The sequence below is a fragment of the Artibeus jamaicensis genome, unplaced genomic scaffold, assembly GCF_021234435.1.
Source record: "Artibeus jamaicensis isolate MK-2021 breed Jamaican fruit bat unplaced genomic scaffold, CSHL_Jam_final contig_475, whole genome shotgun sequence".
NCBI lineage: Eukaryota > Metazoa > Chordata > Mammalia > Chiroptera > Phyllostomidae > Artibeus > Artibeus jamaicensis.
Window position 1 is genome coordinate 3,686,716 of NW_026521852.1, and position 142,349 is coordinate 3,829,064.

Sequence of the window (142,349 nt, forward strand, 5' to 3'; positions counted from 1 at the left end):
GTCTCCCTAAAATCAATAAATAATAATTTTAAAAAAAGAAAAACAGAGCTGGGGCTGGGAGGGAAGGCATGGGTCAGCTGAACATCTAGTGTGGACTCCAGGTTGGTTGGGAAGACTTTCTCCAGAGTTGAAACTAGAGTTCAGTCATAAGAAAGGTGCTTTGATTTCCATTCTGCTCCGACAGAAATATGTCTTAAATCGTAAACCCGCCCAGGGGGGATGGGAGCTGTTCCTAATGGTCCCTAACACATCTCCTAGAACTCACAGACCCTTATCAGTGGCTGGTAACTGCCCACTGAGGAGCCCCCGGCCCCCATACAGGGGACAACTACAATAGACATAGGCTAGCCAAAGAGCATCCTGGGATGTCACCCTGACCCCCAGAGGAACTCTTGGCCCAGGAGACCCCACTCCCCCACAACCGATCCAGATTTATAACCAGAGTCATCTTCAAGGCCCCTGGGTCAGAGTGTGGGCTGAGGGTGGTGAGCGGGGCCATCACACTGAGAGCCTTCACTCCTGGTCCAGGGCCCCACGCTTTGGGGAAATACCTCAGGTGGCTGGGCTGGTCGAACTTAACGGTTGTGTGTGTGTGTGCAAAATGACAGAAACACACACAACACAGGAAAAGAGAGACGGTCAGGCCAGCACACGCAGGTGGTAACAGCGCAGATGTGTGCAAGTCCTCAGCTTCCTTAGGACCTTACCACAGTCCACACCTGCTGATCCTAGTGGCTGTTGCTGCTGTTGTAGAATTCTGGACATTCCAGGGCACTCAGAGTTTTCAGAGCTCTTTCTAATCTATTACCTCATTCCATCTGCATAGCAATTTCACAGAGATCACTTCCCTAACTTCCAAGATAAAAGCTCTGAATTCAGAGAGGTTAAGTGACTTGCTTAAGGTCACACAGCTAATTAGATTTGACAGAGTGCTTCCGAGATATTTCCAGTGGGTCCGAAATGCCTTCTTTTTCAAGAAGAGATGGCATATGGCTTTGTAGCTCACTGGTCTAAAACACATTGGATCTAACATTGGTCTAATGCAGCCTAGGAACTCGCCCCTCCAGGACCTCCTGAGCTTTGGCCAGGGCAGGACAAGTGGGCAGCTGCCCTGCAATATAAGGGAATAAGTTAAAAACTAAAATGCCTTCAAAAACAGCAACCCCCACAAGACTTGTGATCGGCATCTCAGTGTCAATTTGTTTCCTCACGTGCGTGCATGTGTGAGCACACGCACACACACGGGCCTCCCGGTGTCCTCTCTCTGGGTGCCCGGGGCACCCTCTCTCTGCCTCCTGGCATTTGTGTGGCCTGGCCTGCTCCCAGAGCTGAGTCCCCGACCTAGAAGAGGGACGGCTCCCATTCCTGCCCTCCAAGCTGTCCTCCTGTGGGCAGGGCACACACACGACGACTTGACACAGGCAAAGAAAACACACCAGCAAATGCAGAGTGATGCTCAGCTGTAGGAGTGAACACAGCCGTGCCAGAGGGCAGAGGGAAGAAGCAGAGAAACAGAACTGAGGGTGCTGAGTCCAAACAGCTGTGTTCTGTGTTCAGAAACTAACTCTCATAAGGGAACGCACTCATTGGTATGTAAGTCCTGAGGCCCCTCCACATACTGCAAGCATTAAACATAATTGGGGATGCTCAAAACCTTCCAAGGTCTGGCCCCAGTCCTGAGACTCCCAGGGGGTCTGCAGCAGGAAGGTAAAGTGGCAGGACACCAGATTTTGTTCCTGCCAAGGGCTAGAAGGGAAGGGCTTTGTGGAGGGCTGGGCCAGCCACCTCCTGTAGCCAGAAAAGCAGTCTGCATAGCCGCCAGGAGACAGAGGCCTCTCCTGGCAGATCCCCAAAGTGGCACAGAGACCCTGAGACCCCATCCTCCATCCTGTCAAGCTCCCCCTCCCTTAGAATAACTGGCTCTCTAAACCAGCTGAAAGAGAGAGGCCATCGCTCCAAGGAGGGGACATGAAGGTCGCATGCATCAGGTCGCACCGAGCTCCTGACAGCCAGCCCTGCCTGCCTCCTTCCTGCAGCTTTTCCTCCCCACGGGCCTCCTTTGAGATCTTCTGGAGGTTGATTTAAATCAAGCTTTTAAAAAAATCTCTACCTTGTATCCCTTGGTTTACGTCCCCGGGCTCCAGTTTTCTGCTGGTAATGTGGACCGTACTGAAAAGAAATAAACATCTCTGTTTGAAGAGCCTCTGAGGGGCAGTGCAGCTCCCTGCCCATCTGCGCTCAGGGAAAGCGCTGTGGGTGGGAGGCGGCCCTCTCACCCTGCCCTGCCCAGGGGCAGCAGACAGGGACGCAGGGAGGAGAGCGCCCCTGCTCCCTGCACACTGCTGTCTGCAGTTTATAGCCGGGCACCTAATTTATAAGCTGTTTTTACTGCTGTTGTCAAACAGCTACAAACCAAAGAAATAAAGTAGCCAGAGGAACAATATACCTCCTCCACCTGGGCCCTCCCAGCCTGTCTGCTGTGTCAGGGCCTCTGTCTGAGGGCCGGGAGCTGAGGTCCTCCAACACAGACCTTCAAAGTCCCCTTCCCAGAGCCTGTGAGCAGGAGAAACACATCTGACGAGACCTGTGGAGAAATCAAAGTTGGCTCACTATGCTGGGGCCCCTCAGTCGAAAGCTCCCCATCCCCCCCACCCCCAAAGCAATGAGGACTTGTTCAGACCTGCTGTCTTCCAACCCTGCAGGCGGCCACCTCACCAGCTTCTCCCTGGTGCTGCGAGCGGCGCAGGGCCAAGGCTAGTGTTCGGCAGAAGGAAGGCAGTGACAACACGGACTGCCCTGCCCGTGCACGGCTGATGGCCCCCAATTAGCACTTGGTTGTGTGGTGCCGTTCCCTCACAGCGAATGGCGTCTTCTACGAAATGCTCTGGTGCCCTCTTCTTGTCACCTCTGGGCTGGATCCAGAGTGGGCAGGTGACCCATACACATGTGAGGGATTAAACAGTGTGATTTGGGAGGAAGAGGGACGAGAGCACGTGAAGGAGGCAGCAGGCAGGCATGAGCCAGGGGAGGGTCAAGACCACCAGGGAGGACTGGGAGCCACTCTGGACAACCCCGCTGATCAGATGTTAAGGGCCCCAGAAGGCCTTTTCAGCAGTGATAAATGTCACTTCTCCCAGGGTGTCCAGCGTCTGTCCCAGAGCTGAGTACCGAGGACTGACTTTCCTGGCTGAGAAGAGGAAACAGCAATTTCGAGCCAGGGGAAGCTGAGTGGGTCATGGGTACCCGGTTGCTGAATTCTGTGCACTCTGATTCAGCATGGATGACCAAGTCCGGCCACAGCGCTGAGCCAAGACCACCTCTCTCCACAGCTACCGAGACCAGAAGCTCAGAAATCCCTGTCCTCAGCACCTCTCCTATCCGCGCGCTGTAACCCAGACACAGACAGAGCAGAGCTCTGTGCGAAGGAGGGACACGGGAACCCTCCTTCGCCCTCTCGGCCAGGCCAGGTGTCCCACTGCCCACGGCACAGCCCTTGGTTCATCACAGCCCTCTGCTCTCGGCCAGCGCCGTTCCAACACTCTTCCTACTCGCCCCCCACAGCCCCGGTTCGTCGAACACCCACCCACAACCTGCCTGGACCTTGTCTATGTCAGGAGAAGGAGTGATGTTACAGAAGGGACCTCACCTGCTGTCTAGTTCTTGCTCTCGGGGAGCTTACAGTCACGTGGAAAACTGTGACATGATAGGCAGCCATCGTGCCAAAGACCACCTAGCCAGACCACTTCATTGTGAAGAAACTAGAAAGGGTTTAGTGACTTGCTCAGTGTCACAGAGCTAGTCAGTGCAGAGCAGGAGCCAAGACTTCAGTACTCTTTCCACAATTCATGGTAATAGTAGGATTTCATGTCACATAGACCTGAACTCGACTTCCGGTGCTGACATTTCCCAGCCATGTGACCTTTGCAAAGTCACCCACCATGTATGAATCTTAGTTTTCTTGTGTTTAAAACGAGGAGACCGCCACACACACGAGGGGACCAATACCTTGCTCACAGAGTTCTCACAAAGATCACGGTAAGGCGACAAAGCGTGGGGCAATGAAATGAGTTCGGAAGACGGTGACCACAGAAGTGGAAGTGGCTGTAGAAGAAGAAGGAACAGTAATGGTGGCTATTGTGACTTGTGTCAGGGACTTCGCATTTACTTCCTTATCCACCCTCTGGAACAGGCGCTTTTACTTTTTGTGCAATTGAAGAAAATGAGATGCTAGAAGGCAAGTAACAGGCCCAAGGTAACTGAGCTAAAGGTGGGAGAAGCAGCACTGTGTGCCCCACCCTGTACCCGCCCACGGCTCTCCTGGACCCTCTGCCTTGGAGCAATTCATTTGACTTTCGCCCCACAAACACCGATCGAGTCTCCGAGGCTAACAAATACAGCACTCTGAAGATATAGAACAGTGTAAGGTTAAGTCCTTGCCCTCTAAGAACCTACAGTTTGGGGAGAAAGGGCATAAATATAAAAAAGATAACAGATAATCTAAATCAATGCTACGCAATTCCCGTGTGAGTTTCAACCCAGGAGAAATCATAGCAGATGGGAGAGACCAGGCAAGGCTTCCCAGAGGAGGGGGAACTCTAGATGGGCCCCAGAGGGTGGGAGTGCTCAAGAAAAATGGGGAGGTAGAGACAGACTTTCCAGAAGGTAGAAAGAAGTGAAGCGAGCAAAGTTCCAGGGGAAGGATAGTCTCAGTATGGAGAGGGGACATTGAGTCCCACGTATACTGAATGCATGTCATCTTTTCATTCATTCACTCATCTGTTTGCTCATTCATTCATTCAGCAAATATACCTTGAGTTCTGAATTTTTCGGACTGTAAGACGCACCAGGCCATAAGATTCACCTAGGTTTTAGAGAAGGAAAATAGGAGAAAATTTTGAAGCAAAAAATGTGGTAAAATATTTAGTAACATAAATAACAGAGGTCACCACCCACCACCCCCAGCAAGCCAGGTAAGCCATATTCAGATAATAAGATGCACCCCTTTTCCCTCCCAAATTTGGGGGGAAAAGTGCATCTTATAGTCCACAAATACGATAGCTACTATTTCTCAGGCATTGTGCTAACCTTGGGGACACAGGGATGAACAAGATATGGATGCTGTTCTAAAATAACTCAGTCTATTTAACAAGACAAATGGTGTAATGTGAAAATATTAAGATAGAGAAATTTGGATGCTAGGGGACCCAGAGAAGGGGTTCTCCATCTATTCCTGTGCAGCCAGGGAAGATTTTCTAGAGAAAGTGTTGCCAACACTAAAACATGAAGGATACAAATATGGAATGATCTTAAAACATTCATACTCACTATCGTCATGATCAGCATTGTCAAAATAACTTACATTTATTGAGCCCTCACTGAGTACTGACGGCTGGATTGGATACTTTACATATATTCTTTCTGTACTTGCGATTTTCCTATGAGATGGCTGCCATTCATTACCTATATTTAGAGATGAAGGAGTGGAGGCTGAGAGTAGTTACAAGACTCAACATGGCCAGGAGGTGCCAGAGTCAGGATTCAAACCAGACGGGTCATATTCTTTGTGCCATTAGCCATTTGCCATACTGGAGGTCAGGAATAAGTATGCTTAAGTCCTGTGAGGAATGTGTGTGCACATGCATGCATGCGTGTGTACGTGTGTGTGCATGTGCATGGAAGGGGGTGAGGGGGTGTTTGTTTAACCCGTTGAAGGATGCCGTCCCAGCCTGCCCACAGGACTTGCCAGCATCACTCCAACCGCCCGCACCTTCAGTCTCAGCCTCTCATCCCTGGAAAGTACAACCCTTCAGACTGTAAACCTGACGCTCCGAAAGGCCAGAGCACCAATAAGCAAAGGAGCTCCCAGAAGAGCCAGAGGCCACTCCTCCTTTTTCCTGAGATTTACCCATTCCTTCCCTCCCTTTGAAACACTGGCCCTAGGGGAGTAAGAGCTGAGGCACAGAGACACCAAGGCCAACTCTAGGTTGTTGCCACAGCAGCACAGGCGAAGTCCTGCCTCTGTGGTCTCCGAACTCCCCAATTAACAAAACACAACTATCAACAGAAATACAGTTATGGAGCTCATTCTTTTTTTTTTTAATTTTATTTGATTTTATTGATTATGCCATTACAGTTGTTCTATTCCCCCCTTCATTTCCCTCCACCCTGCACCCCCCCCCCCCCCACCATTCCCCTCTTTAGTTTATGACCATGTGTCTCAAGTTCTTTAAATTCTATATTTCCCATACTATTCTTGCCCTCCCCCCTATTTTCTACCTACCGTCTATGCTACTTATTTTCTGTACCTTCTCCCCCCTTCTCCTCCTCCCACTCCCCTGTTGCTAACCCTCTATGAGATAGATCTTCCTTTCTATGGTTCACTCCTGATCTAGCTGTCCTCTTAATTTGCTTTTGTTTTAGGTGTGGTTGTTAAGAACTGTGAGTTGGCTGTCCTTTCACTGTTCATATTTTTTATCTTCTTTTTCTTAGATAAATCCCTTTAACATTTCATATAATAAGGGCTTGGTGATGATGAACTCCTTGAATTTGATCTTATCTGAGGAGCACTTTATCTGTCCTTCCATTCTAAATGAAAGCTTTGCTGGATAGAGCAATTTTGGTTGTAGATCCTTGTCTTTCATGACTTGGAATACCTCTTTCCAGCCCCCTCTTGCCTGTAAGGTCTCTTTTGAGAAATCAGCTGATAGTCTTATGGGAACTCCTTTGTAGGTGACTATCCCCTTATCTCTTGCTGCTTCTAGGATTCTCTCCTTCATTTTAATCTTGGAGCTCATTCTTCAAGAGAGGCAGCCTGAAGTACCGTGGCGGACTATAGACCAGCTCTGCCATGAACTGCACTGGGGTCCCAGGGTCTTCACCACAAAATAGGAAATAGGGTGAGATATGCTTCTGGCTGGTGGTGTGCCTTCCTGAGAGCCCCTCCAGATCCGGATGCACAAGACGGGGGTGGGCCTAGATGAGCAGCAGAAAGAGGAGGTGTGATTGGGCAGGAGAAGGCCTATGTCTTTCTCTTCCAGAGATTGGGATAAGGAGAGAGAGCAGAGCTCTTGGGGTTATTCATGTGGGGGATGGAAGGGCTGAATGAATCAAGTCTTAGAATGGCTTCATGCCCACCGCCCTGGACCCCCCAGGACAGGCAGCCCTGGGCACCCCCGACATCTATGGAATGGAGCCTTGGACCACCAGGAGTGAAACAGGGGTTCAGAGAATACAGACTTGGCCCCCAAATAAAGCAGTGGTGGAACGCAAGTCCTATGGCAATTCAACTAAGGATCCTCCTTAAAGTTGAAGGTGAAGCTGATTAGGCTTAGAATAATCAAATAAACAAAATAAGTTTGCAGTTCTCCTTCACAGGGTAGATAATCCACTTAGAACACAATACCTGAAGAAAAGGCATAAACCAGAAATATGTAGAGCTCCCCAAAGAGATTATGATGATTCTGAGAAAATGTGTTTATTGTAGGCTAGAAAAAGAACTAAAGTATTTTAGCTGTATCCCTAACATCTGAGACTGCCAGGAGAGTCTGGCCCTTCCAAACCTGCCTGGATATTGTGCCGGAGACCAGAGGCAAACCAGGGACTGACAAACAGAATGAACGAATGCCGAAGGTTTTCTTTCTTTCTTTCTTTCTTTCTTTCTTTCTTTCTTTCTTTCTTTCTTTCTTTCTTTCTTTCTTTCTTTCTCTTTCTCTCTATTTCTCTCTCACAAGAAATGGACATTGGTACAATCCACAGACCTGATTCAAATTTCATTAATCTTATACACACATGTGCGTGTGTTCTATGCAATTTTATCAGGCACAACCACCACTATAATCAAGATACAGAATTATTCACTTCACAAAGCTCCCCGAGCTGTGCCTTTATAGTGGCACCATCCCCTCTCCCCTCTCTTCCCTAAACCCTGGCAACCACTAATCTGTTCTCCATCTGTGAAGTTTCATCATTCTGAAAATGCCATATAAATGGAATCATGCAGTATATAACCTTCTGAAACTGGCTCCTTTTCACTCAGCACGAGGCCCTGAGTCATTGTGTATCAACAGTCTACTCCTTTTCATTGTTGAGTTGCACTGCTGTTGCGTGGAAGGACCACATGTTTTCTAACCATTCACCCTTGAGTGACATTTGGGTCACTTCCAGTCTGGGACTGTCACCAATGAAACTGCTTGTGAACACCTGGGTACAAGATTTTACGAGGATGTAAGTTTTCATTTCTTTGGGACACATGTCTAGAAAGTGATCGCAGGACCATACTATAATGTTTTGTTTTTAAGAAAAGGCAGGTCTGGGCGGACGGACAGATAGGCATGTCCGGGGAGTGCAGCACCCCATCACATGGCTGGGGGGCCCACAAAATCTAGGCTGGGGCCCGGCTGGGAGCGGAGCTGACACTTATCACACTACGGGGACTGAGACTGCAGCAGACACAGCGAGGAAGTGACTGAAAGCGACTGGAAGAAGGGGCTATCCTAATTCCAGAGCTATTCAAAGCAATCCAGGGAAAACTCAGAAATAAATTTTAAATAGCAGAATGACCCTGGCCTCCTGTAAACTCCTAAACACACTAGAAAGATGAGCTACCTAGAATGCTTTTCAACCCATGAGGATGTGCTGGTCGATCAGAGCCCTGGCCATGAAGAGCACAGTCGGAGGCCTCATTGTTCACTAAGCAGCCGTGTGGTCCAGCGCGGTTTCCCCCAGGCTCTGCCTCACCTGGTCAGGCTCTGGCAGACCAGATGGGCTGCCACGTAGAAGGCGTAACACCATTCACTGCCTCCCTCAACAAATGGCCCTATCATGTGCACAGCACTGTGCTTGGCTTCCGACTTGACGGAAAGAAACCAGTATCTGAACTGGTGGTCAGCATTTGGAGATGAAATGTGAGCTGCACGGAGCAAGAGGATGTTGACGGCCATCCCTGTGTCTTAAGAAAACTGGCATCTCCACCAGCAGGAGCCTCTGAACAGAGGGCAGACGGCAGGACATGCAGAGGAGAGGGTGTCGGGGACCTGAGGAACAATAGCCAACACTCACTGAGCACCTCGTCAGGTGCCAGGCACCAACACAGTGCCGAGCACTTGACAACTATTTAGTACTGTAAGACTCAGGTAACATGTACTTACTGGATGTCCCGCTACATGCCAGAAGGACCAAAGAAGACATTAATTTCACAGGATGGGAGAGCAACTTGGACAAGAGGCACAAGTGTCCTTAAACAGCCCCAGTCTGGAGTGGCGAGTGCTGTTCTGATTTCCCTCGCAGGTATTCAGGGAGCAATTCGCTGATTCTCCACTGGGGAGGAGGAAAGGGGTTTAATCTCCTTGAAGATTAAAAAGGCATAGTCTAGCTGATATTCTAATTCTATATTTGGAAAATGAAAATTATTTTATTTTTATAATAAAAACTACAGTAAGGCAGGCTTGATAACATGGTCTTAGCTAGTACAGATATACAGGAAAACAATAATTTTCAAAGAGGATAAAGTTCTAGGGCCAAATGCAGCAGAATCTCTGAAGGTGTGTGTGCTATTTTTATGCATATCACAAAGAGAGTTTGAGTGGAAAAAAATTAAAAACATAACATTAGGGAGTTTGCATATTCATCTAGGCCCTACCTACTTTCTTAAATGATAGAGCCTCTCCCAACCAAAGTCAGAAAGTATGAGCTTCAGGGGGCTTGGATGTCTCCTAACCCATCTTCTTTGATTAACTTTATATCCTTTCTCCAAGAAAAACTTCGTTCCCCTCTTCTCTGAAGGCTGTAGAAGGAAGAAAACACCTCTCATTTGGGAAACCGACCAGAGCCAGCCCTGAATGGAAATTCCCCTCTGGTAGTGGATTTGCCGGTGGGACTGTCTGGATAGTAAGGGCTCTGTGTCACCCAGCATTTCCTTGGGCAAGTTCCGTAGTTGGTGGGGGGGCAGGGGGCCTAGGGAGTGGGAAACCTTAGGGTCTCCATCCTGAAGCACCCACTGAACAGCATCTGGCAGCCCCTCGAATGTTTTAAACCTCAATCAGTGGAAAAGGAGCAAGATCAGCTTCTTCTCTTTGTCCTTAAGAAAAAAAGATACATTCCAGATAATTTCATCGTGATGAAAGAGGAAGAACCGCTGAAGTAGCAAAGGAAATAAATTAACGCCATCTCAGCTAAAATCACACACAATTAAAACCTGGATCTGAATGTACTTTCCTGTGCAGAGAGAGCATCCTGAAAATGGCATGCATTAGTCATCTGCTCCAGCCACCCTACTCAGCGTATGGGGAGGTCATCTCTGCATTGCAGGGCAACAGGGAAGGAAAGGGCCTGGGCATCTGACCCCTGCCCTCAGCTTTTCGTTCTCCCACGTGAAGTCTGATAATTCAACTTGTCTGTGACTGAGGCATCCAGGAGAGCCAAACTGGAAGCGGCCCCTTCCAGAGGCCAGCTCACCCATCTCCCCTTCCAGAGCAGGGGTCCGGGGTCTGTGAAGGGATTTGGGCCAGTGGTCATTTATGCAGAAGCACACCAAAGTGGCCCAAGCTCCTGGACTCTCCGCCCAGGGTCCTGGCCTGCGAGGAGCCCAGGTTTGGGGGCTCATCCCTCACGGCCTGTCTTTAGGTAGGTCAGCCTTTCTCAGCTCAGGGAAAGATGATGGCATTAAGTTATTTCTCAGCCCCCTTCTTCCCTACCTTTCTCCCTTATAATTTTTCTTTTTCCAGAAAAGAACCTCCCCCCACCACCCCCAGCAGAGGAGATGGGTTTATAGCGCCTGAAGAAAAGAAAACAGCAGAAACTTCACGAAGCAAAGGGCCTTGGTTCCCACATACACAGGCTGCTGACCAGGGACAGGCAGTTTTTCATCTCCCCAGAGATTAAAATAGAAAGAAATGTGACTCGTAGCAGAAGGAGCAGCAAGGGTAAAACATGAGGGTGAGCTTTCTCACAGAGAGGGGTTGAATCCCTTTGACAACTGGCTCTCAGGGGCCATGAGGTCTCTTTTCCACGAGAGCCAAGGGAGTTTGGAGAGAGAAAAAGGAGGGGAACAAGTGGACTTTGACCGGAGGACACGGTGCTGAGTTGGGCCTCTCTGGCTGGGAGACCAGCCACTGCGAACCTCCTAAGGACTGAGCGAGACAACATGCTGAAGGCTCCCAGCACAGAATCCGGGCTCAGCGTCAATTTTACCCAAATCACTTATCATGTGGGACAGCTCCTCAGGGCAGGAGAAGGGACCAAGCAGGCCTCTGCCTGAAGAAGCCTTTCTCCCTCTGTCCACCTTAAGGCCTAAGTGTCAGGCTTCAGGGCTCCGGATGCTTGCTTTAGGCTGCTATTGGCTAGCCTGCCTCATTCCAGTTCCAGCCTTGTTGCTCAGCCCTCTGCCTTTGCTGTCGGGTGTGTTTCTGAACAGGAAGAATAGGAGAGCCCTTGATAAAGCTGCAGTCCCAGGGGGTCAGCTGGACTCATTAGTGTTTACCAGTTCACATCTCTCTAACCCTACGGAGGTTAGATGAAAAGGACAAAATCAGACGGAGCCGAAATCAGCCAATCAATAAAGTTGTTCGACCCAGGGCACAACACAGACACTTACCCCTGCCTTTAGCACTCTGGGTGGGGACTCCCAACCATGGGACAGAAGCCAGGAGGGGCGGGAGGATATATGGGAGGCTTTTGTCCTGTGCTCAGACGGCTTTGGGGAAGCCTGCCATGAGTGAGGCTTTCTGCCTGACACTCTGGGGAAATAGCAATGAATCACACAGTTCTTTGGGGGAGTTTATAATTTATGTAGGAAGGCAAGCTACCCAGACAAAGTAACTTTAAACAAAGTGCAAATGATGGCAAGTAAATATAAAGTGGCCTAAACCGAAGCTATTTCTGCAGGAGGGAAAGAATGATGTGATCAGAATAGGGAGTGAGCCGGGAAAGCCCCCTGGAAGCAGCTAAATCTTCTCCATGATTTGTAACCCGTCCTCCAGCTGTGCTCCTCAGAGTCCTTTGGGGAGCTGGTCAAAATGCAGTGTAGGAGCCTCACTTCAGACCCACTGGGTGGGATCCAGGACCTGCATTTCACTCGGTTCCCGGGGTTCCCATGGTCAGGTTTAGAAAGCAGAAATAGACCGAGCCACTGGAAGAGACATTAGGAGTGGTCTCTGCAGAGCCCTGGGAGCTCTAAGGCCTAGGATGGAATAAATTCAAATATTGGAAGTGAGGCTATAAAGACTTCCTGATTTGGAAAAAATAAGAAAAAATAGGAGTTGCAGACAGTGCAAAGAGAAGATGATGGGATTCGGGTACTGGGAATCCTTTTTTATTTTATTTTATTTTATTTTATTTTATTTTATTTTATTTTATTTTATTTTATTTTATTTTATTTTATTTTATTTTTGCCCCATGAACCATTTCTGAAATGAAATGTTCAGAAATTAATAGACTCCGATTGGAAAAGAAGACAATCAACAGAAGTCATGCCAAAGAGAAAGGCCGGATTCAGATAAACCCTTCAGCTGTCCTATGTGAGATAGCCCTTGCACCTCATCTTTGCAGGCTCTGGGAATAAACAGCCAAGGGGTGATGAGAACCCATAGCAAGAAATACACTGAACACCATGGCTCAGTACATCATGTGTTTACATGAAACTGGAACAAAAATATCACTGAAATATGTTCTATCCTATCCTATTTCATTTTTTAAAAAGTTCTTACAATAACCCACCCTGGGTCTCCACCTACAGGTTGGAAAACACTGGGGTAGATGTAACGTGAGTGACGAGCACTGAGGGACAAAGGCTTCTTGTCAGAGGCGGGTCAAAAGGCAAGTGAAAGGTACTTGAGGATCCCTGGGACCGACCTCTCAGGAAGCCTGACCATTTGCCTCTCTTGCCTTCAAGCATCTTCTCAAAACTCTCCTCCTCCAGAAAGCCACCCAGATCAGCCACATCCAGCCCCCCAAGCCCTCCAAGCGCTCTCCAGTGGCTCCATGCCTGGTGTGTAGACAGCCCTAGACTTCAGAGCCGAGCCCTCAGACTCGGCCGCTGGCACCCACACACGGTGCTGCCTGGGCCCTTTGCCTTCTGGTGTGCTGTGGGCACAGACCCTGGTCTCCCATCTCGGGCCTCTGGGGGTCTCCTTCTTGACCATACAGGTTTTTGTATGGAGAGAAGTGGGCATCTCCACTCACTCCCCAAAACACTGTCTCTCCCAGGAACCTTTTGAATACATTCAATTAAACAGAATGGGATTTCATGACCATATTGCCCAGTTTACCTGTTTTATATACTCAAATTCAATTTAACAAATACAGATTGCAGGTGTATCATTTACAGTTGAATAAATATGGTGTTTAGACTTGTTCCCATAAAAATCTGGGCACTAGGATCTTGGTGAGGAACATAATTTCTATTATCATATTGTTTCTGGGCAAAAACAGATTCAACCTGCATCACTTTTACCTGCAGTGCCTTTTGCAGGAATGTGAGGGCTCCCTGCTGCTCCCTGTAGCTCTGCCATCTGCAATGTCCTCCTGCCTCTCTCCTTTCTCTGTGATCCAGGGGTGTCTGTAAACCCTGGGCGTTCCCAGAGGTCAGAGGCCAGGAGAAGACCGAGGTTTTGTGTGGCCCTCTGAAGAAAAGGTGTGAATACAAAATGAGGTTCAATGGTAATGTTTCTTTAGAACTGGAAAAATCACAATAATTTACACAAGCCTTGGAAATTCACACCCCTTTCTTGTGACATTTCTTCATGCAGCTTACCAGAAATGCTTACATAAAAATGCCTCCTGTTTGTAAACTGGCCTCCGCTTGCCCTAGAGAGCACTCTGTGACTCCCAGATCTCAGAGCCAGTCCTCCCTTCTCTGGCCCCCAGAGAGAGCAACCCTACAGCTGAAGCTTCATCAGCTTCACCATGAATCTGCCTCTGGCAGGGTCCCTGTGTTCTTTCACTGTTGTCCCCTAATAGTGAGGGTACAGGGCTCTGCTGTCACTGAGCCCAAGACAGGAAGAGGTCAGAGAGCAAAGGTCATCACAGGCCAGTGTGTTCAAAGCAGGACCCTTCCAGGCACCTGAACCAGAATCACCTGGAGAGTTTGCCAAAAGGCAGATTTCAAAAACTGTGGGATCTGATTCTGGAGTAAGAAGGATGAATCTGCATTTGTATACTGACTAGGTGTGCTTAAGCTGGAGGACCACTGCTCTAGGGCCATACTCTCTATTTAGTTGGGTCACTGGGGGGACAACAGTCCACAGTGACTCCAAAGGTCTCATCCAAAGCCTCCTAGGTGGGGGGCAGGCAGAGGCTGCATCCAGCAGTAGAGGGTCTACTGAAGGAGGTGGTACCACACCCCCTGCCTCCCTTCTCTTCTCTGCCTTGGCTCATCTGCCAGGCTCCAGAAGCCCTCCTCCCTCACTGGCCCCCACCACACAAACAGCTCAGTGTTTGACACTACGTTAAAGAACCAAGTGGGACTGAGCCAAGGAGCATTTGTAGGGCTGCATCATCCCAGCATCCTTCTCCAGAGGCTCTCTGCTGTTACAGCATCCCTTGGGGGTCCCTATCAGGAAGTTAGGCAATGAACTTAGAGAGAGAAAGGTCAGTAACAGGGTCATTAAGTCCTCTGGGTAACTCCCTAAGAGCTTCCAAAGGACTGAATGGAGCCCTGTCTTTTCCCAGAAAAGTGCGTGGCTCAGAAGGATAGCCATGAATCAGGAATGGCTGGTTCCTGAATCAGGAATGGATGGCTGTGAGAGAGGAGACTACCATCTCCTGAGAAGTGCGATAGGTCAGACACGGTGCACACTGCCAGACACTAGCAGCCCTGTCTCCTCTCGCAGCCATCCATGAGTGTGAATCAACACCTGATGGCTACTCTCAGCTCAGGGAAGTGTTTTAGGGCAGTGCAGCGCTTTAGACTCTGCTCAGCTCTACTGCGTACCGCTGACGTAAATATTAAACTGTTTCTTCTCCTATCAGAGTCCTAGGGTGGGTGAAATTTTTTCTTTTACATTTTATTTATTTACTTTTATACAGAAGGGAAGGGAGGGAGAGAGGGAGAGAAACATCAATGTGTAAGAGATACATCGATCACTTGCCTCTCACATACCCCAAACTGGGGACCCAGCTGGCAACCCACGCATGTGCCCTGACTGGGAATCAAACTGGTGACCCTCTGGTTCACAGGCTGGCACTCAATCCACTGCGCCACACCGACCAGTGCGGGTTAGTGAAATTTTTAGTGGGCTCTTGCTTAAATGTGATTAGCACCATGCCTTACACGTCGTATATGTTCAACATGTATTACCCGCTATTACTTGAATTAATATTATTACATGAGAAAGAACTGGAGCTCAGAAAGTTAAGCACTTTTCCCAAAGCAACACAGAGGAAGTATAAGCAGAGTTTCAAATCTCTGGTTCTCAAATCTATATACTTTCCTCAGTCCCATTGGGTTGTAAGTTGTAAGAGATTTGGAGTCAGCTCAAGAGAAGGCTTCCCTTTTCTCTCCCCATGGGCAATGCAATTCTCTGAGCCCTTACCCTGCGTGTGCCTTACAAGGTCTGTCACGTAGGAACCACCCACTTGGCAAGTATTACTTGCTTTTACCCCACTTATTCTTCAATAATCAGGTACGGAGTACCTACTGTAAGGTACTAGCCTTGACTCAATGCTGTGTGGGACAGTCTTAGCCCTCTGGAAGCTCGCTGCCTGGGAGCTAAGGTACACTAAGATACACACTAGGCCCTGGATGCGGAGGCACTGGAGTAAGAGAGAGTTCAGACTCTTGAGCTGGAAAAGGACTGGTAACATTTCCTCCTTTTCACAATCAGTCTATCTACAGTCACGTTGGCCTTCAAGTTGCTGAGGTGGGTCTACTGAACTGACAAGGGACCCAAGCACACTCAAAAGCTTGGAGTCAAGTTTCGACCCCCTTCAGTGTCAAAGTTCTGCTAGGTCTTCCTTACAAAGGCCCATTGCTGTCTATTCTCACCACTCCCCGCCCCTTCCTTCCTACAACAGCCTCCTCACTAGCCTCCCATCTTCCTGACTCTTTCATCCCAGATCACATGTGCGCACGAGCCAAACTGCTCAGCCTGGCAACCCAGACTCTCCATCAGCTGCTCCACTCTGCATATCCAATGAGGTGTCAGAGCAAGGACACTGTGAGTTCAAAGAGAGTTCAAATTCTAATGGCAGGTTTTAAACTCTTTGAACCTGCATCCTTTTGTCTGTTCAGTGGGGTAAGAGTCAGCTCAGAGGATACAATGAGAGCCGTGAAAAAGCACAGCATCCAACAGTAGCTCTGTACATTCCCTCCCTGCTGTACCCCAGACAACCCATTCCGCTCTGCTCGTCTCCGCTTTCCTGCCTTTGCTGGTCTGTGTTTTCTCTGCCAGTTCAAATCCTATCCCTCCATCTGGATGCAGCTTAAATCTCAACTCCCCCATAAAACCTTCCATGAATAACCCTAGGTCAGGATGGCTTTATACTCCACAGCAGGGCTGGAGGGTGGTGGCATGGGGGTGGCTCCAGAGGTACAAGGGGCATATAATGCACGCTATTGAATGCATGAAGTGAGAACCCTCTCCGTGCATAGAGAGCAGATGTTTTCAAGGCAACTTTATAAAAGCCTCTAGGCATGGAGTCACCACCAGCTGTGCCCTTGGAAAAGACAGAGCCAGAAAACTCTGTCCTTGTTCTGTCCAGAGCTTACCTCGCCAGAGGCACTGAGCTCAAGCCCTGGACGAAGGAAGACATCCGGGATGCCCTGCTCAAAGGACTCCCCGTACCTTGGATTCCATCCCACCTACGTCCCTCTCGTGTTCTGCAGCCTCTGGTCAAGACTCATCAGCGGGTGCGTCCTGTCTTGGAGCTGAGCTTGTTATGTCCATTCTGAGTGGTCCAGGCGGAAGGCCCTCTTAGGCATGGGCCTTCAGCCTTTGCTCCAGCAGGAGACCCACTCTCCTAAGCCCAGACTAGTGGTAGGGATCCAGCCTTTCTTTTCTTTTTTTTCTACTTAATTTTTTTTCTTTAGCGTTTCCCCTTTCTTTGCTCTCCTCTGCCCATCCCAGCCCACCCCCGACTCCCGCTCCCACAGTTAACCCCTACATGTTGCCCATGTCCTTGGGTCATTCATACACTTTCTTTGACTAATCCCCTCCCCCTCTTTCCACCACTCCCTCCCACCCCACTTTCCTCTGGCAGCTGTCAATCTGTTCCCTGTTTCCATGTTGCTTGTTAGTTTATTTTGTTCAATATATTCCTCTTATAAGTGAGATCATATGGTATTTGCCTTTCACCTACTGGCTTACTTCACTTCACATAATGTTCTCCAGTTCCACCCCTGCTGTCACAAAGGGTAGGAGGTCCTTCTTTCTTTCTGCTCCATGTGTATATGCAATTTCATTGTGTAAATGGAATACTATTGTGTAAAAAATCACAGTATTTTAATCCAGTCATCTACTGGTGAGCACTCAGGCCATTTCCAACATCCGGCTATTGTAGGGGTGCCTACATTCTTTTGAACTGGTGTTTCTGGATTCCTGGGATATATTCCCAGCAGTGGAACCGCTGGGTATCTAGCCTTCCTAAGCCACCAGGAAGCAGCTCAGAACCCACCTTCATCATGGTTTGGCTCCTACTCTCCTTCCCAGCGTCCATAACACCCAGCCTGCAAGGTGGGCGCTTCCCCGAAGCCCGGAACCTAGAGCACTTGTCAGCTCCTAGCACTAAGCAGATGACATCCTTTGCTAAGGGCCAGGGTGGGATGTTCCAAGGTGTGGGAACCTGCTCAGGGGGCAATGCTGGAAAAGCGCGAGGAGAACTCTGGGTATTGACTCCATTCTTTAAGAGGTGCTTGTGTCCACTGAACAAATTCTAGCCCACCCTTTGAATTCCTTTGTCCCCTTTAACTTCGGAAGAGTAGACCCTATTGGCCTTTGTAAGAGAGTAAGAGGCAATATCAGAAGAGCCACCTCCTTCTCCTCTCAGACCCAGGCCCCCACACCTACTTCTTTCGTCCAAGCCTTTCATCTAAGGCACAAGAACACCGCTGGCCCCACCCAACTCCTCCTCCGGGTGCGAATGTGTGTTTAGGGAGAAGGTGAGTCTGGCCACTCAGGAGTTAAAATGGCAGCGGGACTGAAAGGGGGCGGCGTGGCATGCAGAGGGGGAGGCGGCGACCGGAGTGGGCTGGGGAGGTTGGGAGAACAGCAGAAAAGCGAGTGAGGAGGGCGAGCGAGCCAGGAGGAGGGGCGCGGGGCGCCGCGGGGGCCTCCTGGGCGGACTTGGCCGCGCGGCGCGCGGTGGGAGCCCCCGACTCAAGCCCGCAGCCTCCAGCCACGATTGTGAAGGGCCGCGCAGAGCCCCCGGGCGCGGGGCGCGGACGCGCGGATGCGCGGATCGTTGTTCGGCGGTCGCCCTCCCCAACTCTGCCCAAGCACCACTCCCAGGACAACTCCTCGGCGGGAAGGCGCTCTGGAGCCCCCTCGGCCTGGGCGGGCGGCACAAGGAAGAAGAGCCCAGCTCAGGTTCCCCAGCTCAGCCCGGGCTGCACCGGAGCGGCGCGGCGGCCCCGGGACCCGGACCGCGGCCGCAGGGTGAGTGTGCGGCTCAGGGCTAATGCCGGGCGGCGCTGGGCCCGCTGGCGCGGCGGTGGGGACCTGGCGGGAGCCGGGGGAGGACGGCCGCAGGCGCAGCTGAGCTGCCTGCAGGGGAGCTGGTGACTCGGGGAGGGAGGCAGCCTGGAGCGCCAAGGGAGGGGGTGCTGGAGAATGTAAAGAAGGTGGCCAACTGCGCGGGCTGCACCCGAGGCGGAGGGCGAGGCGGCATCTGGGCTGTAATCCACCCCGAGGGGCCCGACCCGCCCCAAACTGTTGCTGGGGAGAGCGGGGCCCTGAGATGTCGGGGAGCCGATAGGTGACTGAGAGGTTAGGGAGGGCGCAACAGGGGCTGGCAGCGGGGTGGCAGCGCTCCAGAACCGCGGAGACTTTCCTTCCTTGGAGCTCCGGCGTCCGTGCGGAGGATCAAGATGGCCTTGGTGTCTGTGAGAAGTATCTGGAACCGGGAGCCAGGCGCCTCCCGGGCTGGCAAGGGTCCGTCCGCAGCCTGGGATGGGACTTTTGGGTTGGGGGATGGGCTGGCCCTGGGCTCAGCCTGGGGGCTCTGAGAGTGGACGCGGCGCCGGGAGAACCCCTCTGCTGCGCCCACCAGCCTCCAGGAGACAGGAGGGGTTGGCCAGCCACAGGTGGTCCGTCTGTCCTGCAACCAAGGGCGGCGCAGGGTCTGGCTGCTGAGCCAGCGAGGAGGTGCCGGTGACGGGGGCTGAGCTAAGGTAAAGGTGCGAGAGACCCGACCCCTGGGGGTGTTGCTGTGCGTCCCCCGTTTTCTTCCACCCCCATCAAATGAAAGGAAGGAAAATGTCAGCTGGGCTTTGTGCTCTGTTCGTCAGGCTGCCGCAGCTCCCATCTGTTGGAACCAACGCAGCTTCAAATGGCAGGACTGGGTCGGAAGGGGTGGGCCGGGCACAGCGCTCAGTGGTGGGGTAGAACTGGACAGACCCTCTGCTTGAGGATTCCAGGAGGTCGGTAGTAGAAAGAACTGCCTCCCCAGGTCTGGAGCACAGAGGATGCTCCCTGCCAGCTTGTTCACCGTCACTGAGAGATCTGGGTCTTCTCACAAACCCAGGCACAGGGCAGGCTCCCCCTTCCCCACCAGACCGAGATAGGCTCTGGCCCAGTGCAGGAGAGGGCCAGGATCCCCTTCCACTTCCACTGCTCCTTAAAGGTCCCTCCAGCAAGGAGCACTGGGCATGGGCTGGGCAAAGCTGTGTACAAAGCACTGAGGCCCCCTTGCTTTTGGGTCCTGTTGTTATCAGAAAAAAAAGTCACATGTGGGAGGCCTGACCCACTTTCCTGGCTGACCAGGTGCTGCTGTGGGGAAAAGATGGAGCGAGAAGGGCACAACTAGGGCTCCGAGCCTTCCAGGCCCTTTGCCTCCCCCTGAGCTGGCTCGCCCTGAGTCTCCTCCTTTCTGCCTAGGGAGTCCCTCTGGAAAGTGTGGAACTAAAGACCACAGTGCTCCAGGGATTGAGACTGGCCTAGGGTCAGCAGGTATCTGGTGTCTAAGAGTACCCCCAAACCTACACCATCCCCCCAACACAGTCTAACCCAAAGGAGATACCGAATGGCAGTGAGAACTTGGAGGTCTGCTAGGACAGATTCCAATCAGACTGAGACAGGTTTCCTCTGTAACTCCCTGTAGTTCCTCCGCATCCCCCCCATGTCCCCCAACCTCCCTCCTCCTTTTTCTCCTTTACTCTTCACTCTCTTCCCTCCAGCATTTCTTCATCTCTTTTTCTCCTCACAGCACTTTCCCTCTCTTTCACCCCCCTTTTCTCTAAGCCTTCTTTCTCCCTTCCTCTCTCCCTCTCCCCCTCCATCCCTCCCAGGTCTCCTCGGCCACCTTAGCACCCTTTCTCTTCTGTAAAAGTGCAGCCAGGCCTGCGTTCTGCTCCAGACACCCCGACATGGAAACGCGTGCGCTGTTGGCTGTGCTGAATACCCTCTGCAGAGGAGGGGCCAGGGCCGGTGGGCCTGGCAGCTGCATTTCCCTGGCATGTCTCCTGTACCCCGCCATTGCCCCTGCTACCCTTTTTTTTTTCTATTTGAAAGGAAAAAGAAAATCCATTGCTTTTTAAACAAAATTCCTTTATTTAACAACTTATTGAGCACCTACTATGTGCCTAGCACTATTTTAGGAGCTGAGGATACAGCAATTAAACAAACTCCCATGTCTCAGGGCAGAAGTAAACTTGTCTCTGGACTTCCCAGCTGATTAGTCTGTGCCCACAGGCTCTTTCAAAGACCCCACTGCTTGGCGGCAGGGATGGGAATGCGAACAGTCCTAGTGAGTTACCATCACCACATTGGGTAACCTGTAACATGACAGGCCCATCTCCTTACCAGATACCAGGTCCCACAAAGTTTACAGACCAGGGCCATCCTGTCCTTAAGACATTTCTGACCCAAAAGGGTGGGTCGGTTCACATCCACCTCTTTTCTGGGAGGGCTGAGTAGAAGTCCAGTGCTTTAGACACAACAGGGAGACAGACACAGCTTTGTCGTTGAGCACCTACTAAGCACCAGTCTGTCCAGAGCCGCACAAAGATTATCTCATTCAATCCTCCTGACAACCTTCTAAGGCCTGGATTACTATCCCCTGCTTTGTAGCTAAGGAAATGGAGGGCCAGAGAGGATCGGCCACTTGCCTCAGGTCACACAGGTCTGTGTTTTGACATCACTGATTGTCTGCAGTTCATCTTGCCCCTGTGGTGTCTGTGACACCTGGTAAGTTGTATAGTTATCTGAAGATTACAGTTTAATTGAATTTTTCAAAAGCGTGCCTTGGCTTCTCACTTAGAATATGAGGATATATAAGGATTTGCTGAACACTTGTATGAATAAGCTTTCCCAAGTGATCAGGGAAGGCTTCCTGGAGGAGATGGGACCCTGAGAGGGAAGGCAGGGAGGGCCTTGGTCTTCCTGATGTTACAGAGATGTACCACAAGCTGTAGGCAGGTAACCCCTGCTCCACACCACCACCCTGCATCCAGGTGGAGTTGATGGGAAATTGCTGTTTTCACTGAGGGTCAGGAGGTGGGAGCTCGTCTGTGGCCAGTCTCATGAGTTAGTGCCTCTTGGGCAAGCCTGGACTCTATAAACGACTCTAAGACAAAGAATGGGGTGGGAGGCACTCAAGCCTGCAAGAACTAAAGGGAAGGGCAAGAGCGAGGGCAATGGCTGGAGGACGGATGGGGCAGGAAAGGGGGAGAGTGCCCAGGAACAAGACCGGTGGAGGACAAAGACAGAAGGTAAACTGAGGAACAAAAAACAGAAGGCACGAGGCCTGCAAGCAAAGACATAAGCAGATAGGACAGACAGCAGCGTGCGGTGGGATTGCTGAGAGGGGGAGTAAGAACCACACCTGTGCCCTGTACTTCCCTGTACTTTTCTCAGTCCTCCAGTTCAGAGGTCAGAATGGTCACCAGATTAGCGTTATGAAGGCAATCAACCCATCTTTTCTAAGCACCTACTGTGTGCTCAGACCTGTGCTAGAGGCTAGAGGCAAAGAGACAAATCAGATGTTGCCCCTGCCTTCCAGGAATTCACAGTGAGAGCAGAGATCCTGGAATGGCGCACGGGGGCTTGGATCCAGGCTTCACCACTTACAGCTGAGTGACCCTGGCCTGGCCGTCTGAGCTCTCTGTGCCTCTGTTTCCTGCTCCATAGAGCTGTCGTAAGGATTCAATGAGTTAATACAGGTAACGAGCTTAGGACAGTGCCTGGCACGGTAAGTGCTATGTAAGCATATTATTACTGTTATTGTCCAGTGGGAGAGTCAGTGTCACAATCATGAAACAAGCGCTATAGTTCAGGGACAAGCAGCTGAGGAGGTGACTGCCTCTGCCTGCAGATGAGGGAATGGCTCTCAAAGCACATAATATTGGGGGCAGGGCTTGAAAAGGAGTCAACCCAGCAGAGGTAACGGGCCCGGGGACACTGGTGCCCCGTGGCACCAGTGTCCGGGGCACAGGATTTGCATGTGAAAGGGTGCCACACTGTGTATGTGTTGCCTTCTATAAATTTCAGGAACACCTTGCGCATGTCCCACCTCAGCCTCTGTTTCCAATGCTTAAAGCTGAGCTTCCAGTGGGGCTGACAGGTCACCCAGAACATCCCCACACTGCCCGGCCTAGAACAGTTGTCCTTGGGCCAAGGGACCTAAGGCATCCCTGCTGGGATTGGTTTCACGACTATGGCTTCCTTAATGTTCTGAGCCAGCAAGCAGTCTCTGCTGCAAACCCAGAGCAGCTGTGGCCCTTGTCCTCTGGCTTCTTGCACTTCCTAGGGACCCAGCAGACACCTTGGGCTGAGGGAGCTGCCTATTCAGAGGTGAGCTGAACCAGGTTTGGTTCAGAATTTAGTGCGTCTCCACACATTTCTTCCACCCGCACCTTCCCTGCTGCTCAGTGTTTGATGGACCCGAAATGAGTTCCAAGATGAAGAGCAGGCAGAGAGTTCCTGAGGCAATAACCGTTTCTCACCCTCCATCTCTCACATTGTAATGGCACTAATTACAGCAGCCAGCATTTATTGAGCACTTACTATGTGGTAGACACTGTGTCAAGGGCTTTACCTACATTATCCCACGAAATCCAAAAACATACCCCTATTAGGTAGGTGCTCTTATTACCTCTAATTTAAACTCGAAGGAACAGAGACTCAGAGAGGTTCAGTAACTTACTCAAAGACATTACTAGAAAAAAAAAAATCAGAGGATTTAACCTTCTTTCTGACCAAGTGTTCTTGCTCCTTAACCAGTCCTTGGGCCTAGAGGGTGCTCTGGGGCCATCCAGTCCATTCTCCTCCCTCCCTACAGTAAGAAGCTCCCCAAGTCCTGTCCAAGCCAGGGGCTGCCTGTCCACTTTGGGGGACCTTCAGAAAGGGTATCCCCTCTTCCTCCTGCTCCCCCAGGTCACGACTCCTCAAGAACTAACATTGCTTCCTTCTGCCTCATTCAAGTGCATCAGGGACCACGCAGGGACCTCCAGAGGAGCTGGACCCTAAGAATCGGTCACCATGACCCCAATGGCGGGACCAGTGCAGGGGTGACCTCTGAGAGATGTAAGGTTGGGCACAGACCCTGATTCAGGAAATTAGGGGGGATGGCTCGCAAATGGTGCTGTCAGTGCGGTGTCTCTAACAAGGCAGCCTCCTGTCTTGGGAAGAACAAGTACAGTTGTTCATATCTACAAACTCACAAGGCAAATCCTTTAGGAAAAAGCATAGGGAAGAAGGAGCGGCAATAGTGAGGCAACCAGCTTGGTTTCTCCTATAAAAGTGGGTCTGTCTTAACTGATCCTTTCAGGGAGGGGGAACGGAAGGAAGAGATGAGAAAGGCAGGAGAGGCTATGTTCCTCTATAAAGTGTTCCCAAAATGAGCATTTAAAGGTAGGGGATGAAAGCGACTGTCTTTGGCCTGGGCAGGCAGAGGTGGCGGTGCCAGGCAATGGAGCGCTCACAGAGGGGCAGCCAGTGGGCAAACTGTGCAGGGGGAGGAGAGGGCCTTGACAACCAACCCCTCCCTCTCCTACTTTTGGACAGACCTGCCAGTGGGATGGAGGTAGCTGGGACTCACACAGCTCCAGGCCCCTGAACTTCAGAAGGTGCCCTGGGCCAAGGGTGAAAGGATAAAATCCCGCATCTGGGAGGGAGCTACAGAATTTTCCTGTCCATTGCCCATCTCTGCAGAACCATGCTTCAGCTATATCAGGCACAGAGTGGGGCTAGAATCTCTTCATTTACCAAGTACTTTTTAAAGCATTAGTGCCTGGCTGCTGGTGTAGAAAACAGTGCGAAAGCAACCAGCAACCAGAGATTTCTGCCCTCATGGACTTTATACCCGATTCGGGAGACAGTACAATTAAAAGAATATTAGGGAGTGGCAAGTGCTAAAGAGAAAAATTAGACAAGGGAAGGGGACAGGAGAGGATATATTTGGAAGAGGAGAGTTTGTAATTTTGTACAGGGTGGTCCAGGAAGACCTCACTGAGAAGGTGACTTGAGTAAAGAGGAAGTGGCTGCAAAGTGGTGAAGGGAACAGTAGGCACAAGGGCTCAGAGGCAGGGCGGTGCCTGGTGGGTCTGAGGAGGCCAGATCTTGGGAAGTCCTGGAGCTGGAGTGAGGACTGGTCTTTCCTCAGAGTAAGGTGGAGACTTGCAGGTTTGGGGGCAGGACATCGCATGATCTGACCTTTTAACACCCCGGGATTTTGGCCATCCATTGCAGCATTGTACCAGCCAGGATGTTCTCCAGCCCGTGAAGCTAAGTTAGTCAGTTAGTACTCATGGCCCCCACCCTTGGCTACTATTTGAGCACTGTCCTAGCGTGGGGCATGGGGTCAGGGAGAACACAAAGACTATGACTTGTGTCATAGTCTTTATTAGTCATAGCCTTTATTAGTAAGGAAATCTACAGATTCGTTGGGGAGGCAAAACTTACACTCCCAAGAAATAACAAGGAATTAATACCAGACAGTATTTAAAACCAAGTGCTAAACTGTGTGGTTTAGACTATAAATGTTATCAGAACTGCGAGCTGTGTGGGAGTACAGAGGGAACACTGCCTCGAAGGGGTGCTGCCGACTGGGGCCTGGAAAACGAGGTAGCATTTGGATCTGCAGAGGGGAGGGTTCTGGAGAAGGGAGCTAGCAGCTCCTGGGGGTGGGAATGGGAGAAGGGCGGCCAAATGGAGGGGGCACATGGGTGGGGAGCAGTTTTTGTCTCTGGGGGAGTCCCCACCTTCGGGTTTCTCATGTCCCCTTTGTTCTCTCTGGACAGGAGAGCAGCCCTCTCTTTAGAGCACAGGTGGCAAACACGAGGCTGGCGGCCGAATCCGGCCTCCACCTCGTTCTGTCCAGGCCGGCACCTTGTTTGTTCCTGGCGGCAGCGCTGAGCTCTCACTTAGCTGTAAAGGAGTAGTTATGTTTAAACAGTCCTAAAATTACATTCAGCCCTTTGAAGGCAACCACAAGGCTGATGTGGCCCCCAGTGAAAATGAGTTTGACACGCCTGCTTTAGAGAATGAAAACCCATTGTCCTGAATCCTTGCTTTCTCTCAGGCCACTGAGCTCTGTTTTTTGACTTTGTCTTTCTTGGAGAAGGTCCCCATCCCAGCTTTCCAGTGCTTTCTGAGATCTGCCTTCCCCTAACCAGTTGTCGTCTACCAGCCCCTGGGCCTGCCCACGTTGGGCCCGAGTCTCTGCTGCCCCATAAACTCCACTCCCCACCCAGCCCACACTGGCTTCTGTTCTTCCCTCCTCTCACTGACCTGGCTTCTGTCAGGTAGGTTACTCCTACCACAGCGGCTCCCCACATTTTGACACCAGGGACTGGTCTTGTGGAGGACAGTTTTTCCACGGGCCAGGGTGGTGGGGATGGTTTTGGGATGATTGAAGTGCATTACATTCAAGCTCACCTGCTGCTGTGTGGCCTGGTTCCTAACAGGCCCGGACAGGTACCAGTCCATGGCCCCGGGGGTTGAGGACCCCTGTCCTACAACATTCCAATTTGTTTCATATACAGTGAACTGGAAATACTGTATTTTGCTGTGTATGATGTGCACTTTTGTGCCCAAATTTTCTAGGAAAAATAAGGACATGCATTATACCTGGATAGTACTAATTCCAAATCTATATTAAATTTCTGAATTATTTTATTTATGCTGAGGCATTAAAAGTGTAATTCTAGAAAGCAATAATGATATCCATATGCAAAATAATACCCTAAAGTACAACAATCAATTTTGTGTCTAAATATAAATAAATAATCGAATTAAAAAGTTGAAATGAAAAAAAAAAGTTAAAATGAAAGTTTTTTCCCTAAGTTTGGGCCAAAAACATGGGTATGCATTATATACTGCAAAATATGGTAACATTGTATCAAAATGAGTAGGCATTTCCCCATAAGGGCTGAGTCTGTTCTTCCCCTGGAGAGAGGCTGTTTGGGTCTTGGGTCTTGGGGTTTGGCTTACTTCTGACCTGTAGCGAGAATGCCCTAGAGTGGAGTGGGGCTTCTCAGTGGCGCCTCACTCCCCCCACCCCCACCCTGCCTCCACCCCGTGCCCAGCCCAAGGGCAGGAGCCAAGAGCCTCATGTGCAACCCTTTCTGCTAAACAGATTCTTCCTTCGTCTGGGCCCTGGCAGCCAGAGAAAGGAGGGCCCCCAACTCTACCCAGAGGCTGCGGGCACGGTCTCTAAGACGCAAGCCTAAACTCACAATCTGCAGAAACCGGAGTCTGCTGGGAGTGGGTCAGAGTCCCTGTTCCTTACCCACACTCCATTGGGTGTCTTACTGAAACTCTCTGAGCCTCAGTTTTCCCATCTACAAACCAGGGCGAACAATACCTGCTTCCTTGAGTTTTTAATGATAAGAGTTAACATTAAGTTGAGTGCTTATGATGTGCCGAAAGCGTCACTACATTTATCTCATTTAATCCAGGTAACTCTGTGAAGTGGATATGATTTCCCTCCACTTTGCAGTTAAGGAAACGAAAGCTGCGAAAGATTAAGTAACTTGCCCAAGGCACACACAGCTGGCAAGTGGCAGCGCCAGGGTTTCGCCTCAAATCTTACTGACATCAGAGCCCTGGTTCTCAACCACCACATTAAAGGAGCTAATCCGTGTAAAGTGCCTGCTACAAAGTAGAAGCTCAAAAACTGTTCATTCCTTTCCCCTCAGTTTCCCCAGGGCCTGTCCTCCGAAGAGTAGCTTTCTCCTACTCATCACGTTTCTCCTTTGGGTTCCCTTGGGACATATGATAGAGGTAGGGGCCAGAGTGAGCTGCCATTTATACCAAGGAAAAAAGAGGGTGAGTAATTTGCCTAAAACCATAAAACACAAGGGCTGTGATTAATATCCAGGAAACCTTTCTCATAAGGGTTTTGTTACCCGGCCCTGCTGGGTCCAAGACAGTCGGCAGAGGGCGTCTTACGGAGGCTCCGGTGTGTGGGAGGTGAAGGAGAGGCCACCATCTCCCTCGGGGCGAGTCGGAGCCTGTCTCAGCTGCAAGCGCAAGACGGGATCCCCGTGGTCCTGGAAAGGCACTGGCACGAAGATTCTACAACCTGTGCTTTCTGAACTTGATACTGTTTCTGGAGTTTGTCACAAATAACCTGGGGACTCCTCTGGATGGATCTAGGAGGAGGACAGTGTTGAAGGTCAAGGTATGGGAGGAAAGGATGGCATCTGCATTTTATAACCGTCAGTTAAATCAGTGTGACTTCCGCAGCAGGTACAGTGCCAGTGGATGGGGGTGGGTAATGGGGAGCGGGGGGCAAAGGAAAACAGGGTTGTGGCCTCGGCAATCATCCTAATGGGACAGATCATTCACTTGTACCTATGGAGACACACGCCCATGCACACACAGCTCCACCTGACTTTGGTTGCCCTCAGTCTTTCCTCCCTGGAGAGCTCTCTTCCGGTCGACAGAAATCATCCCTGTGCACAACCCCCCTGGAACAGCCTGAGGCTGCAGCATTCACACTTGATGGTCAGGCCCCACGGTTGCTGCTGAATTCCAGGGAACGATCCCCCAGGGAGAAAAGAAGAGGTCCAAGTCATAGCACTTTAAAACCGATGGCACCTGGGAGCCCTCGGTCATGTGGCTTTCAAACATTTGTAGAAATTGATCCATTTTTCAAAACACACGTGTGGTAGGCAGAATAATGCCCTCCCCTAAAGATGTCTGTGCACTCGTCCAGAAACCATGAAAAGTCCGGTTATGTGGCCAGGGGAATGAAGGTGGCAGATGGAATTAAGTTTGCTAATTAGCTGACCTTAAAGTGAACAGATTGTCCTGGAATATCCTGTAGACCCAGTGTCATCACAAGGGTTCTTTAAATGTGGAAGAGGGAGGCAGAAGTCAGCATCAGAGGAATGGGATGTGAGAAAGACTCAATGGGCCGCTGGTGGCTTTGAAGACAGAAGGAGCCAGGAGCCAAAAAATCTGGGTGGCCTCTGGAAGGCAGGGAGAGCCAAGAAACAGATTCTCCCCAGGTCCTCTGCGAAGGAGCCCAGGACTGCTGACACCTTGGTTGTAACCCAGTGAGACTCATTTTTGCACTGGAAGATATATCTGTGTTGTTTTAAGCCACTAAATTTGTGGTAATATGAGGTCTGTCCAGAAGGTGTCCAGCCATGTACTATGAAAAATAGAGACATTTATTGAAGATAGAAGATACAAGAGACATTGTACATAGGAAAATGACTCCTCAGTCCCCTTCAAAGTAAGTACCTTGGGACCTCACACAGTTCTCCCAATTGTCACCAGCTGCCCCGTCGTATTTTACTGAATCTCATTGATGATCTGAAGTCTCTTTCCCTCCAAAAGTGATTTTAGTTTTGGGAAAAAACAGAAGTTGCAGGGCACCAATTCTGAACTGTGGGGGAGCTGAGTCACCTGGGTGATTCGATGTTTCTCAAAAAAACTCTGCACGAGAGGGGATGCATGAGGGGCATATTGTCGTGATAAAGTTGCCAGTCACCACTTGCCTGTAGCTGCAGACTTCTGAATCATCCAAATAGTTTCCACGGAGGAATGTTTCAGCTTCACGTAAAATTTGATGCAGATTCCTCGTTCTACTTGCTCAGTCATTTTGAGTGCAGTGGCCACACAGCACAGATGCTCACTCAATGGCATCTACCACCCCCACAGACTAGTACAGTGAAGTCGTCATTGTTCATGCATGCCCATTCCAGTCCACTCTTCTTGGCTTAGGTTACACTGATGCCATGCAAACTATTCTCCTTATATTAACAGTGGCAGGGCTTTTCCCAGACAGACCTCATATGTTATATCAGCAACAGGAAATTAATAGGCTTCTGTAACTGGAGCAAAGCAAGTGAACCAGAATCCCACTGACTCAGCCTCCTCCTGACCCCTGGCTCTGAGGAGTTGCTTCATAACAGGTTAAGAGCCCAGTTAGGAATATATTGTGCCTGAAACACATCCCAGTTGTTTTCCAGATGATGAAACCAAGGCCCATAGGGAAGTGGCTTTGTGGGAGGACACACTGAGTAGATGGAAGAGCTAAGACTCCCATCCAGAGCTTGCTGCTGTTTTGTCAGAAATTCCAGATGCTTGACCACCTTCTCTTGGCCATTTTCAGCAAGTGGATGTATGAGTTTTGACCTACAGGGCCCAGGCACTGTGCTCAGTGTGATGCGGAAGCAAAGTGAGTTCCATATTCAGGAAGCTGAGAGAGTGTTGCTGGAGTACTGTGCTGCCCTCAGCCCCTCACTGGGCCTCGGTTTCCTCCAAACACAGGCAACCAGCTCAGGTCGTTAAGGGCTGTCATTGGCCCTTGGCCCCTGGGGGTTGGTCCCTAAAGCTAGCCCCCTGGTGGACATTATCCAAGCCACCTTCTCTGTGGTGAAGGGAGGGGGCTAGGCCCACTGGCCCAGGCTGTACCTGCCCTTCCACAGCCTAACGTGCTTCAAATGGGTTGGACCAGAGCCTTGGGGAAAGCAGGGAGAGGAGGTAGCAGAGCCTGGTGCCCATGGTGTATAGTTATCTCCCCTTGGCCAGCTGTTTTGACCTTCCCAGCTCCCACACAGCACACCTGAGCCACAGGCTGGCCCCCAGGGCTGCCAGCTCCTGGTCTTGGTCTCCATAGCAACCCCACTTTTGCCGGGCCTGGTTTCTAATGACTTATTGGCATGTGTGGTAATTTGCAGCACTCGGAAGGCAGAGCTAGGGGAGTAGTGAGGAGGGGAGGAGGCGGTGAGAGGGGCCTGGAAGTGGGGAGGGGGTTCGAGTTTTGGATGGAGAGAGAGGTACAATTGTCTTCCTGATCCACCCTTCCTCTTCCCTGCTGATTAATATCTGGAGTAAGATTGCTGCTTCGGGTTCAGGTCCTTCCTCTCTGGGGAGCATGAGAAAGAGACAGATGGACAGACAGCTGTAGAGCACAGCTGCCTACCTGTCAGAGGCAAACAGATGTGGAGGTGCTGGCAGCCATGTTCATCTGTGGCAGATGAGACCACTCGTGTTTTCTGCCACTACTACCTGCTCCTGTGGCCCTGAGAACAAGGGGTACCTCCTGGGCCCAGTAGTCGCTCTGCTTCATGGGTAGGGGAGCGGGGTCATGTATCCACAGGAGAGGTTCTTGCAGCGTTGTGGCCCTTGCAGGCTCAGAAAACCAAGGCAGGTGGCACTGCATGAAATGCCGGACTGCGGAGGTAGTAGGTGAGCCAGCTAAGCAATCAACGGGGGAAAGGTGAGCGAGGGCCCGACTCTCCTGTTTTCTTCAGCAAAGTTTACCCAACCTCACAACTACTTCCACAGGAGGAGAAGGAGCCCCAGCCAGTCTGTTGCTGCAGCCTTCCTGCACACTTTGCTTCGGTCTTGGTTACTTCCATTCCATGCATGCCCTTGTAAGAGGCAGCCTGGGACTAAAAAGAACCCCGGCTTTAAAGTTGGAGACACCTGGGTTACAATCCTGTGGCCACTGCTTTACCAGCTCTATGACCTTGGACACGTCTTTCAAACCTCTCTTTGACCCTCAGTTTGCCCATCTGTAAAATGGGGTTAACATACCCCATCTCACCGGCTTGTGAAAATGAAACCAGCTCACCCTTCCAAAATGCTTGGCACATAGTAGGCATCAATAAGTGTGAAAAAATTTTGAATGTACTCTTTTAATTATCTACTCCAATAAATGCAAGCAACATGATAAATTATTTTTAAAATTCTGGTGGGCTTGAAAGGGTTATCTTTTTAAAATATTCAAGAATAGTCTTCATTTATTCAGTAAATATTTATTGCCTTTCTACTATGTACAAAGTACTGAGCCAGGTGCTGGGTCTTTCCTGATATTTCATGATTATGGTAAAATTAGGTTATCTGTGCATTCTCTAAGTGGATAGCATCTGACAGGAGATAGAGAGAGAGGGAGGCCAAGGAGGGCTAGTGGCGGAGAGGATGGTCCAAGGTCACCCATGTAAGTGGATCTTCCATGGATGTCTGAGAAGTGGCTAATCCCAAGAGAAAGCTCTGCATTGCGAACCTCTGTCTGGGTGTTGTGCAGTGAGACTCGCTGCCTGGCTCCTCCGAAATGTTGAGTCTGTTTGTAGGACTGGATAGCGGAAGAAGGAGCCGGTGGGTGGCTGCTCCTCCATGTTTATAAGCTGCTGTTGAGGCTTCAAGGGGCCACCATTAACTACCACCCAACAGGCAGAAGAGGAACAGAGGCACCTGCCTTCACCTGGGCGCCTGAGCAGGTCACAGCTCCCTCGGCTGGTGCCGAGAGGGAGGCAAGGGGAGCCAGTGGGAACCGGGAAACTTGTCTTCCTCTCTGCCAGCAGATGGACTTCTGCCTGCAGCAGGAATCTGTCTGTTCTTCTATCTACCTCCCCACAGCCTTCCCTGAGACAGAGCGCCAGAGATGGGCAAACAGAACTTCAGCAGTGGCTGGGCGCCTGGAGAGTGTCTGGCTCACTGCTTCCCCACCTTCTCATTCACATCATAGCACACAAAGGCCATGACAATGGCTTGGGGACTCCAACCCAGGACAAAGGGGACCTCGATCTTGGCACACATGTAACCCATTTGTGGCTCCCTAATGTCAGCTGGGAAGCTCTACCTTAACCAATTCCTCCAACTTATTTCTATTGATGAGACACTTCTGGCCCAGGAAGAGGAAAGCACTCACCCAAGGTCACACAGCATGTTAGTGTCATTAGGATTAGGTATAAATCTCCTAACTTCTGGCCCTGCGCTCTATCTGTTGCCTCTTCTCAAGACTCCTTCCACTTTCGTTCCTGACCTTTCACCCTGGAGAATGTACTTCAGGTGAAATGGAATATAATTTCCCTAAGAGATTATTATTCACCTATCTCATAAAATCAGACTACATTTCCCCACCCCTTATCATCACCAGCCACCTCCCTGGTTTGGTGAAGCCTTTGGGATCTGCTCATAGAAACCCTCCCCTTTCCACGTCCATCATTGTCCTGGGTGGGACCAGAGAGCACATGGGCAACCCGTCCTACCCACAGACCTTTGGCCCCTTCACAGCTTCCCCGCCTCAACCACTCGCTCCCTGGATCTTGCCGTCACCTGGAAATCACCTAGTAGAGGTCCCTGCTTTCTGATGGCCCCTGGTCTGCCAGCTTGCTGACTGTCAACTCCCACACAGCCACTCTTGAACCTCATCAGGATCTTTGGCCCATCGGTACCTCTACTTTCTTGCCATTCATTACCTTCCTCTGTCTTCCTTCTCTGAGTCCAGATGGAGTCCATGTTCTGTCATTTTAAGAGCTCTCCTGCCAATACCCTAAACTCTCGTGACCCTCTGTCTTTTTATTGCCTGAGGCTGGCAAAGTCCCGGTCTGGATTAATCACTCTGTCTGCTTCTTTCTGCCTTTATCCAGATAACCCAACCTCTTAGAAAAAGACACAGTAAAGCAGATGGGTACCTCTAAAAATTTGCCATCACCAACTCCAGTTATCCTTCCAAAGTGCTTGGTGTTCCTGCCACATTCCTCTGGTTGGCTCTCTCCTGGCTCTCCACACCTTCCTCCCCTAACCCCACCTCCGCCCTCGCTCTCAGCTGGGACGCGCCTACATCACAGAGAAATAGAAGCCATCGGGCAGAACTCCCTCAGCTCATCCTCAGCAGACCCTCACACACACCTGTCTCTGAACCAGCCCCTCCTCCGGAAGGCTTCGTAGGAACATCCTTCCTGCCACACTCAAGGCCTCCCATCTTCAACAACAGCGGCGACTAGAACCTTCCTCCAGTCCAGCTCCCCTTTCTGCCACCACCTTGTCTCTTTTCCCCTTCAAGCCAAGTTTCTTGAAAGAATTGGCTGTACTATTGGAGCTCTCTCAGTTTCTGCACCTCCCACATCTTCCCATGCCCCGCTTCAGTCTGCTTCCTCCCCCATCATTCTGCTGAGACGGCTCTCCATGTCGCTAAGTGCAAGGAACATTATTTTAGTTCTCAGAAGTATTTTTCCCTCCTTTCTGACACTTTCTTCTCCCTTGGCTTCTCTTAATCCTGGCTTTTCTGGTAATTCCCAAGTGTTCTTTGCTGAGTCACCCTTCCTTTCTCCATCTTTAAACCTTGGAGTTCCTTATGTTCTGGTTCAAGGTGTTGTCTTCTGACTGGGCACTTGTCCTGAGGCCGTCTCATGGGTGGCTTCCCTTACCAGATGCATTCAGGTGACACCCAAGTGAAAGTCTGTAGCCTGAACCTCCTCACCTGAGCTCCATGTCTGCATATCCATCTGCCTCGCAGACTAAGATGGACATCTCCAAGAGCCTCAGACTGGGGCCCTGGCCAGTGAAGCTCAGTTGCTTGGAGTGTTGTCCCATAATTGGGGATGGAAGGTTCCATCCCCAGTTTTCACCCATACGGGACGCAACCAGTCAATGTTTCTCTCACGTTGATGTTTCTCTCTTTCCCCTCCTCTCTCTCTCAAGTCAACAACCATATCCTCAGGTGAGAATTTTAAAAAAGAAGCTGAAGGAATAAGCAACCTTCTGAGTGTGACCTGATGACCGCGGCCTTGCCAGTATTCTGCTGTATAAAGACACCAGGCTCCTGCTCCTGTCCCCTTTCCTTTCCCTTCACCGCCCTCCCACAGCTAAAGACCTTGCCTGGATTCAAAGGAGATGTATCCTGATTTTCCAGCCAGGGATGTAGGCTCCTCTTCACCAACAGTTCTTTCCAGAGCAATAGCAGCCATGTTTCACATCTGAACAGCAGTCCTTTACGTCCTGCCTTATGGTGTTTGCTTGTCCAGGGTCCTTTGAGCCACCCCTGTGAGGAAGCTACATGCTAGACTGGCCGTGTGTTGTGATCACTGTTTCACACTGGGGCAAGTACAGCTCAGGAAGGGCTAGTGGCGTGCGTGCAGCCACGGGGCTGGTCACTGGAGAGTTAGGCTGAGCCCAGTGCTGTGGCCCCGCTTTCAGGTTGTCTGTACTGCTTCATATACGGCTTGTAGAAAAGAGGCTGCTGCAAGTCCTGGATTATTCCACAGGATGGAAGGAGTAGGCCCCCCTAGACCTCCAACGCCCATGGGGTAGGAGAAGGTGTGACTGGAATGTGGCATGCAGTTTGCTTTGCAGTAAGTTTACCTTCTGTCTAGTTAAGGCCAGTCCAAGTTGGCTTTTGCAGAGCCCCCTGTGGGTCTGTTACCTGCCTCGTATACTCAGTAGCCCCTCATTCATGTCAGGGACAGAGTGACTGACTGTGTCGGCTCCAGGGTCCCGGGAGCAGGAGTGCCCAGAGAATCCACAAAGTGCAGAGTCCGGAAGCTGAGGCTGCACCGGGACTCCTGAGGCTGCGCAGCTGCCTCCTGAAGGGTGCCACCTGGGTGCCTGTGGCTTCCCTGGCTTGGCTTCTGCCAGCTCTGCCAGCCTCTTCCCCTCTACCCTCTGCCTCCTAATGCTCAAGTAAACCCAAGTGCCGCTGGTTCCCCAGCCACCACATGCCTCTGAGCTTTTTTTTTTTTTTAATTTATTTTTTTAAATTGATTATGCTGTTACAGTTGTTCTATTCCCCCCTTCATTCCCCCACACCCTGCCCCCCCACCCCCACCATTACCCCCCTTTAGTTTATGTCCATGTGTCTCAAGTCCTTTAGGTTCTATATTTCCCATGCTATTCTTGCCCCCCCCATCTATTCTCTATCTACTGTCTATGCTACTTATTTTTCTGTACCTTCTCCCCCCATCTCCTCCTCCCACTCCCCTGTTGCTAACCCTCCTTGAGATCTTCATTTCTATGTTTCCACTCCTGATCTAGCTGTCCTTTTAGTTTGCTTTTGTTTTAGGTGTGGTTGTTAATAACTTGAGCTTGTTGTTCTTTCACTGTTCATGTTTCTTTAACTTCTTTTTCTTAGATAAGTCCCTTTAACATTTCATATAATAAGGGCTTGGTGATGATGAACTCCTTGAATTTGATCTTATCTGAGAAGCACCTTATCTGTCCTTCCATTCTAAATGAAAGTTTTGCTGGATAGAGCAATCTTGGTTGTAGGTCTTTAGATTTCATGACTTGGAATATTTCTTTCCAGCCCCTTCTTGCCTGTAAGGTCTCTTTTGAGAAATCTGCTGACAGTCTGATGGGGACTCCTTTGTAGGTGATTGTCCCCTTAGCTCTTGCTGCTTCTAGGATTCTCTCCTTCATTTTAATTTTGGCTAATGTAATTATGATATGCCTTGGTGTGTTTCTTCTTGAGTCCAACTTTTTTGGTACTCTCTGAGCTTCTTGGATTTCTTGGAAGTCTATTTCCTTTTCCAGATTGGGGGAAATTTTCTTTTATTATTTGTTCAAATAATTTTTCCAGTGGTGGTTGTGTCTTTCCCCCTTCTGGTACCCCTATAATTCGGATATTGGAGCGTTTAAAGATGTCCTGGAGGTTCCTAAGACTCTCCTCATTTCTTTGAATTCTTGCTCCTTGACTCTTTTCTGTTTGGCCATTATTTGCTTTCTTCTGGTCCACTCCATTGATTTGAGTCCCAGTTTCCTTTTCATCTCTATGGGTTTCCTGTGGAATTCCATTAATTTCCCTTAGTTTAGCCTTCATATGTTTCTCTAATTTGTGGCTATAATCAACCAGATCTGTTAGGATCCTGATGACCAGTGTTTTAAACTGTGCGTCTGAGAGTTTTGCTATTTCTTCGTCGCTTAGATTTATCTCTGGGGCTTTGAGGTCTTCCTGCGACATTTTTGGTCTGTTCTGGCCCTTTAAATGTGAGAAGCGGCACCTTGGAGTCCCAGGTCGCTGGGTTGTGACGCTGTATGTGGGGGTGTGGTCAGAGCGGGGAAATGGCGGCGCCCTCTACTGCCGCAAGCCACGGGGACCTCCGGGCCCCGGTCCAAGTGCCCACTCCCTCGCCTGTCCGCTCACCCGCAGACAGGCAACCGCAGTCAACACGCAGCACCGCCTCCCCACCGTCTCCTCAGCAGTCGCTCACCCGGTGGGTCGCTCGGTCGCTCACTAGGTCCAATCCTGGGCCTGGAACCCGTGCGTCTGGATTCGTGCGTCAGGACTCCACGCCTGGGTCCGTCCGACCGGAGCCCTCCCGTGCAACTCCTCACGAGACGCCGGTTTCGCCCCTTACCGGTCGGGCTGAAGAATTTGTTGTTAACGGACTTCCGAAAAGTTCAATTTTCCGTGTTCTGGTTGTGTTCTCTGGTGCTAATATTTAGTTGTCCCTAAACTTGGTTGTGTGAGAAGGCACGGCACATCCACCTATACCTCCATCTTGGCGGAAGTGCCTCTGAGCTTTGCTTGACCGTTCCTTCTACCTGGTGCCCTTCCTACTCTCCTCACCAGACCTGACTCGCCCCCCTGCTTCAGGCCTCAGCTCTCATGCCATCTTTTCCAGGAAAGCTTCCCCAGAGCCAGAGACCTCCTCTGGGTACCAAGCACCCTCAGCATACCCTGTTAAAAACCTTTTTTGCTGCATCTTCCTCTTCTGCTGGGTTGGGAGCTTCTTGAGGACAGAGACCGTGACTTACTCATTTTTGGACTCCCAGTGTATGGCCTACAGGAATAACAACAATGACGTCACGGGGCCCACTGCATGTTAGATGCTATGTTAAGCACTTTATATGAACTCGCTGAGCCGTAAAATGATGTTATGCTGTAGCTACTACACCCTATTTTTGAAATGACTTTTTATTTTAAAATAAATATAGATTCATTGGAAGTGCAAAGAAACATACAGGTAAGTCCTGACTCCATTCAGCCTCTCCCAATATTAATATTAACATCTTACATAACTATCATGTGATATCAAAACCAGGAAGTTGACATTGATATAATTCGTGAATTATACCAGCTTTTCTGAATTTTACCAGTTATACATGCATACATGCATCGATCTGTGTGTGTGTAGATTTGTGTAACTGCCAGCATACTTAACTGTATCATCACAAGGCTTCCTCTGTAGCCACGTCCCCACCCCCACCCCCACCGCCTGGCAGCTGCTAATCTGTTCCCCATCTCTGTAACTGTTTTACCACAGATGTTATATACATTGAATAGTACAGTCTATAATTTTTTATTGGCTTCTTAAAATCAGCATAATTTCCTTGAGGTTCATCCAAGACGTGGCTTGTCTCAATAGTCTTGTCTATTTGTTGCTGAGGGATGTCCCTTGGCAGGCACAGTCCAACCACTCACCCCCTGAAGAACACATGTATCACCCATGTTACTAGTGAGACAACTAACTTGCCCTGGGTCATATGACTAGTAACTGACACTTAATAAATGTTTGTAAATGTTTAATGTGCTGAGTTCAGTGGAATGAGGGCACTTCGTCTTCCCTTGGCACCCAGCATTGTGTTTTGATGTAGAGCAGGGGCTCAGTGACTGTTTGCCAGTGAGGATGTGGATGAAATAGCATGTATGTTTACATAGGTAGCAGTCATGTCCACCTTGCCCGTGCGCCTAGATATTCGCAAGAGAGGAATACATCCCTCTCCATGCCTTACATAACTGCGCCTTCAGTTTTGCTTGGAATTTCAGAAAAGCAAATTGGGGGTAATTTGGGAAAATAAAAGTGATCACCTACAGAGATGGCATTTTATTGACTAAAATGCCCAAAGCTAATTGTTCCAAATTAATATGTGTCATATTTGCATGCAATCTTGCATCTAATTTGTAGGTTGCTCATTTTAGCACAACACAGAGAAACCCTTCCAGCTCCTGCTTCCTGCCACCACCACCCTCCCAGCTGGTCCCAGGTCAGGCTGTGCTGTAGAGTCAGTCTGGGGAAACAGTGGGCTGGGTCCTGGAAGTGCCCACCCTAAGCTGAAAAGTCCATCCAGGGCGTTTTTACCTGTAGAAGAGGAGCCAAGTTACTGCCACTCAGCAGGGGCCTCGGGAGGTTTAATTAAGGAGGATTTGTGGAGTGGTCGGAAATCTTTAGCCTCCGGTGTGGAGAGCCAAATACAATTAAATGATTGGAAAGGAACTGCATGTTGGGCTAGTCTTGATCCTGGGCACAGAACTTGGGAGAGGGGCTTCCTTAAACACCTCTGTCATTTCTCTGTCTGGGGAGGTAAGGTGACAAGAAAGCCAACCCCAGCCTCTGGGGACACATTGGAGATAAGTGGGGTCTCTAGGGTGGGACTTTCACAGAGGGTGTTTGGAAATGTCTCCCATGACATCAAAAGGGAACCTGTGATTTTAGTCCAATCAAGGCCTTACCAAGGGCTACAGGTCATGGGGACAGATTAAAGGGGTGAGACTCTGGGCCCTGCCCTCAAAGAACTACAACAGTGCTGATCCACCCTTAAGCAATCAAGAATAAATAAATGCCAGAGTAAATTGTCCAGGCTCTAAAACCAGTGGTATTTAGCAGTAAAGAGAGACTGGAGATGTCCTGAGGAGTGAGGCTCATGCTGGAGACTGCAGGACCAGGCCTAGGGACATGTTCCTCGGCCATGGTACCACACCAACCCAGAGACTCCGGGAGCAAACACTAGGGGAAAGCAGAGACGGATCTAGTATGAAGTTTACCAGGAGGTTCAAAACAGGACCTCAAAGTAATTCTGGCCTTTTGGCAGACCTTCTGGGCTTGCGTCCTCAGACCCCTGGGCCACTCTGTTGCCAGGTGCACTTCAAAGGAAGAGTAGACGCACCATCTCCCTAAAGAGACTAGAGCAATTGGAAGAATGGGCTAAGTAGAAAGTGGGGCCAATATTGGGGCAGAGGGTGAGACATGTCTGATTTAGGACCAATATTGGGGCAGAGGGTGAGACATGTCTGATTTAGGACCAATGTTCTAAGGACTCAAGTGGAAGTTCGGTACTCTAGGGGACTGAATGCAGAGAAAAGGTGACAGTATGCGATGGTCACTGGGGTAGAGCTGCCCATGTGGCAAGAGACTGCTGACCCCATGGGGAGGGCGAGCGCAGGAAAGCACAGAGACTGGGAGAGGGTTGCAGGAAGGATGGGCTCGTTGCCCTGCTAGTTGGCGTCAGCAGTGTGTGCAGGCGGAAACCTGAGGAAATGCCCCTGGATCAGAAGAGCTGAGACCAACAGCAGCTCACGGGGATATAAGCAGGCAGGGTCTGCATTCAGAGAGGATAACAGACAAGGGCGGTATTTTTCTTGTTGTTTTTAAAGGTGAAGAGAGGGTAAGTAAAGGACTAAATTTCCTGCCCAGCAGGGAAGAGAGGAGGGTGGTTTTGAAAATAAGGAAATCTCTCTCTTAAGCCAGAGGGAAGCAGGAGAGAATTGGCAGCTGGGCAGAAGTGTAGGGGTGGAGGCAGAGTGGTAGAGCACAAAGGAGGTCACCCTGTTCATCCCACTGGTCCCATCAGGTCAGCAAGGTCGCCTTTCTCGAGGTCAAGTGCAGATGGGAGCACAGTGAGAAGCAGAGTGTGCCAGGGCAGCAGCGAGAAAGGAATAAAACGATTGCAGCAAAGAGGGCTGAGTGAAGCTGCAGTCATGAATCTGTAATAGGGCTGGACCATCAGCTTCCGCTTTCTCTTCCTGTGATGCTTGCGGGGAGAGGAACAGGGGCAAGGCAGGGAGAATTGCTTTTTTTTTTTTTTCATTGACACAGGGGCAGCAATGACCTTTGTAACCTTTTCCTGGGTTCCTAGGCTATCCAGCCTTCTGCAGAGAGACTCTCCCAGCCTGGCCTCTTCCTGTGAACCACCCAGTGAGGAGCTCCATTCACCTGGTCTTGCCGTCTGGGGAACTCTGTGCTTTTCAAAGCTCGAGGCCATTTTTTCTTGGCCTGACTTATCAATGGACCTGTTCTAAAAGAATCCCATTTGCCCTCCGCTGCTCTCTGTGCGCTGTTTTCATTTTTCTCCTCTCCTCGATCTTGCAACAGCAGCTTAATAGCCTGCGAGAGGGTCAGGCTGGGAAGATGAATGCCAGTCTGTGGGGGACTGCGTCCTGCCTCTCCATCAGGCAGTCGATGGGAGGCAGGGAGCAGAGAATGGATAATCCAAGGGAACACAAACAGACACAACAAACAGCTTGCAGGATGATCCAAGCAGCATTTGTACTTACGCATGGAGGGTGCTGTGAAGACTCGAGTGCCACCAATTTGCTGGGCTGATTAGGTCTGATTTGGATAATGCTGGTTGCACTTCCCAGAGTAGAGTAGGCAGCAAGGAGAAACCAGGATGGGCAAAGAGTGTTTGCTGGGAAGAAGCCACCAAGGCTTCTCTGCACCAAGTGCAGAGAGCAGAATGGAGGGTCTGAAGTGGCTGCCACTGTTTGAAGAACTGGCACATCAGAGCAATCCAGGTGCTGGCAGGCCACCCAGAGCACAGCGGCCTCATTGACGTTTTCCTCGCACGTTGTGTGGGACTCCGTAATGGCCAGCTTAAACAGGGAGAAAGCCTGGGAAAACCCCTTGAGGTAGTGTCAGGGCAGCGATCCAGCATGACCTGTCCCTGTCCCTACCTGTCCCTTGATGATGTGTCCCAGGTCCATGAGCACTGTGGCATGAATTCCCACAGGGGCTACTGCCCTGCCCTTCCCTCCCTCCCCACCCAAGCACTGGCTTTCTTCTCATCTTTGGCATCAGTTCATGGTCCAAATGAAGGATGGAGGCGAGGACCCCTGGGGCAGAGACCATGAGATGGAAGGAGTTTCCCAGAAGGCCTCTGGAGACAGTCCATTTTAGGAAACACGGGTTCTGGTCTCAGCTCCAGCCTCAGTGTCCTATATAACTGTGAGCTACTCACCGAGGCTCTCTGGACCTCCATGCCCCTGAAGAGGCCATGTTTCTATCTCAGTCCCTGAAGGAGTTATGCAAAATCAGTTTCCAGTCATCATGAAACCAAAGTGTGCTTGAGCAGTAGTGTCCTCAGATTCTCCAGACTTTATGATGGGGCTGGATTGTGTTTCTCTGTGTCCAGACAAGGGACTGTGGCCAATTTCGAGCCATATGGCTTGTGTTTAAGGTCTAGTTCCTAGCTACTTATCTCTTTGAACTTGGAAAGGTTATTCTGTACCTCAGCAGTCCTCAGCCTTTTTGGCACCAGGGCCCAGTCTGGTAGAAGACCATTTTTCCACAGACGGGAGCAGGTGGGACAGGATGGTTTCAGGATGATTCAAGCATATTACATTCACGCTCACCTCCTGCTCTGTGGCCCAGTTCCTAACAGGCCCAGACTGGTACTGGTCCACAGCCTGGAGGTACTGGAAGGCCAATTTTTCATCCATAAAAGGGGACCCATAGCTGCCTAACACAAGGCGTTTATGCAAATCAAATAAGACAACGCGAGAAAGCTTTCTGCAATTCTTCCATGTCCAATCATTGTTAGCGGTTGAGAGGGAGAGGTAGCAGAGAATATGGAAAGATCATGCGGCTTGAGTCATAAGGACCTGAGTTCAAATTCCAAATCTTTGTGGGTTTGTGGCCTTGAAAAATTTGGTGAATGTCTCTTAGTGTTGGTTGCATCATCGATAAAGTGCACGTAAGTAGGCCACGTCAGAGAACTATCGTGAGGCTCGGGTGGCATGGTTTTTGAAAGGGTCCAACGCATGATAAGTGTCGCTCCCTTTCCTTTCCTCCTGCCCTCTGTCTGGCTCCCTGTCCCCACAGCCCAGCCTCCCCAGGCCTTCCAGTCAAGGACGGCCCAGAAGACATAATTTGCACACATTTTCAGACTCATTCTCAGAGCTGAAGTTCAGCCTGGCGTTTGTGGGACCGCCACCTTGCCTGTACCCTCCCCAGAGCCTCCCCCCCAGGCATGCGTATTCAGTCTTGTGTTCCTCTTTCTGTGAACTGCAGGTCCTCGCTGAGGACTACACAACTGACCAGACCCAGTGCCCAGTTTCTGTAAAGTCATCAGGCTATTCCATGGCATTCTAGCTCTGCTGGAGACAAGCTCTCCCCAGCCACTGCCGCTCCATAATGTTTTCCCAGCCACCCTGGGCAGGAGGCCTCCTTGCTTGGAGTAAATCTCTTCCCTGATGAAGGGGTCCACTCCCTAACCTGATCCTAGTGAACCCCTTGGCGCCCACTACCACATCTGCTTTCTGAGAGTGCCTCCTCTGCCACAGGGTGGCCAACCTCTAACCCTCCCTGCCAAGGGCATCTGGGGGCCCTTAACCACCCAGCTGTCCCTTGTGGCTCCCAGAAGGATGGCACTTAGGCCATTTGACTGGGCAGATGTCCAAGCCCCTGTGTGGCCTTGTCTGGTCTGTGACCACCCTTGGGGCAGAGGGGGCTGTTAACAGCGCAGGTTCCCAGGCAGCTCCACAGACCAACTAAATAGATTCCAGGGTGGGCATCCAGAAATCTCCATTTTTAAATAAGCTTCCATGTGATTTTTGTGCACTGTAAAGTTTGGAAACCACTGGTGTGGCTCCCCCCCCCCCCCCATTTTTACTGAGGTAGAACTCACACAGGGCAGCACAGAGATCCTAAGTGTGCAATTTGGTGAATTTGTTCCCAGATGTACAGTGCCCCCTGCCAGGATACTGCAGCCTGGATCAAAATGTGGAACCTTCCAGCCCCTGAAGACTCCCTAATGCTCCTCAGTGACACCTGAAGGGGTGACCGCTGGTCAGAGTTCTAGCAACCAGATTAGTTCTGCCTGTTTTTGACTTTCATCCAATCACAGCATGTGGCTTCTATCACTGAACAGTGTGTCGATGCTGCATACTCTTAAAAGCCCAAACACCTACTTTCCATTCCTGCACTTCACACTCTCCCTTCATATAGGAAGGTGGGGAAGTCGATAGGAACAAATATAAGAAGAGAAAGAAAGCAGGAATTTTCAGGGCCTCTCCCTCCTCAGGCCTGTGGCTATCAGGGCTGGTCACATCCTTCAAGCACCTCTACTTTTAGAGGCTCAGGACCATCACTGTGCTGCCCAGGGGGCCTGGCCCGTTCCCCTGCCAGTCTCTCTGTCGTAGCTGCTGGGTCACTCATTTGTTACATGTGGATTGCCAGAGAGTCCAAGCACATTCCAGATGAAATTGGCCCATTTAAGCTACAAATGAAAAGACAAATGAGTTGGAAATTGCACAGAACAAGCCGACTCTTCATCAGCAGGTATCAGTCCTGACATGCTGAGCTGGGCAGCCCATTTAGTCCTTTCCTGCAGCTGAGGTCAGAAAGGCTTCCCCGGAGACAGGACACGCCAGCACTTTCACGCCCAGCCAGGCAGAGGAGCAGCCCCAGAGGCTTTGAGGGGAAGGTGGCAAGGGTTTGTGTGTGCGTGCATGAGTTTGTGTGTACACACAGGAGGGAACAGGCGGAGGACGCAAAGGGGGTGCAAAAACAAAGCAATACAAAAAGAGGATTCTGTCATCCCCAAAAGAAGAAACAAAGACATCTCAACCATCTACTATGTGCCAGGGCCTATGCTAGGTGTTCACGCTAAAGACAGACAAGACCTGCCCTTAAGGGGGTCACAGACCAAGGGAAGAAAAAAGATAAAGTGAGATGATGGTGACGATGACAGAAAAGGCAGTGAGCAGTGGAGACACATCTGTGAAAGCCAGGAGGAGCAGCTGGGAGGGAGAAGTGAGGGTGTGTGGGAGACCTGGAAGTGAGCGTGCACGGCTGGAAGGGAGGAGCAAGAGCCCCACGGCCCAGCCATGGCCATTTCAAAACCTGGGCTGTACTGGAGCAGCAGATGTAAAGCAGGGAGGAAGGAACTGGGAGGAAGAGGAGGCCAGCTCCTTACCCCTGGGCCAGGGATGGGCAGCTGTAAGCACAGCCCAGAAAGAGAGAGCTTCCAGATTGGTTCTTGATGAAGTGTGGGAGTGTAGAGCTGACAGGCAGTGAGTTCACCAGTCTAGTGAATGGGCCAAACCAACAAGCAAAATATTTGGATGGTGGTTTATTGCCTGTTGTGCAAAGAGGAGTTGAAGACCCAGGAGTTAATCTCTGGGTCTCCAGCTCATCCATTTTCTGAGCTGAGGGAGCTGCAAAGAGGCAGGGAATGCAAATTTGTTTTCGTGTGGACCCAAGCTAAATACAACTTTTGGGCTAGTAATAATAGCAAAACTTATAAAGCACTTAACATGTATTAATTCATTTGTGCAGTAAAAATGTCAGGGACGAAAAGTACTAATGCATTTCAAAGCCAAACACAAATGACTTTTGACTTAGTTATCTCCTCCTCCCATGCCTATTCTGAGAGTTGATTATGGGCCATTAACCCCTGAAGGAGCTCTGAGCCAACTCTCCCTTACTCAGGTGACTCTGAAGTAGAATTCCTGAGGGGCTAGATTTGGAAGCAGTTCCAGGAGCACCTGAAGGATTCCAGATCTCGGTGGGCCAGACAGGCTTACCCTCTCCCTCCTCATCCTCTGAGCTGAGGTGCTCTGGGTCCAGCCTCATGCTAGGTGCTCAGCCAGAGAGGAGATTCAGGAGACATCCTGAACAATATGGCTGCTCCTTCTCTCCCTTCCCCCTCCCAACTGATAACCCTCCAAATGATCTCCATATCTATGATTCCGTTGCTGTTCTGCTTGTTTGCTTAGTTTGTTTTTTAGATTCAGTTGTTGATAGTTGTAAATTTATTGCCATTTTAATGTTCATAGTTTTGATCTTTTTCTTTTTCTTAAATAAGTCCCTGTAATATTTCATATAATAAGGGCTTGGTGATGATAAACTCTTTTAGCTTTACCTTGTCTGGGAAGCACTTTATCTACCCTTTGATTCTAAATGATAGTCCCTCTCTCCAGAGACTGCTCTCTGCCCATTAGCAGAGCCAGAATCCACGTGCATTGCACCATTGTGGATGTCGCTAGGCCCAATTGTCACCAGTAAACTAGTTTCCATAGCAACAGAGGTACACTAGACCCTTGACATTCTCAAGGGATACATCATAGCCTTTCATGAATCCATGGATTAGAGACTACCATGTAATTTGCCCCATAAAATTCAGTAAAGTATGACTGAGAAATGGAATGATGGCCAGTGAGGGCAGCCCCTATCTTTCAGCTTCCCCGGAGCTGTCCCTGAATCACTCTCACGGCACTTGCAAGTCAGCACTGTACACTATTTCATGTCATATCAGGGCTGGTTGTTACAAGAAGCCACTTTATGATAAACCTGAGAATGCCAAGTGTCTGCTGCTTTTCAAATGACAGCAAAGAGGGATTTTGACTAAGCATGGTAGACTCAACACATCCATGTGTCTCCCCGCTGCCACATTAAAACAAAAGGAAAGGAGTAAAAAGGTCCAAGACCACAAGGGTGAGGGAGTGGAGACCAAAGTGAGTCAGGGATATATATATATATTGTTTGGGAAGTTGAGAAGCTAACTGACTTGGCTGGATAGAGAAAGAAAAACCTGGAGACCCCCAAAGAAGGAGCCAGTGAGAAATGGGCAGATTCCTGCCATAGAACCACAGAAAGCTCAGAAATTGGTGCCATATGAAGCCAGGGAATGGAGCAGGCCCCAAATCAGAAGAGTGATGCTCCAGAGTGATTCCTCACCCCATCTCACCACAGACCTGTCCTTGCTTTTCTCACCCAGCATCCTGGAGAGACCTTTATTCACCAGAGACTGAACCCAACCAACAAGTGCTGGTTTGGGGACCTTGGGGACAAGTATGGGTGGAGAGAGGCAACATACTGAAAAATGGGTATTTGTAGAAAGTTTGCAAACCAAATGGGAAGCTCCTTGCCCTTTTCCTTCTGTTGACTCTAGGAATGCTTGTAGCAGGGCAAATGATGGCATTTGGGTAACTTCACTGAAACCTGCCATAGTGAGACCGACCAGTGAGCAAGCTCTGTCTATGCGCAAAGACTCTAGTCAACTTTTGAACGACTCACTCGTAAATATGAGCCATCAGCCAAGTAGATTTTTAAGGAAAACATCCAATATTAAAAAAAAAAGCATAAGCCAAAATAAACAAAAAACAAGAACTTACAGAAATAAAAAAATTATTCAGGGAGTAAAATATAAAATCCATTGCCACTACTGCCACAATGGACTTTCTCAGAGAAGTAGAAAGGGTTTTATTCCCACACAACAAGAACAGGGGCCTTTTTAAAGTACACAGTTTAATACACAGTTTTTAGTATATTCACAAGGTTGTGCGACCGTCACCGCAATCCAATTCTGAAACATTTTCCTCTTCCCAAAATTAAACCTCGGACTCATAAGCAGTCACTCCCCATTCTTTCCTCCCTCAGGCTTTGGCAACCACTAATCTGCTTTCTATCTCTATAGATTTGCCTATTGTGGACATTTGATAAGTAGAATCATAAAACCTGAAGCCTTTGTGTCTGGCTTATTTCATTTCATGTGATATTTTCAAGGTTTATCCATGTAGCAGGTATCAGTACTTCATTTCTTTCTATGGCTGAATAATATTGCATTGTATGGCTATTTTAAATTTTGTTTATGCATTTACCAGTTGATGGACATTTGGGTGATTTTTGTTTAGGGAAAATGCAGAAAACAGAAATGAGCTCTTAGAATTGAAACTATATTTTGTTTCCTCAAATGAAACTTTTAAGTTTGCAAGGATCCACTAGGTGCCCAAGAAAATTGTTTCACAAAGACACAAAATTTTTAAATTTCAAATTGTCAGGGATAAAGTAAAGGTCTACAAGTATCTAGATAGAAAAAGGCAATTTTGGATAACAGCAGATTTCTCAAAAGAACCCTGCAGGCAAGTAGGTAATGGAAAAATACCCTCAAACACATGAGGAAAAGTTATTTCTATTCTTTAAAAAAATTTTTTAACTTCCAGCCAAGGTGGACGCAAGGTAGAAATACTTTGCTTCCTTGCACAACCAAAAGAAGAATAACAACCAACTTAAAAACAAAAAACAACCAGAACCGCCAGAATATTGAGCTGTATGGAAGTTTGACAATCGAGGAGTTAAAGAAGAAACATTTATCCAGACTGATAGGAGGGGCAGAAATAGTCAGCCAGGGCAAAGAAGATGAACGTCAAGGTGCTGGACTGGGTGTGTGAGGCAGTGGCTGGCAGACTGGGTGGTCCCACATTCATGTTTGGATAAGGTGGGAGGAACAATTGGGGAGCGAGACAGACTGCACAACCCAGGGTTCCAGTGTGGGAAACTAACACCTCAGAACCTCTCGCTGTAAAAATCTGTGGGGGTTGCAGTGGGAGGGGGGAACTGCCAGCCGCACAGGAGAGTTCATTGGAGACACCCACAAGATCCTAGAACATACACAAGCCCACCTACCCAAGAATCAGCATCAAAAGGGCCCAATTTGCTTGTGGGTAGCAGGGAAGTGACTGAAAGTGGGGTGACAGCTGAGCAAGCAGCATTGTTCCCTCTTAGACCACCCCCCAACAAACAGCACCACAAGGCAGCAAGTGGGTTGCCCCACCATGGTGAATACCTAAGGCTCTGCTCCTTACAATGAGACAAGTGTGCTGAGACAAAGAACTATGGCCCAAATGGAAAAACAGACCAAAACCCCAGAAAAATAATTAAATGACAAGGAGATAGCCAACCTATCAGATGCAGACTTTAAAACACTGGTAATCAGGATGCTCACAGAAATGACTGAGTACAGTTGCAAAATAGAGGAAGAAGTGAAGGCTACAAAAAGTGAAATAAAGGAAAATATACAAGGAACCAACAGTGAGAGGAAGGAAACAGGGACTCAGTCAGCAGTTTGGAACAGAGGAAGAAATAAACATTCAACTGGAACCTAATGAAGAAACAAGAATTCAAAAAAATGAGGATAGGCTAAGGAACTTCTGGAACAACTTTAAGTGTTCCAACATCTGAGTCATAGGGGTGTCAGAAGGAGAAGAGGAAGAGCAAGAAATTGAAAACTTATTTGAACGAATAATGAAGGAGAACTTCCCCAATCTGGCAAAGGAAATAGACTTCCAGGAAGTCCAGGAAGCACAGTCTCAAAAAAGTTGGATCCATGGAAGCACACACCAAGGCACATCATAATTACATTACCCAAGATTAAAGATAAGGAGAGAATTATTTTTTATTTTTTATTGTTGTTCAAGTGAAGTTGTCTCCATTTTCCCACCACCACTCCTCCACCCCACCCACCCCCAATTCCTACCCTCAATCAGGAGAGAATCTCAAAAGCAGCAGGAGTAAAGGAAACAGTTGCATACAAAGGAGTGCCCATCAGACTATCAACTGATTTCTCAAAAGAAACCTTGTAGGCAAGAAGGGGCTAGAAGTATTCAAAGTCATGAAAGGCAAGGACCTACATCCAAGATTGCTCTATCCAGCGAAGCTATCATTTAGAATGGAAGGGCAGATAAAGTGCTTCCCAGATAAGGTGAACTTAAAGGAGTTCATCATCACCAAACCTTTATTATATGAGATGTTAAAGGGACTTATCTAAGAAAAAGAAGATAAAAACTATGAACAGTAAAATGGCAACAAACTCACAACTACCAACAACTGAACCTAAAAAACAAAAACAAACTAAGCAAACAAATAGAACAGGAAGAGAATCATAGACATGGAGATCACATGGAGGCTTATCAGTGGGGAAGGGGAGGGGGAGAATGGGAGAAAAGGTACAGGGAATAAGAAGCATAATTGGTAGATACAAAATAGGGGGAAGTTAAGAACAGCATGGGAAATGAGGAAGCCAAAGAACTTATATGTATGACACATGGACATGAACTAAAAGGGGTGGGGAAATGCTGGTGGGGGATTTCAGGGTGGAGGAGGGAAAGAGGGAGAAAAATGTGGGGCAGCTGTAATAGCATAATCAATAAAATAAACTTTAAAAAATAAATAAAAATTAAAATTAAAAAATTTCAGTTACAGCTGACATTCAATATCATATTAGGACTTCCGCCAAGATGGAGGCATAGGTGGAGACGCTGTGCTTTCTCACACAACCAAGTTTAGAGACAACTAAATATTAGCAACAGAAAACACAGCCAGAACACAGAAAATTGAACTTTTCAGAAGTCTGATAACAACAAATTCTTCAGCCTGACTGGTAAGAGGGGAGAAGCCAGCAGCTGGCAGAACAGGGTTGCACAGGAAAACTTGGTCAGATGGACTCAGGCACGTGGATCCTAGGTGTGGGGTTGCAACGGGCAGACCCAGTGAGCAGCCCAGTGAGCGACCGTCAGGGCGGTGGGTTGACTGTGGTGGCGCATTCCTGTGCAGATAGACCAGTGAGGGAGTGGGCAGTGAGATGGGACCGAGCAGGCCCCAGTGGTGGGAGGCAGCAGAGAGGGCCGCCATTTCCCCGTTTTGACCCCACCCCCACATACAGCATTACAACCCAAGGACCCCGCTTGGTTGCCCTGCCCCGCCCCGCCCCTAAGGCTCCACTCCTCATACTTAATGGGCGCAAACAGATCAAAAATGGCTCAAGAAGATTTCAAAGCCCCAGAGCCCATAACTCTAAGCAACGAAAAAATAGCAAAACTTTCAGATGCACAGTTCAAAAGACTGGTGATGAGGATGCTCACAGAACTGGTTCATTTTAGTCACAAATTAAAGGAACATATGAAGGCTAAACTAATTGAAATGAAGGGAATTGCACAGGAAACCAATAGTGATGGAAAGGAAACTGGGACTCAAATCAAGGGAGTGAACCAGAAGGAAGGAAAAAATGACCAAACAGAAAAGTATGAAGAAACAAGAATTCAAAAAAATGGGGAGAGACTCAGGAACCTCCAGGACATCTTTAAATGCTCCAACATCCAAATTATAGGGGTACCAGAAGGGGGAAACGAACAGCCACCAGTGGAAAACTTATTTGAACAAATAATAAAGGAGAATTTCCCCAATCTGGCAAAGGAAATAGACTTCCAGGAAATCCAGGAAGCTCAGAGAGTCCCAAAGAAGTTGGACCCAAGAAGGAACACACCAAGGCACATCATAATTACATTAGCCAAGATTAAAATGAAGGAGAAAATCCTAGAAGCAGCAAGAGATAAGGGGACAGTCACCTACAAAGGAGTTCCCATCAGACTGTCAGTGGATTTCTCAAAAGAGACCTTACAGGCAACAAGGGGCTGGAAAGAAGTATTCCAAGTCATGAAATCTAAAGACCTACAACCAAGATTGCTCTATCCAGCAAAGCTTTCATTTAGAATGGAAGGACAGATAAAGTGCTTCTCAGATAAGATCAAATTCAAGGAGTTCATCATCACCAAGCCCTTATTATATGAAATGTTAAAGGGACTTATCTAAAAAAGAGAACGATAAAAAAGATGAACAGTGAAAGGACAGCAAACTCACAGTTCTTAACAACCAGACCTAAAACAAAAGCAAACTAAGAGGACAGCTAGATCAGGCATGGAAACATAGAAATGAAGATCTCAAGGAGGGTTAGCAACAGGGGAATGGGAGGAGGAGAAGGGAGGAGAAGGTACAGAGAATAAACAGCATAGACGGTAGGTAGAAAATAGGGGGGAGGGTAATATAGAAGCTAAAGAACTTGAGACGCATGGTCATATAGAAGCTAAAGAACTCGAGACACATGGTCATAAACTAAAGGGGGGGAGTGGTGGGGGTGGGGGGTGTGCAGGGTGGAGGGGAATGAAGGGGGGAATAGAACAACTGTAATGGCATAATCAATAAAATAAAAGTTAAAAATATATATCATTAGTTTCACGTATACAGCATAGTGATTGGACATTGATATAACTTAAAAAGTGATTCCCCCCAACAAGTCTAGCACCAACCTGACACCATCCAGTTTTTACAATATTATTGACTATGTTCCCCCGCTGTACCTTATATCCCATGACTGTAACTGCCTATTGTACTTCCTAATCCCTTCACCTGTTTTACCCAGCCCCCCCACCCCTTCCATTTGGCAACCATCAGTCTGTTTTATGAATCTATGAGTTTGTTTCTGTTTTTATTGTTATTGTTTATTTTGTTTTTAGATTCTACACATAAGTGAAAGTATATGGCATTTGTCGAGGGAAAGTTATTTTCAGTCTAAAATTATACTCCCAGTCAATCTATCAATTAATTAAGGTGATTGAATAAAGATATTTTCAAATATACAAATTTTCAAGAAACTTACCACTTTTCCAAAAGTAACTTAACAATGTCCTTCACCCAAACAAGAAAGATGGCGTGAAACTCAGGGAGAAAGACACACAGTAAGAATGTTTACCACCAGAGAAAAAGGCCTGGAAGGGTGTGCACCAAAGTAACAGTAGTTGGCATCAGGAGGTGAAAGAGGAGCTTTTTAAATTTTCTGCATATATTTTTCCGTATTTTCTAACTTTTCAATAATAGTACTCAGTTATACCTAAATGACTAGTTTTTGTTTTTTTTAAGATTTTATTTACTTTTAGACACAGGGGCAGGGAGGGAGAGAAACATCAATGCATGGTTGCCTCTTGTGTGCCCCCTACTGAGGACCTGGCCTGCAACCCAAGCATGTGCCCTGACCAGGAGTCAAATTGGCAACCTTTTGGTTCGCAGGCCAGGGCTCAATTCACTGAGCCACACTAGTCAGGGCAAATCACTGGGTTTTTGTGGGCAGATAGCCAGAGATAGGAGAGAGGTACAGAGGAAAGCTAGGGCACTCTGAGGGCCACTGGGCAGCTCTAAATTCCATTATCTGGCACAGCTAGTGCTTATGTCACATTTCACAGCCCTTGGGCCACATGAGACCTGTGAGTGTCTGTCTGCCCTGTCAGGCTGACAGCTTCCCTAGGACAGCGGGTCTTGTTCGTCTTGTGCATTCCCAGGGCCTAGCAGGGAGCAGGCAGGGGGTCAGTGCGTCAGTGAATGTATAGAGAGAGAGAGCAAGGGAGGAGGAAAAGAGGAAAAAAGGAAAAATGATAAAGTCCTCCAAATGTAGACAATAAACAGAATAAGACCTGGAGCAGGAGGGTTTTGCAGACCTCCTGGCTAGAAAATCAGGTTAATTAGTGATCAGGAAGCCAGTCAGCCTTGGGCCTCCCTCAGGCTTCCCCCGACCTGGGGCCAGCAGCGCCTACTCCTAACTCCCCAAACCCAGAACTTCAGAAGTGGGAGGGGCTCGCAGTCATGCAGCCCAGTACTTTGACCTTGCAGGTCAGTCACGAGTCATCTCCCCACTCTGGGCCGCAGTTTCCTCCATTGAAAAACAAGGAAACAAAATGAGGTGGGTGCACAGGTGCCTTCCAGCTCTGACCTTTGGAGGATTCACAACATTCCAGGAGGCAGAGCACCAACTCACCTTACTTAGGTGTGGAGACTGCTCACGGCACAGGCCCGGTAAGGGGAAGGGGCCACCTCCCAGCCAGCTGTTTCTGCCTGTGGAGGCAGCTTCTAAAATGGGTACAAGTACAGAACAGCCTTGGGCCAGCTCCTCTTTTCCCAGGAGGTGGATGCTGGCCTGGGACAGCAAGTGTGGCCCCAGCTGCCTACACCAGAATCATCTGCTTGGGAGCTAGTTCTACCCGCAGACCTGCAGCAGGGGACCAGAGAAGCAGGATGGGTATTTGCATGTTGATGAGCACCACAGGTGATTCTTGGGCCCACTCGGATTTGAGAAACATTGAATTAAAGGGGCTGGGATTCAGGATGGGAGCTTCAGTGCTTGTAATTGAAATAGCCACCATTTATTCAGTACCTACTCCACGTGGGGCACTTTTTGACATCTCTAATCTCTGCAAGAACCACCCTGTAAAGTAGGTATTATTACTCTAATTGTACAGAAGAGAAATCTGAGACCCAGAGCAATTAACTTGCCAGACATCACACAGCTAATGAGACAAAGCCAAACATTTAACTCAGGTCCTTCTTTGCCCTTCCCGTTCACATAAAGGTGGAGCCTCGGTGGGCAGGGGAAGTGGAGAGTGTGAGGGGCCCTCCGCCATCTCTGTTTTTCCCTTGCGCTCTGCCTCTCAGGCATTCTTTAGGCTCAAAGGTGCTGTTCTGATAGGGCATGAAGCTGGTCCCAACCTCTGCCTTCCCTCCTTCCCTGCCTCCTGCTGTCTAATTTAAAATGCCTTGAATAAACCCCTGCTCTGTGCTGCTGGCAGTGCACCAATATCCCACCGGGAAACCAGCAGCACCTGGTTGCCCGACCTGTGAAGAAACCTGGTCCCTGGCCGACGCCAGCTGGGGAAGGGAGACAGAACAGGGGAGAAAGGAGATAGCCCTGGGGTGGGTTAGGGAGGGCAGTGGTCCTTCTTAAGCCCCACGGCTGGGAGGAAATTCTAGAAGGTTCTAGATAGGAGAGTTCTCACCTGTCTCCCATGTCTTAGCTGGACTTGCCCAGTTCTCATTCTAAAGAGTTTTCTGAGGAGATTCCCCGGCAGCCCTGTCAGCTGCTCCTGCACCCGACAGCACTTCCTTCAGGAGGTTTTTCGTGGCATTTCTCCTGGAAGCCCCCACCCCACCGCCGTTGCCTGTTCCTTCTGCCTCACAGTGACCAACCACTTGGTTCACTCATGACTGCGAGGGCTGGGGTGCGGAGGCGGTTGGGGCTCAAGATTGAAGTTTCCTTATCATTCAGGTCTCTGACCTCAGGGCCCTCCCCGGCCACCCAGAGTAATCCTCCTGTTTAGTTCCCCAGGTTGTTTTCTATTGCTACTGTAACAAAGCACCACCAATACAGCTGCTTGAAAGAGCACACACTTTCTGTCTCACAGTCCTGTGGGTCAAAAGTCCAACTGGGTTGGCTCAGTTCTCAGCTCCAGGTTTCAAAAGGCCAAAATCAAGGTGTCAGCTTTGGAGGCTCTGGGGAGAGTGTGCCTCCAAGTTTCTCCAGGTGGCCGGTGGAGTGCTGGTTCCCGTGCTTGTAGGACTGAGGCATCCGCTTCCTCGATGGCTGTCAGCTCCAGAGGCCTCTCTTCAGTCCTGTGCATGACCCCTGCCCTACGTCTCAGAGCCAGCAACAGGGCACCAGTCCTCTCCTGCTTGGAGTCTCTTCTGCTTCTAGCTCCGAAAGTTCTCTCTCTTAACAACTCTTGTGATTAGAGTTGTCCCACCCAGATAATCCAAGACCCTCTCCTAATCACCTTAATTGTATCTTCACTGTCCCTTTTGCCCTCTAAGGTAACAGATTCAACAGGTTACAGGAATTAGGGTGTGGACATCTTTCATTCTACTTGCCATGTTCCTTCTTAGTCCTTGTCACCATCTAATGTCTTATGTACTTATATGGTTATTCTCCATCCTTCCTTCTCCTCTACCATGTAAGCTTCACAAGAAAAAAAAATGGTGCCTGTAATGTTCACTGCAGGGTCCCTAGGCCTCCTTAAACAGTGCTTGGCACACAGTAAGCCACTGGTGTTTGTTGAATGAATGAATTAATGAATGAATGAACGAACAAATGTTGCAATGACTATCAGATGCTCCGTGGAGGCTTCCCAGAGCCCACCCCTCCACTGGACAAATGGGAGGCTGTCAGGCAAGGATACCTTCAGGCCAGAGCGCCCCCTCCTGGCAGCATCGCTGCTGGCCTCTAACAGCTGCACCTTCTGACCAGCTGCTTCCCAGTCCTGCCTCTGCCAATGCTCTCCCGTCCTTCCACCGGGGATCCTCAGACCCTCGGTCTCTTCCAGCCTGAGGATCCAAAACGACAGAATCGTGAGGCTAGGGGGCTGGCCTGAGGGGTGCTGAAGAAGTGGAGGACCAGTCCAAGAGGAGGCAGAGGCTGCCTCGCCTCAGCTGGGCTCAAAGCTAATTCACCTGGGACTTGAAACAATTAATTTCCCCAATCTGCAAAATGATCAGCTTCTGAGGGAAAACAATTAGTCCACTGCAAATTGTAATTGTCATCTCACTCCTGATTTTAATTTGGACTAATGAGGGCTAAGTGATTCCAGCTCCCTCCTCCTCCCACTGCCTGGTGGCTAGGCCCTCACCTGCCAGGGGGCATGTAACCCTTGGCTGCCCACTTCCCACCAGAAGCTGAGGGACATTTTCAGGTTGGCAAGGGATTGCACTGGCCAGGGCAAAGCAGGTGCCGGCAGGAGGGAGAGAAGCAGAGTGTGCCTCAGGCCCACAGGGAAGCTTGCTGTTTATAGGGCTCCTAGGCAATCAGAGTTTTATTGAATGGAATTGACTACTGGCTCGCTCCTCTGTCACAGCCAGTTACCTCTCACTGCACAGACTCTGGGGACCCAGCTTCCAGGAGTGTCTGTCTGCCTCCCTCGGGCCAGGTTACTTCTGCCTGTCCTTGTTCTTTCCCACCCTCCCCACAATTCTCTGCGGCGGGGAGGGGGCTGCATGCCCACCATGTGCCTGCCGTGGAGAGCAGTGTAGTGAGTGAGCTCAGATCATTTCCTCTAACCCCAGCTCCTACTCCTAAACACACCGAGGCCTAGAGAGGGCAGGGACTTGCGCTGGGCCACACAACAGTCTGGGCCCAGCAGGAGCGTGTCACTTCATGCTTCCATACTGTTGCTCAGTTGTCCCTTCTCTCTTGGGATACTCTGTTGTCCATGGTTGGCATTCAGCACAATGCCTGGTGTACTCAGTGATGCAGGAGAGAAGGCAGAGTCCTGAGTCCCAGTCCCTATTTTTCTACCACAGCGCCCCCCCCACCCCATTTAGTCTCATTTCCAATTAGTTTGGTTTGACTCATTTATTAACACATCATTCATTTATTCATCACTGCAGCCGTGTGCTGGGAACCGTGCAGAGTGCTAGGATACAAAGACAAGGAAGACCAGACCTGTTCTCCATACGCTAAGCTATGGGGACCCCATAGCTTAGTGGCTTCCAAGGGCAAAGCTGTTCAGCCCTGGGTCCCCAACCTCCAACAGGTCACTCTTCGGTGGCAACCACCCTAAATACCGAGTGGCAGTAGGTAAGGGAATGGACCCTGGCTCCTGCCCCCACATCTCTGTGCCACCTCTTATGAGGAGTTAAGTTTGGGATTAGAAATCCAGGGTTCTTGTCCTGGCTTTGCTATTGATTCATCCTAAGACCTACAAATCCCTTCACCTGGTCCCTCTGTCCTGCGGCCTTGAGGCTGGTGCCTCCATCTCTGCCTTTTGTGACTCTGGCAGTACCTTGTTCCAGCTCTAAGTGCTGCCTCCTCACATGCTTGTGGAGGCAGCACGGCCAGTGGAAAGGCCCCCACCTGGTCAGGGGCAGCCTGGGTCCAGGCCTGCCACCACCACTGGTAACTCGTAACTCAAAGGCCCCGAGCCTCCTATTCCTCATCAGCAGAGTGAAGAAGGTGGTGACCAACTGCGTGGTAATGAGGCTGTCAGGTGAAGGTGTTTGCAAGTCAGCGAAGTGCCAAGTGCCCCTACAGGACATCTTGAACAAAACCTGCATTTGTGCACAGGGAGGTGTTGTTGATACACCCTTGTTGTCTCTATTGCATCTCACCTCTGCTGCCATCCTTCAGTTCCCTGGAAGCGCCAACCAGAGGTACCTGGGGAGGTGGAACGCACATGGAACTGGGAATCGAGGAGGAAGGAATTTCTCCTTTGAGAGCCTCAGCTTCCTGGGCTGCTGGACTGGGTCATCTCAGACTTCCAACTCTAACGTGGGCTCCAGCCACTGAGACTTACCCAACAGTGAGGGCAACTGTGGGAGAGGCCCAGCGTTGCCTGTGTCCTGCCCAGACCCTTGTTTCATCAGCCCCTGAAAGGAGACCCATCTGGCCGCTCCTCTCCAACCTTCTCTCCTCATTTCCCCCATTGTCTGCCCACCCCCCAGCCCATTCCCAAGCCCTACCCAACCTGTTACGGCCCTGTATTGTTTCCCCACTGCTGCCCAGCTGCCTGGAGTTTCTCCTCTCCCTGCACTGCCCCTACACCTGTGTGTGCCTCCACTGGCGGCCATACCTTCACTCCTCGTCCTGACCTGAGGGAAAGGTGTTGGAAAGTTGGGTCCACAGCCTCAGCAGTACCTGTTACCCTCAGAGGGGGCCAGAGCTCATCATTATGTATTGATACTTACCTCTTGTTACTAAAGAAGAGAAACCGGCCATTCCAGTGTGGCTTCTCATCACCAGAGATTCTTATCACAACCCCTGCTGCTCCCCCAGGGGTCTGGGAACCTTCTTCTGCTTATAGGGCTGCATGGGTGTGAGAAGTGTGCAGTAATTGCCGCTTTCCCTTCCCCTGATAAAGATTCTTTTTTTAATTATATTTTATTGTTTATGCTATTACAGTTGTCCCAAATTTTCTGCCTTTGTCCCCCTCTACCTATCTCCCCCCCACTACCTTAGGCAATTCCCACATCATTGTTCATGTCCATGGATCATGCATATAAGTTCTTTGGCTACTCCATTTCCTATACAGTAGTTTACATCCCTGTGACTTTTCTGTAGCTACCAATGTAATTCTTAATCCCCTCAACTCTTCACCCATCCCCCCACCTCCTCCCATCTGGCAGCCAACAAAACATTCTCTGTATCTATGATTCTGTTACCCTTGTTTGTTTATTTTGGGGTTTTTTTTAGATTCAGTTTTTGATAGACGCTTATTTATTGTCATTTTATTGTTCAGATTTTTTTGCTGCTTCTTAATGAAGACCCTTTAACATTTCATATAATACTTGTTTGGTGATGATGAACCCCTTGAGTTTTTTTCTCGTCTGAGAATCTGTCCGCCCTTTGATTCTAAATGATAGCTTTGTTGGATAATCTTTATTCTAGGTCCTTGCTTTTTATCACTTTGAATGTTTCTTGCCAATTCCTTCTAGCCTGCAAAATTTATTTTGAGAAATCAGCTGACAGTCTTATGTGGGCTTCCTTGCAGTAACTGCTTTTCTCTTGCTGCTTTTAAGATTTTCTCTTTTCCTTTAACCTTTGACGTTTTAATTATGATGTGTCTTGGAGTGGGCCTCTTTGCATCCATCTTGTTTGGGACTTTCTGTGCTTTCCGGGTTTGTACAGCTATTTCCTTCACTAAATTAGGTAAGTTTTTTTCATTATTTTTTCCAGTAGGTTTCTAATAGGTTTCCAAGTTCTTGCTCTTTCTCTTCTCCTTCTGGTACTCCTGTAATACAAATGTTGGTATGCTTCAAGTTGTCCTAGAGGCTCCTTACACTGTCTTCATTTATTTTATTCTTTTTTCTTCTTTCTATTCTGATTGGTTGTTTTGTTCCAAATCATTAATTCAATTCTCAGCTTCATCCACTCTTCTTTTTCTTTTAAATTTATTTATCTTCAGAAGGGAAGGGAAGGAGAGAGGGAGAGAAATATCAATGTATGGTTGCCTCTCATGTGTACCCTGATGGGAACTGGCCTGCAACCCAGACATGTGCCCTGACTGGGAATCGAACTGCGATCCTTTGATTTGCAGGCCCGCGCTCAATCCACTGAGCTACACCAGCCAGGGCTCATCCACTCTTCTGTTGATTCCCTGTAAATTGTTTATTTCAATTAGTGTATTCTTCATTTCTGACTGGATTTTTTAATGCTGTTGAGGTCCTCACTCAGTTCCTTGAGCATCCTTATAACCAGAGTTTTGAATTTTGCTTCTGATAGATTGCTTATCTCCATTTTGTTTAGTTCTTTTTCTGGAATTTTGGTCTGTCCTTTCATTTGGGCCATATTTCCTTGTCTCCTCATTTTGGCAGCCTCCTTGTGTTTGTTTTTATGTATTAGATAGAGCTACTACACCTCCCAGGCTTGATAGAGTGGCTTAATGTAGTAGGTGTTCTGTGGGGTCAAGGGGCACAGCCTCCCCAATTACCCAAGCTGGGTACTCAAGGTGCACCCACTGTGCGGGCTGTGTACAACTTCCTCTTATAACTGAGCCTTGATTGCTCCTTGCACATCCGAGGTCAGCCACTGCCTGTGTTCTGTCTGCAGTCACACAGCATTAGCTACAAAGCAATCTGCAGACGGCTGCTACTTGTGCTGGTCTTGAAGGTGCCCAGGGGAGGCCAGGCTATGAACCAAGGCTGGCTGCTGCTAGTGCCAGGCCCCAGCAACTTAGCAAGAGGTAAGGAGTTCACTAAAGCCAGGTGCTGCTTCTTTGAGAGAGTTTAGGAAAACTGAAGCATGGGCCAAGACAAACCATTTATATGGAAAAGCCACTGGAAACAGCTTGGGTGGGTCTGAACTTTGGGTGGGGCAGAGCCTTAGGGGATCACCAGGGTGGAGACAACAGTGTGAATCAGGTTGATCAAGTCTTAGATATGGTGCCTGTCTGCTGGCACTGTGGGGCCAGGGCTCAGAAAAGGAACAGTGGCTTCTTCTAGCACTTCTGTCTGGGATAAAGCTGCTGCTCAGCTCTCACCTTGACTCCAGACAGTTCAGTTCCTTTTCATATGTCTCTGATGCCTTTCAATCTGCTACCTCCATGCTGGAGCTCAGAGGGATTGTGTACAAGTAAGTCTGTGCCCAAACCCTTTAAGGGGAACACCTGGGACTTCAGAAGTTTCTGTTTTCCACAGCCCCAATGGCCACTGGTTATTACAGCCAGAAGTTACAGCGACTTATCTTCCTTGCACTGGAACCCTGGGCTTGGGGGCCTGGTGTGGGGCTGGGACCCCTTGCTCCTGAGATATCCCTCCCAATTTTTATCCACCACACATGGGTATGAGACCAGCCTATTCCGCATCTCTGCCTCTCCTACCAATTTTGATGTGGTTTCTTCTTTAACTCTGTAGTTGTAGGACCTCCATTCAGCTCAATTTCTGATGATTCTGAATGATGGCTGTTCTATATTTTAGTTGTAATTTTGATGTGGTTGTGCAAGGAGGCAAATTGTTTACCTATGCTGCCATCTCAACTGGAAGTCCCTCATAAAAAATTCTTTTTTAAAAAATATATTTTATTGTGTTATTATAGTTATCCAAACTTTTCCCCTTTGCCACCTTCCCCCTCATACCCCCATTCTCTCCAACAATTCTCCCCCCTTAGTTCATGTCCCTGGGTTGTGCATATAAGTACTTTGGCTTCTCCATTTCCTATACTATTCTTAACATTGCCCCTGTCTATTTTGTACCTACCAATTGTGCTTTTTAATCCCTGCATCTTTTTCCCCATTCTCCCCCTAACCCTTCCCTGCTGATAACCCTCCAAACAATCTCTATATTTATGATTCTCTTCCTGTTCTGGTTGTTTGCTTTGTTCTTTAGATTTAATTGTTGATAGTTGTGAATTTATTGTCATTTTAATGTTCATAGTTTTTATTTTTTTCCTTAAATAAATCTCTTTAATATATCACGTAATAATGGCATGGTGATTATGAACTCCTTTAGCTTTATCTTCTCTGGGAAGCACTATATCTGCCCTTCCATTCTAAATGATAGCTTTATCGGATAGAGTAATCTTGGTTGATGGTCCTTGTTTTACATCACTTTGAATACTTCTTGCCAGTCCCTTCTTGTCTGTAGTTTATTTTGAGAAATCAACTGACACTCTAATGGGAACTCCTTTGTAGGTAATTCTCTGCTTTTCTCTTGCTGCTTTTAAGATTCTCTCTTTATCTTTAACCTTTAGCATTTTAATTATAATGTGTCTTGGTATAGTTCTCTTTGAGTCCAACTTGTTTGGGACTCTCTGTGCTTCCTGGACTTGTATGTCTATTTCCTTCACCAAATTAGGGAAGTTTTCTTTCATTATTTTTTGAAATAAGTTTTCAGTTTCTTGCTCTTCCTCTTTTTCTTCTAGCATTCTTACAATTTGGATGTTGGTATGTTTGGACATGTCTCAGAGACTCCTTATACTATCCTCATTTTTTAAAAATTCTTTTTCTTCTTGCTCTTCTGGTTGAATGCTTATTTCTTCCTTATGCTCCAAAACGTTGATCTGAATCTTGGCATCATCTCCTCCATTGTTGGTTCCCTGCAGATTTTCTTTATTTCACTTAATGTAACTGTCAAATTTTCCTGGGTCCTTTTTATGCTCTTGCCATACTCAATGAGTTCTTTGAGCATCCTGATAACCAGTGTTTTGAACTTTGCATCTGCTAGGTTGGTTATCTCCTTTTTATTTATGTCTTTTTCTAGGGTTTTGTTCTGTTCTTTCATATTTCTTTGTCTCCTCAATTTGGCAGCCTCCCTGTGTTTGTTTCTGTGTATTAGGTAGAGCTGCTTTGACTTCCTGTCTTAGTAGTGTGGCCTGTTGTAGAAAAGGCACCTGTAAATTGTGGGGCAGAGCTTTAGGTAATTCCCAGGGTGGAGCAACCCACTTAACTGCTTTGTCACTCTGTGTGGGGGAGTGTTTGAAGGGGGGCCAATGCTGCTACCTAGCTTCTGGAGGTTTGCCTGGCCCTCGCTGTGTTTCCAGCCACTTCATTTACTCCCTGTATGTGACTGGTACTGAATTTACTCCCTTCCAGCTGTTGCCCTGGTGCTGAATTCCAGAGTGGGTGGGTCTGCATAAGTTTGAAGTCCATGAAGGCCCTTTAAGTGGAATCTCCTGAAAATCTGGCAGTTTCTGGGTGTTGTTTTGAGGTCTTGTAATTTTTTCTGTAGTTGTGCAAGGAGGTGAAGCATGTTTACCTATGCCTCCATCTTGACTGGAAGTTCTCTTCTCATAACGATTCTTCAGTTTCTGCTCAAACATCTCATGTTCTCCCTGATGATGGGGCTCACAGAAATGAAGGCTGCTCAGTGGAGAAGTAGATGTTGGGCTGGGGAGGGAGAGTTGAGAATTCTTTCCCACCTCAACATCACTAGACTGATCCTCACCTGGCATCTCCATCAGTAGTTATCAGAGATCACCTCCAGCATGTGTTTAGCATAACGTTCCTGGGTCTCACCCCCATGGAATTCCATTCCAGAAGTCTGGGGTAGAGTCCAGGAATCTTTGTGATTAACAAGCACCCTAGCTGGGTGAATTTGGTTCAAGGGGGCCATGGACCACCCTCTGAAATGTTGCTTTTCTGGATCAAACAAGAAGAGTTCTCATGTCCTGATATTTAAGGCCTTGGCATTTAGGGTCAGAGAGAAAAATAGTCAGCCCTCTCCTGGCCTTGGTCAGAGGCCTTGAGGACTGGCTGACCTGAGGTCTTCAGGTTGCTATCAACACCCTCTTTCTACTTTGGTCCTCCTGGTTATCCTGACCTCCATCCCCACTGCACTGGCTTTGGAAGGCAGGATCCTCTAGAGAGGAGAAGGGTTTGTTGGGGGCAAGAGCTGGGAACAGGGACAAGCTCTGTAGAAAAGATACTAATTTTCTCAAGAATTAGGCAGTCCTATGATGCTCCTGGCTAAAGGTTTTAAGGTCTTGTCTACCTTCTCTAGACCCAATTTATGAATAGATACTTTGAGTTCTTCACCTGGCCTCACTCAGCTGCTCACAGCCCCAGACTTGGGACACTAATGGTGTGGGGCCTTCAGCACAGCCCCTCACTGGTTCCAGACCCCAGCCCAGAGGGCAGTGGTGTCTTCACCACAAGGCACAAGCCCATCATGTTACCTAGGAGGGCAGGAGCCCCAGTGGTGCATGCTCTCCCTTCAGGCCAGTACTGCCACTTGTCCCCTCCCATGATTCAGGTGAGGAAACCAAGGCCTGCCAAGGTTTGGTAATTTGGATTAAGGGCCATATAGCTTTTGGGGGAACTCAGAAGTCATCTGAACCATACCCTTCATTTTACAGTTGGGGGAACCAAGTTCTTCAAAGGGGCAATAGTTTCCCAAATTCTCTCGAAGGGCTGACAGAAAAACTAAGCACGAAGCTAACTGGCAACGAGTCCAGTGATGGCTCCCAGGAATGAGAGGGAGGAGGTGGGGCTGACTGACAGTTGCTGATTGCGCACATAGCTGGGGTCACGCCAGGTGTTTTCCACGCATCATATTGTTCAGTCCTCACAGAAACCTCAGAAGAACATGCCATATTTTCACATTTGTCAAGATGAGGAAGTTGAGGCTTGGAGAGGTTAAAGTGACTCAATGAAGAGCCCTTGAATAAGTGGTGGAGGTGGGAGTTGAACCTATGTCTTTCTGATCCACAGTCTGTACTAGCACTGTTGAATAGAAATGTAATGTAAACCGCATACATGATTTTAATATCTGAGTAGTCACATTAAAAAAAAGAAGTAGGTGAAATTAATAATGTTATTTAATGCAATATATCCAGAATATTGTCATTTCAAATGTAATCAGCATAACAGATTTATTAATGAGATATTTTGCATTCTTTTTCCATATTAAATATTCATTAGCTGGTGTGTATTTACATTATAGGACATGTCAGTGTGGACTGGCCACAGTTCAAGTGCTCAGTGGCCACATACAGAGCCCCCACACTGGGCAGCACAGCCTTTCTTCTTGCTGCTGCTCCATTCTGCTGAGTCACTCCTGAGAGCCACCTGGCTTCTGCTGGCCCTGACTTCCTACTGTTCTAGGGAGCCCTTCCCTTCCCCCTCACCTGTCCATCTTCCAGTACATCTCTCTCTCCCTCCCTTTTCCCCTCCTTAGCACTCTCCAGGAGAAGGCCTTGTTGTCAGACAAGACCCCCTTAAATGGGTGAGACAAAGGTGACAAATGTTCCTCATTTACATTCAGGGTCTATTAGGCTTTTCTTGCCCTATTGAGTGGCACCTCTGTCAAAACATCTCATCTGGAAATGTCAGAGTGGATTTTGATAAGTCATCAGTCACCCTGATGGTGGTTGACAGAGGGGTAACAGGGTGGTGGTGCCTAATACGCTGTGGAGTGGTTCTTTTGCAATTGTGTAGTGTTTTATTTTATCCCACGTGGCATGGCATCTCTCTTGAAGGAAAGGAACAATTAACCCTAGGCTCCTCAAGGCCTTCTCCCTTTAACTTCCCAACCTCTTTTTTGCCTCCTTGCTCCTTTCCTACTTGGAGCCAGAATCTTCCTCACCGCAGGCCAGCCTCGGGCACTTCCTCTCCCACTCCTGCCGGACCAAACCAGCCACCCTGGTGGCACTTGTACAGGAACCTGTGACAGCTGCAGCAAAAACACTAACTCGAAATATAGGTGCTTGGAGTTGCCCAGAAATCTCCCCTGAGGCCTGAAACAGCTCCCATTTGGGGAGGAAACCCAGCCTTCTTCACAGTCATTATTCCCTTCTCAACCTGAATGCTGGTCCTCCCTCCCATCCCCCCCCAGCTCCCCAGCCCTCCAGAGTCTGCTGCCAGTTGCTATTCCTGAGGGGCTGCACTGCAGGTGTCTGCTATTCCTGTTTTCTCTGTTTCAACAGAAACAAGAAGAGTTTTTTTGGAAACATTTACTAAAAATGAAAGAAAAACAATAATACACTTTTTTTTTTAAACCAAAAGCATAAAAGTAAGTCCCAGGTTTTTAAAACTAAAAAGTAAGTCGGGTCACATATTTCTGATCAAAAATGAAGGCATTCGAGTCCCTGATGAGATGGGCTGGTTCAGTCCAAGTGGCCTGGCCCCTGGCCCTTTCCCCTCATTTTTCCTTTCTGTCTGACTGGCCCCCACCCCCACTGTTCTCACCGCGGAGGGCTTCCTCCTCTCCTCCCCTCACTCTTTCCATCTTCCTCCTCACCCTTTTGGGCTTCAGGCTTTGGGCCAAGTAGTGCAAGTTACCAAACACGGTGGGATAGAAGCATGGGTTGGATGAGGCCCCGGTTGTTTGTGGGCTGGAGGAAGAAATTGCTGTGCTGGAATCACCATTCCTCAGATGGGGACACCTGCTCAGAGGGCTGCCTTGTAAACCTAAAACCTCAGCCCCCATGTGCAGTCTCCCGGCACCATCCAGCTGGTTGGAAAAGAGGCTGCCCAAAGCCACCTTGGCAACTGATCGCATCTACCCTTCATTCATTCTCCATCTTCATTGTCAGTGAGGAAAATATCACACACACACACACACACACACACACACACACACATGCACATTTTCTCTGTGTGAGTCTTTCCCCGTTCCTCTCTCCTTTGGGTGTTGTGTTATAATTTCTGCAGAAGGCAGCATCTTGTAAAGAAAAGGGAGAAAACTTTTACTCTGGAACTGGAGCAACCTGGCTCCAGTTTATAGCTCTGTGCTACTTCTTACACAGGTCAGGGCAAGTAAGTTAGCTCGGAGCCTCAGTGTCCCCATCTGTAGAATGCACTGAGGATGCCAGTGCTCACAGCTGTTAATTCCCTTCCTCGTTCCCGCTCCATCCTCTCCCCCTTCCTCCCTGTGCAGGTGCAAAGTAGAGAAGGTTCCAGGGTGACTGGCAGAATCCCTTGGCCCCAGCCCCATGGCTGGGAGTGGACAGGAGTGGAATCCAGATGGGATGAGTGTATTAGCCCTCTAACATCACCCACCTGCTCAGCTAGACTAGACAGGGTTGTTCCTAACTCCAGCAGGACCCGAGTTAGCCCCCCATGTTGGGGGACTGCCACCTTTACAAGAAGTCTATGTTAAAGGGGATCTCACTGCCAGGCACAGGAAACCATGTTCTTTTACCCCAACCCACATTTACTGAGCACCAGCCATGTGCCAGACGCGGTGCAAGGCAGAGGGGCGGCCAAGATGGGGCAGGCTCGGTCTAGGGCACAGATGGCAAACACAAGGCCTGTGGCTGAACCTGACCCCTCCGCCTTGTTTTACCCCGCCTGACACCTTGTTTCTACCTGGTGGCAGTGCAGAGCTCTCACTTAACCATTAAGGAGTAGTTACATTTATTCAGTCCTAAAATTCAGTCCCTTTGAAGGCAACTGTGAGGCTAATGTGGCCTCCAGTGAAAATGAGTTTGACACCCCTGGTCTAGGGAGACAAACGGTCACTCCGTGGCTCCCGCTAAGCTGGTGTAGGTGCTGTGGGAGCAAGAGGGAGGAAAGGTGTCACAAAGTAGATGGCAACTGAACTGACACTTGGAGGATAATTAAAAGTTCTCAAAGCAGAGAATGGAAGTATATTCTAGCACAAGGAGCTCAAAGACCTCAAAGTGCACAAGAGAACAACCAGTTCCTACACAGGCTGGGGGAGGGGCGAGGGGGCAGGGAGAAGCGGAGGCAAGGACTGGAAAGGTGGGCAAGGATGGGATTGAGATGGGATTGAGCGGTTGGGGCTGCTGCTGGAGCAGCTGAGGCACCTGCTCTTTGGTCAAGGCGAGCCAGTGATCCCTGTCATCAGAGAGACAGATGGAGTGCGGCTTGCATGAGACAGACGAGAAGCCCTTACAGGAACTGTGAGGAGCAGTGGAAGGAGCTTCGTGGAGGAGAAGAGGCTCATGGTGAGCCAGGAAGGACTTGGATCACCAGTGTAGGGGAGATGGCTCCTACCTGCATTCGCATCCTACCAACTTTTTCTCTGATATTGCAGAGGTGTGGCCAATAGCTAGAAAGGTACATTTCCCCCCCCCCCCATGCCTGCTGAGAAAGAGAACCATTTATTGAGCTCCTGCTGAGTGCCAGCCTGATGCTGGAATCTCCATCAGCACCACATCATTTAACCCTCAGCGTAGCCCTGTGAGGCATTCCCATTTTACAGATAGCATACCTGGCACTCAGAGAGATTATCTATTTGAGGTCACATGGCTTGTAAGAGACAAGCAGGATTTGAACCCAGGTCTTTCATATTCTAAAGGCTTGTTCTTTCCACTCTGCCATGCAGGCCATGCAGCCTGACTTCTTTCTAGCCCCTGGGCTTCCGGAGGAATTTATATGACATTGATGCCACCTTCGTCATTAGAAGGCTGACATGTCACTGGGGTGACAGGGAACAGTAGATACGGAGCTGTCACAATGGGGAGAATGGAGGGATGAGGAAGGCACTTTATTACCACCTCTGGATTAGAGGCAGCCACAGTTCTGCCTGGCAAGTCTCTGTCATAGTTCTGCATCAGTGTGTCCCCAAACTCATCCTAACCCCCCTTCAAGCAGATGGAATCCAGTCCTCAAAATCCACTGCTGGGTTCCAAAAGATAAAGTCACCTTTGTGGAAGGCGACAAGCCCTCATCTTCAGAACTGATTGAGGAATAGCCACAGATCCCACTGAAAATTTGATACAAGCTTTGGGCCTTCTCTCCAGAAAAACACCCATGCGCACGTGCACACATGCAGATGTGTTTTATACAACTGGCGGTATTTCCAGACTCCTCAGTCCATCTGTGGGCTCAAGACTAAATAGGCTTCCTCTGTGGAGATGCTGGGAGAATACATTTGTAATAAACACAGTTCCTGACCGTGTCTCCTCTCCCGCTCCCTTCCTTGTCCCGCAGCTACAGGAGAAAGCAAAGGAGTAGAACTCAGATCCAGTCACTGCTTTTCAAGAGTGTGTACGGGGAGATTGCAGCCAGCGGCCACGCAACAGCCTTGGTTTCTCTGTCCATTTAAATTGCTTAATGTCCTTCGTGTCAGAGTGTGTGTGGGCTGCCCAGACAGTCGGGAGTGTGCTCTGTGTCTGAAAATCTGTCCGCTTCAAGCCACTCGGGGTGCTGGCTCAGCACCTGGGAGCTCCACCTCACTATACTGAACTCTCTGAGACCTGCTTTAGACGAGATGTCATTACTGCCAGGCCCTGAGGTCCTCCTCCCTCCTGCCTTGGCCACCCCCCCCCCATCATTCCTCCTGGTGGGAAGCACGTGGACTCTTAATAGAGCTGCCTAATCACTTGTTTAAACTAGACATTTGGTGCATAATGACTCCTGGCTGGGGCCAGAGAAAGCCACCAGCTGTCCTCTGCAGGGACCAGACATGCCAGACGGACAAGTGCCCTCTGGTTGCAAGAGCAGGGACAGCCCTCCCTGAGGCAGAGCTGGCTGGGTGGGGGAGCCACAGGTTGATGGGCAAAGGCAGCTGACACCTCGCGCCCTCCCTTACCTACTCTGCTGCTCCTGGGCACAGGGTAACCCCAGAATGTGAGGGGCGATGCAGCAGAGAAACAGGAGGAAATAAGCTTGGATAGCTTCCAGTGGCACTAGAATCTATCCCTGGCACTCAGAGGGCAGCTCCTGGCGCAGGTCAGTCTCAAGTGCGCACCTGCACTTGCCTCCCAACCAGAGGAGACAAAAAATCTGGCAATTCCCCAGGCTTCCCAGGCCCTGGGGTATGGCTAGAAAGCCAGTAGATTTGCTGTTTGCCCAGAGTTTTGAGTTCTGGAGAGAGGCGCTAGAGAACTTTAGCTAGAGCCCTGTTGATTATTATTGTTTTTATCATTATTACAGAGGAGAATGTTCCCCTGTTAATTCTCTGGGAAAATGGCTATGAAACAAGCTGGCACCACCCAGGCCTCGTGCCCAGGAGAGCAAGCACTGGCAATGCAGTCTCCAAACTTGCTCCCCTCCAGGCTGGTTCACCTGGCCAGGGTCGGCACCTCTCTGCCTGCCACGCCCCCTAACACACACACACACACACACACACACACACACACACACACTCATGCACAGATACGCAGTCACACACTTCCTCCTGCACAAATACTCACATGCTACACACTCATGCTCCTGCAGGGGTACAGACATTCACACACACACGTGTGCTGACCAAACCGCTCCAGCGGAGGGGAGAGAGGGCACAGGCCCCCAGAGCACCTGCTTGTCCTTACCTCACTGGAGGAAGACCAACTAAGCTCTGGCAGGGCAGCGTGAGGGTCAGGGCAGGTGGCTCCATCCCACTGGAGCCCTTTTGTACACACACACCCCAGAGGCTCCCTCATGGGCCTTCGACATCCTACTGCGTGAGACTTCAATTATAGCTTCTACACCTGCTCACTGGGGTACCTTGGGAAACTCATGTAACTTCTCTGAGTCTCCATTCAGTATCACACATCTGCTATTATAGGGCTGTTGTGTGGATTAAATAAGAAGATAAGCTTTGTGAAAGGCTCAGCACACAGCAAATAGTGAATGAAGGCACACACTCTTATCCTTGCCTTCTGGAAGAGAAGGGACCGGGGCTCCATGAGACTGCCCCGTAGATGGTCTGTGGCAGAGCTGAGGTTAGAGCCTCTGGCTTTCCACTCGGACCAGACCTCTTACCAGCAGATCCGTCCACAGCTGCTGTTCCCCTGGGAGATTCACCTGGTGGCAGCGTGGAACTCGGCATCCCTCGAGTTAGCCCTTCGGCCCTCCCCTGCAGCAGCTCTGTCCTCCCTGGCCTGCCCCACACCCATGGCCCCCCTCTGGGGACTTCTCAAAGGGTTCACCTAGAGGGTACCCACCGTGGCTCAGTCTCTTCTAGGCGAAGTGAGGGAGTGGGGGCCAATAGACCCCAGGGCAAGGTGGAAGCCTCAGGCGAGAGCTGGGAGAGGACAGTGACGGAGGCAGAGCACGGTGGGGGAGGGGCAGCGAGGACGCAGGCCTCACAGTCTCCCCTCTGGAGGAGCTGCTGGCTGTGGCTCTGAAGGCCCTTCCAAAAGCAGGAGTCCTGGGCTCATGAACATTTCACCCTATCAGATAACACATCCTTAAGCTTGGCAAATCCCGCTATTAAATTTATAATATTGTGATTATATTTGTGAGTATATATATATATACCAATGGTATAATTCATATACCATTGTGAACTTTATGGTATATGAATTATAGTTCAAAGCTGTTATTACTATATAGTATATATGTGTATATACATACACATGATACATACACATATATACATACGTGTGTGTGCAAGAGAACGAGAGAGAATGGGATTGTTAAGAGCACTGGTTCTTGCCCCTTACTAGCCGTCTGACCTTAGGCAAGAGGCTTAACTTCTTTTAGCCTCAGTTTCCTCATCTGCGCAATGGGAATAATATAATAAAGCTGTTGTGAGGATGAAAAGAGTTAATTTGTGGCAAACCCCTTGCAGAGAATAAGCCCTTGATGAAGTCAGCTATTTTTTGCATCTATTTTAACTATATAAGGCATATGTCATTGCCTCCTTTTTATTCCTCTTCATTTATGTTTATTCAGCTGACAGCTCCGTTTTAGAATTGAGGAAACTGAGCCCAAGAGAACAGTCCCAGCACAGGTCTAGGCGGGCAGGCAGCCTGTGTCACTCATCTGTGAGGCCAGGCACCATGTGAGGCCAGTGACAGTTTGCAGGGTGGAAGGCGTTTCACCCCTCGCTGGCACTGCCCCTGAGCCTGGGCTCTCCCGTCAGGCCGAGCTGACCACCTGGAGGGACGGCAGAGGCCCTGGTGGCCCGGGGGCCGACTGCAGCCCCAGAGGACTGGGCCTCTCCACCACTGTCCGGGGGCCTTTACTGGACTTCCCTGCACTTGCTCAGAAAGGAGGAAATCCCATAGGTAGGAGCTGACACTCAGGGTCATGGAACCCCAGAGACTCTTCCCAGCTGGAGGCTGGGAGCCTGGCTTCCAGAGGCTGCCTGAAGCCCTGCACCATTGAGGGCAGCTTAGGTATTAGATGGTTTCTTGGCAAGTCATGCTTTTCAGTTTCACCCTCTCTCTTACCCAAGAGGTTCTTCCCCACATCCAACCACAGTGCCCTAAGGTTTTGCATCTGGTTTCCTGACCTTTGGTCCTCAGAGGAGATGGACTGGGCTTCAAGTCCCAGACAGATACTCTCCTATGGCAGCCAGGAAGAGGGGTTTGGCCCTCTGAGTATATTGGCAAGTTCTTTGGGCCTGGCTGTGACTTCGACAAGGCACATTCCAGGCCTGGTGGGTTAGGAGGTCAGGGTCCCAGAGAGCCCCACTCCCTCTCCAGCTTCACCCCAGAATTGTTTTCCTGGCTGCGTGACAGGAGTGGAACCCATTCTGCAAGGTGAGATGAGAGAAGGTCACAAACCTTAAGAGACAGCAGTGAGTTATGGTGTAAACCGTGGCTCAGCCTCTCTGCTACACACTACCTGCAAGATCCTGGACAGGTTACTTCTCGTCTGTAAGCCTCAGTTTCCCTGTCTATGGCATGGGAATGCCAAGGGTGTGGGAAGGTTCCATGAGATCATGCCTGGGAAATTCTGAGCTTGGTGCCAGTGACACAAAACGTGCTATTGTGATGCTGAGCTGGGGTCTGAGGCCGGGCCCAGGATAATAATACTCTGCGAACCAGGACACGTGAGATCAATGCTGGTGATATCCCCAGGCTGCTGCCAAGGCCTAATGCTTGGGCTGGGGGAGCAGGCCATCACCACTGGGGTCCTTTCACTCAGGCAGTACTTTCATGAAGCAGAAGAGAAGCCAAAGTGGAAAAGAAAATGGAAACCCCCAGCGGTCTCCCCTCTGCCCTCCCCAGCCCCTCAGCTCCTGGGGAACCGAGCTGCATAATACAAAGGGATTTAATAAAATGCCTTTAACTCACAAAGTTTGTCTGCTGCCAGCTCCTTAATTAAATCGCCTAACGCTGCTCTGCAGTGGCAGCACAAACTCCTGTGTTGCCATGGCAGTCCCTGGCAGGGCAGCGGGTGTGGAGGAGCATACAGATGAGGCGTGGGGCGGCCCCTGCCCACGGTGTGCCCCACACCCTGCACACACACTTGCACGCACACTGCAACAGTCAGGCTCTGGCCTGGTTTCCTGGGAGATGATTTAATCCTTCCTCAGACTGCTGGGCTGAGCCTTTAGAAAGCGGAGATTTGGGGTGGTGATGGGGCGGGGGGCATTTGAGTGGAGCTGGCCTACTAGTAAGGCTGTGGCGGGTCCTGGGCCCAGCCCCACAGCCCTGTGGGGCCCGGGGCAGCAGTGTGTCTCTCATCTCCCCAGCCAGGCTCCTGTTGCAAGCAGCCCCCTCCACTTCCCCAGGTGCACCCTACAAATTCACTGCGTGTGCCACCACCTGAGAAGGGTGGAGAGCACCGGACGGGAGTCTCACTGGTTTGGTAGAGAGGGGGTTGTTCTTTTACACACGGAGGATGGAAGAAAGAGAATTCACTTGCTTATGGATTTTTCCTTCAGATGCAGTAACTCTCAGCCTAGGCTTCACATTAAAACCAGTTGGGAACTTCTTGCCAATATTTTATGAAAATTTCAAATATACAGCAAAGTTGAAGAAATTTTACAGTGAGCAATGATACACCCACCATCTACCAGATTCCACCATTAACCTTTTCCTAGACTTGCTTTATCACATCTCCCTCCATCTGTCCCTCAATCCATCTTATTTTGAATGCGTTGCAAAGTAAATTGCAGACATCAGTTCACTTTTCCCTAAATTCTTCAGTATGAACAACTATGGACTTTAGTTTTATTTTACAGATATTTTTCTTTTGATATAAAATTTACATACAAAGAAATCCTGGAGAGTTTTGTTTTTTTCCAATTCCAAGTCCCCAGAGATTGACTTAATCGGCCTGGAGAGGGCCCGGAGACAAGGGATCCTTGTTTTTATTACCTTCAAGCAGAATGGGGAGCTCTCCTGGCCACACCAAGGCCCACCCCTCCACGTGCCCTTTCAAACCCACCCCTACCTCCAAGTGCTTGCCGCATGCGCCTCCCGCCTCCAGTTCATGCTTTTCTAGGGTGGCCCTCAGTGCCACACATGCCAATCCGCTGGTTCTGTGTTAGCATTTGAGAAGGTCTCACTGTGTTGTGTATATTTCTTAAGGGCAGAAACTATATCTGTTCCAGATTCTGTACATGTTGCAGCAATGAAGCGATATGATTTATTTTGGCTATCGGGGTAGTTATGATAGCTTGGACTGTGGCGGTGGATAGGGACGATGATGATCCTGGTGGAGGGTGTTCAGAGTGGTAAGTGGCGATGGCAGCGAGCATGGGGGTCCTGGTGGCCACAGCTGAGGAGAGTGGCAATGATGGGTCTGGTAATAGAGTCAATGGGCTGCAGGTGGGGCAGCCAGGTGATGGCATTGTGCAGGTGGTTGTTGTGGCGACACGGCTGGTGTCACCCTGTGAGGGCAATGTGCTAGGGTGACATGCAGGCAGATGGTCATTTGCTCACTGATACCCATCTGGGAACACTGTTGACTGTCACATAGCAGGAAGGTCAGTCCTCCCCCAGAGAACCTCACTGCCGCAAGATGCACCTCCTTCCGGAATTCTAGACCACCTAAGCACCTGCTTCAGCCACCCCTCCCGGAGACCTGGAAGAGGCCCAGACTGAGCAGCAGCAGCCCCATGCTCAGCCGCCCTGTTCCACTGCACTTTAACAAGACACGGCTCCAGGATTAAGTACGAGTGGATCACTAGGAACGTTCATTTAAAATGAACAGTTCTGAAAGCCAGCTGGACTTGGGATGCCAGCCATCTCAAGATCGATAGAGATTTTATTTGCTGCCTGTGTGGTTTCCTGTTCCTTCCATGTCTGGTGTCCTCTGGAGGGAGAACAGAGGAAAAGTGCTCTGGTCCCCGCCTCGCTCGACCCCTGGCAATAGGGGACAGAGGGGAGCAAAGCCAGTGCTCAGCTGGTGTCCCTCTGGATTGTTCTGGTGAGGAGAGAGGTATAAGGATGAGAATGAGGTTGGGTTGCTAAGACACACTTTTTTTTAGTATATAAATATTCCCAGAGAATGATGCTGAAAAAAATACATTTAAAATAATGTTGTCCAGCCCTTTCATTTTACAGACGAGAATACTTGGGTGTAGTGGGCAGGAAATAAAATCCCTGTTGAGGACAACAATAAAAATCCGCTTTGTGTATATATCTTTAATGATGCAAACACACCTCACACCTATGATCTGATTGCATTTTAACCAGACCTGCAAACTGGCGAGAACTTTCTGCCCACCTGACAGATGGCTCCTGAGTCCTTTCCCAGATTCTTTCCACTAGCAATGAGCCCAGGTGACATTTTTGTAGCATGTGCAGCTCATAGTGCATATTTCACGCTCATGTCTTCATGTGATCTGTGCCACATCTCTGCGCAAAAGGCTGAGGCTCCTAGAGGTTTAGCATCTTGTCCAGTCTGCACAGTTTAACTGTGCAGAATGGGAACTAGAATCCAGGATCCCTGTGTTAGTTTCCTAGGTCTGTTGTCTTCAAGTACCATAGGCCACGTGGCTTAAAAGACAGAAATCTATTGTCTTCCAATTCAGGAAGTCAGGAGTCTGAAGCTGAGGTATCTGCAGGACATGATCCCTCTGAAACCTGCAGGAAAGAACCCTTCCTTGCCTCTCTTAGCTCCTGATGGGGGCCATCCATTGCGGTCCTTTCTCAGTTTGCTGCTGTAGCACTCTAATCTCCATCTCCATCATCATGTGGAATTCTCCCAGTGCCTCTGTGTCTGCATCCAAACTTCTCTCTTCTTATACGGACACCAGTCATTGGATTAGGGCTCACCATAACCCAGTATGATCTCATTTTCGGTTGACCACATCTGCAAAGACACTATTTCCAAATAAAGGTCACATTCACACTGCTGAGAATTAGGACTTCAGTATCCCTGTAGGAGGGGGGAGTCACAGTTCAACCCATGACGGGCCCTGACCCAAGCCAGTGGCCTTCCACACATGCACTTTGCATCCTGCACTCCATCCCACTCACTCTCTCCTCCTCATCTTTGACTGCTAAGGATGAGGTGCTCCATCTCTGCAAGGCAGAAAAGCTGGGAGCACTTTTCTGCTGCTGCTCTTCCCAAATCACTGCAAGCTACTAAGGTAGAATCATAAAATATGGGTGGGCCTTTTGTCTTTTTATTGCCAGACAGTAAAAAAATCATTAAAGCTTGCTCTTAATTAGTTTAATTTTGAAGCTTCTAAATATTGATTTAACCTCCACTCCTTTGTACTTGCTGCAGTTCCTGAATTATGCCTGTTATTGATCATGGATGGAAGCGTTTCCAGCCTCAGGGTTCTGGGGCCCTGGGAGCTGCTGATCCCCCAAGGGGTGCACCAGTCTCAGAAGGGCCTGAACCAGCTGGTGGGGAGAGAGAACCTCGACTAGATTGGGAAGGGCCTTCCTTTACAGAAAGGCTACTCAGATTAGGCCAGGGGCCAGTTTCTTTTGGATTGGCCCAGACTCAAGGAAGTTTGAATAAGGAGAATTCAACTGGAAATCTCCCAATACCATTCCAGGCTCGAGAAGAGCTGGGCAGTGGGGTTTGGAGGAGGGTGATGTGTGGTCAAGATTTAGACCACAGGCTCTGGCACCAGCCACAACCAAGTTAGAGTCCTGGCTTGACCAGCTGAGCATCCTTGAGCATTTCACAACTGAGAACTGGGATAGTCATCTCATAGCATAGTGTCATTAAGAGCATTCAAAGTGGCCACTCATGCCAGGCCCCTAGCCCAAGGCCAGGCTCAGAAGCAGTCCTCAGTCAATGACTACATGATCACTATTGATATCCCACTGAGAAAAGAAGGCTTAGACGTGGCAGCACACTGTATCTTCTAGCTGTGGCTCTATTACTCATTCGTTGTATGATCTTGGGCAAGTCACTTAATATCTTTCCCATTAAAATAGGAATAATGGCACTATGACCTTGCAGGACTATAGTGAGAATCATATAGGATAGTGGATATAGAAACTAAAATTGGGAATCTGGGAGAGACTTCCGCCAAAATGGAGGCATAGGTGGTAACACTTTGCCTTCTCACACAACCAAATCTAAAAACAACAAAGTTTTAGCAACAATAAACATAGCCAAACCACAGAAAATTGAACAATACGGAGTCCGACAACAAGGAACCACTCAGCTAGACCGGTAAGAGGGGCAGAGCCAGCAGCAGAGCGGGTCGGGCAAAAAAGATCCCCCGATCCAGGCAGCTGAGGGCGAATCCCAGGTGTGGGGTAGTGATGGGCAGACCCAGTGAAGGCGCAAGGCAGCTGGCTGACCACGGTCACACATTTGCGCTCAGATAAACCAGCAAAGGATCGAGCAGTGAGACAGACCTCGCAGGCCCCAGCGGCGGGAAGGAGCAGAGGGGACCACTATTGTTCCCTCTCTGACCCCCTGCCCCCATATACAGCGTCACACACCAGCGACCTGGGTGGCCCCACCCTGGTGAGCACTTAAGGCTCCTCTCCTCATACGTAACAGGCGCAAACAGATCAAAACATGGCTCAAGAACAACTCAGAGCCCCAGAGCTGATAAATCTAAGCAACCAAGAAATAAGCCAACCTATCAGAGGCACAGTTCAAAACACTGGTGATCAGGATACTCACAGAACTGGTTGATTTTAGCCACAAATTAGAGGAACATATAAAGGCTAAACTAATTGAAATGAAGGGAAATGCACGGGAAAGCAATAGTGATGGAAAGGAAACTGGGACTCAAATCAAGGGAGTGGACCAGAAGGAAGAAAAAAATGACCAAACAGAAAAATATGAAGAAACAAGAATTTTAAAAAATGAGGAGAGGCTAAGGAACCTCCATGACATCTTTAAACACTCCAACATCCGAATTATAGGGGTACCAGAAGGGGAAGAAGAACAGCCACAAGTGGAAACCTTATTTGAACAAATAATAAAGGAGAATTTCCCCAATCTGGCAAAGGAAATAGACTTCCAGGAAATCCAGGAAGCTCAGAGAGTCCCAAAGAAGTTGGACCCAAGAAGGAACACACCAAGGCACATCATCATTACATTAGCCAAGATTAAAATGAAGGAGAGAATCCTAGAAGCAGCAAGAGCTGAGGGGACAGTCACCTACAAAGGAGTCCCCATCACACTGTCAGCAGATTTCTCAAAAGAGACCTTACAGGCAAGAAGGGGCTGGAAAGAGGTATTCCAAGTCATGAAATCTAAAGACCTACAACCAAGATTGCTCTATCCAGCAAAACTTTCATTTAAAATGGAAGGACAGATAAGGTGCTTCTCAGATAAGACCAAATTCAAGGAGTTCATCATCACCAAGCCCTTATTATATGAAATGTTAAAGGGACTTATCTAAGAAAAAGAAGTTAAAGAAGCATGAACAGTGAAAGGACAACAAACTCACAGTTATTAACAACCACACCTAAAACGAAAGCAAACTAAAAGGACAGCTAGATCAGGAGTGGAAACATAGAAATGAAGATCTCAAGGAGGGTTAGCAACAGGGGAGTGGGAGGAGGAGAAGGGGGGAGAAGGTTCAGAAAATAAGTAGCATAGACAGTAGATAGAAAATAGATGGGGGGGCAAGAATAGCATGGGAAATATAGAATCTAAAGGACTTGAGACACATGGTCATAAACTAAAGGGGGGTGATGGTGGGGATGGGGGGTAGGGTGGAGGGGAATAAAGGGGGAATAGAACAACTGTAACAGCATAATCAATAAAAAAATTTTAAAAAAAAAGAAACTAAAATTGCAAGGTGCATCTACTCCTAATGAATTATGGTCATCGATAGCTATGGTGGTAACTGCCTTACATGCCCTCTTTGGCAGCCCTCTGCTGCACTATCATGTCCAGAGCACTCTGACTCTGGTGTGGTGCTCCAGGCTCTTCCACACATCACCCACACTCTTGGGACCTTGGGGGAGCCACTCCTTAGAATACACTTCATACATTTTTGTCCCAGGACCTATGCTCCTGCTGTCCCCAGTATGGGCACAATGCCTTCCACCATCTGTGCACCTGCTGATCTACTGATTCAGGCAACATGTACCTTATGATTTTTTAAATTTATTTATTTTTGGTGAAAGGAGAATGGAGGGAGAAAGAGAAGGAGAGAAACATCAATGTGTGGTTGCCTCTCATATGCTCACCACTGGCGACCCAACCTGCAACCCAGGCATAATGCCCTCACTGGGGATCGAACTGGCAACCCTTTGGTTCACAGGCTGGCACTCAATCCACTGAGCTACATCAGCCAAGGCAACTTTTTAAATTATATTTTATTGATTATGCTCTTCAGTTATCCCAATTTATCCCCTTTTGTCCCTCTCTACTAAGCACCCCCCACTCCCTCAGGCCATCTCCACACCATTTTTCATGTCCACGGGTCATGCATATAGTTCTTTGGCTACTCTATTTCCTATACAATACTTTACATCCCCATAACTATTCTGTAACTACCTATTTGTGCTTCTTAATCCCCTGACCTCTTCACATATTTCCCCACATCCTCCTCCCATATGGCAACCATCAAAATACTCACCTCATTCATTATTCTGCCTCTGTTCTTCTTGTTTGCTAGATTCAATTGTTGATAGATATGCATTGCCATTTTATTATTCATAGTTTTGATCTTTTTCTCAAATAAGTTCCTTTACAATTTCATATAATAATTGTTTGGTGATGATATACTCCTTTAGTTTTTCTTGTCTGTGAAGCTCTTTTTCTGCCCTTTGATTCTAAATTATATCTTTGCTGAGTAGAGCAATCAGGCTGTAGGTCCTTGCTTTTCGTCACTTTGAATACTTGTTGCCAGTCCCTTCTACCCTGCACAGTTTCTTTTGAGAAATCAGCTGAGAGTCTTATTGGAACTTCCCTGTAGGTGACTAACTTCTTTTCTCTTGCCACTTTTAAGATTCTCTTGTTATCTTCAAACTTTGGCATTTTAATTATGATGTGTCTTGGAGTAGATCTCTTTTCATCCATCATGTTTGGGACTATCTGTGCTTCCTGGGTTTGTATGTTTATTTTCTTCACCAAATTAGGAAGTTTTCTTTCATTATTTTTTCAGATAGATTTTCAATTTCTCTCTCTATCTCTTCCTCTTCTGGCACTCCCATGATGCATATGCTGGCATTCTTGAAGTCGTTCTAGAGGCTCCTTACACTATCCTTGTTGGTTTTTTTTTTAATTCTTTTTTCTTCTTGTTGTTCTGACTGGTTATTTTTTTACTTCCTTATGTTCCAAATCATTGATTCAATTCTCAGTTTCATTCACTCTACTGTTGTTTCCCTGTAAATTGTTCTTTATTTTAATTAGTGTATCCTTTGTTTCTGACTGGATCTGTTTTATGCTGTTGAGGTTCTCACTAAGTTCTCACTAAGTTCTCACTTGAGCATCCTTACAACAAGTTTTTGGAACTCTCATCTAATAGATTGCTTATCTCCATTTTGTTTCACTCTTTTTCTGGAGTTTTGATCTGTTCTTTCATTTGGGCCATGTTCTTTGTTTCCTTCTTTTGGCAGCTTCCCTGTGTTTGTTTCTACTTATTAGGTAGAGCTGCTTTGACTCCATGTCTTGGTAGTGTGGCCTGATATAGTATGTGTCCTGTAGGGTGCAGTGGCATAGCCTCCCCTATCACCCAAGCTGGGTATTCAAGGTGTGCCCTTCATGTACACCCTCCTCTTGTAGTTCAACCTTGATTGCTGTTGGCAGCTTATTGGGAGGCATTAGCTCAGGCCAGTTAGCTGCAAAGACTGGCTGTGACCACTGACCACCAACCTCCACCCATTGTGGAGAATCAGCTGTGCAGGACCAGGGTGGTGATTCTCTGACATGGTCATTAGCTGCCCACTGGGTGTGTTGGCTCTGGGGTTTCCCAGGTGGTGCAGGCCAATGTCAGCTCCCCCTGTGTTTTTCCTGGAGCCATCCTGTATGAGCTATAATGCAATCTGAGATAGCTGCTCTTGTGGTGGGCTTGGAGACTCCCAGGTGAAGCCAAGCTTTGAATGTAGGCTGATGCTGCTAGTGCCAGGCCTGGGTCACTTAGCAAGAGGTACAGGGGCTGGGGTCTTGCTGAGGCCAGCTGTTGCTTGTTTGATAGGATTTAGGAAGTTGTGAAGCATGAGCCAAGACCAACCACTCAAAAGTCACAGCTAACAATTGGGTGGGCCCATAAATTGGGTGGGGCAGAGTCCCAGATTATCTCCAGAGCAGGGCAAACAGTGTTAGCCAGGTTAATGGAGTCTCAGGTGTGGCACCTGCCTGCCAACTCTATGGTTCTGTGGGGGGAAGGCTCAGCAAAGTGATAATGGCTTCTGCACGCCTTTCGGAAAGAAAGCTGCCCTCCAGCTCCTGCCTTGATACCAGACACTTCGGCTCCTCCCTTTATGCCACTGATGCCTCTCAAGCCACTACCCTGGTGCTGGAGCTCAAAGAGGGTGAGTCTCAACAAGTCTGTATGTGTGTTCTTCAGAGGGAACTACTTGGAACTCCAGGAGTTTCTTCCACCAACTCAATCCCAGTAGGCTTTTGCAGCCTCAAGTTTTGGAGACTTATCTTCCTGGCACCGGAACCCTTGGCTGGGGGCCTGGTGTGAAGCTGGGACTCCTCACTCCAGAGATATCCCTCCCCAATTTTTATCCACCACACATGGGTGTGGGACCAACCTGTTCTGCATCTTTGCCCCTCCTACTAATCTGAATGGATATGGTTTCTTTAATTCCATAGTTGTCAGACTTCTATTCAACTCAATTTCTGATGGTTCTGAGTGATAGTTGTTCTATATTTTAGTTATAATTTTGTTGTGGTTGTGTGAGGAGGTGAGCCATCTTTACTTAATCTGCCAACTTGACTGGAAGTCCATTCCCTTGTGATTTTTTAAAACAACTTTATTGAAGTTGTGAATTTGTATTCCATCAAATTCACTCTTCTTCAGTGTACGATTCGATGACTTTTAGTAAAGGGACTCTGATACTTTTTTGCCCAGCTTCCCACATGAAGCAGAATTGTGTTCTCTCCTCCAGGCTGTGCCCATATTGCTCTTGGTAAATGCTTCTGTGACTTTTTACCATACCCTAGTAGAGTGCCCATAACCTTGTACTCCACCGTCTCACAGCACCAACATACAGTCAGAGCTCTGTGAATGCTGATTGAGTAAAGTTCCCTTGTGGCCAAGACAGGAAGGTGAGGAGCATTCTGGAAACTCTTATCTGTCAGGATAATGGTAAGTTCCATCATATGCATATACACATATATATTTCTAATCTCTGTTGGGGGGACCTTACCTACTATCTAGCCCAGCAATTCCAAAATAGCAGTGTTCATCAGAAGCAACTGGAGGGCTTGTGCAGACATGGGCAACTCTGCCCCACCCACAGAGATTCTGAGTGGGAGGGCTGGGTTAGGCATGAGAATCTGCATTTCTGATAAATTTCCAGCTGATGCTGGTACAGCTGGTCCAGGGACCAGTCTTAGAACTGCTCCCTGCTCTGGCCAACCCCCTCATTCCACAGACGAGGAGCCCAAGGCCTAGAGAAATGAGAGGTCATGTTCCAGGGTCTGTCCCCAAGCAAGAGCTAAAACCCAGCCCTGTATCCTCCACCGCTGGTTCCTGTGCCCTGACCTCTGTCTGCTTCCCCCTCTGGCTTTGGAGAAGGGAGATGAGGGGTGCAGAAGGTCAGAGCTTCTCCACAGGCCTGTCCCCCAGCTAAGGAGGGGCTGCTGAGGGAGAGAAGAGCAGAATGGGAGAGGAACTGAAGGTGAAGGAATGGCCAGGACAGTCCTGCAGGAGGTGGTGAGGACTGACAGGCTATTCTCACTGCAGTTGAGGGGGAGGAGGGGACCTGGTGCAGGCTCAGCTGCAGCCATTTATCTCACAGGCCTGCCTGAGACAGCTGACAGAGGGAGCAGGCAGTGAGCCCCGCCAGAGACCCAGGCTCCTTCCGCCGAGTGATTTATCTCTCAGCTTCATCTGGCAAACCTGCTGATGAAACGAGTCTCCTTTTCTCTCCGCCTCATCAATTTTCATTCCCATTTCATTTTCCTTTTCCGTTAGAAGTTTGGCCTTTCTCCTTGTTTAACTGGTCTTCCCATTGGATCCACTGCTCTTTCTCCTCAGCCATCCAGACCCCAAACCCTCTTCCCAGCACCTCCTCTCATCCTCAGCCCCAGGTGGGGGATCCTCGGATCCCCCACCTCTGTGCACCAAAACTCCCCCCATTCACCTCAAACAAGACTGGAAGACCTACTGGTGCTTCCCTTTAGTTCTGGGACCACAGAGTCACAGAGGAGCAGCTTACAAGCTGAGAAAAGAGATGGCCCTCATGCCGAATGTGGATTCTTAGAGGATACCAGACAGGGCAAGGGGTTGATTAATGGAGGTGGGGGAGGGGATGGCTGTGATAAGGAACAACTTCAGAGAGGTGCAGTGTGAACTGAGACTTCAGAGATGGGAAGACATTCCTGAGATACACCAATGAAGAAAGGAACTTCTAGGCAAGGACCCTGCATGTGCAAAGGCACTGGGGCAGTAGAGTATTGCTTGCATCCCTCTGAAGTCTTCCCCCTCCTCCTCCTGCCCTTGTGCCTTGTTCCCAAGAATCCCCAGTGTCTAAAGGGATATCCTGGGGTCCTGACTTCAGGAGGGAGCCTTTCAAGAATGCTCTAGGGCCTGCCCAGCACCTGTACTTGATTCTAGAAAGAACAGGGGGTATTATCAGTACAGGGAAGAAGGCTGGAGAGGCTCATGGATCAGCAGGTGGGCTTGGCTGCCCCTCGGACTTGTGGCTATAGCCAGTGTGGAATGACTGGGCTGCCATCAAGCTGGGACATTTGGAAGTCTGTGGGAGAAGGCCTCTCCACCATTCCAGGGAGCAAGCCCCTGGGGAAATGAGGAGCTACTGAGCTAAGCCAGGAGGAGCTGGGTTGTGTACTGAGCAAGGGTTGTATCAGACGTCCATGATCCATAAATGAACTGAGCTGTCTTGGAGACTAGAATTTAGACCCCATCTGGAGTGCTTATAGTTGACCCAGGAGAGGGCAGCTGCGTCAGGAAGGAGTGCCATCTGTGGTGGAAGGGGTCCTAGGAGAGGCTGCCTGCCTTAGAGGCCACATGGCTGTCTGGTGCTGACCTGGTGCAAAGGAGGCCTAGAAGCCAGGAATTGTGCCTCAGATAAACTGAGGGGGATAGAAAGGGAAGGAGAGTCTGCTTCTAGAGCACCAGGCACTGTCCATATATTCTCCCATGAGGTAAGAGAACCTGAGAGGGGATGCTCACGGTCACACAGCCAACCCCAAGATTTAGGTACAAAGCTGCCTCTCCTGAGCCCTGAGACTAAGCCCTCAGAGAGCTCAGTGGAGTCCCCAGGATTTCCAGAGCGGGAGCCAGAGAGAGCCCCAGCAGGGTCAGGATCATTATTGGATCATGTCAAATCCAGAGGCAGAAACCTGAGCCAGACAGGAGTGCCTTCTCCACCCAAGGGAAGGGTTAAAGTGGCTGTGCAATGGCCAGGGGCAGGGGAGTCAGGGCATGGGCCTGAGGAGGATGGGCTCTGGGAGCCACATGGGTCTCCTTCCAGTGGGCAAGAAAGGAGGTGCCAGAGGCCTGCGCCCAGATTCTGATCCACCTGGTCTTCTGGAGTTCTGAAATATCAGCCGCCTTCCTCTCTCCCTGCCCTGCCTTTTGCTTTTCTTCCCTTCCTCCCACAGATGTGTTCTGAGTTCTTACTATGCGCCACACAGTTTGGGGGGGAAACTTGCACCTTGAAGCATAGTTCCTTCCCCTGAGGGGCTCACGGTCTGATGGGAGAGACAGACAAACAAGTAAACAGGCAGTTTCTGACAGAGGAATGCTGGGGAGGAGCCCGGGAGAGGGAAGGGTGGAGGGAGGCAGGCAGCACGTGCAATGGGACTCAGCCTGGCACTGCTCTCTGTGCTTGGCAGGCTAGCTCCACTCCCCTGCGGTCCTTGTGGTGCTACAATCAGACAGAAATGACCTTGAGTGCTCCCTCCCGGCGCCTTCCACTCTTACTTGTGAAGTAACCAGGCAGGCTTCCTTCCCGGCAACAGAGCCCACACCCTGTGCCTGGGCCAACCAGGGGACCTGGGGACAAGTCCCTTTCTTCCCAAGCCCAGGAAGGGGTTTGTACCAGAACACTGGCACCTCTCACCCCAGAGAGAAGGGGAAGGGAAGGGTGGACACAGGATGCCTCACCTTTCCCCAACGGGTACCCTCCAGTTTCTTTCCCTGCTCTCCTCCAGGACCCCCTCAATCATCCACTCTTGGACGTCAGCTTCTGAGACCAGAGTCACGGAAATGGAAAAGGCTCCCAAATGAAACATACCTGGGCTCAAATCCTGGCCCGACCACATTTTGCTGTGGGACCTTCACTTGATCACTTGGCTCCCCTGAACTCAGGGTTTCTCAAGTAAAAAGTACCCCCTCCCAAGGTTGTCAGGAGGATGAGATGAGGTATCCAGGGCAGCCAGCAAAATAGAGATCCTGGCACAGAGAAGGAATCTCACAACTTTCCTCTGGGATTTTGATTTATGTCATTTTTTTAAAATACATTTTATTGATTATGCCATTACAGTTGTCCCATTTCCCCCCTTCATTCCCCTCCACCCTGCACACTCCCTCCCATCCACATTCCCCCCTTTATTTCATGTCCACGTGTCACAAGTTTATTAGCTTCTACACTACTCTTCTACACTACTCATTTCCCACACTACTCTTGCCCTCCCCCTGTCTATTTTCTCCCCAATGTCTATGCTACTTATTCTCTGTATCTTCTCCCCCTTTCTCTTCCTCCGACTCCCCTGTTGCTAACCCTCCATTTGATTTCCATTTCTGTGGCTCCACTCCTGTTTTATCTGTCTACTTAGTTTGCTTCTGTTTTAGGTGTGGTTGTTAATAATTGTGAGTTTGCTGTCCTTTCACTGTTCATCTTTTTTATCTTCTTTTTCTTAGATAAGTCCCTTTAACATTTCATATAATAAGGGCTTGGTGATGATGAACTCCTTGAACTTCATCTTATCCAAGAAGCACTTTATCTGTCCTTCTATTCTAAATGAAAGCTTTGCTGGATAAAGCCATCTTGGATGTAGGTCCTTGCATTTCACGACTTGGAATATTTCTTTCCAGCCCCTTGTTGCCTGGAAGGTCTCTTTTGAGAAATCAGCTGATAGTCTGATGGGAACTCCTTTGTAGATGACTGTCCCCTTAGCTCTTGCTGCTTCTAGGATTCTCTCCTTCATTTTAATCTTGGCTAATGTAATGATGATGTGCCTTGGTGTGTTCCTTCTTGGGTCCAAGTTCTTTGGGACTCTCTGAGCTTCCTGGATTTCCTGGAAGTCTATTTCCTTTGCCAGATTGGGGAAATTCTTATTTATTATTTGTTCAAATGAGGTTTCCACTTGTGGCTGTTCCTCTTCCCCTTCCGACACCCCTATAATTTGGATGTTGGAATGTTTAAAGATGTCCTGGAGGTTCCTAAGCCTCTCATTTTTTTTGAATTCTTGTTTTTTCATTCTCTTCTGTTTGGCTGTTTTTTTCTTCCTTCTGGTTCACATCGTTGATTTGGAGTCCCAGTTTACTTTCCATCACTATTGGTTCCCTGTGCATTTTCCTTTTTTCACTTAATTTAGCCTTCATTTGTTCATCTAATTTATGACCCAAATCAACCAGTTCTGTGAGCTTCCTGATCACCAGTGTTTTTTTGTCGTTAATTTTTTTATTGATTATGCTGTTACAGTTGTTCTATTCCCCCCCTTCATTCCCCTCCACCCTACCCCCATCCCCACCATTACCCCACCTTTAGTTTATGACCATGTGTCTCAAGTTCTTTCGATTCTATATTTCCCATACTATTCTTGCCCCCCATCTATTTTCTATCTACTGTCTATGCTACTTATTTTCTGTACCTTCTCCCCACTTCTCCTCCTCCCACTCCCCTGTTGCTAACCCTCCATGAGATCTTCCTTTCTATGATTCACTCCTAATCTAGCTGTCCTCTTAATTTGCTTTTGTTTTAGGTGTGGTTGTTAAGAACTGTGAGTTTGCTGTCCTTTCACTGTTCATATTTTTTACCTTCTTTTTCTTAGATAAGTCCCTTTAACATTTCATATAATAAGGACTTGGTGATGATGAACTCCTTGAATTTGATCTTATCTGAGAAGCACTTTATCTGTCCTTCCATTCTAAATGAAAGTTTTGCTGGATAGAGCAATCTTGGTTGTAGGTCTTTGGATTTCATGACTTGGAATACCTCTTTCCAGCCCCTTCTTGCCTGTAAGGTCTCTTTTGAGAAATCCGCTGACAGTCTGATGGGGACTCCTTTGTAGATGACTGTCCCCTTAGCTCTTGCTGCTTCTAGGATTCTCTCCTTAATTTTAATCTTGGCTAATGTAATGATGATGTGCCTTGGTGTGTTTCTTCTTGGGTCCAACTTCTTTGGGACTCTCTGAGCTTCCTGGATTTCCTGGAAGTCTGTTTCCTTTGCCAGATTGGAGAAATTCTCCTTTATTATTTGTTCAAATAAGTTTTCCACTGGTGGCTGTTCCTTTCCCCCTTCTGGTACCCCTATAATTCAGATGTTGGAGCGTTTAAAGATGTCCTGGAGGTTCCTAAGACTCTCCTCATTTCTTTGAATTCTTGCTTCCTCACTCTTTTCTGTTTGGTCATTATTTGCTTTCTTCTGGTCCACTCCATTGATTTGAGTCCCAGTTTCCTTTTCATCGCTATTGGTTTCCTGTGCAATTCCATTCATTTCAATTAGTTTCGCCTTCATATGTTTGTCTAATTTGTGGCTATAATCAACCAGTTCTGTGAGGATCCTGATCACCAGTGTTTTAAACTGTGCGTCTGAGAGTTTTGCTATTTCTTCATCACTTAGATTTATAGGCTCTGGGGCTTTGAGATCTTCTTGAGCCATTTTTGGTCTGTTTGCACCTGTTAAGTATGAGGAGCAAGCCTTGGACTCCCAGGTCGCTGGGTTGTGACACTGTATGTGGAGGCGGGGTCAGAGCAGGGAAATGGCAGCGCCCTCCGCCACCAGTTGCTGCTGGGGCTGCTGGCTCTCATCCAATCGTCCACTCCCTCGCTTGTCTATCCATGCACGAATGCGCGAACGCACGACCATAGTCAACCTGCAGCCCTGCTTCCTCGCTGTTTCCCCGAGATTGCTTGCTGAATTGTCCACCAGGTCCAACCCTGCACCTGGATTCCACGTGCCTGAGTCCGTCCGACCGAGTTTTCCTGTGCTACCCCGCTCTGCCAGCTGCTGGTTTCGTACCTCTTACCAGTCAGGCAGAAGAATTTGTTAACAGTCTTCCGAAAAGTTCAATTTTCTGTGTTCTGGCTGTGTTTTCTGTTGCTATTATTTAGTTGTCTCTAAACTTGGTTGTGTGAGGAAGACAACGTCTCCACCTATCCCTCCATCTTGGCGGAAGTCCCCAGGAAGTCTCTCACCAGTGTTTTGAACTATGCTTCTGATAGGTTGGCTATATCTTGGTCGCTTAAAAGTATTGGCTCTGGGGCTTTGATTTGTTCTCCTGTTTGAGCCATTTTTGGTCAGGTCGCACCTGTTACGTAGTGAGAGATAGAGCCTTAGGTGTTCACCAGGACGGGGCAAAACACATCACTGGTTTGTGACACTTTATGTGGGGGTGGGGTCAGAGAGGGAACAATGGCATTTGTTCTGCTTTCTCTCAAATTTCGGTCCCCTCTGCTGCTTCCCACAGCAAATTGGGCCCCTCTGCTGCTGATTCTCAGGTGTGTGGGTTTGTGTACCTTCTAGGACCCTGTGGGTCTCTCCAACAAACTCTCTCGTGAGGCTGGGAGTCTCTCCTGGAACCTTTTCAATCAGAGCTTTTAGGCTTTATTTCCTAGCACTTGGGCCCTGGGTTGTGCAGTCTGTCTTGTTGCCCGTTTTTGCCTAGTTTATCTGCTTGGGAATGCATGACTGCGGTCAGCCCTGCGCCACCTGTGCTCCTGGGTATAGCAGCCACCCCCTTTTCCTGCCTCGATCCCCCTTTGCCAGCCTCCGACTCCACCCCTCTTACTGGTCTGGTTGACTGATTGACAGACTTCCGTACAGTTCAATTTTCTGTCTGTTTTGGGTGTGTTTTTGATTCTAAATCTTTGTTGTCCTTAATTTTGGTTGTGAGAGGAGGCACAGTGTCTTTACCTATGCCTCCATCTCGGCCGGAAATCTACGTCATCTCTCCAGTGGTATCAGCAGGAGTGGAAAGGAATCACCTTACTGAGAGACTGAGTAGAAGAGTGGTTTTCAGAGCTTTTGTATCTGCAGCCAAGGCAAAAAATGCACGACTTTCCTCATATCCCTGTTCACTGTGTGTGAATGCGTGTGTAAAATAGGGGAAAAAACAACATCCCAAAAGAAGGTTTAGTCTAGCTATATGCTATGCACTCTGACACTTTCTGTTTTCCTTCTCTTCTGAAAATGTGGATTGTGATCCACTTTTAAATTTTATTTATTTATTGATCTAGAGAGAGGAAGGGGGAGGGAGAGGAGAGAGAGAGAGACAGAAAGAAAAACATCAATTTGTGGTTCCACAGATTTATGTGTTCCATGGTTGATTCTTGTATGTGCCCTGACCAGGGATGGAACCTGCAACCTGATGTATTGGGACAAAGCTTTAACCAACTGAGCTACTAGCCAGGGCTTGTGACCCACTTTAAATTGTTTTCAGGACCCACTAATGGGTTGCCCTTCACAGTTTACTGCAGTAGAACGCCTCCCACCCTGCAAGGGAAGCCTGCGCTGCACTAGGCTCTGGGAGTAGAGAAATCAATAGCAAATTGTCCTGCCCTTGAGAAGCCCCCAGCCTGGCTGGGAAGACAGACCTGCAGCCTGACAGTAAGATGGAGATCTGTTCAAAGTCTCTGAGACCGCAACAGGAGGGGAAGTGACCGCCCTTCTCGAAGGAGTCGGGGAAAGACTCTCAGAGGTGGCATTTGGGGCTGAAGAGGTATTTATGGCTGAAGAGGAGTTTGGTAGTTGAGGCTGCTTCTGAGGCAGCAAGAGATGCCCCAGATGTAGCAAGTCTGGAAATGAGAGAGGCACTTAAGGGTGGGGAAGAGGAACTGAAGAGCATGGGGTGGAGGGTGAGGTAGGAGAGGGACAGATCAGGACGGCAGAGGTTTGCAGTCTTGGAGAGGGGTTAGCCTGACATGGGACTGAAGAAGCTACAGCAGGCTTGGTGGGAGAAGATGAACATGTTGAGTTTAGGGCAAGTCGAGTGTGAGAGCCTTTGAGACAGGCAGGTAAAGAGGTTGGGGCAGTTAGAAGTAAATCTGGGTCCCTCCGTCCTAACTACCTGTCCATTTGTCCTTTTGCCTAGTGCCCCAGAACTGTGTGATGAGAAGACCTCAGGGTCTGCTGCAGAAAGGGTGGGGAGCAAAGCTGCCTCAGGCAGTGGCCAGGACCCTGCAGAGTTTCCGGGAAGAGAGGCTGGCTGAGAGCCACAGGGTAGCTAGGGGTGCTCGGGCCAGGAGGTCCTCCTGCTATCTCCTGAGGCAGCCTGGCACTCACAGGCCATAGGATCCCAGCCAGAGCAGGGCCCTAAAGCACAGAGCAATCTCTAGAAATGGGGGTTACAGCACGAGGAAGAGGACTCAGTCTCCCTTTCTGGAGATGGCTGATTAAGTTTGAGACCCTGAGAAGCCATAGCCCTTAGGAAATTGCTAGCATTCCCTAAAGTTTCCAAACACCGTGGTCCCAAGTTGTGATGGAAAAGGAAGGGGAGGTCTGTGTTAACAAGATGAAACTGACTGACAGTGATAGAAGTCAGGACAGTGGCTAATCCAGATGGGCCTGGATATTGACTGGGAAGGCACCTTTCCAAGAACCTTCCAGAATGCTGGAAATGTTTACATCTTGATCTGAGTGGTATTATACTGCTATCCACAAATGTAGAAATTTATCCAGCTGTATACTTAGAATTAGGGACCTTTATGCACTCTCCTGTAAAATTCTATACCTCGATAATATTTTTTAAAGTTTATTACAAAAGGTGAGAGATGAGAAGTAGGCGGTAAGATGGAATGAGAGGCAGCATAGCATAGGGGCAAATGAAGGGGACTGAAAGCACTGCCTAACCCTTCCGCCCACAGCTGTTCTTCGAGCAGCGATGCCTGATCCCACTTCCCAGCATGGACATTCCGTTCAGAGGGCTACCCGCTGTGCCCAAGGTCATGCAGGAAGAGGTAGAGCCAGGCTCAAACTGATTGCAAAGCCCAGGCTCCTTCGCTCTCTACCTTTGCATAAGTTATGTATGGAATTCAGGCTCTGGAAGACTAGATAAACGCACAGCCTGTCGGAGGTCTCCTCAGCATTGAGGTCCTAGTTGTGTATGATTAAATGAGAGGTGGGTGTGAGGGGCCAGGCTCGCCTCCCAGGAGGAGCAGAGGCCAGGTGTACAGATGGAGGGCTGGCCTCCCTCCCTCTGCATCTCTTCCACCCAGCGCTTATCTGCTGGTGAGGAGGCCGGAGTTTATCAACGCTACACTCAATTATGCTGCCCATCTATCTCCGCAGCTCTGGGGGACCTGGCACTGAAGCTGCGAGGCCAAGCAATCCATCACCGCCTGCCCGCTCCTCCCTACAGACCCCCGGTTCCCAGGGGTGGGGTGGAGGCACCAGAGAGGGGAGAGGAGGGTGGAGAAAGACCGCAGAGGCTGGAGGAGCAGCAATTTAGATGTGGCAGAGCCCTGTGACTGTGCTGGGGACAGGGCTGGCTCCTGACAACAGCTTCTCCAAATCTCTTCATTTAGAGTTTTGCCAAGAGTCTTAGTTGAATAATCAAGTCCACATTTTCTGCTAAATCCAGAGCAGCTTCCCGGAGGAGGTGAGTCCAACGGGGCTTGCAAGAGAAAACCTTCCAAGAGAAAACTTACCCCTGGAGTGGGCAACCTTGCTTCCCTGACTGTGGTCCCTGGGCTTTCTGATTCCTGTCACTGAAGGCTGTGGCCAGCAGTGCTGGCAAAAAAGCCACCCCCAGCTCCTAGTCAGAAGGCGGGCTGGGGTCTGTGTGAGGCCTGCCAGCTCTGTTTGCCCCTGTGTGTTCCCGGCCCAGCCACACTCACACAGGAACAGTGTCTCCCCTATGCTGTTCTTCTAGTAAGTCACACTAGTTTAGAAATAGTGTCTTAGGGGCCTGGCAGGTAGCCAGGGAGGAGGAGCTGAGGACCCAGGCCATCTCTGAAGGGATTTGCACAGGAGCCTGGCACACTGCGCCAGCCCTGCACTTTGCTCCTATAAGGCGGGCCTTGATCTTCCTGGTAGTGAGCGTTGGCTGGGCTGGAGGCTCTGGTTATGGAGTCAAACACCTGGGTTTGAATCCTGACCCCACCACGTAGAAGCTGTGCAACTTCTGACAAGTCACTGAACCTCTCAGAGCCTCAGTTGCTTCCCTGCAAAAGATGAAATTCCTTCTCCACCCACATGCAGGGCTGTGGGAAGACTACCCATTTCACTATTTGTATCCCCTCACAAGTACCCTCTCGTGCTCAGTCCTACACACCATGCTGTGGGGACACAAAAGGCACATAAGATATGCCCTGCTGCTGGGGATAATGCACACGTGATAGTCTGAACTCCCGCTCACCCGGGAGATTGTGGATGAAAGACAATTAGCTTTCTCTGAGCTCCTAGCAGAAATTGCTAATCAGCCTGCATGAGTGGGCTGTGCGCAAGACAACCTTAAATGGCTATGGCAGGTGAGTGGGCAGCTCTGAGTTCCACCCTGGGAGGGGCTGATGCTTGGCAGTGAGGGGGAGGACTGGTCTGGGCCTTTGCCAAGTCTTGGGATCAAAGGTGCATGGACATGAGTCATCAAGCCCCTGCCTCTCTCTGGGTGCTGAATCCCAAGCCTGGCCTCCTGACAAGGGGCAGGAGCATTGCCTCAGTCACCAGTTCTAGCCAGAGGTGGCAAGGAGAGTGCTGCCTGGGGTGCAGGGAAAGGCCAATCTCTGGAGGTTGGGGTTTCTTCATCAAAAATGTGTTAGAGGTCTAGGACTTCCGCCAAGATGGAGGCATAGGTGGAGATGTGGTGCCTTCTCACACAGCCAAGTTTAGAGACAACTAAATATTAGCAACAGAAAACACAGCCAGAACACAGAAAATTGAACTTTTCGGAAGTCTGTTAACAACAAATTCTTCAGCCTGACCGGTAAGGGCCAAAACCAGCAGCTGGTGGAGCGGGATTGCACAGGAAAACTTGGTCAGACTGGCTCAGGCGCGCGGAATCCAGGCTCAGGGTTGGACCTAGTGAAAGACGGAGGAGCAAGCGACCGAGCGAGCGACCGTGGGGAAACAGTGAGGGAGCAGGGCTGCGGGTTGACTGTGGTCGCGCATTTGTGCATGGATAGACAAGCGAGGGAGTGGGCGATTGGACTGGGACCCAGAGGGTCCCCGCGGCAAGCGGCAGTGGAGGGCGCCGCCATTTCCCTGCTCTGACCCCACCTCCACATACAGCATCATAACCCAGCGACTCTGAGTGGCCCAGCCCTGGTGAACCACCTAAGACTCTGCTCCTCACACAGCTGCGAGAAACAGCAGAGGGGGCCGCCATTTCGCTACTCTGACCACACCCCCACATACAGCATCACAACCCAGCGACCTGGGAGTCCAGGGCTCCGCTCCTCACACTTAAAAGGCATGAACAGACCAAAAATGGCTCAAGAAGATCTCAAAGCCCCAGAGCCTATAAATCTAAGCGATGAAGAAATAGCAAAACTCTCAGATGCACAGTTTAAAACACTGGTGATCAGGATCCTCACAGAACTGGTTGATTATAGCCACAAATTAGACAAACATATGAAGGCAAAACTAATTGAAATGAATGGAATTGCACAGGAAACCAATAGCGATGAAAAGGAAACTGGGACTCAAATCAATGGAGTGGACCAGAAGAAAGCAAATAATGACCAAACAGAAAAGAGTGAAGAAGCAAGAATTCAAAAAAATGAGGAGAGTCTTAGAAACCTCCAGGACATCTTTAAACGCTCCAACATCTGAATTATAGGGGTACCAGAAGGGGGAAAGGAACAGCCACCAGTGGAAAACTTATTTGAACAAATAATAAAGGAGAATTTCTCCAATCTGGCAAAGGAAATAGACTTCCAGGAAATCCAGGAAGCTCAGAGAGTCCCAAAGAAGTTGGACCCAAGAAGAAACACACCAAGGCACATCATCATTACATTAGCCAAGATTAAAATGAAGGAGAGAATCCTAGAAGCAGCAAGAGCTAAGGGGACAGTCATCTACAAAGGAGTCCCCATCAGACTGTCAGCGGATTTCTCAAAAGAGACCTTCCAGGCAAAAAGGGGCTGGAAAGAGGTATTCCAAGTCATGAAATCCAAAGACCTACAACCAAGATTGCTCTATCCAGCAAAACTTTCATTTAGAATGGAAGGACAGATAAAGTGCTTCTCAGATAAGATCAAATTCAAGGAGTTCATCATCACCAAGCCCTTATTATATGAAATGTTAAAGGGACTTATCTAAGAAAAAGAAGATAAAAAATATGAACAGTGAAAGGACAGCAAACTCACAGTTCTTAACAACCACACCTAAAACAAAAGCAAATTAAGAGGACAGCTAGATCAAGAGTGAATCATAGAAAGGAAAATCTCATGGAGGGTTAGCAACAGGGGAGTGGGAGGAGGAGAAGTGGGGAGAAGGTACAGAAAATAAGTAGCATAGATGGTAGATAGAAAATAGATGGGGCGGGGGCAAGAATAGTATGGGAAATATAGAATCTAAAGAACTTGAGACACATGGTCATAAACTAAAGGGGGGGGTAATGGGGACAGGGAGGTAGGGTGGAGGGGAATGAAGGGGGGGAATAGAACAACTGTAATGGCATAATCAATAAAAATAAATTAATTAAAAAATAAATAAATTTAAAAAAACTGTTAGAGCAAAGGTGTTGGAGAGGAGGTGCCTGGGACTCAGGCAGGGTCTGATATGGCTGGGGCTGGGCTGAGGACCCCTCTCCACCCATGTCAGCCTTGTCTCTGCTTACAAATGGCCTTGGACTTTGCCCTTTGCGTCCTGCCAGAGAGGTACTCTTCAAAAGTGAGAGATATGTATTGTACATTTCTGCACACAGCTTCCCACCCCATAACTTGGGCAACACTGAGTCCACGGTGGAGAAGCTTCACAGAGGCTTGTCAAGCTCCAGGATCCAGCTTCTGTTCCCTCTCAGAAGTCCTAGTTGAAGGGCCTCCCAACCCCAGGGGATGAATGGAACCGGGAGGAAAGTAACATTTATTGAGCTTTTTCTGTGTGCAACATACTCAGTTCCTTTCATCCTAATGACAACTTCTTTTCTGCATAAGGAACAGATGCTCAGAGAAGTCAATGGCTGTTCCCAGGGTGCTCTGGTAGGAAGCTGCAAGTACATAATAGTAAGATCTCCCTGATGATGGGTTCTGCTCTTTTGTGCCACGTCTAGGCAAGAAGCAGGACCACTGGGCCTTCGGGAACTCAGCTTGTCCCTGCTGCCTCTCCACCCAGACATCACACGACAGAATTCCCTTCCCTGTTCCTGACCACCAGTCATGGGCTTAGGCGGCCGGGCGTGCACGGGTGCACATGTGTGTGGCATGGGTTTGTTTGCCCTGAGTTTTGTGCCAGTGCCCACGCACTTCTACCCAAGACCTCTGTGCATTTTAGATCATGGTTGTTTCTCCCACCTTCAGAAATAGCCACAAAAGAAGGTGGGAGGTAGTCAGATGTAGACAGGCATGCTGCTCTGCTGCTCAGGGAGGTACTACCCCTCTTGCTGCTGCCCTCCCCGGCCCCAGGGTCCTGGAAGCAGGAAGAAGTGAGCAAGGGCTCCTTGGGCCAGCTGAGAGGTACCTACCTATAAAGTCTTAGGAGACATTGCCCGCAGCTTCCCAAAGCTCCCTAAGAAGGAGTCATTGCCCCAGGAAACAAGAATGGGTACCCACTCTGCCGCTGTAGCCACCAGTGTACTCCAGGGTGCCAGGGTAGGCTCTGGCCAGACCTGGGGACCAAGAAGCATGGTGTGACTGGCACAAGCTCTGGACTTGGGTAGATTCCCATCTCCTATCACTTACCACCTATGTGTCTTGAGGCAAATTCTTTAATCTCTTCCAAACCTCAATTTCTTCATCTGCAAACTAGAGGTATTAGGGTTTATCTTGCAGACTAGTTCTGAAGGTCAACTCAGAAGAAGACATTTAGAGTCTTTGAAGAGTTCTGGCAGACCGCAGGTATTCAGCAAGTGTGCGTGCGCTTCCCGATGTGGGCAGGTGGAAAGCTACCCAAACCAGACCTCCACAGAGGACTCAGACCAAGCCCAGAAACCTCCGTCTTTCCCATCTTTTGGGCCAAGGCTGGACTTGCCTCCAGGCTGATGCAGCCCAGCTATGGGGTCTGAGAGAACCTGGATTGGTCCCCTGGATTGGGAGGGAGGGAACAGCAAGACCAATGATGACATGGTCTCCCCTGGATGGGGAGGAATTCCCATGTGATGTGGTCAGGACTGTGACAGGAGGAAGAATGGGGCCCTATAAGATCGTAAAGCAGGCCCTTTAGCCAGCCAGGTGAGGGAGGCTTGGGAGGAATTTTCTGTAGGAGGTGACTGACCTTAAGTTGTGTGTTGAAGAACAACTAGAAGTTGCTTGGGAGACGATGAGAAGGGGGACATGTCAGGGTGAATTCAACCTGAAAGAACTGTGCACAGTGGGCAAGGGGGATGGATGGCAGCAGGAGAAGCCGGGAGAAGTGGTTAGGGCCAGGTGACAGAAGGTCTTACCTGTAGGACTAAGGAGCTCAGACCCAGACTTCTTAATCTCAGCAACAGGCAGTTTGGCCAGGCTGTTGGGAAAGGGAAACCCCTGTAGGGAAGTTGGCAAAAACCCAAGCTGTGCCCCACCCCAGGAGAACTTAAGCAGACCCCAGGGAGGGCCATGCCCTTCCCCAGACTGCCTTTCAACTTCCAGAGTCCTTGAGCCCACCCTGGCATTTAGAAGCTGTGCTTGTTTTCACCATTCCCTGCCCACACCTCACACAGAGGTGTCTGGAAACTCACTTTATTTGCCAATTACTGAGGGAACCAAGGAGCTAGCGAGGAGACATGTAGAAAGCTTGGAAAATCGACTCCACATCTCTCTAGGCTCAGAAGGACTCAGAAAATGACAGTAATCACAGCCACCCCGCCCCTCTTCTCCACACACACACCTTTTCTGAGTATTCTGGAAGCTTCTCAGGCCAATCTCTTCCTCCTTCTATGGAGACTCACAGTCACTCGCTTCCCATGTCAGGGCCTAGAAAAGGACCCTAAAGCCCAGGGACTGTAGGACAGAACCAGGAGACCCACCACGTCCAGCTCATTTCGCCTCTTGAGTCAGATGGGGAAACAGGAGGAGGGACTAGGTTCAGCTTCTCTGCCGCCTGCTTAACTCTGCCTTCTCTTCTTCAGGGCTGCCCTGCTGGGGCGTGGCGATGAGTGAGCAGGCCCAGTGGACAAGGACAGAGAGCCACACCCAGGAAGGCAAGAAGCGATGCCCACCTAGCTCCCATGACTGCCCTAGGAGCGAGGGTCCCCAGGCCCTGGCAGGCTGCTGACCCACAGCCTGCAAACCGCTAAGAGCAGAACTTCAGACTTTTCCTGTGGATGGTTTCCCTCCCCCGTGGCTCCACTATGAGGCTCCTCGTGGCCCCCCTCTTGCTAGCATGGGTGGCTGGTGCCACTGCCGCTGTGCCCGTGGTCCCCTGGCGTGTTCCCTGCCCCCCTCAATGTGCCTGCCAGATCCGGCCCTGGTACACACCCCGCTCATCCTACCGAGAGGCCACCACTGTGGACTGCAATGACTTGTTCCTGACAGCTGTGCCCCCAGCGCTGCCTGTGGGCACACAAACTCTGCTACTGCAGAGCAATGGCATCGTTCGTGTGGACCGGAGTGAGCTTGGCTATCTGGCCAACCTCACTGAACTAGACCTGTCCCAGAACAGCTTCTCAGACACCCGAGACTGTGATTTCCATGCCCTGCCCCAGCTGCTGAGCCTGCACCTGGAGGAAAACCAGCTGACCCGGCTGGAGGACCACAGCTTTGCAGGGCTGGCCAGCCTGCAGGAGCTCTATCTCAACCACAACCAGCTGCACCGCATCGCCCCCCGGGCCTTTGCTGGCCTTGGCAACCTGCTGCGGCTGCACCTCAACTCCAACCTGCTCAGGGCCGTGGACAGCCGCTGGTTTGAGATGCTGCCCAACCTGGAGATCCTCATGATCGGGGGCAACAAGGTGGACGCCATCCTGGACATGAACTTCCGGCCCCTGGCCAACCTGCGCAGCCTGGTGCTAGCAGGCATGAACCTTCGGGACATCTCTGACTACGCCCTGGAGGGGCTACAAAGCCTGGAGAGCCTCTCTTTCTATGACAACCAGCTGGTCCGAGTGCCCAGGCGGGCACTGGAGCAGGTGCCTGGCCTCAAGTTCCTGGACCTGAACAAGAACCCACTCCAGCAGGTGGGGCCAGGAGACTTTGCCAATATGCTGCACCTCAAGGAGCTGGGGCTGAACAACATGGAGGAGCTGGTCTCCATCGACAAGTTTGCCCTGGTCAACCTCCCCGAGCTGACCAAGCTGGACATCACCAACAACCCCCGGCTGTCCTTCATCCATCCCCGCGCCTTCCACCACCTGCCCCAGATGGAGACCCTCATGCTCAACAACAATGCGCTCAGTGCCTTGCACCGACAGACGGTGGAGTCCCTGCCCAGCCTACAGGAGGTGGGTCTTCATGGCAATCCCATCCGCTGTGACTGTGTCATCCGCTGGGCCAATGCCACTGGCACCCGTGTCCGCTTCATCGAGCCTCAGTCCACCCTGTGCGCCGAGCCACCAGACCTCCAGCGCCGCCCAGTCCGAGAGGTGCCCTTCCGAGAGATGACAGACCACTGCCTGCCCCTCATCTCCCCCCGAAGCTTCCCCTCTGTCCTCCATGTGGCCAGTGGAGAGAGCCTGGTGCTGCATTGCCGGGCACTGGCTGAACCGGAACCTGAGATCTACTGGGTCACTCCAGCCGGGGTTCGACTGACAGCTGCCCGTGCAGTCAGGCGATACCAGGTGTACCCTGAAGGGACCCTGGAGCTGCGGAGGGTGACAGTGGAGGATGCGGGGCTCTACACCTGTGTGGCCCAGAACCTGGTGGGGGCTGATACTAAGACCGTTAGTGTGGTGGTTGGCCGGGCTCCCCTGCAGCTAGGCAGGAATAAGGGGTGGGGGCTAGAGCTCCGGGTACGGGAGACCCACCCCTATCACATCCTGCTGTCTTGGGTCCCTCCACCCAACACCGTCTCCACAAACCTCACCTGGTCCAGCGTCTCCTCCCTCCGGGGACAAGGGGCCACTGCTCTGGCCCGCCTGCCTCGGGGCACCCACAGCTACAACATCACCCGCCTGCTTCAGGCCACGGAGTACTGGGCCTGCCTGCAAGTGGCCTTTGCTGATGCCCACACCCAACTGGCTTGTGTATGGGCCAGGACTAAAGAGGCCACTCCTTGCCACAGAGCCTTAGGGGACCGACCTGGGCTCGTAGCTACCCTGGCTCTGGCCGCCCTCCTGCTGGCAGCCGGGCTGGCAGCCCACTTCGGCTCCGGCCAGCCCAGGCAGGGGGTGGGTGGGCGGCCTCTTCTTCCAGCCTGGGCTTTCTGGGGCTGGGGTCCCCCCTCAGTCCGAGTAGTGTCTGCACCCCTTGTCCTGCCCTGGAATCTGGGACGGAAGCTGTCTGAGTCCTTAGAAGGGGAGACACTGTCACCACCATTGTCTCAAAATTCCTGGAGCTCAGCCTGTTCTCAGCAGTAGAGAAAAAAGTAGGACTACTTCTCAAAAAAGGGGGAGTAATCTGGGCCGATGCCCTGCCAAGAAAGTGACATGGACCCACGTGCTTGAGGCCTGACAGCTGGACCAAGACAGACAGGGCTTTGTGGCCCCAGGGGCTGCTCCTGCACCCACCAAAACGTGGCCCTTACCTTGTGGGGACTCCTCCGCTGCCTTCTTGAGGAGTATCTGCAAGGGACAGAAGGACTCTGTGTAGAGCCTTCCACCTCCCAGGGGTCAACATGCCCCGAGGCTCCTGGGCTGCCACCCGGATGTCCCCTGCCTGTGTCCCCAGGCCCTTGGCCCACAGGATATGCCCCCTCCTCTTCTGTTCCTCTGTACAGTCTCAGTTGCTTGCTCTTTCCCCTCCTGGGCAAGGGCTGAAGGGGGCCTGTCCTCCTATCTTGGGGACTGCTCCCAGAGCGGACTCCAGCCTGCTCCAAAGGACTCTCGGGAAGAGGCTGCCCAGCTGGCACTCTGAGGTGGACTTTCCATAGGCAATTTTGTACCTTTGTGGAGAAATGTGTCTCCCCTCCCCCCAACCCAATTCACTCTTTTCTTCTGTTTTCTAAAAAAAATAAAACTAAATGAGAAAAACATAATAAGGGGGAAAGGAAACAAAAGGAAAATTGTCCTTCGAGTACTGAGTATCAAGTCAGCTCTCTGCTCTGGGATCCCTTTAAAGCCTAGAGAGGGGACAGGGAGGGGCTGGATGGAAGAGGAGAAAGAAGAGGGAAATGGCGAGGAAGGCACAGGGTTTTGCTGCAGGTTTGAATTCTGGCCTATCCCAGACAATCCCTGGAACTGTGAGCCTGGGGAAGGGGTACAAAGAGCAGGAGAGGCGGAAAAGACAGGGAGAAAGCACAGGAAGCAGGAGAAGGCTGGGGGAGAAAAGCCAGAGGGGAAGGGAGTGGAAATTTCCATCACCAAACATTGTCACCCCTTCTCATTCTCTGATAAGCAATTAGCATGCCAGTGCATAAGAAGCACTTCCCAGGCCTATTTCTAATTAAACAAACCCGAGAGGCAGAGTCATGCAGAGAATTGCAAATCATCAAGACAGCAAGAACTTGGGCTCACTGGGGCAGGAGGACTGTGGGGTGATGGAGGATTTGGGGAGGGGAAGGCTGTGGGACAAAGAAATTACTGCATTTATCTTTCCAGTCCATTTCAGTATAATTTACAATAAGCCTGGTTTGCTTTTACAGTGTTTTTCTTGTTGTTGTTTTGTTTTGTTTAAAAAAAACAGATTGACTTCTGAGGCCCAAGTGTATAGAGGATATCTGTTGGAAAGGCGACAGAGGCCCGTGGGGTGGGGGTGGGGGGGCGTCTGCTGTGGCCAGCAAGTGGGGTGGCTCCAGAGCAAGAGGCCCCTGGCCACGGTGCTTGTTTCTGAGGCAGGCTGGGGGAAGTCATAGGCTGCTGAAGTTGAAAAGAAACATCACATGAGCCTGAGGACCCCTGTGCTGCAGACACATTCAGCAGACTGCGAGCTGCCCCCAAGAGTCAAATGTATACACTGGTAGGAGCCAGGCTAGGAGACAAAGCGTGAGGCTCCACTGGACCTAGAAAGCACACACTCACCCACGGCAGAGGCAGTGCCCCTCTCTCACGAACACAGGAGAGCAGGGTTCTCCCCGGACGCCAGTTTAGAAGCCTTCTTCCACTTAGGCTGCTCAGCCTGCCTCAGGACCACCCCACGGCTTGCTACACATTGGTGGCTGGGCCCCGCACCCAGAGTTCCTGATCTAGATCCAGGCAGGACCTGAGAATTTGCATTTCTAACTTGTCTTCAGGTGACACTTGCTGCTGGCCTAGGGACCACACTCTGAGAACCTCTGAACTGTAGACTGGGGTGGCCAGAATGTTTCACTCCTGCTTCAGGTCCCCAGGGGAGAGCGGGGGGAGGGGCTGGAGGACAGTCCCTGTGCTCCTCCCCACTTCACTGGCAGCTGCTCAGATCAGCAGGCACCATTCATGTGCACTCTTTCCCATGGGCACGTGACGTGTTCTGTGGTGGAAGGGGCTGGCCAAGCAGAGACGCTCTCTTCCTCCCAGCACCGTGGCTGACACTCCAAACACCTCTTTCCTGGTGAACTTTGGGACCACCATGACTACATGCTGGGCAGCTCTGCCAACTGACCGGAGCTGGCCGGGGGATCTGGCCCACTGGCCATCTGTGAGGGTTGGATCCACCCTCTGTGGTCCAGAAGGTCTGTGGAGAAGAGGCAGGCAGGGCCCTTCTGAACTGTGGAAAACTGGAGCCAGAGGTCAATGGCCCTCCTTTCCTCCAGGACTATAGGCAGCTGCTGCCTTTCTGACGGGCCCACATGGCACAGAGATTCGAGGTGCTGTTCCCTTAAATAAGTTCCCAGAGTCGTAGAAAGCCTGGGGAGCCCCGTGGCCCTCTCCCACAAGCATCTTCATCGCCACCCCCACAGCCCCCTAGGAGCCTGGGCTCTTCAGAGCAACCCCAAAAGTGAGCAGCAGCACAGCTAGAGGCCCAGGGCCTCGGACGCACTAGCTCAGAAGACTCTGAATGTGCCTGGGCTTGGAAGGTCGGAGGCCCCTCCACTCCCTTCCTTTCCCTCAGACTCCCCAGCTATAGACAGGAAACCCTCGGTGGGTGTGGGGGAGGCCCTGGGAAAGGGGATGCCATTCTGGTGGCACTGGAACTTTCAGCTGCTTGAGGCCTTGAAAATGAGTCCATTCTTCTGGGGAGAAGAAGCAGTTGTGATTTAACTAGCTCTTAACTGAGTCCCCATGTCCTCGGCACCTCGGCCACCCTGAGAAGTTAGGTGAGCTGGAGGGAGGATGCGAACAAGTGGCCTGTTTCTCCTGGAAGGGGATGACATTGCAGGGACATGGTGAGTTAGGGAGAAGAAAAAAAGGCACCTCATGGGTTGCTGTGTCCTAGAATAGCTAGAAATGGAGCCAATGCAATGAGCAGCCTCCTCCTGGTACAGAGCTGGGCGTGTAGCTCAGGTGCGTTCCAGCCAGGTGGGATGACAGTGGGACCGTGCCCCAGGTGGCTATTAACAGGCCCACGTGGTATCTGAAGTCAGCTTTCACACTAGACCAAGTGTGTAGGCAACTAAAAGTGCTGGGTTTAAAACAAAATCGCTATTTATCTGGTCTCTTCTGTACATCAAAGATTGCTTTTTTTAACCCTAAATAGAAAGCAATATTTATTTCTGTTTAAATTTTAAGTTGTTATGTAAGACCTGCCATGTCAATCTGTCGAGATGACTTCCAAACCCAGCCTCACTGATGAACAGATTAGCTTCCCTCCCTGGTGCAGTCACTGCTGGGCTCTCCTGCCTTCTGTGTCATCATCCTCAGCTCAGACAGGCTGCAGAGCAGACCTGGGCAGACACATTGTGTGGCTCATAGCAACAGCCTTCCCACCAGCCTGACATGGGTCTATCAATCAATGCATCTGGTGTGGCCACTCAGACGACTGCAAACCATTTAAATATACTATCCTGCAGCTAACATTTCTGCGGTCTCCCACAAGGCTGACTCTGTGGGAGTCAGTGTCAAAGCGAGGTAACAGTGAGTTTGTGGCATCCCCGGGAGCGATCAGTGTCATCCCTGTATCACAGAAATTGTAGGTTGGCCAATCGGGATGTTCCTGGTCTGAGCACTAGGCAGACTGGGATGGTTGGTCACCCTAGTCTGTTGAACTCTTTCTAAGCATAGCAAGCCATCTTCCTCCCTCCCTCCTCACTCCCTCCCAGTGACAAATATTTCATGAATGTGACTATGTAGCAGGCATAGTTCCAGGAACTGGGTATGCAGGCGAAATTCTCTGAGTGGGGCCTTGCATGTTCGTGAGGGGAGAAAGTTGATGAACAGGATCAGTAAGTAAGAATACATAGTATGTTGGGCAGTAATGAGTGCTATGGAGATAAACGTAAGTCAAGGGGGGAAGAGGATGAGAGCAGTTGTGAGGGCTTACACAGGGTGCTCAGCACCTTGTTGAAAAGGTGACATTTGGGGGAAGACTGATCAAGGCAAAGAGAATAGCATGGGTGAAAGCCAAGAGCAAGATGCTAGTATGGTCAGAGCAAGAGAGGGAAGGGGAGGAGTAACCATGAGACCTGAGGTCAGAGAAATAGCTGGGCAATTGCATTGAGCTTTGTGGGCCATTGGAAGGACTTGGGCTTTTCTTTCCCTTAAGAGGAAGAGCCCCAAAGGGTGCTGAGCAGACATGGTATGATTTGACTTAAGGGGATCCCTCTGGATGCTAGACTGAGAATAGCATGGGGGTGTGGAGTGGGCAGGGCAGAAGCAGAGAGGCCAGTTAGGAGTCCCCTGCAATAATCATCTCAGTTAAAACACTGCTTCTAGAACTTTGCCAGGGATGGATACCAAGTACATCTCTGTATTTTCTAAGTCTATCCTTTCCCCTATTTTTGAAAAAGCCTCATGTACTCTTTCACAGGCTCCCGACCTCTCTGCATTTCCTCCAACAAATCTTCAAAAGTTGCTCACTTAGATCAAGACCAGTCAGTGCCCTGCCCCGTAACAGAGCAACTGGAACTCATTCAAGGTGGGGAGGAATGAGCTCCTCTGGCCTTCAATTCCATCTTAGTTGTGTTTGTCATTCAAGTACATCATTCCAAGGGAGAGACAGCAGTGACAGGAGGAGTCCCTGTCCTGCCCTTCCTCTGTCACCACTGACAATACTTTGGCTGTGCTGGGCCTGATGTCTACCTCCCTTCTCGATGATTTTACCAAAAGGGCCCCTGTGCATTCCTCATGCATTTCACAGGTGTCAGGTCGCCTGTGCTTAACCTTCCTGGTATGGTTCTTCCCCATTTGTGCATTCCTTTTGCATTGGCCCTTTGATCAACACTCTCTCCATGTATTTTTTTTATTTGTTTTGTCCTCACCCGAGGACATTTTTCATTGCTTTTAGAAAGAGAGAAAGGGGCAGAAAGAGAGAGAAGCACCAATGTGAGAGAAAAACAACTGGTTGCCTCTGGTAGGCTCTCCAACTGGGGATCAAACCTGCAACCCAGGCATGTGCCCTGGACCAGGAATAGAAGTTGAGACCTTTCGGTGTGATGCTCCAACCAACTGAGCCACACTGACCAGGGATCCTTGTATTTTTATGGAATAGTAAGAATGGCTAACATTGAGCACTGACTGTATGCTAAACATTCTAGTACAGATTTCACATACTGTTTCTTTTTGTTGATGGCCCCATTTTACAAATGAGATAACAGAGCTCAGAAAGGCTCAGTGAGTTACCCAACGTCACACAGCAGAGTCAGGATTCAAATGCTCCCTGATTCCAAAGGCTGTGTCTTAACCACCCTGAATTTGAATCCACTAGATTCAAATTCATATTCTTTAAAAGTATGTCAATAGTTTTTTAAGAACATGAGGACTTCTAAAATCTGTGTGCAGATTTTAGAGAGCTCCCTGTGTGGCCACTTCTATTTTTAGATGCTGTCCTCTTTTTTTTATTCAGGATAATTTATGACTTTATTGTCAGGACTCGGTTTTAAAACCTCTTGAACTATATTGTCTTGAGAATTACATCTTCTGATCCTTTTCTCTGAATTTTTGAAATGTGCGTTTTAGAAATCTGGATGTACCTAATTTTGCCCCTTCATCCTTTCCTGCCTCAGATATACTATGAACTCAAATTCCACAGTGGCTTCCTGTGGAGGTTCCGATCTCTCCCTTCACCAATCAGCTCTTTTTCTGTTAGTCAGAATCATGTCCTGAGCAGCCTTTGCCCATGAACTCAGACATCAGCTGGCAAGTCAGGAGCTCATCAGAGCTTGACACTGAGCTCCACCACTTGGTCCCCACCACTGCTTTCTCTGGCCTCCGTGCCCATTTCTTAGCCTTGATTAGGAAACACAATCCCTATGGCCTCCTTCTGGCCAAGTGGCCTATGTCGTTCTCATGTCCCAGTACTGAGCCTCCTAAGCCACTCTCCTTTTGTCCTCATCCAAAGCTGGTTCCACTTCTTGTGACCTTCCATTGCCCGGCTACTGTCAGGAATCAGCATCCCACCCTTGGCCTCCGCGCACCCAAATCTTTGTGCCCCTCCAGGTTTCCTTTTCTACAGTCTCCAGCAAGGAACCCAGAACTCTCCTCTGCCTTGTTTGTAGAAATTTTCAGTAACCACAGTCCCTCACCCCCATCTGCAGCACCACCGTATGCAAAGGGGCCTACTGGTCTTGCTCATGGATGTCTGAGACCTCAGAGGAGCCGTGGCTGGGAAACCGCAGTTCCCTTGGCAACAAGAGAACACAGTAGGCTAAAGGAGTACTGGAGAGCTATTCCTCATCCCCTAGTCACCACCTCAGGAGTCTAAAAGGGCCAGGCTGTCAGTCTATGAGGGAGGAAGAAGGAGCCCAGGCTCAACCTACATGATAATAATAACATGCAGTACATTGTGGCACATGACTGAGCTCACTGATACCTACTTTATCATTTGCTCTCAATAATAACACAGTGAGTTAAGCCACACAGATATGGTTGTAGTCCCCATTTTACAGGCAAGGAGGCTGAGGCTTAGAAATTTTATACAATTTACTCAAGGTCGTACAACCAATAAGGGTAGAACTGGAGAATTTACTCAAGGTCACACAACCAATAAGGGTAGAACTGGAGGTTCAAACTCCTAATTCCAAACCCCCACACTCCATTCACCCACCCACACTAAAACACCTTCTACCTAAAAACAAGGACTCGAGGGCAGTGCACTTCTCCCAGGGAAGTGCAGTGCTGGCCAGACAATCAGGTACTGCTAACTACAGAGGATCAAGAGGAGATAGTTATCACTTGCACCAAAAGGATCGTAGGACCTGGGTGTGTGGTGGGTGGGTCCCAGGACTCATGGGGGCAGAGCTGATCGAGGCCATGGAGCCCTCAGGAGACAAGTGCATGGCTCCCCAGCTCAAGGGCCACTACTTGGTAAAATCCCTCACAGCCAAAGCTTGCCAGCTGTGAGGAATCATCTGGGTCAGCCCTGCCCCCTAATAGCCTCCATAGCATTGTCTCCATTCATTTTACAGTGCAGGTGGAGGAGAACAAGATCCTGGGCTCTGGGCTCAGGGCAGAGCTGGATGGATGGTCCCTGGCCATACTCTTCAGTGGTTCAAAATGGACTAGTGAATGAATGGACCTCTGGGAATTGTTGAAAATTTTTTCTGCTTATATACATATATAAAATTTACTGGAGAGAGGCCACCCTAGATTTGATGAGATTCTGAAGTGGATCCAAAACCCAGAAAAATCAACAATTTCTACTTTAGAGGGTCTGAGAGTCACACCCATGACCACAGGATGCCAGACTACAGTTGGGACTTGCCGAGGGAAACAGCCACCCACAACTTGGTGGTCTGTCAGGGAGGATTAGATTGGCAAACATCCACCATCTCTGCACCTAAACAGGATTCAGATTTATGTATGTAGACTATTCCTTTAAAATAAGGAAGAGGAAGTGAATTCCCAGTGTTTTCATTTACAAAGTAAGGGCTCCTATGTCTGCCCCTAACCTTCAACCAAAGCTTCAAGCTTTCAGTCCATCAAAACACACAAGCTTTCTGGAACTCCACTGCACCCACTCCTTGTGAGCTCTGTGGGTCTCCCAACCCTGAGAGCTCACTCAGTCAGTCAACAACATCTGACAGCCCTGTGCCCAAGAGGGGCACAGGCTTCGCCCAAGTCTAAAGCCCTCCTTTTAAATCCTGGGTAGATTTGAATCACCCATCCTATTCTCATTCTCCTTCATGCCCCTTCCCCAGTTCCTCTACTTTCCTGACACCCCCTCCACATACACGTGCTGTGTTCACATGTGCTTGTACATGTGCTTGCACAAACACACACAATTTTGTAAATGTCATTTGCTCTGCTCCAGTCCCAATTCTACACACCATCTGCCAGAAGCTATTTTAAGCACCTAATAAAACTGTTTTAGAATGAATCCTAGGGTGTTCTGCCCTTTGTTTCCCCAGGGCAAGAGCATTTGTGCTCCAGATGGAGCTACACGTTGGCACCAAGTAAAGAGAAGGAGAAAGAATGAACCCAGGGCTAGCAAGAGACCTCATTCGCCTCCCACAAGCAATGTGGTACACCTCAGCTTTGACGGAAACCATAAGTACGAAGGGAGGACATTCCAGTCTGGGCAGAGGCATACCTGAATTCAAATCCCTGCTGAGATTCTTGTTATTTCTGAGACGGTGGGCCAGTACCATGCCTGTCCACCTCACCTGTGAATGAGGGCTGCTGCTACCGACCTCCATGGGTCTCAAACTGGAGCATGCACCAGAATCACCTGGGTGGGTGGGGAAGGGGGACAAAACACAGATTCTTGGCTCAACCCAGGAATGGGGCTTAACAATTCCCATTTCTCATACAAGTTCCCCAAATGATGCCTCTGGTTCAGGACAATGCTCTGAGAAGCTGTGATCTAACTCATGATTTGTTGGGAGCATTAAGTGAGAAAATGTATGTAAAGCACCTAGTACTTAGTAAGCCGGTGGCTCGCAAACTTGGCTGTTCATTAGAATCACTTGGGGAGCTTTAAAAATTCCTGATGCCCAGCATCACAGGCCAATTAAATCAGAGGCTGATACAGACATTACAATTTTTTTAAAAGCTCCCCAGTGACTTAAATGTACCATCAAGGTCAACAGCCACTGTAGTAGAAGCTCAAGACCGTTAAAGCACCCTTTATGAGCCACCAGCTACCCCTCTTTTCAGACCTGTCTCCTTTCTTTCCCATGGGTCCCACCTCTCACTCTGGTTCCCATGGGAAGGGCTGTCAGGCAGCTTAACCTTGGATTTGGCTTCTAGAGTGGCCAGGCACTAAAGACCATGTGGAAGATGAGAGCTGGTTCATTCATGCCATGGCTCATTCACCCAGTCAGACACTCATTCACCCATTAATCATCAACCAGGCTGCTATCACTGGATTTAGGAGGTACTGGGCGATGAGAAAAATCTAGTCCTGTCCTCAGAAGTTTGTACCATAACACAAAAGGTGTAAAATAATCTACACTAGGATTCAGAAGAGTCCTCTAGCCCCATTCCCACCCACCATGGAGCTTCTCTCTACAACTGCCCCATCACTTCTCCCAGCTTTAAATTCTGTGAGAGAGAGCTTTTTACCTCAGGAGGCAACCCAGCCAGTTCAACAATTCTACTTGTTAAAAGTTCTTCCTGAAAACCAGGAAGTTGAAACTTTGTGAGTGGTCATTTCGTACTCATTCAGCCCTGTTGCAGGCCTCGATAAGCTCTTTATAAGGTTGCTGGAAGCACTCACTCTCTGCTAGGGTTAAGTTGCTAACAATTGCATGCTGAATGCAGCTGCAATGACCAGACAAAGAACTGGGATAGAGTTACTTTCAGAGCAATTTCTAAATGCTCTCTTCAAAGCAATTTGGAATTCTGGCACAGCTACCACCTCTAAATTTAAAGTTTCATCTGTAAACCTCTTGTAGTTCTGGCCTGTCATCACCTGTCACAGTCTCTAAAATGGGACACACTGTTTTAATGTATTATGGAAAATAGAAATGGAAGTATTTGTGCCACTGTTCTGAAATCTCACTATTGTGTCTAGACTGCGTATTTCACTTTTTTCACAACGTGGAATGGTACATAGAAGGATTATTGAAGAAAATTAAGTCTTTTTAAAAAAGTTCTTTCTTAGACTGAAGTGAAACCAGGGCCTGGTGACTCCCACTCACTAGCTCTAAACTCTGGAGACGACTCACCCAGGTTTCTCCTCCTCTGTGACAGAAGTGCAGCTCTGTACTCATGTAGTCCTTCCGCCACAGGAGAAAATTACAACTTGCAAATCTAGAGGACATTCTTAACTACCATCCAAGTGTCAGAAGGGCAATACAGAAGTTCTTGCTTTCTGAGTATTAATTCTTCAGCTCTCACAGGTTTTGCCAGGACTCAAAAGTCAACATAACACAAAAGCATTCACTAGAGAGCTGACCACACTCTAATCTTAACCCCTCGCTCAACGGTTCTTTCCCACTTAACTGCAACCTCAGCCTGACCCAGCCCATAGGTCAAAGATCTTTGTCAGGATCTGCTGATGATTATGGGTGGTTACCGGGACACAAACAAATATGATATGAACCCACTGCAAAATGAAATTAATATCTTATCCCCCCAAATTCAGATTTTAATGAGTTGATGAAATCAACATTAGAAAAGTATAATGGTACCCCTATAATTCGAATGTTTAAAGACGTCCTGGAGGTTCCTAAGCCTCTCCTCATTTTTTTGAATTCTTGTTTCTTCATTCTCTTCTGTTTGGCTGTTTCTTTCTTCCTTCTGGTCCACTCCCTTGATCTGAGTCCCAGTTTCCTTTCCATCACTATTGGTTTCCTGTGCATTTCCCTTCATTTCAATTAGTTTAGCCTTCATTTGTTCCTCTAGTTTGTGACTAAAATCAACCAGTTCTGTGAGCATCCTGATCACCAGTGTTTTGAACTGTGCATCTGAAAGATTGGCTATTTCTTGGTTGCTTAGAGTTATTGGCTCTGGGGCTTTGAATTCTTCTTGAGCCATGTTTTGGTTTGTTTGTGCCTGTTACATATGAGGAGAGGAGCCTTAGGTGTTCACCAGGGTGGGGCCACCCAGGTCGCTGGGTTGTGACACTGTATGTGGGGGTGGGGTCAAAGGGAGGCAATAGTGGTCCCCTCTGCTGCTTCCCGACACTGGGGCCTGCACAGTCTGTCTCACTGCTTGCTCCTTCGCTGGTTTATCTGTGCATGAATGTGTGATGGCGGTCAGCCTGCCGCCTTGCGCCCTCACTGGGTCCACTTGTTGCCACACCACACCTGGGATTCGCCAACGGCTGCCTGTGCACCTGGGTAGGTCCAGGGGAATCTTTCCTGCCCGACCCCGCTCCGCTGCTGGCCCCACCCCTCTTACCCGTCTGGCTGAACGGTTCCTTATTGTTGGACTTCCATATTGTTCAATTTTTTGTGTTTTGGCTGCATTTTTGTTACTAAAACTTTGTTGTCTTTAAACTTGGTTGTGTGAGGAGGCACAATGTTTCCACCTACGCCTCCATTTTGGCGGAAGTTCGTTTTGTTATTGTTGTTCTTCTTCTTCTTTCTTGATTATCAAATGATCTTTGCAGTTCTTAACCAGCCGGGCATCCCACTGCATACTGCAGATGTCATCCACAACGCCATGAGGGTGGTGGCCATCGACACTGCAGCCCACCAACTGTGCCATCCCCAGGATCTTTTTAATGGTTCCAAAGAGTTCCCTAGCTAATGATCAGCACTGCATCCCTCAGTCTCATCAAAAGTGAGGTTTCCACTATGCTTAATGGTTTTATGCTTCTTTCTGTCTTGACTGTTCTTTGAGAACTTTGACCACCAGGGCAGAGACAGAAGGTATTACCTCAATCTGGGCCTGTCTGTTCTGCACAGTCAGTTTCACTGTGATCCTCAGACCCTTCCAACCACCAGTTGCTTTGGCAATGTCAAACCATTGTTTTTGGAGACGGACCCAGGGGGCTGATCTGGGGGGCCTGGGCAGACGTTTCAAGGCCTTTCCCACCAGCAGCATGTTCAGGCAGCTAGTGTCAGATGAATCTGGGTTCAGAAGGAAGTTGTACTCAGGCCTCCTCCCAGTCAAAAGCTCAAAGAAGTCAGCTTCTTTCTTGTCTTCTTATCTTCAGTGTCTCCCCAAAGTTAAGGAGAAATGAGGATGGGGGAAAAGGGGCAAGGCCATGCAAATGAGACTCAATACCTGCCCTTTCTTCAGGAGTTGTTCCAAAACCCTGGATTATCAGCATATTTGAATTTATCTGGCTGTCTCCTGCCCTGTGACACTGAGTGGTGAAGGGTTTATGGTTTCTTCCAGCCCTCCCTGGCTTCCTAGTTTCTATCCAATGGCCCTCATGCCCCTTTCAAGCCTCCCTACCTTGGCTAGGAGATGGCTGTGATCCAGGGCCTTTACCCGGGAACCAGACAGGGTGAGGGCCCCAGGATCCAGGTGCAGCAGTGATGCAGCTCCAGGAGCTGGGCTCTAATTGGCCCTTGGAGTGTAGAGACTCAGAGAGACAACCCCCCCCCCACAGCATCCTGAATCTTTTTCCTGCAACTGATGAACAGCGAGTCCCTGACCTAGGGACATTCAGAAGAGCCATGTTTCAGGGGAGGAGTACAGAAAGAGATGCACCCGACTGCCAGTACGCTCCCCGGAGCCCGCAGAGCTGGCACATTCTGGAAACACAAAGTATTAGGGAATTTTGTGTAAATACTGCTGCTGTTATCACTCTGGCTAATAACAGCCTGCAGAACTCCCAAAGAACTGCCATGTCGATTAGCCCTGTCTCCCTGTGCCATCCACAGAGGGTGCGAGGGGCAGTCAGGGTCTCATTACAGTAGTCATTACTGTTCTTTATTAGTGTCCCCCGTGAGACAGGTGTTTTGTACACATGACCTTGAACCCTCTCAGCAATCCCAGAGGGTGACAAGTACTAACCTCATTTAAAAGATGGAGAAACTAAAGTCTAGAAAGTTGATGTGACTTATCCAATACCAGGCCCAGAATTCAAACCAAGAGTCTGCTGGATTCCAGTGACCACACCCTCCCTGCTCTCCAGTGCCTGCCTCATCCAGTGTGGCAGGTGGGTAAAGTGTGGCCCTTCCTCACACAGCTAGCCAAGGGCAACGTCAGGATGGAAGCCAACGGCAGGGGCGGGAAAGCAGAGCCCCACCAGCCCTCTCTCTCCTCTTGCACATTTGGGGACTCCAGAAGGTCAGACAGAATATCCAAGACACAATATCCTCTCACTATCTCATCTTCTGTGCATCAGAAGCCATGCTACATCTTAATTAAGAGGAAGTCCAAGGCAATTAGGGGTCACATACAAGGGTGAGCAACAACCAACCCACACATGCAGAGGCCTGGGAGGACTCTACCTGGGCTCAGATGAAGTTCACACATCAATTCCTTACAGCCTTGGCACGGGTTACCATAAGTGGGCTTTTGGACCTCCTGGGTGTCTGTGCAAGCACAGCCTCCTTTAGTTATCTCTGCACCAGGGCTGGAGGGATGAGAGGAAGGTCCAGAGGCCAGCTCACTGGCAGAGTTCAGCTCAGTCCAGAAAACTATTTTCCCAGTGAAACAACATTCAGATATACCCAAAGTGAGAAGGAAAAGCTCAGATAGATGAGGCTGGGGCAGACACTCAAGAGCTGCTTTAGAAGATTCCCTGCTACATTACCCACACAAGGATGTGCACACATGTGGACACACACACAACCCCCTCACAGCTCCACTCCAGTAAAGGTAGTTGTCAAGCATCACCCCACAAACCAGGAGCCCTCCCTCCAGCTCCTGTGCAGCTTCTCTGCCCTCCCTCTCCACTAAGCACTTAGACCCAGAAACCAGAATCACAGATGACTCAGGCCAGACCCAGGGGAGCTTGCTGTCCTTGCCCTCTCATATTATTTCCTGCTCTGAATTAAGTCCCACGCTAATTCAACCAAGCAGGCCAGAGCTATGGAAGAATTTCTCATGCCAAAAAAGTTAATGTGAGGTGAGATGTCATTAATAACGTACAGTATCTAGACTTCCGCCAAGATGGAGGCGTAGGTGGAAACACTTTACCTTCTCACACAACCAAATCTAAAACAACAAAGTTTTAGCAACAATAAACGCAGCCAAGCCACAGAAAATTGAACAATATGGAGTCCAACAACAACAAACTGCTCAGCTACACCAGTGAGAGGGGCAGAGCCAGCAGCTGAGCAGGTCAGGCAAAAAAAATCCCCTGACCCAGGCACACAGGCAGCCAAGGGCACGGATCCCAGGTGTGAAGTAGTGACGGGCAGACCTAGTAAAGGCACGGGGCGCCTGGTTGACCTCGGTCACGCATTTCCCCGCAGATAAACCAGCAAAGAAGTGAGCATTGAAACAGACCTGGCGCAGGGCAGCGGGCTGACCGCAGTTGCACCTTTGCACGCAGATAAACAGGCGGGGGGTGGGGGGGTGAGTGGTGAGGTGGACTGGGCAGGAGGGAACAGAGGGGACAGCCATTGCTCCCTCTCTGACCCCGCCCCCACATACAGTGTCACAACCCAGCGACCTGGGTGGCCCCACCCTGGTGAACACCTAAGGCTCCTCTCCTCATACATAACAGGTGCAAACAGATCAAAACACGGCTCAAGAACAACTCAGAGCCCCAGAGCCAATAAATCTAAGCAAACAAGAAATTGCCAACCTATCAAATGCACAGTTCAAAACACTGGTGATCAGAATGCTCACAGAACTGGTTGATTTTAGCCACAAATTAGAGGAACATATGAAGGCTAAACTAATTAAAACGAAGGGAAATGCACAGGAAACCAATAGTGATGGAAAGGAAACTGGGACTCAAATCAAGGGAGTAGACCAGAAGGAAGAAAAAAAAATGACCAAACAGAAAAATATGAAGAAACAAGAATTTTTAAAAATGAAGAGAGGCTAAGGAACCTCCAGGACATCTTTAAATGCTCCAACATTGAATTATAGGGGTACCAGATGGGGGAAAGGAACAGCCACCAATGGAAAACTTATTTGAACAAATAATAAAGGAGAACTCCCCCAATCTGGCAAAGGAAATAGATTTCCAGGAAATCCAGGAAGCTCAGAGAGTCCCAAAGAAGTTGGACCCAAGAAGGAACACACCAAGGCACATCATCATTACATTAGCCAAGATTAAAATGAAGGAGAGAATCCTAGAAGCAGCAAGAGATAAGGGGACAATCACCTACAAAGGAGTTCCCATCAGATTGTCAGCTGATTTCTCAAAAGAGACCTTCCAGACAAGAAGGGGCTGGAAAGAAGTATTCCAAGTCATGAAATCCAAAGACCTACAACCAAGATTGCTCTATCCAGCAAAGCTTTCATTTAGAATGGAAGGACAGATAAAGTGCTTCTCAGATAAGATGAAGTTCAAGGAGTTCATCATCACCAAGCCCTTATTATATGAAATGTTAAAGGGACTTATCTAAGAAAAAGAAGATAAAAAAGATGAACAGTGATAGGACAGCAAACTCACAGTTATTAACAACCACACCTAAAACAAAAGCAAACTAAGAGGACAGTTAGATCAGGAGCAGAAACATAGAAAGGAAGATCACATGAAGGGTTAGAAGCAGGAGAGTGGGAGAAGGAGAAGGGTGGAGAAGGTACAGAAAATAAGTAGCATAGACCATAGATAGAAAATAGATAGGGGAGAGGGTAAGAATACTAGGGGAAATGCAGAATCTAAAGAACTTGAGACACATGGTCATGAACTAAAGGGGGGGAGTTGGTGGCGGAGAGGTGTGCAGGGTGGAGGGGAATGAAGGGGGGAAATAGAACAAATGTAATGGCATAATCAATAAAATAAAATTTAAAAAAAGAAGTGAAAAAAAATAATAACGTACAGTTTCTAGACAGAAGGCAATGGTCCTGAAACTCTCTGTACTGGTCAGACTGCACCTTGCTCAACCTGAGAGCCAATGCTAAGAGCCTTGGGAAACTTGGGCCCGGTCAGCAAGGACACCAATGGGGGGGGCTAGATGAGACCTTTCCCCACTTGCAGCCAATGAGAGCCATCTCACAGAGCTGTGGGACACTTGTGTGGGAGCAGAGTGGCTCTCAGAAGTTTCAGAAATGGCATTCAGACAGTGTGCATGGAGTCATGAGGAGGCAGGTTTCATCTTGGTGTAAAAAACTTTCCAACAACTAAAGCTGGCTAATGAGAGCACAAATTATCTTGTGAGGTGGTGAGAACTCTGTCATAATATGTATTCCAACAGTGCATCACAGTGTTCACAGGCTTAGGCTGGGGAGTCAGACGCATCTGGCTTCCATTCCTGACTCTGTCATCTACTAATTGTATGACTTTGAAGAAGTTCCTTGAAACTATCTCTTCATTGGTACATAAGCATAATAATTACCTCCTTGGGTTTAGAGGCTTGTAAGAGGTCAATGCATAGAAATTAGAATGATGAGCCCACGATGCATTTTAGATAGAACCATTATTCTATGTAAGAACAAAGTCTCCCAGTGGTTGGGAGTGGGACCAGATCATCTCTGCAATCCCGCCCAATGCCAAGGATCTGCAGACCCATTCATTCATTTTCTTTTTCTTTTTTTCTTATTCAACAAATGAAGCTACCCTGTGACAGAAACCATGCTACACCCTGAATAAACAAGGGATCAGAGACTGCCTCACACTCTTGCCTTCTGCCTGAGACCTCTCTAATCATTTCTTGCCTTAAAGCCCTCCCAGCTGATCAGAAAGATGAGATGCTGCATGCAACACACACACATACACACTGCCACGCCACCATGCCCTCATCAACCTGACAATTACTGAGCCCTGAGTTATGCAGGAATGTTTCAAGATGTGGCTATTTATTCATCTCTGTGGCCATCTCTGGCTCTTGTACCACCTCACAGGCTCTCTCCAGACCCTCTTAATGACTCATTCATGGCAGCCAGCTCTGTCTGCCACTGACAGGTTCTTTTCCAGTATCTATTACTTGGGCAAACAAACAAACAGACCTCCACTGTCACAGAAGGACCCTGTTGGCAAGGGTAATCATTCTACTAGAAGAGGGATATATTCCTGGAGAATAAATCATAACCCCTCCATGGGATCTGAAATAACCAACCTGACCCAAAGCAGATGACTTGTGGTCCCCTGAGGTTATGTCACCAAGTCAGGAGCTCAGGATTGGTTTCCACTTTGGAGATGTTGAACATTTAATAATGGCAGTAATTGGATTACTCTTGCGGGGACTACATAATTGAGTCTATGCCAAGCCTTCAACATGGCCATCATGGCCATGTTGTTCATAAGCTCACTGAGAAAACCTGGGGTTCCTGAGGGAAAACTGTAATGAACATCCACAAAGTGGACCATCTTGTCAACCTGATTACTGGGAAGAGCTCGGTAGATGCACATGGAAGACAAATATTCATGTGTTCTATACCCATTCCAAAAGGCCCATCACATGTCTTTTTTTTTTAGAGAGACAGAGTGGGGCTGAGAGGGCAAAAGACATGGAGAGAAACATAGATGTGACAGACAAAGATCAATCAGTTGCTTCTCGAATGTGCCCCAACTAGGGACCAAACCTGCAATGTAGGCATGTGGCCTGACCAGTAATCAAATTGGTGACCTTTTGCTTTATAGGCCTATCCACAACCAACTGAGCCACACTGGCCAGGGCATATATCTTTTTTCTAAACTTTCTTGTCACCAGTTCTTGAATCTTAACCCTTCCAAGTTCTTGACCATCCATCCAAATCATTAGCAAGGCATAGGAACTAGAGAGAACCTTACATCAAGCTGTCTCTCCTTTTAAGCAAAATAGTCAATGTCGTAATGCTCCTAGTACTCCACTGGAGAACATCTGTTTTCTACTTCCAGTGCACTCCCAAAAGGAGGTATAATGCTAAGATAGATTGCTTTGGGTAGATACCAACATATCATAAATTGTCTTGCAAAGTAGTCTTGGTTTTTCTCCTCCTCAGTCAACTCTTCATGAGACCATGGGTAAAGGTTGAGGAGGAGGTGGAGAGCAGCAGAAATGAGCACATGGAGAGAGTGACTGACTTGCTTTTACATCTTAGAGGAGCCATTGGCATCTGCTTGGTACAGACCCAATGATGTCACTTGCTCTTGATTATGGAGTGCTGCTTGGGCATGCCTGAATTTATGAGTCAGTCGGTCATGATGAGTAGCTTTGGTTGCATGCTCATGTGGTGTTGAGTGGGCAGGGGTTTAGTCTATCAGGCCAGCAACAAGCCAAACTATTTCTCAAACGAGCAGTGACCTAGAAAGCATCTGTTTGCTCCCAAAGTCGGAGGACTTCCTGGGATTCTCCCTCTGAGTTTGCCACAGGTTCCAAGTAGCATTTCAGTAAGACTGGTCTCCAAAATCCAAAGAGACTGGTTTTCAGCCAAAATGGAGTATTAAAGAAACAGGATTTACCTTTCCACCTTAAACAACCAAACACCACTCAAAATATATGAAACAACTATTTATAAGACAATGACTGTATATAAAACATTTACAAGACCAAGCAATGAGGGCAATGATCCCTCTGAAATGGGAAATAAATAAGGTCATCCTTCTGATTGCCCCAGCTTACTACTGTAAGAAGTTTCCAAGCTACATGTAGGAAGGGAATCCCAAGTCAGGCCTGTTGGATTCCCCAAGTTAAGGAGCTAATGTTGAGAGTAAAGCAAGGAAGAATTTACAGGAAAGAAAAGTAGAGAGAAGAGAGTTACCCAGACAGAGAACTCTGGAGATCCAAAGTATATCCCCCTCAAGATTCCATTGAGAAATGGTCAGCACGTACACATGAGGAATCTGTGAGGCTGGAGCGAGAATCATTTGAATAGGTTAAAGAGCGAAGGATACAGTGTTTGGCACTCACACAAGCTGAGAATAGTACCTGTCCCTACACGCCAGGCTGGGAAAGCCCACCATTCATGGGACGTTGAATACATGAAGCAAAAGCTGATAGAATTGTAGGAAGAAATTGACAAATCCACAATTATAGTCAGAGATTTTAATATCCCCTCTCAATAACTGATAGACAAGTTATTAGAATATTTTGATACAGAATATTTGAACAACACTATCAACCAACTTGACTGAGTCCACATTTACAGAACTTTACCCACCAACAGCCAAGGACACATTTTTTCAAGTAAATATGAAACTTTTATCAAGAGAGATCACCTTCTGAGACATAAATAAAACTCAATAAATTTAAAATTATTTAAGTCCTACCAAGTATCTTCTCTGACCACAATGGGAATAAAATTAGAAATCAATACAAAAAGACAGCTAGGAAATCCCTAAATATTTGGAAACTAAACACTTCTAAATAATCCATGGGCCAAAGAGAAATTAGGAAATACTGTGAGTTGAATAAAAGTAAAAACACAAATCAAGATCATTGAGTGCAACCAAAACAGTGCTTGGGGGGGATTTACAACACTCACCAGAGTCAGGAAAGAAGAACGGTTCCCAGTCAACACTCCAAGCTTCTGTCACCTCCCTGCCCTCATGGTCTGTGTGCCTCTCCCAACAAGAGCATCAGTGACAGTTACATTTCGGTGTCTTTGGTTACATTTTGCTTGTTTGTTTGTTTTGTTGATTAGGTTCCTATTAAAGGTGAGATCATATGGTATTTGTGAAATTGAGAACAGGCTGACAGTGACCAGAGGGGAGAGGGGAGGGGATCTCAGGGGAAAGGGGGGAAGGGTTTGCAGGAACAAGTATAAAGGACACATGGACAATAACAAGGGGGAAGGCGGAAAGGGGAGGGAGGTGGGGAGGGCTGGGGGGATGGGCTGGGATGGGAGTAAAAGGCAAAAAACTGTACTTGAACAACAATTTAAATTAAAATTTAAAAAAGAGCATCAGTGCTCTCAGCAGCACCTGCATATTTCGTCCATCTTGAGTCTACCAAACAGAACACAAGGCCGAGTCCACCACAGGCCTCTAGAAACATGGCTTAAGTTAACTGGAATTCCACCCGCACTGGTTTCCCTGTCCCAGGAACTAGAAGCATGCTCTGGGAGCCTGGGCCTTCTATTTTACTCTATTTGTAATTTTTTAAAAATCTGGGCTCATAACATGGTCCAATCTGTGAGGCTAGACAGAGCCAGCCACCTAGTTTTGCACTTCCTGTCCCCTTCTCCTGCAGCTCTTCATGTGTCTGGCTCCTTCTTAGTGTTTGCTTTCAGCTCAGATAGGCTCAGAGAGGCCTCTGTGTCATCTCCGCCTGACGTTTCGGTATGCCCGCTACCTAGAGCCCTCTGGTACCAACACTCAGTGTGTTTTGGTTAACTGCCCTTCCCCCAATAGATCCAGCTCTGGTAAAACCATCGGTCAAGGTCTCCCCAGGCCTTCCTGAGCCAAAGAGTGAGAACATTTTGTCCCTGAGTTGTGACTCTGGGACAGTGTCACAAAAACAGAACACTGTGGGGAGACATTTGCCTCAAAGGCCACACCCTCTGTCACAAAATAATCCTTACTATGCCTTCTCATATTCTTTCTCTCTTCTATTCTTTCCTTTCATCTGTGAACTTATCCTTTTAGAAATTTCTTCTTGGTTAAGTTTTCCTGAGTCGGTTTCTATTGTTTTCAGTGAAGAAGACTGATACTGATATCCCATATTCAGTCATTATCTGTTTACTCCCTTTATAGCATTTTTCAAAATCCAAAATTATGTTTAAAAATGTGTTGACATGCTTATTGTCTGTCTCCACCACTAAAATGTAAGCTTTACATCAGGAGGAGCCTTTTCCGTCTCGCTCCCTGACGTCCCCCAGCTCCGCAGACCATGGCTGGCAGGCGGTGGGGCTCCAGCAGAAGGCCCACGCTCTGCCTGTATCTGGCTCCTGGGAAACTGCGTGAAAGGGGAGGAGGGAGACAGCCAAAGGAACCAGTGGGTGAGCGCCCACCTTTCCCGCGGGAGGGCGAATGCCAGATTTGGATTCCAGACATGGGTTTCCAAGAACAGATCTCTCCTCTCCTCCCCTTTTGATCTCTACCAAACCTTCCTAAATTTCAAGTAGTATCTTGTAAATCTTTAATTATAAAAAAAATTGCAACCCAACCAGCAAATACATGAACAGTGTTGATAAATATTTAAAATTGCTACAGCAGCAGATCTGAAGGGATTAAGAAAAGATATATTGGAGTGACAGTTATTAAACACTAAATCCCAGTAAATGTTACAGAGCAGATAAATAATGCAAACTCCTGACAGCCGCTCTGTGGCTGACAAGACAGGAGAGACATCTGCTCCAGGACATGGCACTGGCGGAGGGAGTGGGCCCTCAGCGTCTGCAGCAGGCGTGTTAGGAGAGAGGACAGCTGTCAACCAGCGTTCTCCTCCTGGAGGCATGCCCTGCCTCATGCTGCCTCGGCACCACTGTGGACAAATAGTGACCAGTGGCCAAAGGGAAGGAGAGAGAAGTGCCTGGTAAGGTTGTATTCAGAGGCCTGTGACAGCTGAACTTTCCCTCGGGGCTGTCCCTCTAGCTGTCCCAGCGCTGACTCTTCCCAGGTCCCTGCAACTGAGCCATTTGGGCTGCCAACCCCACACAACCCTTTGGAAGGGAGGAAACTGCCGCTCTTTCATTCATTCGATTCTCTAGCTCTACTCATCCATTTATTCACATATTCGACAGTTAATGCACTCTTTCATGCATTTATTCACTCAATTACTTATGCACGCACTAATTTAGTTATTAATGACTCACTGGTGAAACAAAAATTAGCAAGTACTTCTTTGAAAGATTTTATTTATTTATTTTTAGACAGAGGGGTTGGGAGGGAAGAAGAGAGAAAGAGAAACATCAATGTGTGGTTGCCTCTCATTTGCCCTGCACTGGGGACCTGGCCCACAACTCAGGCATGTGCCATGACTGGGGATCAAACTGGCGACATTTTGGTTCGCAGGCCGGCACTCAATCTGCTGAGGCACACCAGCCAGGGCCAGCAAGTACTCTTTATAGCTGGGGTGATACAAAGCAGAGCAATACCCAGCCCTCACCTTCATGATCTGAGAGGCTAAGGTGGTGATCATAGGATGCAGACCACAGAGATAAAAATGCTAGAATACAGTAGACTCTTGGCATTTACGGACTTCATGTTTGCAGTTATTCAATAAACAACCAAAAGTCTGTGACTGTCAGAGATGTGCTCCATGGCTGAAACACAGATTTGAACTGCACATGAACCACGGCTGGTGTGTGCAAGAGAAAAGGGCACCTGACATGGCCTGGAGAAGGCGGGAAAGCTTCCTGTAAGAGGTGATATTTGAGCACCACCTATTTGCCAGGCAATATACTGTATAACTCATTTACCAGGTCCATTTTAAAGAGTAGAAAGTAAGAGATCAGCTTGTCCAAGGTCACAGTGAGAGCAGCGGAACAGAATTAGAACCAGAGACTGACTCCAAAGCGCTCACTGCTTCCTAGGGGCCCAGCCAGCTGCCTCTCCACAGTGAAGAACAGCAGCAAAATTTCTTTTCCTCAGAACAGTAAGACCATTTATATGAGATATAATTTACCTTCAGTAAAATGCACAGATCTTAAGTGCATATAGTTCAATAAGCTTAGACAAATATATGCACCTGTGTAATCAACATGTAAATCAGGATCTAGAATATTCCCTTCTCCCCAGACAGGTCCCAACAAGCGGCCATCACTGTTCTCATTTCTATCACTGTAGGTTGGTTTTTCCAGCTTTTGAACTTAATGTAAAAGGATTTACACATACAAATGGCTTCTTTCCCTTAACATAGTAGGAAAAGGTTTTAAGGAGGAACTTTGTAAAATGACAAGGGCAACCCTTCAGAAACATCTAACATAATGAAGTGGCACATCACCAAGTTCTGACTGAACTCCAGGCAGTAGTAGATTGGTCAGCACTGCCCAGGCCACCCAACCCTCTGGGAGGTAGGTGTCAGCCACAGGGGCTTTGGGCTCAGGCCCCCCGCATCTTGGGTCTGGGGGGCCTTTGGCCCTCTTGAGCCTGTCCTCTTCTCACCTTTTCTCATGGTGTGAGCATGTGCGTGTCCTTGGACCATGGTAGCCACACATTCTTCCTTTGCCCCAGGCCTCTTAAGTCACCTCGGCCTCCTGGGTAAGGAAGTCTCATTCCTTTCTGGCTTCCAGATGCACCCCCGCCTTTCTTGCTGTCCTGTACTTGCCTGGCACACCTTTCTCAGGTCTTCAGAAGCAGGAAGACTGGCTTAAGGAGACCTGTCTTCTCCGTCGAGGTCCTGGCCGCCATCTTGGTCTGGTCTTCTAGGAGTTCACAGCCTCTACGGTGTATGCAGTCACTTCAGGGCTTTCTAGCTTCATGTCAGCCTCTCTGTGCTTCATGTCTCCCATCTCTGTCAAAGCCACGTTCCCTTCCAGAGGCCCACCAAGTCCCTGTTTGTCACATGAAAAGTGCCTCTTGTCTCCTGTAAAAAGCAGGCACTACAGAAATGGCTTGGCTCCCTGGATGAACAAGTTAGCTCAGGGTGCCAGCCCCGCTGACTGAGGATGCCACATCCAGGTGTTCCCCAGGGAGGACAGAACACTCCCCAGTGCTGCTCAACTATATTTTCGCCACCTAGGAAAATTTGCTCATACATGAAAACTGGATAGCAAAATTTCCTGAATCCACAACAACAGAGGCTCCCAAAGTGGCCAGGAATGGGGTCAGATGCAGGAATGGAGCCATGACCTTGGGACTCTCTGGATACTCCATGTCTCCCCTAAAAAGGCCTGTGGCTGGGCCAGAGCTGCAGGGATGACTGGCTAAATTTTTAAACTGATGTCCTGGCCATCTCAGCAGTAATTATCTGTGACTCAGCCTGTCTCTACCCAAGGTGGCTCAGTACTAATGTGCCCTGGGCATCCTTCCAACATGCCCCTCAAAATGAACTTGGGCTTTGTCCCACTAATTACCTACCTATGCGGCTCATCCCAGAAGGAAGGAGGGGCTGGCACAGGATGGTGTCCCTGTTCCAGAGTCTGTCCATCAGTCAGTCAGCAACAACTAAGGAGCTCTTCTGGGTCAAATGCCCATTTGATTCACTCTGATCTTTAACAACCTGCTCTCTCATACTATTTCCTAATTGTCTCTATCTCCATCTTTCCTTTAATGTAGTTGCTCATTCAACAAAGATGTAATGAGCTTGAGAGGCAATTCAGTATCATAAAAACCACTGGCTCTGAAGCCAGACTTTCCAGGTGTGTACCCCAACCACCCCACTTACTAGCTCTGTGATCTTGGGCAACCTGTACTTCTGACACTTCATCTGCAAACTGGAAATAATCAGATACAGAGCGATTGCAGAGAGCAGATGAGTTAAACATGTCGCCTGCTTTGGAGGGTTTCTGGCACAGAACACTGTAGATGTGTGTATTTGCTATTAAAATAACTACTATGTGCAAAGCACAGTGCCAGACTCTAAAGATAAACAGTGACCAATGTAGGAATTCCACTTGCCTTCATGGACCTTACATCTTAGCAGGAGGCCACGTCTCACAATCACGAGGAGTGGAAAAAAGTAGAAGCACAGGGGCTGGGAGAGATGTAATGGGGTGAGGGGCACCTGGGCTGGACTGAGGCACCAGGGAAGGCTCCCTTAAGGAAGCAGCTGTGAGTTGGGTTCCAATGGATGGGTGGGAGATGGATGGGCAAACAGCAGGGGGAGAAGAGACATCAGGTGAGACCACTGTTAACGGAGTTCACAGATATCCTCGATGTGAAGCCAGGGAGGAAGGGAGGACGGGAGATGGCCTAGTCAAGAGACATTCAGTGTGGTCCATGTAAAAGTAGATACAACACCAAAGGCACAGTCCATGAAATAAATAATTGATAAGCTGGAGTTCATTAAAAATGTCTGCTCTGTGAAAGACAATTCACGAGAATGATAAGACAAGCCACAGACTGGGAGAGAATACTGGCAAAAGACATATCTGACAAAGCACTGTTATAGGAAATATGTGAATAACTCTTAAAATTCAAAATAAGATACGCAGATAGCAAATAAGCTTATGGAAAGATGCTTCACATTACAGGTTGCCAGGGAAATGCAAATTAAAACAAGAGACACCACTACACACCTATTAGACTGGCCAGAACCCGGGGCACTGACAACAGCAAGGTGTCAAGGATGTGGCTGGACCGAAACTCCCATTCACTGCTGGTGACAATGCAGAAGAACATACAGCCGTTTGGATGACAGTTTGGAGGTTCCTTACACAACTAAGCACACTGACCTCACAATCAGTCGCACTTCTTGGTATTTACTCAAAGGAGTAAAAACCTACATTTACACAATAACCTGGACGTGAATGGTGATAGCAGCTTTATTCGTATTTGCCAAAACTTGGAAGCAAACAAGATGTTTTTCTGTAGACAAATGGATGTTTGTTCTCACTTCCTTGTATGTCGTCCTTGTTCATATACACATGCGCACACAATGTTACCTCACTATAATTTCAATGAAGATGGAATTCCGTATCCCACCCCCTCACCCCGCCACCCCTCACACATACTTGGGAGACAAGCTGCTCTGCAGTCCTTGCCTGGGCAGCCAAGTCCCAGACCACAGAAGCACATGCCTCACTGGCCGTCTCTCTGCCTGGCAGCCCCCGCCCTTTCACGGTCCCCGCCTCTCCACCCTTCCCACCAGGGCCCCACCACACCTCCCACCAGGGCCCCACCAAGTTCTTTGCACTTGTCCTTGCATCTGCTTTGACTTTCCTGATCCTGATCCTCTGAGGGCCTCAATGTCTGACTCCTGGGCTCTGGGTACAGCTCCTCCCAGGACACAGTATCCTCACCTCCTCTGAGAAGTGCCCCCCTCACCTCTCTCCATGGTTTGAGGTGGCTGGCAGGTCCCCACACAGCTGACAGTCCCCAAGCCTCTCCGCTGTTCCCATATGATCTGAGGGGTTGGGGAAGCTGGGGGCCAGCATCTCCACCATATAGCACATGAGTGCTTTTCCATGTCTGTGAGGTATCAGTTTGTCTGACTGTATTATAAACACCCACCCACAAGATGTCCTCTACCTAACCATTGCCTAGGGTTGAAACCATTGGGCAATTACCTTAGAAAGGGGGAAGGGGGCCCTCCCACCTGAAAGTGCTCCTATGAGCCTGAGGAGTAAATGCCTCCAGACCCTTGGGCAATTAAGTCTTAGAACTGTCTGCTCTGTGGAGAGCCTGGGACCGTGGTGCTTCCTGGACCCTGCCTTACCTGCCCCACCTCCCTGTAGCCCCCGGGGAGGCATAGAGAGGGCCCCAATGCCAGGGCAGATGGGTCACTGTCATTGGATTTGCCACATTGCTTTATAACCCACCTTGGGCACCTACCCCACCCCTGGTAACCCACAAGTATCCTAAGGGCTGGGTCATACTCTTGTCACCTCTCCCGCCAGCACCTGGCACGGCACCTGGCACACTGTGGTGTGAATAAGCAGAGCAAACAATGAGGGAGCACAGGCCCTCTGCCAGGCACAGGGCTTTACGTGTATTAATAACCTAAAAGGTCAATGCCACAAATATTCCCGTGCTACAGGTGCTAAGCCTAAAGCCCAGAGAGGTTAAGTCACGTGCCCATAGTCACACGAGTAAGAGAGACTCAGCTCATTTTCAGGGTCCTGGGTCTCCTTCGTCCGTGAAGTGTTCCCACAGCAGCGGGAATCTGGAAGCAGCTCCAGGCCTGGGAGGGATGACTCAAGAAACGTTGCCCCTGGCTCTGTTCTGTCAGTCATAGGAGGCCTCAAAGTATTTAGAGATTTCCCCCCCAGAGGTGAAATAATGATCATAAATACTTGTATCACCATTAGACTTGTGCTGCTTTTACATAAAGTTTTGAAAGCACTTTCCTAGCAAATACCTTTTTAGGGCAAGTATCATTCCTATTTCTGATAAGAAACTGACGCCCCGAGGAAGTGACTCGTCCAAGGTCACCACATGGTCAGGCAGAACAGGATGGAGCTTGTCCTTCCTGTGCGTTTGGGGACAGCTTTCCTCTGCACCTCCCAGAAGCCAAGTCCATAGGAGGACAGGTCTCCGTGCTCAGGGGCTGCCCCCACACCAGCCTCCTCCCTTCCTCGAAGCAGGGCTGAATGGCTAGCACTCGGTGCGCAGGGTGGCACAGGGCTCTCTGCCGCAGTGGCTGCACTCTCCAAAGCCGGTTTTATGAGGGCGGCCCAGCAGCTGTTTCCCACATAACACAGCTTTGGGGATTCTCAAACGCCAGGCTCTAGTGTGGGCTCGCTGAGTTGAACCTGTCCGAGGAAGCTTTCAGTCAGTCACAGAGAAGCTGGCTCCTCCACCCAGCAAGTCCCCTGAATCAAAGCCTGGGTGGCCCAGCAGTTTCCCTACCACACCTGTGAGTCCAGGCTGGGGGTGCGGAGACACCAGCTGGCTCTCCCTGCCCCTCAGGTGAAGTGTGCTGCAAGGATATCCGAGGCTGTGCACATGCACTTGATAACCCTCCCCCAGGTACAAGGCCGTGTAGGGGACTCTGAGAGCATCCGCCTCCCAACAGCCCCTTCTCCAGAAACTGCACAGCCCCGTGGTACAAGCCAGACTCCCAGGGGCTTTCTCCTCCCCACAGCCACACAGTCGGATCAGCAGCAACCCAAGCTGGGCCCATCAGATTTCTGCACTCAGAATGTGGGTTTGGAATCAAGAGAGTCCCGTGAGGTCTGGCTTTCTCATAAGCAAGATGAATGGAAACTTCAGAAACGTTAGTGGTGGCCGATTCTTCCATAAAGGCAGGGATATAGAGGAAGCCAGTCTGGAGCAAGAGAAGAGAATGGTCAGACCTGAAAAGGCCAGCGGCATCTCAGCCCTTGGGTTTCATGATACCCAGGATCCTTCTAATAAAGTTTCCATTTGTGTTCTGGCTGGTATGGCTCAGTGGATAGAGCACCTGCAAACTGAAAGGTTGCTGGTTCAGTTCCCAGTCAGGGCACATACCTGAGTTGTGGGCCAGGTCCCCAGTTGAGGGTGTGGGAGAGGCAACCTACAGATATTTCTTTCTCTCCCTTCCCTTCTCTCTAAAACTAAATACATACAATCCTTTTTAAAAAGTTTCCATTTGTGCTTAGAATTGGTTTCTGTTACTTGGAACCAATGAAGAGTTAATATAGTGTAACCGAGCTGTTTTCAACCAGGGGACGTTTTGTCCCCAGGGGATATTTGGCAATATCTGGAGACATTTCTGGTTATAGCTGAGGGGCGGGGAAGGCTACTGGCGGCATTCGGTGGACAGAGCCCAGGGATGCGCTAACCGCCCTGCAACGCACAGGACAGCCCCCACCACGGAACCATCCCGCCCAAAGGCCGGCAGTGCCAAAGTGGAGAAGCCCTGGCGCAGCTGAGTGTACCCGCGCACGTCTACGGCAGGAGCAGCATCGTACAAAAGCAGGGTCTGTGTTCTCCATTCAGCAAAGATCATTCCACGTTAAATGATAATATTCTGGTGGCGAGAATTTTTATACGTTGGTAGTGGGAGGAGGGTCGATCAGCACAACCTTTCTGAAGACTCATTTAACCATAACAAAGGCCTTCAAATGTTCACTCTGAGATCTAGTAACTGACTGCGTAAAATTTACTCCCAGTAGAAAATCTTAATTGAGAGACATACATGTTGTTCATCGCAGCTTTATTTATATGGTGAAAAATGAAAACAACTTAAATATCCAATTACTCATTGTCTATTGGTTACATAAGTTAGAATACATTTATATTATAGGATAATATACACAGCACTTAAAATTACGTCTGTGAAGATTATTTAATAACACAGGAAAATGCTCATTTTGTTAACTGAAAGACAAGAGTATAAAAAAATTGAAATATACATGTAAGTACAGAAAAAAAGGCTGCAGGGAAACATTTCAAAACTTAAACTATGGCCCAGATTGGTGTTGCTTGGTTGGTTGGATATCATCCCCAAAAGTGAAAGGTCATCAGTTCGATTCCCGGTCAGGACACATGCATGGGTTGCGGGCTCAGTCCTCGGTCAGTCAGGTGCATACAGGAGGCAACCAAACGATGTTTCTCCCTTGCACAGATGCTTCTCACCCTCCTGTCCCCTCTCTCAAATAAATAAATACATAAAATGTTAACTGTGCAATGTTAACTGCCTATCTCTAGGCAGTAAGATGACAGCTAGTTTCATTTTCCTACTTTTTAAAAGTTTTTCTAATTTTTCTACAATGAAACATATATTACTTTTATAATTAGAAGAAGTTCACACTAAAAAGTAATCCTAAAATCAGAATTGAGGACATTGTAGGTTGATTCATTCATCCAAAAGTAAATATACTCGCATATAGCACAAGCCTCCCTGCACCAGACATCGTGAACACAAAACTTCCTTTCCTGCCCTCAGACTGGTCACGGAAGGCAAAACCCGTGCAGCTGCCAACCACTTTCAACTGCATTATCACAGAAATCTTTTGAAAAGTCTTTTTTTTCCTTTTTTTTAGCTTTTTAAAAAACTATATTTTATTGATTATGCCATTACAGTTGTTCTATTTCCCCCTTCATTCCCCTCCACCCTGCACACCCCTCCCCCATCATTCCCCCCCCCCTTTAGTTTAGGACCACATGTCTCAAGTTCTTTAGATGCTATATTTCCCCTACTCTTCTTACCCTCCCCCTATCTATTTTCTATCTACTGTCTATGCTACTTATTTTCTGTACCTTCTCCCCACTTCTCCTCCTCCCACTCCCCTGTTGCTAACCCTCCATGTGATCTTCATTTCTATGTTTCCACTTCTGATCTAGCTGTCCTCTTAATTTGCTTTTGTTTTAGGTGTGGTTGTTAATAACTGGGAGTTTGCTGTCCTTTCACTGTTCATATTTTTGCTCTTCTTTTTCTTAGATAAGTCCCTTTAACATTTCATATAATAAGGGCTTGGTGTTGATGAACTCCTTGAATTTGATCTTATCTGAGAAGCACTTTATCTGTCCTTCCATTCTAAATGAAAGTTTTGCTGGATAGAGCAATCTTGGTTGTAGGTCTTTGGATTTCATGACTTGGAATACCTCTTTCCAGCCCCTTCTTGCCTGGAAGGTCTCTTTTGAGAAATCAGCTGACAGTCTGATGGGGACTCCTTTGTAGATGACTGTCCCCTTATCTCTTGCTGCTTCTAGGATTCTCTCCTTCATTTTAATTTTGGCTAATGTAATGATGATGTGCCTTGGTGTGTTCCTTCTTGGGTCCAACTTCTTTGGGACTCTCTGTGCTTCCTGGATTTCCTGGAAGTCTATTTCCTTTGCCAGATTGGGGAAATTCTCCTTTATTATTTGTTCAAATAAGGTTTCCACTCATGGCTGTTCCTCTTCCCTTTATGGTACCCCTATAATTTGGATGTTGGAGTGTTTAAAGATGTCCTGGAGGTTCCTTAGCCTCTCCTCATTTTTTTAAATTCTTGTTTCTTCATATTTTTCTGTTTGGTCATTTTTTTCTTCTTTCTGGTCTACTCCCTTGATTTGAGTCCCAGTTTCTTTTCTATCACTATTGGTTTCCTGTGCATTTCCCTTCATTTCAATTAGTTTAGCCTTCACATGTTCCTCTAATTTGTGGCTAAAATCAACCAGTTCTGTGAGCATACTGATCACCAGTGTTTTGAACTGTGCCTCTGATAGGTTGGCAATTTCTTGTATGCTTAGATTTATCGGCTCTGGGGCTCTGAGTTGTTCTTGAGCCATGTTTTGATCTGTCTGTGCCTGTTATGTATGAGAAGAGGGGCCTTAGTTGTTTGCCAGGGTGAGGCCACCCAGGTCGCTGGGTTGTGACACTGTATGTGGGGGGGCGGGGTCAGAAAGAGAGCAATAGTGGGCCCCTCTGCTGCTTCCCGCCTCTGGGGCCTGCGAGGTCTATCTCACTGCAAGCAAATGTGTGACTGTGGTCAGCCAGCTGCCTTGCACCTTCACTGGGTCCACCCATCGCTACCCCACACCTGGGATACATCCTTGGCTGCCTGGGTCGGGGGATCTTTTTTGCCTGACCCCACTCTGCTACTCATTCCACCCCTCTTACTGGTCTGGCTGAGCGGTTCGTTGTTGTCGGACTTCCGTACTGTTCAATTCTCTGTGATTTGGCTGCGTTGTTTGTTGCTAAAACTTTGTTGTTTTTAGACTTGGTTGTGCGAGAAGGTATAGTGTTTCCACCTACGCCTCCATCTTGGCGAAAGTCCGAAAAGTCTTTATTATTAATAGTTAAATAACTACTACTTGCTGAAAGCTTATTGTACAAGTACTGAATGTCTTATAATTTGGATGTCATAATCCACACAACACCCCCAAAAATATGGTCAAAGTCACATGGCTGCTGGCAGTGTCCAGGGTGCAAAACAGAGCTACTAACCCTCAGACCAGTTACCTGTCTGCTCCGCCCCCTGCTTCAGTGATTGAGGGTTTGTGAGCATAAGGAGCAGGTAGACAGGGGTCATTCCAGAACCATGTGAGGTGGCAAACAGGTCACCAAGGAATATTTAGGGTTGTGGGAGCCAGATAGTAGAAGGGAACATGCTGGAGACAAAGTAGACAGACTGGGCATCTGGCTGGAGGGCCAAGTGAAGCTGTTTGTGGTGTCAGGGAAGGTGGTGGGGCCAGGGGCAGTGCTCCAAGCTCCCCAAAGGAAGGAAGGACCAGACGGGTGAGGCAGAGAGGAAAAGATAAAACTGTTTCAGAAACTGGGGATTAGACGGGAGAGTGCTTTGATGCAGGTTGGAACGGCTGCAGCTTTGGCCAGAAAGGAACACGGGCCTCCCCAGAGGTAAGTCCATTAGAGAAGGTTCAAAAAGCCAGGGGTAAGGATGGAGGACACTGTGTTTGTGCTATAGACCACAGCCCAGGGAGGACAGGAGAGATCAGGGACCTCACGGCTCAAGCAGGGCCTGGCCAGAGGAAACCAACAGAAAGGCCCCTGCTTCCTTGGTGATGGAGAAAGTGGAACTGGTGGGTGTGGAGGAATGGGCACCCCCCAAAGGGACATTGGAACCTGTTAGGAACTCAGGATAGCTGCCCGACTGTGCAAACTGAGTGAGACAACAGGACTGGATGCCTGGAGTGGAGTTCCATGGGTGGCTGTGCCCCAGAAGTGGGGGATGGACTCTGCACATCCAGCAGCTGGCTGACTGGGTGGAATGCTCCACTCACAGCCGGGTTACTGCTCCCAGTGGGTTACTGCTCTGGCCCCTTCAGTGGTATTCAGAAATACCAGGGCAACCCACACCAATTTCCACTCACAATTGGGTCGTTTGCTCTGCTTCAGACATTTTGTCCTTTAGACAAAATCGGACAAAATGTTCAGGCTTCTAGGGGGAAGCACCAGGACGGAAGTCCAGAGGCCTGAGTTCGAGTACCAGGTCTACTATATATCACAGGACTAGACACAAGTCATGGAACCCCCAAGCTTCCATGTCCTCAACTGTAGGGTGAGGGTGACAGAGCCCACGGCTCCTCTCAGTGCCTCAGTGTCCCCTGCCACACAGCAGAGGGAGTAACAGTGCCTGCTTCTCAGGCTGTGGTGACAGTGCAATGAGATACACACACACCCCCGAGAGAAAGCCTGGTGCAGACTAAACGCTCAGTGCTGGGACTGCCGCTGAATTTAGGCTGATTTGAGATATCCCACATTATTGAGAAATACAAAGCACTCCGTGTTCAAATCAAAGGTGTTTGTGCTTCCTTCTCCTCCCTTGCTGTTCTTCAAAACGCCCCTCACCCCAGCAGCTGCGGTACTGAACTACTGACCGTGTTCAGTCACCCCAAAAACCTGCCTCCAGACCCCGCTGTCCCACAGGCCCACCCGGGGCCCACCCGGTCTGACTCTGCCTCGCCTGGCTGACCGGCTCTGCCTACCCCACAAAGCCCCGCCCACCCTGAAGCCTTCCCTGACCCCCCAGACTGGGCTGGAGCTCTTCCTGGAGCTTCACTAGCACCTGTGCTGACACCCAGCTACACATACCACAGTTTTCTGTGTCCACAGTCTTTGCTTTGTTTCATCTCCCCAACTCTGAGCCCCTAGTGCACAGACAGGGTGTGTGATTTGTCTAATGAAGTCTCGGCCTGTTGCTGTCAGCCCAGCAAATGTGTATGAATTAGAGTGGGTGGGCAAATCAGATAGTACATATGAAATCACCTTGGACAGTCTTAAGCAATGATCATCATTAACAGTCCATTCTGCAAATATTCCTGGCTCACCTGCTAGTATTTGCAAGGCTCTACCGGCTGCCTTAGGCAACTCGTAAGGGAGCCCCCACCCCCCAGGACTGTGCAGGGGAATAAAGGAGATGTCCTAGCACGACTGCATTTACTGTTAATGACAATAATATAAACATAAAGATGCTCTACAAAAGAGGTCTAGGTGCCCACGTTGAGGACGTTCAGGTGGGAACAGCTTCCCCAGGGGATCAGCTTGAGCACTGCCTCATCAAGGAGCTTTGGCAAAGCCTGTGGCGGGACCCAACCCCCAGCCATTCGGTCTAGTCTCTTCCTTCCGAGAAGGGAGCCCAGGCCACCCTGCCCTGCCTCTCTGAGGGTGCATCCCGGGAGCACCGCAGTGCCCCCTCTGGCCAGGGCTTCAAGGCCGGCAGAGGCAGTGTGGTGGAGTAAGGCTTCGGTACCTACCAAACCTGGTTTGAGTCCTGGCTGCCACTTCCCTGCTGTGTGACTTGACATATTTCCTGTCCCCAAGCATAAACCGAAGGCAACAATAGTAACGGGTGAGGTGGGGACGCCTAAGTGGAAGAATACATGTGGAGAATGTAGAACATAAAAAAACAAACCTCTCAGATCCGCAAAGCTGCAGTGCTTCTCAGCCAGGCGTGGGCCCTTTGGGCCCCACAGAGTGTCACTTGGACACCTCGCAGCCCCCAGAAAAACAATGTGGCTCGATGAAGCCCAAGTCCCCTACATTTCACAGGCACATTTAAGAATCTCTCCCATCAGGCTGGGTCAAGAATTAGCATGTTATTAAATTGTAGATGTCTGAAAAGACAGAATGGCCCCATTTCAGCCTCTGACGCTGTGAAGCACAAGGCAGGTGGAATGAATGACCCCAGGTGAGGAAACCTGGCCTGGAGAAGAGAAAAGATTTGGCCAAAGTCAAACAGGAAGTCTGCTCTGGCCTGTACCGTGTAGACCTGTTGCCAGGCCCGGAGGTCCCAGTGACCAGAAGTCACACTAGAGCCACCCTAGTTTATTCAGGTATTAGTTAGGTTTAGGGGAAATAGTTCTGGGAGATTATCAGAATCTGAAACCCTCAGCAAGTAGATCTAGTTCTTAGCTCTGCAACTTACAAGTTCTGAAGCCTTGAGCACGTCCTTCCCCATCCCCTGGTCTGCCCTTCCTCACGGGGGGGGGGGGCAAAGCAGTTGTCCTTGAGGCCTCCAAGACCCCATCTCCCCTGATTCTGAGGGCTGCCGCGCATCAGCAGAGGGGCTATGAGGAGAAATCTCAAGCCAGGGCCTCACTGTCCTTCACAGGACCCAGGTTCCAGGGGTATCTGGCTGGTCGAGCTATTCCCTGCACCGCCCCCATCCCTCTGCTTCCTGGTCTCAAAATGGACTTGGCCCCTCCATGCTCCCCGGGTGTCTGCACTGCAGCACTCACCCCCACCCACTCCGCTCCCTCCACCACTGTGTCATCTCTACTCTCTCCTCTCCTCCCTGCAACCCTTGCCCCAAATGCAGTAACCCAGCAGATTCCAAGATAAACAGGGGAGGTTCCTTGCAGCTTAACCCTTTGCTGGAGGTGAAGGGGATGGGAGCCCTGTGACCCGGGCATCTCAGAAAAAAGACGACTGGGGCCTCTGCTTACTGGGTCTGTTCCTGTCGTCCTTTAGCTGCTTCCTGCATACAAGGTTGGGAGGAGCAGTCACAAGTCTCTTGGCTGACACATCAAGGATGATGCAGAAGCCCAGGAAGGTTGAATGGCTTGCTCAAGTTCACACCAGGAGCAGCAGAAGAAAGCCACTCACTGGCAGGAGCTTGGCCAGGTCCCCAGGCCACCCTTTCCCCCTCTCACCCCCAGCTCCATCCAGTATAGTGGTTGGGTAAATGTGGGGAACAGTGGCTCCATCTTCTAAATCAGTTCACTGTGTGAATTCAGGGAGAACTCAAAGTTTTAAAAAATTTTTCCTTATTGAATTTTTCGAGAGAAAGGAAGGGAGGGAGAGAGAGAAACATCGATTTGTTTTTCCACCTATTTATGCATTCATTGGTTGATTCTTGTATGTGCCCAGACTGGGGATTGAACCTGCAACCTTGGCATACTGGGATGATGCTCTGACCAACTTGAGCTACCCAGACAGGGCCGGAACTCAAACTTCAAGGCCGGCAGGGGTGGGAGCGAGGAGTGGCACAGAGGAGAAGAGAAATCAGAGACCACACCCCCGAAGAAAGGGGGCTTCCCTCCCACGATCCGCTCCCGCAGCCCCTGCCAGCCCCCAGTGCCCTGCACCGCACCCCCTCCTAGTGAACCTTTACAAAGAATCAGTCTTACGAGGGCGCAGGTGTCCAGCTACACACTCGATCTGCACCAGAGACCGCCCCCCGCCCCCGCCCCGGAGAACCCAGACAGCTCAGAGCTCCCTCCGTGGAGCGCCGACTCTCCAGGGGAGTCAGAAGCAGATTTGGGAAACCACACAGAGGAGGAAAGAGCAGAGCGCTGGGAGTAGGGGGGCACCCGAAGACCGCAGGCCAAGGAGACAGGGTGGCAGGCCCGGTGTGGTGGCCACGGCCCTCTCGCCTGCAGTCCCAGGGACAGACAACTGGGGCCCCTGCAGTGAGCCCCTGCCCCCACGCGCCTGGCCCGACTGAAGAGCCCTCCTGTGACTTCCCTCCATCACCGTCCCTGGTGACTCCAGACCCTCACTAACCACACACCTTCCCTTTTGGGCCTCCAAGCCTTTGCCGCTGCCTCTGGCTGCAGGATCCTTGGATCAGGTTTCTGTCACTGGGAGTCGAAAAAGTCTGACATGTGAGAATGGTCAGCGAGGAAGGCAGAAAACACACTGTTCACGATATGGAGTCTGGAGGCAAACTGCCCAGATTCAAGTCCCCATACCACCACTCGTGAGCCATAGGACCCAGGGCAAGTCATTGAACTTCTCTGTAAGTCGGTTTACTCATACGCCAAATTGGGTCACCACAGTGCCTGTCTCGCAGGGTTGCTGTTTGAGAGTGAGTCTCTGTAAACACCTGACTAGAAGAATGCACTACGTACGTGCAGGCCATGACCTCTACCATGACCACGTGCCACTGGGCCAGCTGGGGAGGGCGCCTTTGCACAGCAGAGGTGGGGGTTCCCCCTGCAGACACACGGGTCCCACCTGGCCTTGACACCCAGAGCGTGCCCCGTGTGTTGTCCTCCCAGCCACATCCGAAGGTGGGAGGATTAGACCGTGAATGGGGGAGGGGAGGAGCGGAGGCGGAGAGTGGACACCTGGGGAATGAGGGAGCCCCCAGGTAGGACACCCTCCGAAGCCTTTGTCCCTGCGTGGTGCGGGGAAAGGCAGGGCTGAGCTCTCGTGCCCCTGCTCCTCGCAGGAGGAGACCCCCAGCCCTCTCAGTGCAGGCTCCTCATCCTCACAGCAGCTGGCTCCCTCCTGGAGAGGGTCAGGTCTTTGCCACCGGATGATCCGTTGCCATCGGAAGCCCCCACCTGGCCTCCTGGGAGAGCTCCCGTTCCCCCTCCCATCACGGCATTCTCTCTCAGGAACTCAGAACCCGGGCCTCCCTCTGCAAAGACGGCACTTGTCCCCCACCTTCACTTTTCAAGGCTCCCTCAGACTGAGCAAAACCTTGTCATCTACCCTGTAGAGGAAGGCAGGGCGGCAGTGGGGGAGGCGGTGGGGTGGGGGCTAGTTAAATTCTGCCGCAGCACGAAGGAACGCACAGCACAACGCATTATTGACGGCAAGCTCTTCCCCATGAATTAGCACAAATAACCCCTCTCTCCTGTCTGATACTCAGTAAACATTTGTTGAATGAATGAGTTTTAACAGCACGTCATTCTGTCTTTTCTGCTCTGGTAAGTTATAAAGTCCATTTAGCCAAATCAGCATCCAATCTAGTTTATATACAGTCTTTGGGTTAGGATCTCAGGCCAAGGTGAGGAAAATATGTGTTGAAAATAGTGAGCGTGTTCGTTTGGGACCACTTGTTTTTTTACCAGATAGGGGCAGGGCTGCCAGGCTTGCGCTGGGGACTAGAGAGAGGCCACCCTGCCCTCCAAACGGAGTTCTCTGGTTCAACAAACCAGGGTTAGGCCGCGCATCCCATGCGCAGCTCTGACGGGAGCCCACGGCAGGTCCAGGGAATAGCTACCCCGTGGAACTCATGGTTCCACTGCTAAGCCCCAGAGTGGGCAGCAAAGAAGGGGAGATGCCTGCAGGACAGATTCTGGCCTCTGCTGGGCCCAGCTTTACTCGTGGCAAGCACTTCATCTCTCCCTAGTGTGTGATTCATCCGCCTGTCCTTGGAGAGATCTCCGCAGGGGAATCCCACGCAGACGCTGGTCACTGCCTACACGCCGAGAGATTCTAGGGACAACAATTTCTGAGTAAATTGCCTGCATGCAGAAGGGTCTACCATGGGAGATGGCGGAGCATGGAGCAGGGACAGAAGGTGAGAATAGGTGATTTATGCATTAATCACAAAGCAATCAGTGGATGACAAGGGGTCCTAGAGTCACTGGGTCAACAGAGGAACAGGTCACACTTGCCAGGAAACTCCCATCCATCACCAAGACACCCACTTACCTGACTTCCATGGCCCAGCTCCCTGTATTCCAGCGGAGCAGAGATGCTGTACTGGCCTGGCCCGTTGTCCTCCATCCTCCAGGCCATCCCAGCATCCAGGTGCCCTGTCACATCCGGTCCCAGACATGGCGACTCCTTGGCCTAGACAGTGAGAGAGGAGGGCATGGCTGTGGTTGGTCGGCCTTTAGGAAGCCTTTAGTCCACTTACAGCCTGTGAGGCCTGCAAACTCCTATTCCCTGGTTGTTCAGGGTCTGAGGACAGAGGCCGTAAGTGCTCATTTCTCTCCCCTGACTTACTCAGCTTAGTCCTGTGACCCTCCCCAATTTCTTCCTGCGCCTGTCAATTTGGCCCTGCCCCCACCCCCGCCCCTGAGACCACAGAGCACAGAGGCCCCAACTGCAGGCGGCTCCCCTCTCACCTTCCCCTGCTTCTCTCTGGCTGGGCCCTAAGCCTTGGCTCAAAACCTGTTTCCCAGTTCAGATGAATTTGTTTCTGATATTATTTTCATTGCAAATATATTATGCCTTCCAGGTCATTTCCATTTTAGGGGAATGAATGTCTTTGCACAGGTATAAAACGCTTGGCAGTGGATCTCAGCGCTGCTGATGAGTCTGGGGAGGGAGAAAAATCTTGAGCAGAAGGGCTGTCTCATGGCTCAAACCCACAATTCTGGATTCAGACCCTGGGTTCAGACAACTTGCCCGCCGTGTGACCTTGGGCAAGCCATTCAACCTCTCCTAGTTCCCTGTCAGTAACAGAGATAAACGTATCCCGCTCCCAGATTGGGAGGGCAGATTTAACAAGTATGTATTTAAGATCCTCGTACAAGGTTGAAACTATTCTCTTCAACGTGATAAGCCCGCTTGGTGCTTCCAGCACTGGGGAAAGCTGGGAGGGGAGGGGACTCCAATGGTGCTTACAGCTAAACACCAGCAGAGCAGGTTATTTTAGAGGCGCACAGCCCCAAACATCTTCAACACCTAGGTACTGCACCCCTCTAGGTTTCACCATTACGGCTGTTCCTCTGGGATGGCATTATTTTTTCCTGAGAGTCCACTTTACAATGTGAAAATGGGGAAGCCGAAGTCACCAAAACTGTAATGTGACAAGTTTCATCAGAAGCTTTTGTTGGGTGGGCCCTGGCTGCATAACTCAGTTGGTTAAGAGCATTGTCCTGATACACCAAGGTCGTGGGTTGGATTCCCACTCAGGGCACAGACCGGAAGCAATGGGTGAATGCATAAATAAATGGAACAACAAACTGACATTTCTCCCTCTCAAATAAATAAATAAATTTTAAACATTTTTGTTTCCTTGTTCACGAACATACAGAGTGCCCTGGGGCTCAGAACCCAGGGAAAAGCAAGGACTGTCCGGCTGTGAGAGGCACGTTGCCACCGGGCCCTGTGCCGGGCGCGTGGCCTTTCCAGGGCCTCGTCCCACCCACACCGCAGCCCTCAGGGGACGCGCCATTGTGACGGGATGTTTCTGAAAGGTAAAATCAAGACCCTTGTACAAATATAAAATTAACACATGCCAATGACTTAATTGAACACATCTGATACTGGGGGACCTAGGAGATGTCACGATTGCTCAAAAGGTAGTCCAAGGGCAGACACATATAGAAGCTGCCAGGAACGCAGCACGTACCTGGCTAAGGGCTGGTCACGACCCACACTGCAGTGATCAGTTGAATCTCTACTGGGAACAATTCACATTTCTAAGGGCTAACTGGTTTGCATTATTCTCGGCTTTCTACAATTTACGGATTTGTAAAACAGGCCAAAGATAACAAATGAAAGGCAAAGATAAGTCAAGCAGAAACTAGACAGCACACCCAATCATCTTTTTTCGCCCATTTCCAAGTCTCACAACTTTCCTCATGCGCAATCATGCACCTTCCATGGGCAGGTCCCAAGCAGAAAAGACTGGGAAGGGCACAGAGCAGGAGGGAAGCCATTCAGTCCAGGGGCCCGGGCACCCGTCGTCCCTTCTGAGGGCTGTGGGGGTTCATGGTTCAGAGGTCACATCTGGGATGAAACAAGAAACCTAAGAATGAGGTAAGTTTCTCCACAGAGCTTTATGATTCCGGAGGACTTTTGTTTATTAGACATTATGTCCTTCATACATTTGTGGCATCACATGTTTTTCGTTTAGGAAAGGATGGTGGCAAGATGCGGTGTAGTAGTTGCTGTCTTTATGATGTGCTTGTTTGATGAAATAAAAGCTGGCAACCCTATGAAAGTCCTCATCTTAAAAATATATACCGTCACACACACATGTACACACACATGCACACACATATACAGTCTTCACTGTTGTTTTGTTTCGTTATTTTTATTTCACTCATGTGTGACAGCCAAGTCTGGACGCACTGCTCCTGTTCACAACTCTGAAAATCTGTGTTATGGGTGAGCTGGTTAAAGGCCGCTTGCTCAGCAACACTGCCCAGGTCCCCCAGCCCATCGGGGCTCTCCTGCCCTAGTGGAGGAGGGGAAGCTGACTTGGACAGGGAGGGTGCCCAGGTACAAGGCTGTACAGAGAAGGAAGAAGAAAACGATGACTTCGGACTGACTCCCGAGGACGTGGGAGGAGTCCGAGGTGAGGTGGAGCCAGATTTTTCATCGCCTTTCCTGGTGCTGGCCTCAGACTCCATTCTGCGCATCATGCTGCCTGCTTGTCAGCAGCCTTTACCTGCACCATCCTCCCCGTCTGCAGCAGACACGTTTCAGAGGCACAGAGAAGTGGCACGTGGGTCAGGAGGGACGCGCAGCGGACTTGGGACCTCCCCCGTCCTGTGAGCTGCCTCAGTTCCCAGGCATGGGGGTGTAGGCAAAGCCAGGAAAGAGAGCAGATATTAGAAAATATCGACCTCCGCTCAATCTGGAGAACGGAACAGATTTCCTAGCATGTCGATGGTAACTTGGTGGCCTGGTTTTTTAACTCCTCCACCTCAAGAGCTGGGGCGGCAAAACCCTGCTGCCTTCCATCTGACTCTCTCACTGCCAGGAGTCGGAAAACAACAAAGGCACTGCTTGGAAAGTGCTGCTACCCTCCCAGAGAGCATGAGGCCCCGGCAGGCCCTGCCCCAAACAACAGGGGAGCAAGTGCACTGGGGTTCTGGGTCCATTCTAAGTAAGTTGAACATCCATCCCATCAGGGCCCCAGAGCGGAAGGTGGCCGGAGCCCCGGAGAGGACCTTCAGCGCTCCACGTGGCAGAGAAAGAGCAGAGGGGAAGGAGACGGTTCCCAATGGGTTTTAAAGAAAAGTGAGTTTAAACTTAACTCACAGAGTAGCTGAACAGCTGGGTTGGAAAACTGGTCGTTTAGTTCTGCAGTGGGTGTCGGGGACCCACCAGCTGAGAGAAAATAGAAGCGGCTTGTAAACTGCAGGGGCCTCTAGGGAGCAGGCACTCTGCAAATTCTCTCCCCGGCTCCTACCTGTCAGGGGACACGACGGGGCCAAGTGACGAAGCCACTGCCAGGGGCCTGAGCTGGGAGTAGCCCATGGGCTCCAGAGTCTCCATGTCCCCAGCCCTGCTTTCAGGGAAGGACGGCCCCAGAATTCCAGAATCTCAGATCTAGAAGGGACCGAAGTCCCCTGACAGGTCGGCCGGGCCCGCGGCCCGGTGCCCAGGGGAGGCTGTCAAGGCCACTGCCAGCCCGCCACACCGTGTGCCAGCTCAGACGGTGGTAACTGTCGTGTGTGTGCTGGAACTGGCATCCCTTCTGTCCCCCGGCGTGGTGGGGGACCTTGTGGCACCTTAGATGAGAATGGCCCTCAGAGGAGCTGGCCCGCAGGTCACAGACTACCCACGTTCACCCCACGTTCACCCCACGTTCACCCCACGTTCACCCCACGTTCACCCCACATTCACCTGTAGGCTTTTTTCCTTGGCTTGCCTAATGTTTCAAACTGGCTTTTAAAAAATATTTTATTTATTTATTTATTTTCAGAGAGCGGGGATGGGAAGGAGAAAGAGTGGGACAGAAACATCAATGTGTAGTTGTCTCTCACGTGTCCCCTACTGGGGACCTGGCCTGCAACCCAGGCATGTGCCCTGACTGGGAATCGAACCGGTGACCCCTTGCTTCACAGGCCTGTGCTCAATCCACTGAGCTACACCAGCCAGGGCTCGAACTGGTTTTTTAATCCTGTATTCACAGTAAAAATTTCCTATAAAAATCTGGCCTGGCAGATTTTTATTGAAATATTAGAAAAAGCTGGCAGCCATGACCCCACATTACCACCTGAAAACACTAGGCTGGACCTGGGAACTGGCGCCCCTGATGTGCGCCCCTGACTCCAGCCCCAGTCCTCCCTACTGTGCCCTGACCCAGCTGGTCTCTGAAGGTACGAGTTTCGAGACCCCGCTCCAGGGTCTAGCAGAACCACATACAAGGCTCCTCTGTCCAGGGTTCATTCCCTTCCTTTACACTTTGGCCTCCTCCTGCCTTCAGGAACTGTGCCCTCCTCCTGGGATCTCTCTTCTCGTGTGCTGCTCCTACCTCTACCTTATGACCTTCATTAATATATAAATAACCAAGCCAGCGAAGCGTTTGATACTTCTTTTCCTGTGCTCGTGCATTTAAGTCAGTGGTCCTGAACAAGAGGACCACCTCTAGTCTACTTGGGAAGAGAGGGGGGAGTTGGGAATTTTTGATGTTATAATGACTGGCTGGGCTCATTCATGCTTAGAGACAGAGATGCTAAGTATCCTGCTATGCAAGGGATAGCCAGAAAAACAAACAAAAAAAAACCTCATGGAGAAACTCTGAAACGGAATACTGGCTGATTTCTTCCTACATTTTTAACTTAATTCTTCCACACCTCTGTAAAACGGGGATAACATGTCTCACTCATATAACACTATGTTTCTCTTGTACGGGTGCTGCGACGAGTACATGACATAAAACAAAATAGGTACTTGATACATACTAAGCATACAACGAATGTAAATGATGATGACTGAGTTCTAAAACAGCGAGACAAGAACAAGTGTGCCTACCCACAGAACTGAACTCTAGTCCTGCTGGAGTAGCGAGTGTGCCATCAACCAATCACGTAACCCTGACCACGTCATTTCTCCTCTCTGAATGAGGAGGGTGGTTCTAGATTTCTGAAATTTGGTCCATCCCAAATATTCTATGGTTCTGTGGCCTTAATAGGGTACGTGACATACCCTTTGGATTTTCTTCCAGGGCCAGCATTCCCAGGAACAGTGCTGAAAGCTGACCTGAGGCTGTATTTCTTTCCCCATCAGATTAAAAACAAAGAAGACAGGTAAAGAATAAAGCATGTATAAGAGATAGACACTAATATTGTTACCGAACAAGAGGTCCGAGGGAGGGGGCAATATATCTGGCCCACCCAGGGACGCCCAAAACTGCTACACAACAGGGGCCCCTCCCAAGGACAAAATACTAATATCTACTGGGCTCTTCTGTCCGCCGCCAATTGGAAAGACATCTCTCAATGCCAGAGATTTGTGAAAAGGAAACAAAATGTTTATTTAATGCTATTCAGGCCTAATGCCACCACTAAAATAGCAAAGTCTTTTAGGTTGTACACCTACACCCACACAGCGCTCCCTTCTCCCACTGTCCCAACTCCGGGTACCGTAAATCAGGAAAAGAGCACACGTCTGTGTTGCAGGCCGCTGGCACCATCAGCTGTGTCACCGTGCAGGATCTCGAGTTAATCCAAAGTACTGTGGTACCCTCTCATGGTCCACTGGCAAGAGTCCTTTGTACCCAGTTCCAGTCAAAATCTCTCTTGCTTTCCAGGCCACGCGGCCAAAGGGGGCACCCCAAAGCCGTGTGGGCCTCTCCTACCAAAGCTGCAGGGGTCCGCACTCCACCAAAAGCATGTGGCTTTCTTCTTCACCTGGCTGCAGGGATCTCCATTCTGGCAAAGCTGCGTGGTTTTCCCTTCCCCTCATGTCCCGGAGCCCATCTTTTCCAAGCTCTCACACAGGCCCTCTCCCCCAGAAGCGCAGACCCTGGTTACATCCTGAGTCCCAGCCACTGCCTTCTCTCTCTCCCTCCAAACTTGGCCACAGCTCTTTAACATATCTATAAAACCAGTTAAAGGTTATAGATACGTTAAATAATCACTCCAGAGGTTAGCTGCAAAACTGTTGCTATGCAAAATAGCTCTCAATGGCCCTGCTCCATTCATTTCTTCCCCCTGGGGGGGGCGGTGAGGACATCCTATATGTCTCTCCAATATTCCTATACACTTTGAATTCTGGACACCATTCCAAATCTTTTTTTTTTGCCCCCCCCTTTGGCTGCACCCTGTATCAATATCATTGCTCCCCTGAAGTTTATGAAGGAGGGTATTTTTTATTATTGATTTTAGAAACACTGATTTGTTGTTCTACTTTTTTAATGCATTCACTCCTTGATTCTTGTATGTGCTCTGACCGAGGATCGAACTCATGACCTTGGTGTATTGGGATGACACTCTA

General features: G+C 49.2%; 1 protein-coding gene across 4 annotated transcripts; it reads left to right on the top strand.

The window, feature by feature from the left end:
* Positions 1–18,196: 18,196 nt before the first annotated feature.
* On the top strand, positions 18,197–99,709 carry LRRN2 (leucine rich repeat neuronal 2). Of its 4 annotated transcripts, XM_037155417.2 has the most exons (3): positions 18,197–18,587; positions 94,159–94,300; positions 96,154–99,709. In XM_037155417.2, exon 3 carries the CDS (start codon positions 96,349–96,351, stop codon positions 98,536–98,538), a length of 2,190 nt encoding a protein of 729 aa, XP_037011312.1. In that variant the 5' UTR covers positions 18,197–18,587; positions 94,159–94,300; positions 96,154–96,348; the 3' UTR covers positions 98,539–99,709. The 4 variants fall into 4 exon arrangements, with proteins under 4 accessions (XP_037011312.1, XP_037011311.1, XP_037011314.1 ...); XM_037155416.2 differs by lacking the exon at positions 94,159–94,300; XM_037155419.2 differs by lacking the exons at positions 18,197–18,587; positions 94,159–94,300 and adding an exon at positions 52,705–52,726.
* Positions 99,710–142,349: the final 42,640 nt, after the last annotated feature.

Bases quoted from the DNA above. Each gene is read 5' to 3' on its own strand.
- LRRN2 (XM_037155417.2), top strand. From the start codon at position 96,349: ATGGTTTCCCTCCCCCGTGGCTCCACTATGAGGCTCCTCGTGGCCCCC.